Source organism: Balaenoptera borealis (genome assembly GCF_965194805.1).
Source record: "Balaenoptera borealis genome assembly, contig: HAP1_SCAFFOLD_425, whole genome shotgun sequence".
Taxonomy (NCBI): domain Eukaryota; kingdom Metazoa; phylum Chordata; class Mammalia; order Artiodactyla; family Balaenopteridae; genus Balaenoptera; species Balaenoptera borealis.
Window position 1 is genome coordinate 45,980 of NW_028123771.1, and position 144,179 is coordinate 190,158.

General features: G+C 49.5%; 8 long non-coding RNA genes across 16 annotated transcripts; 5 read left to right on the forward strand and 3 right to left on the reverse strand.

Annotated features, from left to right (window-relative positions):
* Positions 1–29,336: 29,336 nt before the first annotated feature.
* LOC309621304 lies at positions 29,337–60,958 on the forward strand. Of its 5 annotated transcripts, none has more exons than XR_014239899.1 (4): positions 29,337–29,370; positions 57,671–58,110; positions 58,891–58,930; positions 59,091–59,285. It is a non-coding gene; the product is annotated as an uncharacterized lncRNA (long non-coding RNA). The 5 variants fall into 5 exon arrangements; XR_014239900.1 differs by lacking the exon at positions 58,891–58,930 and adding an exon at positions 58,691–58,730 and having other exon boundaries at positions 29,338–29,370; positions 59,252–59,442; XR_014239901.1 differs by lacking the exon at positions 59,091–59,285 and adding an exon at positions 60,888–60,958 and having other exon boundaries at positions 29,356–29,370.
* A 679-nt stretch (positions 60,959–61,637) lies between these two features.
* On the reverse strand, positions 61,638–70,214 carry LOC309621307. 2 transcript variants are annotated; one of them, XR_014239905.1, is made up of 4 exons: positions 69,917–70,214; positions 67,901–67,959; positions 62,542–64,441; positions 61,638–61,664 (listed from the first exon to the last, which is right to left on the reverse strand). It is a non-coding gene; the product is annotated as an uncharacterized lncRNA (long non-coding RNA). The 2 variants fall into 2 exon arrangements; XR_014239906.1 differs by lacking the exon at positions 69,917–70,214 and having other exon boundaries at positions 67,901–68,270.
* Positions 64,253–68,932, forward strand: LOC309621305. Its single transcript, XR_014239904.1, has 3 exons — positions 64,253–64,326; positions 68,504–68,543; positions 68,743–68,932. It is a non-coding gene; the product is annotated as an uncharacterized lncRNA (long non-coding RNA).
* LOC309621308 lies at positions 64,607–68,278 on the forward strand. Of its 2 annotated transcripts, XR_014239908.1 has the most exons (5): positions 64,621–64,806; positions 66,203–66,562; positions 66,665–66,702; positions 68,144–68,183; positions 68,264–68,278. It is a non-coding gene; the product is annotated as an uncharacterized lncRNA (long non-coding RNA). The 2 variants fall into 2 exon arrangements; XR_014239907.1 differs by lacking the exons at positions 66,665–66,702; positions 68,144–68,183; positions 68,264–68,278 and adding an exon at positions 67,383–67,899 and having other exon boundaries at positions 64,607–64,806.
* Positions 70,215–73,624: 3,410 nt separating the features above from the next.
* On the reverse strand, positions 73,625–80,159 carry LOC309621302. 3 transcript variants are annotated; one of them, XR_014239895.1, is made up of 4 exons: positions 79,400–79,859; positions 78,323–78,682; positions 75,811–75,850; positions 73,625–73,709 (listed from the first exon to the last, which is right to left on the reverse strand). It is a non-coding gene; the product is annotated as an uncharacterized lncRNA (long non-coding RNA). The 3 variants fall into 3 exon arrangements; XR_014239896.1 differs by lacking the exons at positions 73,625–73,709; positions 75,811–75,850 and adding an exon at positions 77,994–78,283; XR_014239897.1 differs by lacking the exons at positions 73,625–73,709; positions 75,811–75,850 and adding an exon at positions 79,866–80,159 and having other exon boundaries at positions 78,428–78,682; positions 79,400–79,545.
* LOC309621309 lies at positions 73,745–74,091 on the reverse strand. The gene is made up of 2 exons (XR_014239909.1): positions 74,029–74,091; positions 73,745–73,948 (listed from the first exon to the last, which is right to left on the reverse strand). It is a non-coding gene; the product is annotated as an uncharacterized lncRNA (long non-coding RNA).
* Positions 74,005–83,604, forward strand: LOC309621303. The gene is made up of 5 exons (XR_014239898.1): positions 74,005–74,093; positions 76,035–76,074; positions 76,274–76,794; positions 77,394–77,713; positions 83,239–83,604. It is a non-coding gene; the product is annotated as an uncharacterized lncRNA (long non-coding RNA).
* A 1,447-nt stretch (positions 83,605–85,051) lies between these two features.
* Positions 85,052–86,074, forward strand: LOC309621310. The gene is made up of 2 exons (XR_014239910.1): positions 85,052–85,549; positions 85,937–86,074. It is a non-coding gene; the product is annotated as an uncharacterized lncRNA (long non-coding RNA).
* The last annotated feature ends 58,105 nt before the right edge of the window (positions 86,075–144,179 follow it).

A 144,179-nucleotide genomic window follows, 5' to 3' on the forward strand; every position in this document is an offset into this window, starting at 1 on the left:
TGTGGCCAGGAACAAGACTGAGGGGTGATTCTGGAATCCTGTGGCCTGGGAACAAGACATCTGTTTAGATTGTGGAATACTGGGCCCTGGGAATCTGACTGAGGCTTGGTTCTGCTACCCTGTGGACTGGGAACATGACTGAGGTTTTATTCTGGAACCCTGTAGCCTGCGAACATAACTGAGTATTGTTTCTGGAACCCTGTGGCCTGGGAACATGACATCAGTGGATTCTGGAACCCTGTGGCCTGGGAACATGAGAACGGTTTGATTCTGGAACCCTGTGGCCTGGGAACATGTCTGAGGTTTCATGGTGGAAACCTGTGGCTTGGCAACATGACTGAGGTTTGTTTCTGGAACCGTGTTCCCTGGGAAGAAGCCTGAGGTTTGATTCTGGACACCTTTGTGCTGGGAACATGACTGTGTTTTGATTGTGGAATCATGGTTCCTGCAAACATGACTGAGGTTTGATTCTGAAACCATGTGTCCTGGGAATATGACTGAGGTTTGATTCTGGAAATCTGTGGCCTGGGAACTTGACTGAGGTTTGATGGCAGAAACCTGTGGACTGGCAACATGACTGAGGTTTGATTGTAGAACCCTGTGCCCTGGAAACATGACTGTGGCCTGGTAGTGGAAACCCATGGCCTAGGAATTTGACATTGGTTTGATTCTGGAACCCTGTGGCCTGGGAACATGACTGAGGCGTGATTCTGGAAAAGTGTGGCCTGGGAATATGACTGAGGTTTGATTCTGGAAATCTGTTGCCTGGGAACTTGACTGAGGTTTGATGGCAGAAATCTATGGACTGGCAACATTACTGAAGTTTGATTGTAGAACCCTGTGCCCTGGAAACATGAGTGCGACCTGATACTTGAAATCCATGGCCTGGGAACTTGACATTGGTTTGATTCTGGAACCCTGTGGCCAGGAACAAGACTGAGGCGTGATTCTGGAATGCTGTGGCCTGCGAACATGACATCTGTTTAGATTGTGGAATACTGGGCCCTGGGAACCTGACTGAGGCTTGGTTCTGGAACCCTGTGGACTGGGAACATGACTGAGGTTTTATTCTTGAATCCTGTAGCCTGCGAACATAACTGAGGAATGTTTCTGGAACCCTGTGGCCTGGGAACATGACATCAGTGGATTCTGAAACCCTGTGGCCGGGGAACAGGACATCAGTGGATTCTGGAACCCTGTGGCCTGGCAACATGAGAACGGTTTGATTCTGGAACCCTGTGGCCTGGGAACATGTCTGAGGTTTCATGGTGGAAACCTGTGGCTTGGCAACATGACTGAGGTTTGTTTCTGGAACCGTGTTCCCTGGGAACATGATTGAAGTTTGATTCTGGACACCTTTGTGCTGGGAACATGACTGTGTTTTGATTGTGGAATCATGGTTCCTGCAAACATGACTGAGGTTTGACTCTGGAACCATGTGTCCTGGGAATATGACTGAGGTTTGATTCTGGAAATCTGTTGCCTGGGAACTTGACTGAGGTTTGATGGCAGAAACCTGTGGACTGGCAACTTGACTGATGTTTGATTGTAGAACCCTGTGCCCTGGAAACATGACTGTGGCCTGGTAGTGGAAACCCATGGCCTAGGAATTTGACATTGGTTTGATTCTGGAACCCTGTGGCCTGGGAACATGACTGAGGCGTGATTCTGGAAAAGTGTGGCCTGGGAATATGACTGAGGTTTGATTCTGGAAATCTGTTGCCTGGGAACTTGACTGAGGTTTGATGGCAGAAATCTATGGACTGGCAACATTACTGAGGTTTGATTGTAGAACCCTGTGCCCTGGAAACATGACTGCGACCTGATACTTGAAACCCATGGCCTGGGAACTTGACATTGGTTTGATGCTGGAACCCTGTGGCCAGGAACAAGTCTGAGGCGTGATTCTGGAATGCTGTGGCCTGCGAACATGACATCTGTTTAGATTGTGGAATACTGGGCCCTGGGAACCTGACTGAGGCTTGGTTCTGGAACCCTGTGGACTGGGAACATGACTGAGGTTTTATTCTGGAATCCTGTGGCCTGGGAACATGACATCAGTGGATTCTGGAACCCTGTGGCCGGGGAACATGACATCAGTGGATTGTGGAACCCTGTGGCCTGGGAACATGAGAACGGTTTGATTATGGAACCCAGAGGCTTGGGAATATATCTGAGGTTTGATGGTGGAAACCTGTGGCCTGGCAACATGACTGAGGTTTGTTTCTGGAACCCTGTTCCCTGGGAACATGAGTGAGGTTGGCTTCTGGACACCTTTCTCCTGGGAAAATGACTGTGGTTTGATTGTGGAATCCTGTGGCCTGCGAACATGACTGAGGTTTGAATCTGGAACCATGTGTCTTGGGAATATGACTGAGCTTTGATTCTGGAAATTTGTGGCCTGGGAACTTGACTGAGGTTTGATGGCAGAAACCTGTGGACTGGCAACATGACTGAGGTTTGATTGTAGAACCCTGTGCCCTGGAAACATGACTGTGGCCTGGTAGTGGAAACCCATAGCCTAGGGATTTGACATTGGTTTGATTCTGGAACCCTGTGGTCTGGGAACATGACTGAGGCGTGATTCTGGAAAACTGTGGCCTGGGAATATGACTGAGCTTTGATTCTGGAAATCTGTTGCCTGGGAACTTGACATTGGTTTGATTCTGGAACCCTGTGGCCAGGAACAAGACTGAGGCGTGATTCTGGAATCCTGTGGCCTGGGAACATGACATCTGTTTAGACTGTGGAATACTGGGCCCTGGGAACCTGACTGAGGCTTGGTTCTGGAACCCTTTGGACTGGGAACATGACTGAGGTTTTTTTCTGAAATCCTGTGGCCTGGGAACATGACATGAGAGGATTTTGGAACCCTGTGGCCTGGGAACATGACTGAGGCGTGATTCTGGAAAAGTGTGGACTGGGAATATGACTGAGCTTTGATTCTGGAAATCTGTGGCCTGGGAACTTGACTGACGTTTGATGGCAGAAATCTGTGGACTGGCAACATTACTGAGGTTTGATTGTAGAACCCTGTGCCCTGGAAACATGACTGCGACCTGATACTTGAAACCCATGGCCTGGGAATTTGACATTGGTTTGATTCTGGAACCCTGTGGCCAGGAACAAGACTGAGGGGTGATTCTGGAATCCTGTGGCCTGGGAACAAGACATCTGTTTAGATTGTGGAATACTGGGCCCTGGGAATCTGACTGAGGCTTGGTTCTGCTACCCTGTGGACTGGGAACATGACTGAGGTTTTATTCTGGAACCCTGTAGCCTGCGAACATAACTGAGTATTGTTTCTGGAACCCTGTGGCCTGGGAACATGACATCAGTGGATTCTGGAACCCTGTGGCCTGGGAACATGAGAACGGTTTGATTCTGGAACCCTGTGGCCTGGGAACATGTCTGAGGTTTCATGGTGGAAACCTGTGGCTTGGCAACATGACTGAGGTTTGTTTCTGGAACCGTGTTCCCTGGGAAGAAGCCTGAGGTTTGATTCTGGACACCTTTGTGCTGGGAACATGACTGTGTTTTGATTGTGGAATCATGGTTCCTGCAAACATGACTGAGGTTTGATTCTGAAACCATGTGTCCTGGGAATATGACTGAGGTTTGATTCTGGAAATCTGTGGCCTGGGAACTTGACTGAGGTTTGATGGCAGAAACCTGTGGACTGGCAACATGACTGAGGTTTGATTGTAGAACCCTGTGCCCTGGAAACATGACTGTGGCCTGGTAGTGGAAACCCATGGCCTAGGAATTTGACATTGGTTTGATTCTGGAACCCTGTGGCCTGGGAACATGACTGAGGCGTGATTCTGGAAAAGTGTGGCCTGGGAATATGACTGAGGTTTGATTCTGGAAATCTGTTGCCTGGGAACTTGACTGAGGTTTGATGGCAGAAATCTATGGACTGGCAACATTACTGAAGTTTGATTGTAGAACCCTGTGCCCTGGAAACATGAGTGCGACCTGATACTTGAAATCCATGGCCTGGGAACTTGACATTGGTTTGATTCTGGAACCCTGTGGCCAGGAACAAGACTGAGGCGTGATTCTGGAATGCTGTGGCCTGCGAACATGACATCTGTTTAGATTGTGGAATACTGGGCCCTGGGAACCTGACTGAGGCTTGGTTCTGGAACCCTGTGGACTGGGAACATGACTGAGGTTTTATTCTGGAATCCTGTGTCCGGGGAACATGACATCAGTGGATTCTGGAACCCTGTGGCCGGGGAACATGACATCAGTGGATTCTGGAACCCTGTGGCCTGGGAACATGAGAACGGTTTGATTCTGGAACCCTGTGGCTTGGGAATATATCTGAGGTTTGATGGTGGAAACCTGTGGCCTGGCAACATGACTGAGGTTTGTTTCTGGAACCCTGTTCCCTGGGAAGATGAGTGAGGTTGGCTTCTGGACACCTTTCTCCTGGGAACATGACTGTGGTTTGATTGTGGAATCCTGTGTTCTGCGAACATAACTGAGGTTTGATTCTGGAACCATGTGTCATGGGAATATGACTGAGCTTTGATTCTGGAAATCTGTGGCCTGGGAACTTGACTGAGGTTTGATGGCAGAAACCTGTGGACTGGCAACATGACTGAGGTGTGATTGTAGAACCCTGTGCCCTGGAAACATGACTGTGGCCTGGTAGTGGAAACCCATGACCTAGGAATTTGACATTGGTTTGATTCTGGAACCCTGTGGTCTGGGAACATGACTGAGGCGTGATTCTGGAAAACTGTGGCCTGGGAATATGACTGAGGTTTGATTCTGGAAATCTGTGGCCTGGGAACTTGACATTGGTTTGATTCTGGAACCCTGTGGCCAGGAACAAGACTGAGGCGTGATTCTGGAATCCTGTGGCCTGGGAACATGACATCTGTTTAGACTGTGGAATACTGGGCCCTGGGAACCTGACTGAGGCTTGGTTCTGGAACCCTGTGGACTGGGAACATGACTGAGGCGTGATTCTGGAAAAGTGTGGCCTGGGAATATGACTGAGGTTTGATTCTGGAAATCTGTTGCCTGGGAACTTGACTGAGGTTTGATGGCAGAAATCTATGGACTGGCAACATTACTGAGGTTTGATTGTAGAACCCTGTGCCCTGGAAACATGAGTGCGACCTGATACTTGAAACCCATGGCCTGGGAACTTGACATTGGTTTGATTCTGGAACCCTGTGGCCAGTAACAAGACTGAGGCGTGATTCTGGAATGCTGTGGCCTGCGAACATGACATCTGTTTAGATTGTGGAATACTGGGCCCTGGGAACCTGACTGAGGCTTGGTTCTGGAACCCTGTGGAGTGGGAACATGACTGAGGTTTTATTCTGGAATCCTGTGGCCTGGGAACATGACATCAGTGGATTCTGGAACCCTGTGGCCTGGGAACATGAGAATGGTTTGATTCTGGAACCCTGTGGCCTGGGAACATGCCTGAGATTTGATGGTGGAAACCTGTGGCTTGGCAACATGACTGAGGTTTGTTTCTGGAACCCTGTTCCCTGGGAACATGACTGAGGTTTGATTCTGGACACCATTGTGCTGGGAACATGACTGTGTTTTGACTGTGGAATCATGGGTCCTGCAAACATGACTGAGGTTTGATCCTGAAACCATGTGTCCTGGGAATATGACTGAGGTTTGATTCTGGAAATCTGTGGACTGGGAATTTGACTGAGGTTTGATGGCAGAAACCTGTGGACTGGCAACATGACTGAGGTTTGATTGTAGAACCCTGTGCCCTGGAAACATGACTGTGGCCTGGTAGTGGAAACCCATGGCCTAGGAATTTGACATTGGTTTGATTCTGGAACCCTGTGTCCTGGGAACATGACTGAGGCGTGATTCTGGAAAACTGTGGCCTGGGAATATGATTGAGGTTTGATTCTGGAAATCTTTGCCCTGGGAACTTGATATTGCTTTAATTCTGGAATCCTGTGGCCTGGGAACATGACATCTGTTTAGATTTTGAATACTGGGCCCTGGGAACCTGACTGAGGCTTGGTTCTGGAACCCTGTGGACTGGGAACATGACTGAGGCGTGATTTTGGAAAAGTGTGGCCGGGGAATATGACTGAGGTTTGATTCTGGAAAACTGTGGCCTGGGAATATGACTGAGGTTTGATTCTGGAAATCTGTGGCCTGGGAACTTGACATTGGTTTGATTCTGGAACCCTGTGGCCAGGAACAAGACTGAGGCGTGATTCTGGAATCCTGTGGCCTGGGAACATGACATCTGTTTAGACTGTGGAATACTGGGCCCTGGGAACCTGACTGAGGCTTGGTTCTGGAACCCTGTGGACTGGGAACATGACTGAGGCGTGATTCTGGAAAAGTGTGGCCTGGGAATATGACTGAGGTTTGATTCTGGAAATCTTTTGCCTGGGAACTTGACTGAGGTTTGATGGCAGAAATCTATGGACTGGCAACATTACTGAGGTTTGATTGTAGAACCCTGTGCCCTGGAAACATGAGTGCGACCTGATACTTGAAACCCATGGCCTGGGAACTTGACATTGGTTTGATTCTGGAACCCTGTGGCCAGTAACAAGACTGAGGCGTGATTCTGGAATGCTGTGGCCTGCGAACATGACATCTGTTTAGATTGTGGAATACTGGGCCCTGGGAACCTGACTGAGGCTTGGTTCTGGAACCCTGTGGACTGGGAACATGACTGAGGTTTTATTCTGGAATCCTGTGGCCTGGGAACATGACATCAGTGGATTCTGGAACCCTGTGGCCTGGGAACATGAGAATGGTTTGATTCTGGAACCCTGTGGCCTGGGAACATGCCTGAGATTTGATGGTGGAAACCTGTGGCTTGGCAACATGACTGAGGTTTGTTTCTGGAACCCTGTTCCCTGGGAACATGACTGAGGTTTGATTCTGGACACCATTGTGCTGGGAACATGACTGTGTTTTGATTGTGGAATCATGGGTCCTGCAAACATGACTGAGGTTTGATCCTGAAACCATGTGTCCTGGGAATATGACTGAGGTTTGATTCTGGAAATCTGTGGACTGGGAACTTGACTGAGGTTTGATGGCAGAAACCTGTGGACTGGCAACATGACTGAGGTTTGATTGTAGAACCCTGTGCCCTGGAAACATGACTGTGGCCTGGTAGTGGAAACCCATGGCCTAGGAATTTGACATTGGTTTGATTCTGGAACTCTGTGGTCTGGGAACATGACTGAGGCGTGATTCTGGAAAGCTGTGGCCTGGGAACATGACTGAGGTTTGATTCTGGACACCTGTGTGCTGGGAACATGACTGTGTTTTGATTGTGGAATCATGGGTCCTGCAAACATGACTGAGGTTTGATTCTGGAACCATGTGTCTTGGGAATATGACTGAGCTTTGATTCTGGAAATCTGTGGCCTGGGAACTTAGGTGACGTTTGATGGCAGAAACCTGTGGACTGGCAACATGACTGAGGTTTGATTGTAGAACCCTGTGCCCTGGGAACATGACTGCGGCCTGATACTTGAAACCCATGGACTGGGAACTTGACATTGGTTTGATTCTGGAACCCTGTGGCCAGGAACAAGACTGAGGCGTGATTCTGGAATCCTGTGGCCTGGGAAAAAGACATCTGTTTAGATGGTGGAATACTGGGCCCTGGGAATCTGACTGAGGCTTGGTTCTGCTACCCTGTGGACTGGGAACATGACTGAGGTTTTATTCTGGAATCCTGTAGCCTGCGAACATAACTGAGTATCGTTTCTGGAACCCTGTGGCCTGGGAACATGACATCAGTGGATTCTGGAAACCTGTGGCCTGGGAACATGAGAACGGTTTGATTCTGGAACCCTGTGGCCTGGGAACATGTCTGAGGTTTCATGGTAGAAACCTGTGTCTTGGCAACATGACTGAGGTTTGTTTCTGGAACCCTGTTCCCTGGGAACATGACTGAGGTTTGATTCTGGACACCTTTGTGCTGAGAACATGACTGTGTTTTGATTGTGGAATCATGGGTCCTGCAAACATGACTGAGGTTTGATTCTAGAATCATGTGTCCTGGGAATATGACTGAGGTTTGATTCTGGAAATCTGTGGCCTGGGAACTTGACTGAGGTTTGATGGCAGAAACCTGTGGACTGGCAACATGACTGAGGTTTGATTGTAGAACCCTGTGCCCTGGAAACATGACTGTGGCCTGGTAGTGGAAACCCATGGCCTAGGAATTTGACATTGGTTTGATTCTGGAACCCTGTGGCCTGGGAACATGACTGAGGCGTGATTCTGGAAAAGTGTGGCCTGGGAATATGACTGAGGTTTCATTCTGGAAATCTGTTGCCTGGGAACTTGACTGAGGTTTGATGGCAGAAATCTATGGACTGGCAACATTACTGAGGTTTGATTGTAGAACCCTGTGCCCTGGAAACATGACTGCGACCTGATACTTGAAACCCATGGCCTGGGAACTTGACATTGGTTTGATTCTGGAACCCTGTGGCCAGGAACAAGACTGAGGCGTGATTCTGGAATGCTGTGGCCTGCGAACATGACATCTGTTTAGATTGTGGAATACTGGGCCCTGGGAACCTGACTGAGGCTTGGTTCTGGAACCCTGTGGACTGGGAACATGACTGAGGTTTTATTCTGGAATCCTGTGGCCTGGGAACATGACATCAGTGGATTCTGGAACCCTGTGGCCGGGGAACATGACATCAGTGGATTGTGGAACCCTGTGGCCTGGGAACATGAGAACGGTTTGATTATGGAACCCAGAGGCTTGGGAATATATCTGAGGTTTGATGGTGGAAACCTGTGGCCTGGCAACATGACTGAGGTTTGTTTCTGGAACCCTGTTCCCTGGGAACATGAGTGAGGTTGGCTTCTGGACACCTTTCTCCTGGGAAAATGACTGTGGTTTGATTGTGGAATCCTGTGGCCTGCGAACATGACTGAGGTTTGAATCTGGAACCATGTGTCTTGGGAATATGACTGAGCTTTGATTCTGGAAATTTGTGGCCTGGGAACTTGACTGAGGTTTGATGGCAGAAACCTGTGGACTGGCAACATGACTGAGGTTTGATTGTAGAACCCTGTGCCCTGGAAACATGACTGTGGCCTGGTAGTGGAAACCCATAGCCTAGGGATTTGACATTGGTTTGATTCTGGAACCCTGTGGTCTGGGAACATGACTGAGGCGTGATTCTGGAAAACTGTGGCCTGGGAATATGACTGAGCTTTGATTCTGGAAATCTGTTGCCTGGGAACTTGACATGGGTTTGATTCTGGAACCCTGTGGCCAGGAACAAGACTGAGGCGTGATTCTGGAATCCTGTGGCCTGGGAACATGACATCTGTTTAGACTGTGGAATACTGGGCCCTGGGAACCTGACTGAGGCTTGGTTCTGGAACCCTGTGGACTGGGAACATGACTGAGGTTTTTTTCTGGAATCCTGTGGCCTGGGAACATGACATCAGTGGATTTTGGAACCCTGTGGCCTCGGAACATGACTGAGGTGTGATTCTGGAAAAGTGTGGCCTGGGAATATGACTGAGGTTTGATTCTGGAAATCTGTGGCCTGGGAACTTGACTGAGGTTTGATGGCAGAAATCTGTGGACTGGCAACATTACTGAGGTTTGATTGTAGAACCCTGTGCCCTGGAAACATGACTGCGACCTGATACTTGAAACCCATGGCCTGGGAATTTGACATTGGTTTGATTCTGGAACCCTGTGGCCAGGAACAAGACTGAGGCGTGATTCTGGAATCCTGTGGCCTGGGAACAAGACATCTGTTTAGATTGTGGAATACTGGGCCCTGGGAATCTGACTGAGGCTTGGTTCTGGTAACCTGTGGACTGGGAACATGACTGAGGTTTTATTCTGGACACCTTTGTGCTGAGAACATGACTGTGTTTTGATTGTGGAATCATGGTTCCTGCAAACATGACTGAGGTTTGATTCTGGAACCATATGTCATGGGAATATGACTGAGGTTTGACTCTGGAAATCTGTGGCCTGGGAACTTGACTGAGGTTTGATGGCAGAAACCTTTGGACTGGCAACATGACTGAGGTTTGATTGTAGAACCCTGTGCCCTGGAAATCTGACTGTGACCTGATACTTGAAACCCATGGCCTGGGAACTTGACATTGGTTTGATTCTGGAACCCTGTGGCCAGGAACAAGACTGAGGCGTGATTCTGGAATCCTGTGGCCTGGGAGGAATACATCTGTTTAGATTGTGGAATACTGGGCCCTGGGAATCTGACTGAGGCTTGGTTCTGGTACCCTGTGGCCTGGGAACATGACATCAGTGGATTCCGGAACCCTGTGGCCTGGGAACATGAGAACGGTTTGATTCTGGAACCCTGTGGCCTGGGAACATGTCTGAGGTTTCATGGTGGAAACCTGTGGCTTGGCAACATGACTGAGGTTTGTTTCTGGAACCGTGTTCCCTGGGAAGAAGCCTGAGGTTTGATTCTGGACACCTTTGTGCTGGGAACATGACTGTGTTTTGATTGTGGAATCATGGTTCCTGCAAACATGACTGAGGTTTGATTCTGAAACCATGTGTCCTGGGAATATGACTGAGGTTTGATTCTGGAAATCTGTGGCCTGGGAACTTGACTGAGGTTTGATGGCAGAAACCTGTGGACTGGCAACATGACTGAGGTTTGATTGTAGAACCCTGTGCCCTGGAAACATGACTGTGGCCTGGTAGTGGAAACCCATGGCCTAGGAATTTGACATTGGTTTGATTCTGGAACCCTGTGGCCTGGGAACATGACTGAGGCGTGATTCTGGAAAAGTGTGGCCTGGGAATATGACTGAGGTTTGATTCTGGAAATCTGTTGCCTGGGAACTTGACTGAGGTTTGATGGCAGAAATCTATGGACTGGCAACATTACTGAGGTTTGATTGTAGAACCCTGTGCCCTGGAAACATGAGTGCGACCTGATACTTGAAACCCATGGCCTGGGAACTTGACATTGGTTTGATTCTGGAACCCTGTGGCCAGGAACAAGACTGAGGCGTGATTCTGGAATGCTGTGGCCTGCGAACATGACATCTGTTTAGATTGTGGAATACTGGGCCCTGGGAACCTGACTGAGGCTTGGTTCTGGAACCCTGTGGACTGGGAACATGACTGAGGTTTTATTCTGGAATCCTGTGGCCTGGGAACATGACATCAGTGGATTCTGGAACCCTGTGGCCGGGGAACATGACATCAGTGGATTCTGGAACCCTGTGGCCTGGGAACATGAGAATGGTTTGATTCTGGAACCCTGTGGCCTGGGAACATGCCTGAGATTTGATGGTGGAAACCTGTGGCTTGGCAACATGACTGAGGTTTGTTTCTGGGACCCTGTTCCCTGGGAACATGACTGAGGTTTGATTCTGGACACCATTGTGCTGGGAACATGACTGTGTTTTGATTGTGGAATCATGGGTCCTGCAAACATGACTGAGGTTTGATCCTGAAACCATGTGTCCTGGGAATATGACTGAGGTTTGATTCTGGAAATCTGTGGACTGGGAACTTGACTGAGGTTTGATGGCAGAAACCTGTGGACTGGCAACATGACTGAGGTTTGATTGTTGAATCCTGTGCCCTGGAAACATGACTGTGGCCTGGTAGTGGAAACCCATGGCCTAGGAATTTGACATTGGTTTGATTCTGGAACCCTGTGGCCTGGGAACATGACTGAGGCGTGATTCTGGAAAACTGTGGCCAGGGAATATGATTGAGGTTTGATTCTGGAAATCTTTGCCCTGGGAACTTGATATTGGTTTAATTCTGGAACCCTGTGGCCAGGAACAAGACTGAGGCGTGATTCTGGAATCCTGTGGCCTGGGAACATGACATCTGTTTAGATTTTGAATACTCGGCCCTGGGAACCTGACTGAGGCTTGGTTCTGGAACCCTGTGGACTGGGAACATGACTGAGGCGTGATTCTGGAAAAGTGTGGCCTGGGAATATGACTGAGGTTTGATTCTGGAAATCTGTTGCCTGGGAACTTGACTGAGGTTTCATGGCAGAAATCTATGGACTGGCAATATTACTGAGGTTTGATTGTAGAACCCTGTGCCCTGGAAACATGAGTGCGACCTGATACTTCAAACCCATGGCCTGGGAACTTGACATTGGTTTGATTCTGGAACCCTGTGGCCAGGAACAAGACTGAGGCGTGATTCTGGAATGCTGTGGCCTGCGAACATGACATCTGTTTAGATTGTGGAATACTGGGCCCTGGGAACCTGACTGAGGCTTGGTTCTGGAACCCTGTGGACTGGGAACATGACTGAGGTTTTATTCTGGAATCCTGTGGCCTGGGAACATGACATCAGTGGATTCTGGAACCCTGTGGCCGGGGAACATGACATCAGTGGATTCTGGAACCCTGTGGCCTGGGAATATGAGAATGGTTTGATTCTGGAACCCTGTGGCCTGGGAACATGCCTGAGATTTGATGGTGGAAACCTGTGGCTTGGCAACATGACTGAGGTTTGTTTCTGGGACCCTGTTCCCTGGGAACATGACTGAGGTTTGATTCTGGACACTACTGTGCTGGGAACATGACTGTGTTTTGATTGTGGAATCATGGGTCCTGCAAACATGACTGAGGTTTGAATCTGGAACCATGTGTCTTGGGAATATGACTGAGCTTTGATTCTGGAAATCTGTGGACTGGGAACTTGACTGAGGTTTGATGGCAGAAACCTGTGGACTGGCAACATGACTGAGGTTTGATTGTAGAACCCTGTGCCCTGGAAACATGACTGTGGCCTGGTACTGGAAACCCATGGCCTAGGAATTTGACATTGGTTTGATTCTGGAACCCTGTGGCCTGGGAACATGACTGAGGCGTGATTCTGGAAAACTGTGGCCTGGGAATATGATTGAGGTTTGATTCTGGAAATCTTTGCCCTGGGAACTTGATATTGGTTTAATTCTGGAACCCTGTGGCCAGGAACAAGACTGAGGCGTGATTCTGGAATCCTGTGGCCTGGGAACATGACATCTGTTTAGATTTTGAATACTGGGCCCTGGGAACCTGACTGAGGCTTGGTTCTGGAACCCTGTGGACTGGGAACATGACTGAGGCGTGATTCTGGAAAAGTGTGGCCTGGGAATATGACTGAGGTTTGATTCTGGAAATCTGTGGCCTGGGAACGTGACTGAGGTTTGATGTCAGAAATCTGTGGACTGGCAACATTACTGAGGTTTGATTGTAGAACCCTGTGCCCTGGAAACATGACTGCGACCTAACACTTGAAACCCATGGCCTGGGAACTTGACATTGGTTTGATTCTGGAACCGTGTGGCCAGGAACAAGACTGAGGCGTGATTCTGGAATGCTGTGGCCTGCGAACATGACATCTGTTTAGATTGTGGAATACTGGGCCCTGGGAACCTGACTGAGGCTTGGTTCTGGAACCCTGTGGACTGGGAACATGACTGAGGTTTTATTCTGGAATCCTGTGGCCTGGGAACATGACATCAGTGGATTCTGGAACCCTGTGGCCGGGGAACATGACATCAGTGGATTGTGGAACCCTGTGGCCTGGGAACATGAGAACGGTTTGATTATGGAACGCAGAGGCTTGGGAATATATCTGAGGTTTGATGGTGGAAACCTGTGGCCTGGCAACATGACTAAGGTTTGTTTCTGGAACCCTGTTCCCTGGGAAGATGAGTGAGGTTGGCTTCTGGACACCTTTCTCCTGGGAACATGACTGTGGTTTGATTGTGGAATCCTGTGGCCTGCGAACATGACTGAGGTTTGAATCTGGAACCATGTGTCTTGGGAATATGACTGAGCTTTGATTCTGGAAATTTGTGGTCTGGGAACTTGACTGAGGTTTAATGGCAGAAACCTGTGGACTGGCAACATGACTGAGGTTTGATTGTAGAACCCTGTGCCCTGGAAACATGACTGTGGCCTGGTAGTGGAAACCCATAGCCTAGGGATTTGACATTGGTTTGATTCTGGAACACTGTGGTCTGGGAACATGACTGAGGCGTGATTCTGGAAAACTGTGGCCTGGGAATATGACTGAGCTTTGATTCTGGAAATCTGTTGCCTGGGAACTTGACATTGGTTTGATTCTGGAACCCTGTGGCCAGGAACAAGACTGAGGCGTGATTCTGGAATCCTGTGGCCTGGGAACATGACATCTGTTTAGACTGTGGAATACTGGGCCCTGGGAAACTGACTGAGGCTTGGTTCTGGAACCCTGTGGACTGGGAACATGACTGAGGTTTTTTTCTGGAATCCTGTGGCCTGGGAACATGACATCAGTGGATTTTGGAACCCTGTGGCCTGGGAACATGACTGAGGCGTGATTCTGGAAAAGTGTGGCCTGGGAATATGTCTGAGGTTTGATTCTGGAAATCTGTGGCCTGGGAACTTGACTGAGGTTTGATGGCAGAAACCTGTGGACTGGCAACATTACTGAGGTTTGATTGTAGAACCCTGTGCCCTGGAAACATGACTGCGACCTGATACTTGAAACCCATGGCCTGGGAACTTGACATTGGTTTGATTCTGGAACCCTGTGGCCAGGAACAAGACTGAGGCGTGATTCTGGAATGCTGTGGCCTGCGAACATGACATCTGTTTAGATTGTGGAATACTGGGCCCTGGGAACCTGACTGAGGCTTGGTTCTGGAACCCTGTGGACTGGGAACATGACTGAGGTTTTATTCTGGAATCCTGTGGCCTGGGAACATGACATCAGTGGATTCTGGAACCCTGTGGCCGGGGAACATGACATCAGTGGATTCTGGAACCCTGTGGCCTGGGAACATGAGAATGGTTTGATTCTGGAACCCTGTGGCCTGGGAACATGCCTGAGATTTGATGGTGGAAACCTGTGGCTTGGCAACATGACTGAGGTTTGTTTCTGGGACCCTGTTCCCTGGGAACATGACTGAGGTTTGATTCTGGACACCATTGTGCTGGGAACATGACTGTGTTTTGATTGTGGAATCATGGGTCCTGCAAACATGACTGAGGTTTGATCCTGAAACCATGTGTCCTGGGAATATGACTGAGGTTTGATTCTGGAAATCTGTGGACTGGGAACTTGACTGAGGTTTGATGGCAGAAACCTCTGGACTGGCAACATGACTGAGGTTTGATTGTTGAATCCTGTGCCCTGGAAACATGACTGTGGCCTGGTAGTGGAAACCCATGGCCTAGGAATTTGACATTGGTTTGATTCTGGAACCCTGTGGCCTGGGAACATGACTGAGGCGTGATTCTGGAAAACTGTGGCCAGGGAATATGATTGAGGTTTGATTCTGGAAATCTTTGCCCTGGGAACTTGATATTGGTTTAATTCTGGAACCCTGTGGCCAGGAACAAGACTGAGGCGTGATTCTGGAATCCTGTGGCCTGGGAACATGACATCTGTTTAGATTTTGAATACTGGGCCCTGGGAACCTGACTGAGGCTTGGTTCTGGAACCCTGTGGACTGGGAACATGACTGAGGCGTGATTCTGGAAAAGTGTGGCCTGGGAATATGACTGAGGTTTGATTCTGGAAATCTGTGGCCTGGGAACTTGACTGAGGTTTCATGGCAGAAATCTATGGACTGGCAACATTACTGAGGTTTGATTGTAGAACCCTGTGCCCTGGAAACATGAGTGCGACCTGATACTTGAAACCCATGGCCTGGGAACTTGACATTGGTTTGATTCTGGAACCCTGTGGCCTGGAACAAGACTGAGGCGTGATTCTGGAATGCTGTGGCCTGCGAACATGACATCTGTTTAGATTGTGGAATACTGGGCCCTGGGAACCTGACTGAGGCTTGGTTCTGGAACCCTGTGGACTGGGAACATGACTGAGGTTTTATTCTGGAATCCTGTGTCCGGGGAACATGACATCAGTGGATTCTGGAACCCTGTGGCCGGGGAACATGACATCAGTGGATTCTGGAACCCTGTGGCCTGGGAACATGAGAACGGTTTGATTCTGGAACCCTGTGGCTTGGGAATATATCTGAGGTTTGATGGTGGAAACCTGTGGCCTGGCAACATGACTGAGGTTTGTTTCTGGAACCCTGTTCCCTGGGAAGATGAGTGAGGTTGGCTTCTGGACACCTTTCTCCTGGGAACATGACTGTGGTTTGATTGTGGAATCCTGTGTTCTGCGAACATAACTGAGGTTTGATTCTGGAACCATGTGTCATGGGAATATGACTGAGCTTTGATTCTGGAAATCTGTGGCCTGGGAACTTGACTGAGGTTTGATGGCAGAAACCTGTGGACTGGCAACATGACTGAGGTGTGATTGTAGAACCCTGTGCCCTGGAAACATGACTGTGGCCTGGTAGTGGAAACCCATGACCTAGGAATTTGACATTGGTTTGATTCTGGAACCCTGTGGTCTGGGAACATGACTGAGGCGTGATTCTGGAAAACTGTGGCCTGGGAATATGACTGAGGTTTGATTCTGGAAATCTGTGGCCTGGGAACTTGACATTGGTTTGATTCTGGAACCCTGTGGCCAGGAACAAGACTGAGGCGTGATTCTGGAATCCTGTGGCCTGGGAACATGACATCTGTTTAGACTGTGGAATACTGGGCCCTGGGAACCTGACTGAGGCTTGGTTCTGGAACCCTGTGGACTGGGAACATGACTGAGGCGTGATTCTGGAAAAGTGTGGCCTGGGAATATGACTGAGGTTTGATTCTGGAAATCTGTTGCCTGGGAACTTGACTGAGGTTTGATGGCAGAAATCTATGGACTGGCAACATTACTGAGGTTTGATTGTAGAACCCTGTGCCCTGGAAACATGAGTGCGACCTGATACTTGAAACCCATGGCCTGGGAACTTGACATTGGTTTGATTCTGGAACCCTGTGGCCAGTAACAAGACTGAGGCGTGATTCTGGAATGCTGTGGCCTGCGAACATGACATCTGTTTAGATTGTGGAATACTGGGCCCTGGGAACCTGACTGAGGCTTGGTTCTGGAACCCTGTGGAGTGGGAACATGACTGAGGTTTTATTCTGGAATCCTGTGGCCTGGGAACATGACATCAGTGGATTCTGGAACCCTGTGGCCTGGGAACATGAGAATGGTTTGATTCTGGAACCCTGTGGCCTGGGAACATGCCTGAGATTTGATGGTGGAAACCTGTGGCTTGGCAACATGACTGAGGTTTGTTTCTGGAACCCTGTTCCCTGGGAACATGACTGAGGTTTGATTCTGGACACCATTGTGCTGGGAACATGACTGTGTTTTGACTGTGGAATCATGGGTCCTGCAAACATGACTGAGGTTTGATCCTGAAACCATGTGTCCTGGGAATATGACTGAGGTTTGATTCTGGAAATCTGTGGACTGGGAATTTGACTGAGGTTTGATGGCAGAAACCTGTGGACTGGCAACATGACTGAGGTTTGATTGTAGAACCCTGTGCCCTGGAAACATGACTGTGGCCTGGTAGTGGAAACCCATGGCCTAGGAATTTGACATTGGTTTGATTCTGGAACCCTGTGTCCTGGGAACATGACTGAGGCGTGATTCTGGAAAACTGTGGCCTGGGAATATGATTGAGGTTTGATTCTGGAAATCTTTGCCCTGGGAACTTGATATTGCTTTAATTCTGGAATCCTGTGGCCTGGGAACATGACATCTGTTTAGATTTTGAATACTGGGCCCTGGGAACCTGACTGAGGCTTGGTTCTGGAACCCTGTGGACTGGGAACATGACTGAGGCGTGATTTTGGAAAAGTGTGGCCGGGGAATATGACTGAGGTTTGATTCTGGAAAACTGTGGCCTGGGAATATGACTGAGGTTTGATTCTGGAAATCTGTGGCCTGGGAACTTGACATTGGTTTGATTCTGGAACCCTGTGGCCAGGAACAAGACTGAGGCGTGATTCTGGAATCCTGTGGCCTGGGAACATGACATCTGTTTAGACTGTGGAATACTGGGCCCTGGGAACCTGACTGAGGCTTGGTTCTGGAACCCTGTGGACTGGGAACATGACTGAGGCGTGATTCTGGAAAAGTGTGGCCTGGGAATATGACTGAGGTTTGATTCTGGAAATCTTTTGCCTGGGAACTTGACTGAGGTTTGATGGCAGAAATCTATGGACTGGCAACATTACTGAGGTTTGATTGTAGAACCCTGTGCCCTGGAAACATGAGTGCGACCTGATACTTGAAACCCATGGCCTGGGAACTTGACATTGGTTTGATTCTGGAACCCTGTGGCCAGTAACAAGACTGAGGCGTGATTCTGGAATGCTGTGGCCTGCGAACATGACATCTGTTTAGATTGTGGAATACTGGGCCCTGGGAACCTGACTGAGGCTTGGTTCTGGAACCCTGTGGACTGGGAACATGACTGAGGTTTTATTCTGGAATCCTGTGGCCTGGGAACATGACATCAGTGGATTCTGGAACCCTGTGGCCTGGGAACATGAGAATGGTTTGATTCTGGAACCCTGTGGCCTGGGAACATGCCTGAGATTTGATGGTGGAAACCTGTGGCTTGGCAACATGACTGAGGTTTGTTTCTGGAACCCTGTTCCCTGGGAACATGACTGAGGTTTGATTCTGGACACCATTGTGCTGGGAACATGACTGTGTTTTGATTGTGGAATCATGGGTCCTGCAAACATGACTGAGGTTTGATCCTGAAACCATGTGTCCTGGGAATATGACTGAGGTTTGATTCTGGAAATCTGTGGACTGGGAACTTGACTGAGGTTTGATGGCAGAAACCTGTGGACTGGCAACATGACTGAGGTTTGATTGTAGAACCCTGTGCCCTGGAAACATGACTGTGGCCTGGTAGTGGAAACCCATGGCCTAGGAATTTGACATTGGTTTGATTCTGGAACCCTGTGTCCTGGGAACATGACTGAGGCGTGATTCTGGAAAACTGTGGCCTGGGAATATGATTGAGGTTTGATTCTGGAAATCTTTGCCCTGGGAACTTGATATTGGTTTAATTCTGGAATCCTGTGGCCTGGGAACATGACATCTGTTTAGATTTTGAATACTGGGCCCTGGGAACCTGACTGAGGCTTGGTTCTGGAACCCTGTGGACTGGGAACATGACTGAGGCGTGATTTTGGAAAAGTGTGGCCGGGGAATATGACTGAGGTTTGATTCTGGAAATCTTTGGCCTGGGAACGTGACTGAGGTTTGATGTCAGAAATCTGTGGACTGGCAACATGACTGAGGTTTGATTGTAGAACCCTGTGCCCTGGAAACATGACTGCGACCTGACACTTGAAACCCATGGCCTGGGAACTTGACATTGGTTTGATTCTGGAACCCTGTGGCCAGGAACAAGACTGAGGCGTGATTCTGGAATGCTGTGGCCTGGGAACATGACATCTGTTTAGATTGTGGAATACTGGGCCCTGGGAACCTGACTGAGGCTTGGTTCTGGAACCCTGTGGACAGGGAACATGACTGAGGTTTTATTCTGGAATCCTGTGGCCTGGGAATATGACATCAGTGTATTCTGGAACCCTGTGGCCGGGGAATATGTCATCAGTGGATTCTGGAACCCTGTGGCCTGGGAACATGAGAACGGTTTGATTCTGGAACACTGTGGCTTGGGAATATGTCTGAGGTTTGATGGTGGAAACCTGTGGCCTGGCAACATGACTGAGGTTTGTTTCTGGAACCCTGTTCCCTGGGAACATGACTGAGGTTTGCTTCTGGACACCTTTCTCCTGGGAAAATGACTGTGGTTTGATTGTGGAATCCTGTGACCTGCGAACATGACTGAGGTTTGATTCTGGAACCATGTGTCATGGGAAAAAGACTGAGCTTTGATTCTGGAAATCTGTGGCCTGGGAGCTTGACTGAGAATTGATGGCAGAAACCTGTGGACTGGCAACATGACTGAGGTTTGATTGTAGAACCCTGTGCCCTGGAAACATGACTGCGACCTGATACTTGAAACCCATGGCCTGGGAACTTGACATTGGTTTGATTCTGGAACCCTGTTCCCTGGGAACATGACTGAGGTTTGATTCTGGACACCTTTGTCCTGGCAACATGACTGTGTTTTGATTGTGGAATCATGGTTCCTGCAAACATGACTGAGGTTTGATTCTGGAACCATGTGTCCTGGGAATATGACTGAGGTTTGGTTCTGGAAATCTGTGGCCTGGGAACTTGACTGAGGTTTGATGGCAGAAACCAGTGTACTGGCAACATGACTGAGGTTTGATTGTTGAACCCTGTGCCTTGGTAACATGACTGCGACCTGATACTTGAAACCCATGGCCTGGGAACTTGACATTGGTTTGATTCTGGAACCCTGTGGCCAGGAACAAGACTGAGGCGTGATTCTGGAATGCTGTGGCCTGCGAACATGAAATCTGTTTAGATTGTGGAATACTGGGCCCTGGGAACCTGACTGAGGCTTGGTTCTGGAACCCTCTGGACTGGGAACATGACTGAGGTTTTATTCTGGAATCCTTTGTCCGGGGAACATGACATCAGTGGATTCTGGAACCCTGTGGCCGGGGAACATGACATCAGTGGATTCTGGAACCCTGTGGCCTGGGAACATGAGAACGGTTTGATTCTGGAACCCTGTGGCTTGGGAATATATCTGAGGTTTGATGGTGGAAACCTGTGGCCTGGCAACATGACTGAGGTTTGTTTCTGGAACCCTGTTCCCTGGGAACATGAGTGAGGTTGGCTTCTGGACACCTTTCTCCTGGGAACATGACTGTGGTTTGATTGTGGAATCCTGTGGCCTGCGAACATGACTGAGGTTTGATTCTGGAACCATGTGTCATGGGAATATGACTGAGCTTTGATTCTGGAAATCTGTGGCCTGGGAACTTGACTGAGGTTTGATGGCAGAAACCTGTGGACTGGCAACATGACTGAGGTTTGATTGTAGAACCCTGTGCCCTGGAAACATGACTGTGGCCTGGTAGTGGAAACCCATGACCTAGGAATTTGACATTGGTTTGATTCTGGAACTCTGTGGTCTGGGAACATGACTGAGGCGTGATTCTGGAAAGCTGTGGCCTGGGAACATGACTGAGGTTTGATTCTGGACACCTGTGTGCTGGGAACATGACTGTGTTTTGATTGTGGAATCATGGGTCCTGCAAACATGACTGAGGTTTGATTCTGGAACCATGTGTCTTGGGAATATGACTGAGCTTTGATTCTGGAAATCTGTGGCCTGGGAACTTAGGTGACGTTTGATGGCAGAAACCTGTGGACTGGCAACATGACTGAGGTTTGATTGTAGAACCCTGTGCCCTGGGAACATGACTGCGGCCTGATACTTGAAACCCATGGACTGGGAACTTGACATTGGTTTGATTCTGGAACCCTGTGGCCAGGAACAAGACTGAGGCGTGATTCTGGAATCCTGTGGCCTGGGAAAAAGACATCTGTTTAGATGGTGGAATACTGGGCCCTGGGAATCTGACTGAGGCTTGGTTCTGCTACCCTGTGGACTGGGAACATGACTGAGGTTTTATTCTGGAATCCTGTAGCCTGCGAACATAACTGAGTATCGTTTCTGGAACCCTGTGGCCTGGGAACATGACATCAGTGGATTCTGGAAACCTGTGGCCTGGGAACATGAGAACGGTTTGATTCTGGAACCCTGTGGCCTGGGAACATGTCTGAGGTTTCATGGTAGAAACCTGTGTCTTGGCAACATGACTGAGGTTTGTTTCTGGAACCCTGTTCCCTGGGAACATGACTGAGGTTTGATTCTGGACACCTTTGTGCTGAGAACATGACTGTGTTTTGATTGTGGAATCATGGGTCCTGCAAACATGACTGAGGTTTGATTCTAGAATCATGTGTCCTGGGAATATGACTGAGGTTTGATTCTGGAAATCTGTGGCCTGGGAACTTGACTGAGGTTTGATGGCAGAAACCTGTGGACTGGCAACATGACTGAGGTTTGATTGTAGAACCCTGTGCCCTGGAAACATGACTGTGGCCTGGTAGTGGAAACCCATGGCCTAGGAATTTGACATTGGTTTGATTCTGGAACCCTGTGGCCTGGGAACATGACTGAGGCGTGATTCTGGAAAAGTGTGGCCTGGGAATATGACTGAGGTTTCATTCTGGAAATCTGTTGCCTGGGAACTTGACTGAGGTTTGATGGCAGAAATCTATGGACTGGCAACATTACTGAGGTTTGATTGTAGAACCCTGTGCCCTGGAAACATGACTGCGACCTGATACTTGAAACCCATGGCCTGGGAACTTGACATTGGTTTGATTCTGGAACCCTGTGGCCAGGAACAAGACTGAGGCGTGATTCTGGAATGCTGTGGCCTGCGAACATGACATCTGTTTAGATTGTGGAATACTGGGCCCTGGGAACCTGACTGAGGCTTGGTTCTGGAACCCTGTGGACTGGGAACATGACTGAGGTTTTATTCTGGAATCCTGTGGCCTGGGAACATGACATCAGTGGATTCTGGAACCCTGTGGCCGGGGAACATGACATCAGTGGATTGTGGAACCCTGTGGCCTGGGAACATGAGAACGGTTTGATTATGGAACCCAGAGGCTTGGGAATATATCTGAGGTTTGATGGTGGAAACCTGTGGCCTGGCAACATGACTGAGGTTTGTTTCTGGAACCCTGTTCCCTGGGAACATGAGTGAGGTTGGCTTCTGGACACCTTTCTCCTGGGAAAATGACTGTGGTTTGATTGTGGAATCCTGTGGCCTGCGAACATGACTGAGGTTTGAATCTGGAACCATGTGTCTTGGGAATATGACTGAGCTTTGATTCTGGAAATTTGTGGCCTGGGAACTTGACTGAGGTTTGATGGCAGAAACCTGTGGACTGGCAACATGACTGAGGTTTGATTGTAGAACCCTGTGCCCTGGAAACATGACTGTGGCCTGGTAGTGGAAACCCATAGCCTAGGGATTTGACATTGGTTTGATTCTGGAACCCTGTGGTCTGGGAACATGACTGAGGCGTGATTCTGGAAAACTGTGGCCTGGGAATATGACTGAGCTTTGATTCTGGAAATCTGTTGCCTGGGAACTTGACATGGGTTTGATTCTGGAACCCTGTGGCCAGGAACAAGACTGAGGCGTGATTCTGGAATCCTGTGGCCTGGGAACATGACATCTGTTTAGACTGTGGAATACTGGGCCCTGGGAACCTGACTGAGGCTTGGTTCTGGAACCCTGTGGACTGGGAACATGACTGAGGTTTTTTTCTGGAATCCTGTGGCCTGGGAACATGACATCAGTGGATTTTGGAACCCTGTGGCCTCGGAACATGACTGAGGTGTGATTCTGGAAAAGTGTGGCCTGGGAATATGACTGAGGTTTGATTCTGGAAATCTGTGGCCTGGGAACTTGACTGAGGTTTGATGGCAGAAATCTGTGGACTGGCAACATTACTGAGGTTTGATTGTAGAACCCTGTGCCCTGGAAACATGACTGCGACCTGATACTTGAAACCCATGGCCTGGGAATTTGACATTGGTTTGATTCTGGAACCCTGTGGCCAGGAACAAGACTGAGGCGTGATTCTGGAATCCTGTGGCCTGGGAACAAGACATCTGTTTAGATTGTGGAATACTGGGCCCTGGGAATCTGACTGAGGCTTGGTTCTGGTAACCTGTGGACTGGGAACATGACTGAGGTTTTATTCTGGACACCTTTGTGCTGAGAACATGACTGTGTTTTGATTGTGGAATCATGGTTCCTGCAAACATGACTGAGGTTTGATTCTGGAACCATATGTCATGGGAATATGACTGAGGTTTGACTCTGGAAATCTGTGGCCTGGGAACTTGACTGAGGTTTGATGGCAGAAACCTGTGGACTGGCAACATGACTGAGGTTTGATTGTAGAACCCTGTGCCCTGGAAATCTGACTGTGACCTGATACTTGAAACCCATGGCCTGGGAACTTGACATTGGTTTGATTCTGGAACCCTGTGGCCAGGAACAAGACTGAGGCGTGATTCTGGAATCCTGTGGCCTGGGAGGAATACATCTGTTTAGATTGTGGAATACTGGGCCCTGGGAATCTGACTGAGGCTTGGTTCTGGTACCCTGTGGCCTGGGAACATGACATCAGTGGATTCCGGAACCCTGTGGCCTGGGAACATGAGAACGGTTTGATTCTGGAACCCTGTGGCCTGGGAACATGTCTGAGGTTTCATGGTGGAAACCTGTGGCTTGGCAACATGACTGAGGTTTGTTTCTGGAACCGTGTTCCCTGGGAAGAAGCCTGAGGTTTGATTCTGGACACCTTTGTGCTGGGAACATGACTGTGTTTTGATTGTGGAATCATGGTTCCTGCAAACATGACTGAGGTTTGATTCTGAAACCATGTGTCCTGGGAATATGACTGAGGTTTGATTCTGGAAATCTGTGGCCTGGGAACTTGACTGAGGTTTGATGGCAGAAACCTGTGGACTGGCAACATGACTGAGGTTTGATTGTAGAACCCTGTGCCCTGGAAACATGACTGTGGCCTGGTAGTGGAAACCCATGGCCTAGGAATTTGACATTGGTTTGATTCTGGAACCCTGTGGCCTGGGAACATGACTGAGGCGTGATTCTGGAAAAGTGTGGCCTGGGAATATGACTGAGGTTTGATTCTGGAAATCTGTTGCCTGGGAACTTGACTGAGGTTTGATGGCAGAAATCTATGGACTGGCAACATTACTGAGGTTTGATTGTAGAACCCTGTGCCCTGGAAACATGAGTGCGACCTGATACTTGAAACCCATGGCCTGGGAACTTGACATTGGTTTGATTCTGGAACCCTGTGGCCAGGAACAAGACTGAGGCGTGATTCTGGAATGCTGTGGCCTGCGAACATGACATCTGTTTAGATTGTGGAATACTGGGCCCTGGGAACCTGACTGAGGCTTGGTTCTGGAACCCTGTGGACTGGGAACATGACTGAGGTTTTATTCTGGAATCCTGTGGCCTGGGAACATGACATCAGTGGATTCTGGAACCCTGTGGCCGGGGAACATGACATCAGTGGATTCTGGAACCCTGTGGCCTGGGAACATGAGAATGGTTTGATTCTGGAACCCTGTGGCCTGGGAACATGCCTGAGATTTGATGGTGGAAACCTGTGGCTTGGCAACATGACTGAGGTTTGTTTCTGGGACCCTGTTCCCTGGGAACATGACTGAGGTTTGATTCTGGACACCATTGTGCTGGGAACATGACTGTGTTTTGATTGTGGAATCATGGGTCCTGCAAACATGACTGAGGTTTGATCCTGAAACCATGTGTCCTGGGAATATGACTGAGGTTTGATTCTGGAAATCTGTGGACTGGGAACTTGACTGAGGTTTGATGGCAGAAACCTGTGGACTGGCAACATGACTGAGGTTTGATTGTTGAATCCTGTGCCCTGGAAACATGACTGTGGCCTGGTAGTGGAAACCCATGGCCTAGGAATTTGACATTGGTTTGATTCTGGAACCCTGTGGCCTGGGAACATGACTGAGGCGTGATTCTGGAAAACTGTGGCCAGGGAATATGATTGAGGTTTGATTCTGGAAATCTTTGCCCTGGGAACTTGATATTGGTTTAATTCTGGAACCCTGTGGCCAGGAACAAGACTGAGGCGTGATTCTGGAATCCTGTGGCCTGGGAACATGACATCTGTTTAGATTTTGAATACTCGGCCCTGGGAACCTGACTGAGGCTTGGTTCTGGAACCCTGTGGACTGGGAACATGACTGAGGCGTGATTCTGGAAAAGTGTGGCCTGGGAATATGACTGAGGTTTGATTCTGGAAATCTGTTGCCTGGGAACTTGACTGAGGTTTCATGGCAGAAATCTATGGACTGGCAATATTACTGAGGTTTGATTGTAGAACCCTGTGCCCTGGAAACATGAGTGCGACCTGATACTTCAAACCCATGGCCTGGGAACTTGACATTGGTTTGATTCTGGAACCCTGTGGCCAGGAACAAGACTGAGGCGTGATTCTGGAATGCTGTGGCCTGCGAACATGACATCTGTTTAGATTGTGGAATACTGGGCCCTGGGAACCTGACTGAGGCTTGGTTCTGGAACCCTGTGGACTGGGAACATGACTGAGGTTTTATTCTGGAATCCTGTGGCCTGGGAACATGACATCAGTGGATTCTGGAACCCTGTGGCCGGGGAACATGACATCAGTGGATTCTGGAACCCTGTGGCCTGGGAATATGAGAATGGTTTGATTCTGGAACCCTGTGGCCTGGGAACATGCCTGAGATTTGATGGTGGAAACCTGTGGCTTGGCAACATGACTGAGGTTTGTTTCTGGGACCCTGTTCCCTGGGAACATGACTGAGGTTTGATTCTGGACACTACTGTGCTGGGAACATGACTGTGTTTTGATTGTGGAATCATGGGTCCTGCAAACATGACTGAGGTTTGAATCTGGAACCATGTGTCTTGGGAATATGACTGAGCTTTGATTCTGGAAATCTGTGGACTGGGAACTTGACTGAGGTTTGATGGCAGAAACCTGTGGACTGGCAACATGACTGAGGTTTGATTGTAGAACCCTGTGCCCTGGAAACATGACTGTGGCCTGGTACTGGAAACCCATGGCCTAGGAATTTGACATTGGTTTGATTCTGGAACCCTGTGGCCTGGGAACATGACTGAGGCGTGATTCTGGAAAACTGTGGCCTGGGAATATGATTGAGGTTTGATTCTGGAAATCTTTGCCCTGGGAACTTGATATTGGTTTAATTCTGGAACCCTGTGGCCAGGAACAAGACTGAGGCGTGATTCTGGAATCCTGTGGCCTGGGAACATGACATCTGTTTAGATTTTGAATACTGGGCCCTGGGAACCTGACTGAGGCTTGGTTCTGGAACCCTGTGGACTGGGAACATGACTGAGGCGTGATTCTGGAAAAGTGTGGCCTGGGAATATGACTGAGGTTTGATTCTGGAAATCTGTGGCCTGGGAACGTGACTGAGGTTTGATGTCAGAAATCTGTGGACTGGCAACATTACTGAGGTTTGATTGTAGAACCCTGTGCCCTGGAAACATGACTGCGACCTAACACTTGAAACCCATGGCCTGGGAACTTGACATTGGTTTGATTCTGGAACCGTGTGGCCAGGAACAAGACTGAGGCGTGATTCTGGAATGCTGTGGCCTGCGAACATGACATCTGTTTAGATTGTGGAATACTGGGCCCTGGGAACCTGACTGAGGCTTGGTTCTGGAACCCTGTGGACTGGGAACATGACTGAGGTTTTATTCTGGAATCCTGTGGCCTGGGAACATGACATCAGTGGATTCTGGAACCCTGTGGCCGGGGAACATGACATCAGTGGATTGTGGAACCCTGTGGCCTGGGAACATGAGAACGGTTTGATTATGGAACGCAGAGGCTTGGGAATATATCTGAGGTTTGATGGTGGAAACCTGTGGCCTGGCAACATGACTAAGGTTTGTTTCTGGAACCCTGTTCCCTGGGAAGATGAGTGAGGTTGGCTTCTGGACACCTTTCTCCTGGGAACATGACTGTGGTTTGATTGTGGAATCCTGTGGCCTGCGAACATGACTGAGGTTTGAATCTGGAACCATGTGTCTTGGGAATATGACTGAGCTTTGATTCTGGAAATTTGTGGTCTGGGAACTTGACTGAGGTTTAATGGCAGAAACCTGTGGACTGGCAACATGACTGAGGTTTGATTGTAGAACCCTGTGCCCTGGAAACATGACTGTGGCCTGGTAGTGGAAACCCATAGCCTAGGGATTTGACATTGGTTTGATTCTGGAACACTGTGGTCTGGGAACATGACTGAGGCGTGATTCTGGAAAACTGTGGCCTGGGAATATGACTGAGCTTTGATTCTGGAAATCTGTTGCCTGGGAACTTGACATTGGTTTGATTCTGGAACCCTGTGGCCAGGAACAAGACTGAGGCGTGATTCTGGAATCCTGTGGCCTGGGAACATGACATCTGTTTAGACTGTGGAATACTGGGCCCTGGGAAACTGACTGAGGCTTGGTTCTGGAACCCTGTGGACTGGGAACATGACTGAGGTTTTTTTCTGGAATCCTGTGGCCTGGGAACATGACATCAGTGGATTTTGGAACCCTGTGGCCTGGGAACATGACTGAGGCGTGATTCTGGAAAAGTGTGGCCTGGGAATATGTCTGAGGTTTGATTCTGGAAATCTGTGGCCTGGGAACTTGACTGACGTTTGATGGCAGAAACCTGTGGACTGGCAACATTACTGAGGTTTGATTGTAGAACCCTGTGCCCTGGAAACATGACTGCGACCTGATACTTGAAACCCATGGCCTGGGAACTTGACATTGGTTTGATTCTGGAACCCTGTGGCCAGGAACAAGACTGAGGCGTGATTCTGGAATGCTGTGGCCTGCGAACATGACATCTGTTTAGATTGTGGAATACTGGGCCCTGGGAACCTGACTGAGGCTTGGTTCTGGAACCCTGTGGACTGGGAACATGACTGAGGTTTTATTCTGGAATCCTGTGGCCTGGGAACATGACATCAGTGGATTCTGGAACCCTGTGGCCGGGGAACATGACATCAGTGGATTCTGGAACCCTGTGGCCTGGGAACATGAGAATGGTTTGATTCTGGAACCCTGTGGCCTGGGAACATGCCTGAGATTTGATGGTGGAAACCTGTGGCTTGGCAACATGACTGAGGTTTGTTTCTGGGACCCTGTTCCCTGGGAACATGACTGAGGTTTGATTCTGGACACCATTGTGCTGGGAACATGACTGTGTTTTGATTGTGGAATCATGGGTCCTGCAAACATGACTGAGGTTTGATCCTGAAACCATGTGTCCTGGGAATATGACTGAGGTTTGATTCTGGAAATCTGTGGACTGGGAACTTGACTGAGGTTTGATGGCAGAAACCTCTGGACTGGCAACATGACTGAGGTTTGATTGTTGAATCCTGTGCCCTGGAAACATGACTGTGGCCTGGTAGTGGAAACCCATGGCCTAGGAATTTGACATTGGTTTGATTCTGGAACCCTGTGGCCTGGGAACATGACTGAGGCGTGATTCTGGAAAACTGTGGCCAGGGAATATGATTGAGGTTTGATTCTGGAAATCTTTGCCCTGGGAACTTGATATTGGTTTAATTCTGGAACCCTGTGGCCAGGAACAAGACTGAGGCGTGATTCTGGAATCCTGTGGCCTGGGAACATGACATCTGTTTAGATTTTGAATACTGGGCCCTGGGAACCTGACTGAGGCTTGGTTCTGGAACCCTGTGGACTGGGAACATGACTGAGGCGTGATTCTGGAAAAGTGTGGCCTGGGAATATGACTGAGGTTTGATTCTGGAAATCTGTGGCCTGGGAACTTGACTGAGGTTTCATGGCAGAAATCTATGGACTGGCAACATTACTGAGGTTTGATTGTAGAACCCTGTGCCCTGGAAACATGAGTGCGACCTGATACTTGAAACCCATGGCCTGGGAACTTGACATTGGTTTGATTCTGGAACCCTGTGGCCTGGAACAAGACTGAGGCGTGATTCTGGAATGCTGTGGCCTGCGAACATGACATCTGTTTAGATTGTGGAATACTGGGCCCTGGGAACCTGACTGAGGCTTGGTTCTGGAACCCTGTGGACTGGGAACATGACTGAGGTTTTATTCTGGAATCCTGTGGCCTGGGAACATGACATCAGTGGATTCTGGAACCCTGTGGCCGGGGAACATGACATCAGTGGATTCTGGAACCCTGTGGCCTGGGAATATGAGAATGGTTTGATTCTGGAACCCTGTGGCCTGGGAACATGCCTGAGATTTGATGGTGGAAACCTGTGGCTTGGCAACATGACTGAGGTTTGTTTCTGGGACCCTGTTCCCTGGGAACATGACTGAGGTTTGATTCTGGACACTACTGTGCTGGGAACATGACTGTGTTTTGATTGTGGAATCATGGGTCCTGCAAACATGACTGAGGTTTGATCCTGAAACCATGTGTCCTGGGAATATGACTGAGGTTTGATTCTGGAAATCTGTGGACTGGGAACTTGACTGAGGTTTGATGGCAGAAACCTGTGGACTGGCAACATGACTGAGGTTTGATTGTAGAACCCTGTGCCCTGGAAACATGACTGTGGCCTGGTAGTGGAAACCCATGGCCTAGGAATTTGACATTGGTTTGATTCTGGAACCCTGTGGCCTGGGAACATGACTGAGGCGTGATTCTGGAAAACTGTGGCCTGGGAATATGATTGAGGTTTGATTCTGGAAATCTTTGCCCTGGGAACTTGATATTGGTTTAATTCTGGAACCCTGTGGCCAGGAACAAGACTGAGGCGTGATTCTGGAATCCTGTGGCCTGGGAACATGACATCTGTTTAGATTTTGAATACTGGGCCCTGGGAACCTGACTGAGGCTTGGTTCTGGAACCCTGTGGACTGGGAACATGACTGAGGCGTGATTCTGGAAAAGTGTGGCCTGGGAATATGACTGAGGTTTGATTCTGGAAATCTGTGGCCTGGGAACGTGACTGAGGTTTGATGTCAGAAATCTGTGGACTGGCAACATTACTGAGGTTTGATTGTAGAACCCTGTGCCCTGGAAACATGACTGCGACCTAACACTTGAAACCCATGGCCTGGGAACTTGACATTGGTTTGATTCTGGAACCGTGTGGCCAGGAACAAGACTGAGGCGTGATTCTGGAATGCTGTGGCCTGCGAACATGACATCTGTTTAGATTGTGGAATACTGGGCCCTGGGAACCTGACTGAGGCTTGGTTCTGGAACCCTGTGGACTGGGAACATGACTGAGGTTTTATTCTGGAATCCTGTGGCCTGGGAACATGACATCAGTGGATTCTGGAACCCTGTGGCCGGGGAACATGACATCAGTGGATTGTGGAACCCTGTGGCCTGGGAACATGAGAACGGTTTGATTATGGAACGCAGAGGCTTGGGAATATATCTGAGGTTTGATGGTGGAAACCTGTGGCCTGGCAACATGACTAAGGTTTGTTTCTGGAACCCTGTTCCCTGGGAAGATGAGTGAGGTTGGCTTCTGGACACCTTTCTCCTGGGAACATGACTGTGGTTTGATTGTGGAATCCTGTGGCCTGCGAACATGACTGAGGTTTGAATCTGGAACCATGTGTCTTGGGAATATGACTGAGCTTTGATTCTGGAAATTTGTGGTCTGGGAACTTGACTGAGGTTTAATGGCAGAAACCTGTGGACTGGCAACATGACTGAGGTTTGATTGTAGAACCCTGTGCCCTGGAAACATGACTGTGGCCTGGTAGTGGAAACCCATAGCCTAGGGATTTGACATTGGTTTGATTCTGGAACACTGTGGTCTGGGAACATGACTGAGGCGTGATTCTGGAAAACTGTGGCCTGGGAATATGACTGAGCTTTGATTCTGGAAATCTGTTGCCTGGGAACTTGACATTGGTTTGATTCTGGAACCCTGTGGCCAGGAACAAGACTGAGGCGTGATTCTGGAATCCTGTGGCCTGGGAACATGACATCTGTTTAGACTGTGGAATACTGGGCCCTGGGAAACTGACTGAGGCTTGGTTCTGGAACCCTGTGGACTGGGAACATGACTGAGGTTTTTTTCTGGAATCCTGTGGCCTGGGAACATGACATCAGTGGATTTTGGAACCCTGTGGCCTGGGAACATGACTGAGGCGTGATCCTGGAAAACTGTGGCCTGGGAATATGTCTGAGGTTTGATTCTGGAAATCTGTGGCCTGGGAACTTGACTGACGTTTGATGGCAGAAATCTGTGGACTGGCAACATTACTGAGGTTTGATTGTAGAACCCTGTGCCCTGGAAACATGACTGCGACCTGATACTTGAAACCCATGGCCTGGGAGTTTGACATTGCTTTGATTCTGGAACCCTGTGGCCAGGAACAAGACTGAGGCGTGATTCTGGAATCCTGTGGCCTGGGAACAAGACATCTGTTTAGATTGTGTAATACTGGGCCCTGGGAATCTGACTGAGGCTTGGTTCTGGTAACCTGTGGACTGGGAACATGACTGAGGTTTTATTCTGGAACCCTGTAGCCTGCAAACATAACTGAGGATTGTTTCTGGAACCCTGTGGCCTGGGAAAATAACATCAGTGGATTCTGGAAACCTGTAGCCTGGGAACATGAGAACGGTTTGATTCTGGAACCCTGTGGCCTGGGAACATGTCTGAGGTTTGATGGTGGAAACCTGTGTCTTGGCAACATGACTGAGGTTTGTTTCTGGAACCCTGTTCCCTGGGAACATGACTGAGGTTTTATTCTGGACACCTTTGTGCTGAGAACATGACTGTGTTTTGATTGTGGAATCATGGTTCCTGCAAACATGACTGAGGTTTGATTCTGGAACCATGTGTCATGGGAATATGACTGAGGTTTGACTCTGGAAATCTGTGGCCTTGGAACTTGACTGAGGTTTGATGGCAGAAACCTGTGGACTGGCAACATGACTGAGGTTTGATTGTAGAACCCTGTGCCCTGGAAATCTGACTGTGACCTGATACTTGAAACCCATGGCCTGGGAACTTGACATTGGTTTGATTCTGGAACCCTGTGGCCAGGAACAAGACTGAGGCGTGATTCTGGAATCCTGTGGCCTGGGAGGAATACATCTGTTTAGATTGTGTAATACTGGGCCCTGGGAATCTGACTGAGGCTTGGTTCTTGTACCCTGTGGCCTGGGAACATGACATCAGTGGATTCTGGAACCCTGTGGCCTGGGAACATGAGAACGGTTTGATTCTGGAACCCTGTGGCCTGGGAACATGTCTGAGGTTTCATGGTGGAAACCTGTGGCTTGGCAACATGACTGAGGTTTGTTTCTGGAACCGTGTTCCCTGGGAAGATGCCTGAGGTTTGATTCTGGACACCTTTGTGCTGGGAACATGACTGTGTTTTGATTGTGGAATCATGGTTCCTGCAAACATGACTGAGGTTTGATTCTGAAACCATGTGTCCTGGGAATATGACTGAGGTTTGATTCTGGAAATCTGTGGCCTGGGAACTTGACTGAGGTTTGATGGCAGAAACCAGTGGACTGGCAACATGACTGAGGTTTGATTGTAGAACCCTGTGCCCTTGAAACATGACTGTGGCCTGGTAGTGGAAACCCATGGCCTAGGAATTTGACATTGGTTTGATTCTGGAACCCTGTGTCCTGGGAACATGACTGAGGTTTGATTCTGGAACCATGTGTCCTGGGAATATGACTGAGGTTTGATTCTGGAAATCTGTTGCCTGGGAACTTGACTGAGGTTTGATGGCAGAAATCTATGGACTGGCAACATTACTGAAGTTTGATTGTAGAACCCTGTGCCCTGGAAACATGAGTGCGACCTGATACTTGAAATCCATGGCCTGGGAACTTGACATTGGTTTGATTCTGGAACCCTGTGGCCAGGAACAAGACTGAGGCGTGATTCTGGAATGCTGTGGCCTGCGAACATGACATCTGTTTAGATTGTGGAATACTGGGCCCTGGGAACCTGACTGAGGCTTGGTTCTGGAACCCTGTGGACTGGGAACATGACTGAGGTTTTATTCTGGAATCCTGTGTCCGGGGAACATGACATCAGTGGATTCTGGAACCCTGTGGCCGGGGAACATGACATCAGTGGATTCTGGAACCCTGTGGCCTGGGAACATGAGAACGGTTTGATTCTGGAACCCTGTGGCTTGGGAATATATCTGAGGTTTGATGGTGGAAACCTGTGGCCTGGCAACATGACTGAGGTTTGTTTCTGGAACCCTGTTCCCTGGGAAGATGAGTGAGGTTGGCTTCTGGACACCTTTCTCCTGGGAACATGACTGTGGTTTGATTGTGGAATCCTGTGTCCTGCGAACATGACTGAGGTTTGATTCTGGAACCATGTGTCATGGGAATATGACTGAGCTTTGATTCTGGAAATCTGTGGCCTGGGAACTTGACTGAGGTTTGATGGCAGAAACCTGTGGACTGGCAACATGACTGAGGTTTGATTGTAGAACCCTGTGCCCTGGAAACATGACTGTGGCCTGGTAGTGGAAACCCATGACCTAGGAATTTGACATTGGTTTGATTCTGGAACCCTGTGGTCTGGGAACATGACTGAGGCGTGATTCTGGAAAACTGTGGCCTGGGAATATGACTGAGGTTTGATTCTGGAAATCTGTGCCCTGGCAACATGACATCAGTGGATTCTGGAACACTGTGGCCGGGGAACATGACATCAGTGGATTCTGGAACCCTGTGGCCTGGGAACATGAGAACGGTTTGATTCTGGAACCCTGTGGCCTGGGAACATGTCTGAGGTTTCATGGTGGAAACCTGTGGCTTGGCAACATGACTGAGGTTTGTTTCTGGAACCCTGTTCCCTGGGAACATGACTGAGGTTTGATTCTGGACACCTGTGTGCTGGGAACATGACTGTGTTTTGATTGTGGAATCATGGGTCCTGCAAACATGACTGAGGTTTGATTCTGGAACCATGTGTCTTGGGAATATGACTGAGCTTTGATTCTGGAAATCTGTGGCCTGGGAACTTGACTGACGTTTGATGGCAGAAACCTGTTGACTGGCAACATGACTGAGGTTTGATTGTTGAATCCTGTGCCCTGGAAACATCACTGCGGCCTGGTACTGGAAACCCATGGCCTAGGAATTTGACATTGGTTTGATTCTGGAACCCTGTGGCCAGGAACAAGACTGAGGCGTGATTCTGGAATCCTGTGGCCTGGGAACATGATATCTGTTTAGATTGTGGAATACTGTGCCCTGGGAACCTGACGGAAAGCTTGGCTCTGGAATCCTGTGGACTGGGAACATGACTGAGGTTTGATTCTGGAATCCAGTGGCCTGGGAACTTGACATCAGTGTATTCTGGAACCCTGTTGCCTGGGAACATGACTGAGGTTTGATTCTGGAACCATGTGTCCTGGGAATATGACTGAGGTTTGATTCTGGAAATCTTTGAACTGTGAGGTTGACTGAGGTTTGATGGCAGAAATCTGTGGACTGGCAATATGACTGAGGTTTGACTGTAGAACCCTGTGCTCTGGAAACATGACTGAGGCCTGGTAGTGGAAACCCATGGCCTAGGAATTTCACATTGGTTTGATTCTGGAACCCTGTGGCCTGGGAACATGAGAACGGTTTGATTCTGGAACCCTGTGCCTTGGGAATATGTCTGAGGTTTGATGGTGGAAACCTGTGGCCTGGCAACATGACTGAGGTTTGTTTCTGGAAACCTGTTCCCTGGGAACATGAGTGAGGTTGGCTTCTGGACACCTTTCTCCTGGGAACATGACTGTGGTTTGATTGTGGAATCCTGTGGCCTGCGAACATGACTGAGGTTTGATTCTGGAACCATGTGTCATGGGAATATGACTGAGCTTTGATTCTGGAAATCTGTGGCCTGGGAACTTGACTGAGGTTTGATGGCAGAAACCTGTGGACTGGCAACATGACTGAGGTTTGATTGTAGGACCCTCTGCCCTGGAAACATGACTGCGACATGATACTTGAAACCCATGGCCTGGGAACTTGACATTGGTTTGATTCTGGAACCCTGTGGCCAGGGAACATGACTGAGGCGTGATTCTGGAATCCTGTGGCCTGGGAACATGACATCTGTTTAGATTGTGGAATACTGTGCCCTGGGAACCTGATTGAGGCTTGGTTCTGGAACCCTGTGGACTGGGAACATGACTGAGGTTTGATTCTAGACACCTTTGTGCTGGGAACATGACTGTGTTTTGATTGTGGAATCATGGGTCCTGCAAATATGACTGAGGTTTGATTCTGGGAATCTGTGGCCTGGGAACTTGACTGAGGTTTGATGGCAGAAACCTGTGGACTGGCAACATGACTGAGGTTTGATTGTAGAACCCTGTGCTCTGGAAACATGACTGTGGCCTGGTAGTGGAAACCCATGTCCTAGGAATTTGACATTGGTTTGATTCTGGAAACCTGTGGCCTGGGAACATGACTGAGGCGTGATTCTGGAAACCTGCGGCCTGGGAACATGACATCTGTTTAGATTGTGGAATACTGGGCCCTGGGAACCTGACTGAGGCTTGGTTCTGGAACCCTGTGGACTGGGAACATGACTGAGCTTTTATTCTGGAACCCTGTAGCCTGGGAACATAAATGAGGATTGATTCTGGAACCCTGTGGCCGGGGAACATGACATCAGTGGATTCTGGAACCCTGTGGCCTGGGAACATGAGAACGGTTTGATTCTGGAACCCTGTGCCTTGGGAATATGTCTGAGGTTTGATGGTGGAAACCTGTGGCCTGGCAACATGACTGAGGTTTGTTTCTGGAACCCTGTTCCCTGGGAACATGAGTGAGTTTTGCTTCTGGACACCTTAGTCCTGGGAACATGACTGTGGTTAGATTGTGGAACCATGGGTCCTGCATACATGACTGAGGTTTGATTCTGGATCCATGTGTCCTGGGAATATGACTGAGGTTTGATTCTGGAAATCTGTGGCCTGGGAAGTTGACTGAGGTTTGATGGCAGAAACCTGTGGACTGGCAACATGACTGAGGTTTGATTGTAGAACCCTGTGCCATGGAAACATGACTGCGGCCTGGTACTGGAAACCCATGACCTAGGAACTTGACATTGGTTTGATTCTGGAACCCTGTGGCCTGGGAACATGATGGGGCGTGATTCTGGAAACCTGCGGCCTGGGAACATGACATCTGTTTAGATTGTGGAATACTGTGCCCTGGGAACCTGATTGAGCCTTGGTTCTGGAACCCTCTGGACTGGGAACATGACTGAGCTTTTATTCTGGAACCCTGTAGCCTGGGAACATAACTGAGGATTGATTCTGGAACCCTGTGGCCGGGGAACATGACATCAGTGGATTCTGGAACCCTGTGGCCTGGGAACATGAGAACGGTTTGATTCTGGAACCCTGTGCCTTGGGAATATGTCTGAGGTTTGATGGTGGAAACCTGTGGCCTGGCAACATGACTGAGGTTTGTTTCTGGAACCCTGTTCCCTGGGAACATGAGTGAGTTTTGCTTCTGGACACCTTTGTCCTGGGAAAATGACTGTGGTTTGATTGTGGAACGATGGGTCCTGCATACATGACTGAGGTTTGATTCTGGATCCATGTGTCCTGGGAATATGACTGAGGTTCGATTCTGGAAATCTGTGGCCTGGGAACTTGACTGAGGTTTGATGGCAGAAACCTGTGGACTGGCAACATGACTGAGGTTTGATTGTAGAACCCTGTGCCATGGAAACATGACTGCGGCCTGGTACTGGAAACCCATGACCTAGGAACTTGACATTGGTTTGATTCTGGAACCCTGTGGCCTGGGAACATGACTGAGGCGTGATTCTGGAAACCTGCGGCCTGGGAACATGACATCTGTTTAGATTGTGGAATACTGTGCCCTGGGAACCTGACTGAAGGCTTGGTTCTGGAATCCTGTGGACTGGGAACATGACTCAGGATTGATTTTGGGACCATGTGGCCTGGGTATATGACTGTGGTTTGATTCTGGAAGCCATTGGCCTGGGAACATGACTGATGTTAGATTGTGTAATCCTGTGGCCTGGAAACATGACATCGGTTTGGATTCTGGTACCATGTTGCCTGGGAACATGAAATCGGTTTGATTGTGGAAACCTGTGGTCTGGGAATATGACTGATGTTTGATGGTGGTACCCTATGGTCTGGCAACATGACTGAGGTTTGATTCTGGATCCCTGTGGCCAGGGAACATGACATAGGCGTGATTTTGGAAACCTGTGGCCTGGGAACATGACATCTGTTTAGATTATGGAATACTGTGCCCTGGGAACCTGACTGAGGCTTGGTTCTGGAACCCTGTGGACTGGGAATCTGACTGAGCTTTTATTCTGGAACCCTGTAGCCTGGGAACATAACTGAGGATTGATTCTGGAATCCTGTGGCCGGGGAACATGACATCAGTGGATTCTGGGACCCTGTGGCCTGGGAACATGAGAACGGTTTGATTCTGGAACCCTGTGCCTTGGGAATATGTCTGAGGTTTGATGGTGGAAACCTGTGGCCTGGCAACATGACTGAGGTTTGTTTCTGGAACCCTGTTCCCTGGGAACATGAGTGAGTTTTGCTTCTGGACACCTTTGTCCTGGGAACATGACTGTGGTTTGATTGTGGAACCATGGGTCCTGCAAACATGACTGAGGTTTGATTCTGGATCCATGTGTCCTGGGAATATGACTGAGGTTTGATTCTGGAAATCTGTGGCCTGGGAACTTGACTGAGGTTTGATGGCAGAAACCTGTGGACTGGCAACATGACTGAGGTTTGATTGTAGAACCCTGTGCCCTGGAAACATGACTGCGACCTGATACTTGAAACCCATGGCCTGGGAACTTGACATTGGTTTGATTCTGGAGCCCTGTGGCCAGGAACAAGACTGAGGCGTGATTCTGGAATGCTGTGGCCTGCGAACATGACATCTGTTTAGATTGTGGAATACTGTGCCCTGGGAACCTGATTGAGGCTTGGTTCTGGAACCCTGTGGACTGGGAACATGACTGAGGTTTGATTCTAGACACCTTTGTGCTGGGAACATGACTGTGTTTTGATTGTGGAATCATGGGTCCTGCAAATATGACTGAGGTTTGATTCTGGGAATCTGTGGCCTGGGAACTTGACTGAGGTTTGATGGCAGAAACCTGTGGACTGGCAACATGACTGAGGTTTGATTGTAGAACCCTGTGCTCTGGAAACATGACTGTGGCCTGGTAGTGGAAACCCATGGCCTAGGAATTTGACATTGGTTTGATTCTGGAAACCTGTGGCCTGGGAACATGACTGAGGCGTGATTCTGGAAACCTGCGGCCTGGGAACATGACATCTGTTTAGATTGTGGAATACTGGGCCCTGGGAACCTGACTGAGGCTTGGTTCTGGAACCCTGTGGACTGGGAACATGACTGAGCTTTTATTCTGGAACCCTGTAGCCTGGGAACATAAATGAGGATTGATTCTGGAACCCTGTGGCCGGGGAACATGACATCAGTGGATTCTGGAACCCTGTGGCCTGGGAACATGAGAACGGTTTGATTCTGGAACCCTGTGCCTTGGGAATATGTCTGAGGTTTGATGGTGGAAACCTGTGGCCTGGCAACATGACTGAGGTTTGTTTCTGGAACCCTGTTCCCTGGGAACATGAGTGAGTTTTGCTTCTGGACACCTTAGTCCTGGGAACATGACTGTGGTTAGATTGTGGAACCATGGGTCCTGCATACATGACTGAGGTTTGATTCTGGATCCATGTGTCCTGGGAATATGACTGAGGTTTGATTCTGGAAATCTGTGGCCTGGGAAGTTGACTGAGGTTTGATGGCAGAAACCTGTGGCCTGGCAACATGACTGAGGTTTGATTGTAGAACCCTGTGCCATGGAAACATGACTGCGGCCTGGTACTGGAAACCCATGACCTAGGAACTTGACATTGGTTTGATTCTGGAACCCTGTGGCCTGGGAACATGATGGGGCGTGATTCTGGAAACCTGCGGCCTGGGAACATGACATCTGTTTAGATTGTGGAATACTGTGCCCTGGGAACCTGATTGAGCCTTGGTTCTGGAACCCTCTGGACTGGGAACATGACTGAGCTTTTATTCTGGAACCCTGTAGCCTGGGAACATAACTGAGGATTGATTCTGGAACCCTGTGGCCGGGGAACATGACATCAGTGGATTCTGGAACCCTGTGGCCTGGGAACATGAGAACGGTTTGATTCTGGAACCCTGTGCCTTGGGAATATGTCTGAGGTTTGATGGTGGAAACCTGTGGCCTGGCAACATGACTGAGGTTTGTTTCTGGAACCCTGTTCCCTGGGAACATGAGTGAGTTTTGCTTCTGGACACCTTTGTCCTGGGAACATGACTGTGGTTTGATTGTGGAACGATGGGTCCTGCATACATGACTGAGGTTTGATTCTGGATCCATGTGTCCTGGGAATATGACTGAGGTTCGATTCTGGAAATCTGTGGCCTGGGAACTTGACTGAGGTCTGATGGCAGAAACCTGTGGACTGGCAACATGACTGAGGTTTGATTGTAGAACCCTGTGCCATGGAAAAATGACTGCGGCCTGGTACTGGAAACCCATGACCTAGGAACTTGACATTGGTTTGATTCTGGAACCCTGTGGCCTGGGAACATGACTGAGGCGTGATTCTGGAAACCTGCGGCCTGGGAACATGACATCTGTTTAGATTGTGGAATACTGTGCCCTGGGAACCTGACTGAAGGCTTGGTTCTGGAATCCTGTGGACTGGGAACATGACTCAGGATTGATTTTGGGACCATGTGGCCTGGGTATATGACTGTGGTTTGATTCTGGAAGCCATTGGCCTGGGAACATGACTGATGTTAGATTGTGTAATCCTGTGGCCTGGAAACATGACATCGGTTTGGATTCTGGTACCATGTTGCCTGGGAACATGAAATCGGTTTGATTGTGGAAACCTGTGGTCTGGGAATATGACTGATGTTTGATGGTGGTACCCTATGGTCTGGCAACATGACTGAGGTTTGATTCTGGATCCCTGTGGCCAGGGAACATGACATAGGCGTGATTTTGGAAACCTATGGCCTGGGAACATGACATCTGTTTAGATTATGGAATACTGTGCCCTGGGAACCTGACTGAGGCTTGGTTCTGGAACCCTGTGGACTGGGAATCTGACTGAGCTTTTATTCTGGAACCCTGTAGCCTGGGAACATAACTGAGGATTGATTCTGGAATCCTGTGGCCGGGGAACATGACATCAGTGGATTCTGGGACCCTGTGGCCTGGGAACATGAGAACGGTTTGATTCTGGAACCCTGTGCCTTGGGAATATGTCTGAGGTTTGATGGTGGAAACCTGTGGCCTGGCAACATGACTGAGGTTTGTTTCTGGAACCCTGTTCCCTGGGAACATGAGTGAGTTTTGCTTCTGGACACCTTTGTCCTGGGAACATGACTGTGGTTTGATTGTGGAACCATGGGTCCTGCAAACATGACTGAGGTTTGATTCTGGATCCATGTGTCCTGGGAATATGACTGAGGTTTGATTCTGGAAATCTGTGGCCTGGGAACTTGACTGAGGTTTGATGGCAGAAACCTGTGGACTGGCAACATGACTGAGGTTTGATTGTAGAACCCTGTGCCCTGGAAACATGACTGCGACCTGATACTTGAAACCCATGGCCTGGGAACTTGACATTGGTTTGATTCTGGAGCCCTGTGGCCAGGAACAAGACTGAGGCGTGATTCTGGAATGCTGTGGCCTGCGAACATGACATCTGTTTAGATTGTGGAATACTGGGCCCTGGGAACCTGACTGAGGCTTGGTTCTGGAACCCTGTGGACTGGGAACATGACTGAGGTTTTATTCTGGAATCCTGTGGCCTGGGAACATGACATTAGTGGATTCTGGAACCCTGTGACCGGGGAACATGACATCAGTGGATTCTGGAACCCTGTGGCTTGGGAATATATCTGAGGTTTGATGGTGGAAACCTGTGGCCTGGCAACATGACTGAGGTTTGTTTCTGGAACCCTGTTCCCTGGGAACATGAGTGAGGTTGGCTTCTGGACATCTTTCTCCTGGGAACATGACTGTGGTTTGATTGTGGAATCCTGTGCCCTGCGAACATGACTGAGGTTTGATTCTGGAACCATGTGTCATGGGAATATGACTGAGGTTTGATTCTGGAAATCTGTGGCCTGGGAACTTGACTGAGGTTTGATGGCAGAAACCTGTGGACTGGCAACATGACTGAGGTTTGATTTTAGGACCCTTTGCCCTGGAAACATGACTGCGACATGATACTTGAAACCCATGGCCTGGGAACTAGACATTGGTTTGATTCTGGAACCCTGTGGCCAGGGAACATGACTGAGGCGTGATTCTGGAATCCTGTGGCCTGGGAACATGACATCTGTTTAGATTGTGGAATACTGTGCCCTGGGAACCTGATTGAGGCTTGGTTCTGGAACCCTGTGGACTGGGAACATGACTGAGGTTTGATTCTAGACACCTTTGTGCTGGGAACATGACTGTGTTTTGATTGTGGAATCATGGGTCCTGCAAATATGACTGAGGTTTGATTCTGGATCCATGTGTCCTGGGAATATGACTGAGGTTTGATTCTGGGAATCTGTGGCCTGGGAACTTGACTGAGGTTTGATGGCAGAAACCTGTGGACTGGCAACATGACTGAGGTTTGATTGTAGAACCCTGTGCTCTGGAAACATGACTGTGGCCTGGTAGTGGAAACCCATGACCTAGGAATTTGACATTGGTTTGATTCTGGAAACCTGTGGCCTGGGAACATGACTGAGGCGTGATTCTGGAAACCTGCGGCCTGGGAACATGGCATCTGTTTAGATTATGGAATACTGTGCCCTGGGAACCTGACTGAAGGCTTGGTTCTGGAATCCTGTGGACTGGGAACATGACTCAGGATTGATTTTGGGACCATGTGGCCTGGGTATATGACTGTGGTTTGATTCTGGAAGCCATTGGCCTGGGTACATGACTGATGTTAGATTGTGTAATCCTGTGGCCTGGAAACATGACATCGGTTTGGATTCTGGTACCATGTTGCCTGGGAACATGAAATCGGTTTGATTGTGGAAACCTGTGGTCTGGGAATATGACTGATGTTTGATGGTGGTACCCTATGGTCTGGCAACATGACTGAGGTTTGATTCTGGATCCCTGTGGCCAGGGAACATGACATAGGCGTGATTTTGGAAACCTGTGGCCTGGGAACATGACATCTGTTTAGATTATGGAATACTGTGCCCTGGGAACCTGACTGAGGCTTGGTTCTGGAACCCTGTGGACTGGGAACCTGACTGAGCTTTTATTCTGGAACCCTGTAGCCTGGGAACATAACTGAGGATTGATTCTGGAATCCTGTGGCCGGGGAACATGACATCAGTGGATTCTGGAATCCTGTGGCCTGGGAACATGAGAACGGTTTGATTCTGGAACCCTGTGCCTTGGGAATATGTCTGAGGTTTGATGGTGGAAACCTGTGGCCTGGCAACATGACTGAGGTTTGTTTCTGGAACCCTGTTCCCTGGGAACATGAGTGAGTTTTGCTTCTGGACACCTTTGTCCTGGGAACATGACTGTGGTTTGATTGTGGAACCATGGGTCCTGCAAACATGACTGAGGTTTGATTCTGGATCCATGTGTCCTGGGAATATGACTGAGGTTTGATTCTGGAAATCTGTGGCCTGGGAACTTGACTGAGGTTTGATGGCAGAAACCTGTGGACTGGCAACATGACTGAGGTTTGATTGTAGAACCCTGTGCCCTGGAAACATGAGTGCGACCTGATACTTGAAACCCATGGCCTGGGAACTTGACATTGGTTTGATTCTGGAGCCCTGTGGCCAGGAACAAGACTGAGGCGTGATTCTGGAATGCTGTGGCCTGCGAACATGACATCTGTTTAGATTGTGGAATACTGGGCCCTGGGAACCTGACTGAGGCTTGGTTCTGGAACCCTGTGGACTGGGAACATGACTGAGGTTTTATTCTGGAATCCTGTGGCCTGGGAACATGACATTAGTGGATTCTGGAACCCTGTGACCGGGGAACATGACATCAGTGGATTCTGGAACCCTGTGGCTTGGGAATATATCTGAGGTTTGATGGTGGAAACCTGTGGCCTGGCAACATGACTGAGGTTTGTTTCTGGAACCCTGTTCCCTGGGAACATGAGTGAGGTTGGCTTCTGGACACCTTTCTCCTGGGAACATGACTGTGGTTTGATTGTGGAATCCTGTGCCCTGCGAACATGACTGAGGTTTGATTCTGGAACCATGTGTCATGGGAATATGACTGAGGTTTGATTCTGGAAATCTGTGGCCTGGGAACTTGACTGAGGTTTGATGGCAGAAACCTGTGGACTGGCAACATGACTGAGGTTTGATTGTAGAACCCTGTGCCATGGAAACATGACTGCGGCCTGGTACTGGAGACCCATGACCTAGGAACTTGACATTGGTTTGATTCTGGAACCCTGTGGCCTGGGAACATGACTGAGGCGTGATTCTGGAAACCTGCGGCCTGGGAACATGACATCTGTTTAGATTGTGGAGTACTGTGCCCTGGGAACCTGATTGAGGCTTGGTTTTGGAACCCTCTGGACTGGGAACATGACTGAGCTTTTATTCTGGAACCCTGTACCCTGGGAACATAACTGAGGATTGATTCTGGAACCCTGTGGCCGGGGAACATGACATCAGTGGATTCTGGAACCCTGTGGCCTGGGAACATGAGAACGGTTTGATTCTGGAACCCTGTGCCTTGGGAATATGTCTGAGGTTTGATGGTGGAAACCTGTGGCCTGGCAACATGACTGAGGTTTGTTTCTGGAACCCTGTTCCCTGGGAACATGAGTGAGTTTTGCTTCTGGACACCTTTGTCCTGGGAACATGACTGTGGTTTGATTGTGGAACCATGGGTCCTGCAAACATAACTGAGGTTTGATTCTGGATCCATGTGTCCTGGGAATATGACTGAGGTTTGATTCTGGAAATCTGTGGCCTGGGAACTTGACTGAGGTCTGATGGCAGAAACCTGTGGACTGGCAACATGACTGAGGTTTGATTGTAGAACCCTGTGCCATGGAAACATGACTGCGGCCTGGTACTGGAAACCCATGACCTAGGAACTTGACATTGGTTTGATTCTGGAACCCTGTGGCCTGGGAAAATGACTGAGGCGTGATTCTGGAAACCTGCGGCCTGGGAACATGACATCTGTTTAGATTGTGGAATACTGTGCCCTGGGAACCTGACTGAAGGCTTGGTTCTGGAATCCTGTGGACTGGGAACATGACTCAGGATTGATTCTGGGACCATGTGGCCTGGGTATATGACTGTGGTTTGATTCTGGAAGCCATTGGCCTGGGAACATGATTGATGTTAGATTGTGTAATCCTGTGGCCTGGAAACATGACATCGGTTTGGATTCTGGTACCATGTTGCCTGGGAACATGAAATCGGTTTGACTGTAGAAACCTGTGGTCTGGGAATATGACTGAGGTTTGATGGTGGTACCCTATGGTCTGGCAACATGACTGAGGTTTGATTCTGGATCCCTGTGGCCAGGGAACATGACATAGGCGTGATTTTGGAAACCTGTGGCCTGGGAACATGACATCTGTTTAGATTGTGGAATACTGTGCCCTGGGAACCTGACTGAGGCTTGGTTCTGGAACCCTGTGGACTGGGAACATGACTGAGCTTTTATTCTGGAACCCTGTAGCCTGGGAACATAACTGAGGATTGATTCTGGAACCCTGTGGCCAGGGAACATGACATCAGTGGATTCTGGAACCCTGTGGCCTGGGAACATGAGAACGGTTTGATTCTGGAACCCTGTGCCTTGGGAATATGTCTGAGGTTTGATGGTGGAAACCTGTGGCCTGGCAACATGACTGAGGTTTGTTTCTGGAACCCTGTTCCCTGGGAACATGAGTGAGTTTTGCTTCTGGACACCTTTGTCCTGGGAACATGACTGTGGTTTGATTGTGGAACCATGGGTCCTGCAAACATGACTGAGGTTTGATTCTGGATCCATGTGTCCTGGGAATATGACTGAGGTTTGATTCTGGAAATCTGTGGCCTGGGAACTTGACTGAGGTTTGATGGCAGAAACCTGTGGACTGGCAACATGACTGAGGTTTGATTGTAGAACCCTGTGCCCTGGAAACATGACTGCGACCTGATACTTGAAACCCATGGCCTGGGAACTTGACATTGGTTTGATTCTGGAGCCCTGTGGCCAGGAACAAGACTGAGGCGTGCTTCTGGAATGCTGTGGCCTGCGAACATGACATCTGTTTAGATTGTGGAATACTGGGCCCTGGGAACCTGACTGAGGCTTGGTTCTGGAACCTTGTGGACTGGGAACATGACTGAGGTTTTATTCTGGAATCCTGTGGCCTGGGAACATGACATCAGTGGATTCTGGAACCCTGTGACCGGGGAACATGACATCAGTGGATTCTGGAACCCTGTGGCTTGGGAATATATCTGAGGTTTGATGGTGGAAACCTGTGGCCTGGCAACATGACTGAGGTTTGTTTCTGTAACCCTGTTCCCTGGCAAGATGAGTGAGGTTGGCTTCTGGACACCTTTCTCCTGGGAACATGACTGTGGTTTGATTGTGGAATCCTGTGGCCTGCGAACATGACTGAGGTTTGATTCTGGAACCATGTGTCATGGGAATATGACTGAGGTTTGATTCTGGAAATCTGTGGCCTGGGAACTTGACTGAGGTTTGATGGCAGAAACCTGTGGACTGGCAACATGACTGAGGTTTGATTGTAGAACCCTGTGCTCTGGAAACATGACTGTGGCCTGGTAGTGGAAACCCATGGCCTAGGAATTTGACATTGGTTTGATTCTGGAAACCTGTGGCCTGGGAACATGACTGAGGCGTGATTCTGGAAACCTGCGGCCTGGGAACATGACATCTCTTTAGATTATGGAATACTCTGCCCTGGGAACCTAACTGAAAGCTTGGTTCTGGAATCCTGTGGACTGGGAACATGACTGAGGTTTGATTCTGGAACCATGTGGCCCTGGAATATGACTGTGGTTTGATTCTGGAAACCATTGGCCTGTGAACATGACTGATGTTAGATTGTGGAATCCTGGGGCCTGGGAACATGACATAACTTTGGATTCTGGTACCCTGTTGCCTGGGAACATGAAATCGGTTTGATTGTGGAAACCTGTGATCTGGGAATATGACTGAGGTTTGATGGTGGTACCCTATGGTCTGGCAACATGACTGAGGCGTGATTCTTGAAAAGTGTGGCCTGGGAATATGACTGAGGTTTGATTCTGGAAATCTGTGGCCTGGGTACTTGACTGAGGTTTGATGGCAGAAACCTGTGGACTGGCAACATTACTGAGGTTTGATTGTAGAACCCTGTGCCCTGGAAACATGACTGCGACCTGATACTTGAAACCCATGGCCTGGGAACTTGACATTGGTTAGATTCTGGAACCCTGTGGCCAGGAACAAGACTGAGGCGTGGATCTGGAATGCTGTGGCCTGCGAACATGACATCTGTTTAGATTGTGGAATACTGGGCCCTGGGAACCTGACTCTGGCTTGGTTCTGGAACCCTGTGGACTGGGAACATGACTGAGGTTTTATTCTGGAATCCTGTGGCCTGGGAACATGACATCAGTGGATTTTGGAACCCTGTTGCCTGGAAACTTGAGAACGGTTTGATTCTGGAACCCTGTTTCTTGGGAATATATCTGAGGTTTGATGGTGGAAACCTGTGGCCTGGCAACATGACTGAGGTTTGTTTCTGGAACCCTGTTCCCTGGCAACATGAGTGAGGTTTGCTTCTGTACACCTTTCTCCTGGGAACATGACTATGGTTTGATTGTGAAATCCTGTTGCCTGCGAACATGACTGAGGTTTGATTCTGGAAACATGTGTCATGGGAATATGACTGAGCTTTGATTCTGGAAATCTGTGGCCTGGGAACTTGACTGAGGTTTGATGGCAGAAACCTGTGGACTGGCAACATGACTGATGTTTGATTGTAGAACCCTGTGCCCTGGAAACATGACTGCGACCTGATATTTGAAACCCATGGCCTGGGAACTTGACATTTGTTTGATTCTGGAACCCTGTGGCCAGGGAACATGACTGAGGCGAGATTCTGGAATGCTGTGCCCTGGAAACATGACTGTGGCTTGGTACTGGAAACCCATGGCCTAGAAATTTGACATTGGTTTGATTCTGGAACCCTGTGGCCTGGGAACATGACTGAGGCGTGATTCTGGAAACCTGCGGCCTGGGAACATGACATCTGTTTAGATTATGGAATACTGTGCCCTGGGAAACTGACTGAAAGCTTGGTTCTGGAATCCTGTGGACTGGGAACATGACTGAGTTTTGATTCTGGAACCATGTGGCCTGGGGATATGACTGTGGTTTGATTCTGGAAACCATTGGCCTGTGAACATGACTGATGTTAGATTGTGGAATCCTGGGGCCTTGGAACATGACATCACTTTGGATTCTGGTACCCTGTTGCCTGGGAACATGAAATCGGTTTGATTGTGGAAACCTGTGGTCTGGGAATATGACTGAGGTTTGATGGTGGTACCCTATGGTCTGGCAACATGACTGAGGTTTGATTCTGGATTCCTGTGGCCTGGAATCATGACTGAGGCGTGATTCTGGAATCCTGTGGCCTGGGAACATGACTGAGGTTTTATTCTGGAACCCTGTAGCCTGCGAACATAACTGAGGATTGATTCTGGAACCCTGTGGCCGGGGAACATGACATCAGTGGATTCTGGAACCCTGTGGCCTGGGAATATGAGAACGGTTTGATTCTGGAACCCTGTGGCTTGGGAATATATCTGAGGTTTGATGGTGGAAACATGTGGCTTGGCAACATGACGGAGGTTTGTTTCTGGAACCCTGTTCCCTGGGAACATGACTGAGGTTTGATACTGGACACCTTTGTGCTAGGAACATGACTGTGTTTTGATTGTGCAATCATGGGTCCTGGAAACATGACTGAGGTTTGATCCTGGAACCAGGTGTCCTGGGAATATGACTGAGGTTTGATTCTGGAAAACTGTGGCCTGGGAACTTCACTGAGGTTTGATGGCAGAAACCTGTGGACTGCCAACATGACTGAGGTTTGATTGTAGAACCCTGTGCACTGGAAACATGACTGTGGCCTGGTAGTGGAAACCCATGGCCTAGGAATTTCTCATTGGTTTGATTCTGGAACGCTGTGGCCTGGGAACATGACTGAGGCGTGATTCTGGAAAACTGTGGCCTGGGAACTTGATATTGGTTTGATTCTGGAACCCTATGGCCAGGAACAAGACTGAGGCGTGATTCTGGAATCCTGTGGCCTGGGAACATGACATCTGTTTAGATTGTGGAATACTGTGCCCTGGGAAACTGACTGAGGCTTGGTTCTGGAACCCTGTGGCCTGGGAACATGACTGAGGTTTTATTCTGGTATCCTGTGGCCTGGGAACATGACATCAGTGGATTCTGGAACCCTGTGGCCTGGGAACATGACTGAGGCGTGATTCTGGAAAAGTGTGGCCTGGGAATATTACTGAGATTTGAATCTGGAAATCTGTGGCCTGAGAACTTGACTGAGGTTTGATGGCAGAAATCTGTGGACTGGCAATATTACTGAGGTTTGATTGAAGAACCCTGTGCCCTGGAAACATGACTGCGACCTGATACTTGAAACACATGGCCTGGGAAGTTGACATTGGTTTGATTCTGGAAGCCTGTGGCCAGGAACAAGACTGAGGCGTGATTCTGGAATCCTGTTGCCTGGGAACATGACCTCTGTTTAGATTGTGGAATACTGAGCCCTGGGAATCTGACTGAGGCTTGGTTCTGGTACCCTGTGGACTGGGAACATGACTGAGGTTTTATTCTGGAACCCTGTAGCCTGCGAGCATAACTGAGGATTGTTTCTGGAACCCTGTGGCCTGGGAATATGACATCAGTGGATTCTGGAACCCTGTGGCCTGGGAACATGAGAACGGTTTGATTCTGGAACCCTGTGGCCTGGGAACATGTCTGAGGTTTCATGGTGGAAACCTGTGGCTTGGCAACATGACTGAGGTTTGTTTCTGGAACCCTGTTCCCTGGGAACATGACTGAGGTTTGATTCTGGACACCTTTGTGCTGGGAACATGACTGTGTTTTGATTGTGGAATCATGGGTCCTGCAAATATGACTGAGGTTTGATTCTGGAACCATGTGTCCTGCGAATATGACTGAGGTTTGATATTGGAAATCTGTGGCCTGGGAATTGACTGAGGTTTGATGGCAGAAACCTGTGGACCTGTCAGCATGACTGAGGTTTGATTGTAGAACCCTGTGCCCTTGAAACATGACTGTGGCCTGGTAGTGGAAACCCATGGCCTAGGAATTTGACATTGGTTTGATTCTGAAACCCTCTGGCCTGGGAACCTGACTGGGGCGTAATTCTGGAAAAGTGTGGCCTGGGAAAATGACTGAGGTTTGATTCTGGATATCTGTGGCCTGGGAACTTGACTGAGGTTTGATGGCAGAAATCTGTGGACTGGCAACATTACTGAGGTTTGATTGTAGAACCCTGTGCCCTGGAAACATGACTGCGACCTGATACTTGAAACCCATGGAATGGGAACTTGACATTGGTTTGATTCTGGAACCCTGTGACCAGGGAACATGACTGAGGCGTGATTCTGGAATCCTGTGGCCTGGGAACATGACATCTGTTTAGATTGTGGAATACTGTGCCCTGGGAACCTGACTGAGGCTTGGTTCTGGAACCCTGTGGACTGGGAACATGACTGAGCTTTTATTCTGGAACCCTGTAGCCTGGGAACATAACTGAGGATTGATTCTGGAACCCTGTGGCCGGGGAACATGACATCAGTGGATTCTGGAACCCTGTGGCCTGGGAACATGAGAACGGTTTGATTCTGGAACCCTGTGCCTTGGGAATATGTCTGAGGTTTGATGGTGGAAACCTGTGGCCTGGCAACATGACTGAGGTTTGTTTCTGGAACCCTGTTCCCTGGGAACATGAGTGAGGTTTGCTTCTGGACACCTTTCTCCTGGGAACATGACTGTGGTTTGATTGTGGAATCCTGTGGCCTGCGAACATGACTGAGGTTTGATTCTGGAACCCTGTGTCCTGGGAATATGACTGAGCTTTGATTCTGGAAATTTGTGGCCTGGGAACTTGACTGAGGTTTGATGGCAGAAGCCTGTGAACTGGCAACATGACTGAGGTTTGATTGTAGAACCCTGTGCCCTGGAAACATGACTGCGACCTGATACTGGAAACCCATGGCCTGGGAACTTGTCATTGGTTTGATTCTGGAACCCTGTGGCCTGGGAACATGACTGAGGTTTGATTCTGGAACCATGTGTCCTGGGAATATGACTGAGGTTTGATTCTGGAAATCTTTGACCTGTGAAGTTGACTGAGGTTTGATGGCAGAAACCTGTGGACTGGCAACATGACTGAGGTCTGATTGTAGAACCCTGTGCCATGGAAATATGACTGCGGCCTGGTACTGGAAACCCATGACCTAGGAACTTGACATTGGTTTGATTCTGGAACCCTGTGGCCTGGGAACATGACTGAGGCATGATTCTGGAAACCTGCGGCCTGGGAACATGACATCTGTTTAGATTGTGGAATACTGTGCCCTGGGAACCTGACTGAAGGCTTCGTTCTGGAATCCTGTGGACTGGGAACATGACTCAGGATTGATTCTCGGACCATGTGCCCTGGGTATATGACTGTGGTTTGATTCTGGAAGCCATTGGCCTGGGAACATGACTGATGTTAGATTGTGTAATCCTGTGGCCTGGAAACATGACATCGGTTTGGATTCTAGTACCATGTTGCCTGGGAACATGAAATCGGTTTGATTGTGGAAACCTGTGGTCTGGGAATATGACTGAGGTTTGATGGTGGTACCCTATAGTCTGGCAACATGACTGAGGTTTGATTCTGGATCCCTGTGGCCAGAAAACATGACATTGGCGTGATTTTGGAAACCTGTGGCCTGGGAACATGACATCTGTTTAGATTGTGGAGTACTGTGCCCTGGGAACCTGATTGAGGCTTTTTTCTGGAACCCTGTGGACTGGGAACATGACTGAGCTTTTATTCTGGAACCCTGTAGCCTGGGAACATAAATGAGGATTGATTCTGGAACCCTGTGGCCGGGGAACATGACATCAGTGGATTCTGGAACCCTGTGGCCTGGGAACATGAGAACGGTTTGATTCTGGAACCCTGTGCCTTGGGAATATGTCTGAGGTTTGATGGTGGAAACCTGTGGCCTGGCAACATGACTGAGGTTTGTTTCTGGAACCCTGTTCCCTGGGAACATGAGTGAGTTTTGCTTCTGGACACCTTTGTCCTGGGAACATGACTGTGGTTTGATTGTGGAACCATGGGTCCTGCAAACATTACTGAGGTTTGATTCTGGATCCATGTGTCCTGGGAATATGACTGAGGTTTGATTCTGGAAATCTGTGGCTTGGGAACTTGACTGAGGTTTGATGGCAGAAACCTGTGGACTGGCAACATGACTGAGGTTTGATTGTAGAACCCTGTGCCATGGAAACATGACTGCGGCCTGGTACTGGAAACCCATGACCTAGGAACTTGACATTGGTTTGATTCTGGAACCCTGTGGCCTGGGAACATGACTGAGGCGTGATTCTGGAAACCTGCGGCCTGGGAACATGACATCTGTTTAGATTATGGAATACTGTGCCCTGGTAACCTGACTGAAGTCTTGGTTCTGGAATCCTGTGGACTGGGAACATGACTCAGGATTGATTCTGGGACCATGTGGCCTGGGTATATGACTGTGGTTTGATTCTGGAACCCTGTGGCCTGGGAACATGACTGATGTTAGATTGTGTAATCCTGTGGCCTGGAAACATGACATCGGTTTGGATTCTGGTACCATGTTGCCTGGGAACATGAAATCGTTTTGATTGTGGAAACCTATGGTCTGGGAATATGACTGAGGTTTGATGGTGGTACCCTATGGCCTGGCAACATGACTGAGGTTTGATTCTGGATCCCTGTGGCCAGGGAACATGACATAGGCGTGATTTTGGAAACCTGTGGCCTGGGAACATGACATCTGTTTAGATTGTGGAATACTGTGCCCTGGGAACCTGACTGAGGCTTGGTTCTGGAACCCTGTGGACTGGGAACATGACTGAGCTTTTATTCTGGAACCCTGTAGCCTGGGAACATAACTGAGGATTGATTCTGGAACCCTGTGGCCGGGGAACATGACATCAGTGGATTCTGGAACCCTGTGGCCTGGGAACATGAGAACGGTTTGATTCTGGAACCCTGTGCCTTGGGAATATGTCTGAGGTTTGATGGTGGAAACCTGTGGCCTGGCAACATGACTGAGGTTTGTTTCTGGAACCCTGTTCCCTGGGAACATGAGTGAGTTTTGCTTCTGGACACCTTTGTCCTGGGAACATGACTGTGGTTTCAATGTGGAACCATGGGTCCTGCAAACATGACTGAGGTTTGATTCTGGATCCATGTGTCCTGGGAATATGACTGAGGTTTGATTCTGGAAATCTGTGGCCTGGGAACTTGACTGAGGTTTGATGGCAGAAACCTGTGGACTGGCAACATGACTGAGGTTTGATTGTAGAACGCTGTGCCCTGGAAACATGACTGCGACCTGATACTTGAAACCCATGGCCTGGGAACTTGACATTGGTTTGATTCTGGAGCCCTGTGGCCAGGAACAAGACTGAGGCGTTCTTCTGGAATGCTGTGGCCTGCGAACATGACATCTGTTTAGATTGTGGAATACTGGGCCCTGGGAACCTGACTGAGGCTTGGTTCTGGAACCCTGTGGACTGGGAACATGACTGAGGCTTTATTCTGGAATCCTGTGGCCTGGGAACATGACATCAGTGGATTCTGGAACCCTGTGCCCGGGGAACATGACATCAGTGGATTCTGGAACCCTGTGGCTTGGGAATATATCTGAGGTTTGATGGTGGAAACCTGTGGCCTGGCAACATGACTGAGGTTTGTTTCTGGAACCCTGTTCCCTGGGAACATGAGTGAGGTTGGCTTCTGGACACCTTTCTCCTGGGAACATGACTGTGGTTTGATTGTTGAATCCTGTGGCCTGCGAACATGACTGAGGTTTGATTCTGGAACCATGTGTCATGGGAATATGACTAAGATTTGATTCTGGAAATCTGTGGCCTGGGAACTTGACTGAGGTTTGATGGCAGAAACCTGTGGACTGGCAACATGACTGAGGTTTGATTGTAGGAACCTCTGCCCTGGAAACATGACTGCGACATGATACTTGAAACCCATGGCCTGGGAACTTGTCATTGGTTTGATTCTGGAACCCTGTGGCCAGGGAACATGACTGAGGCGTGATTCTGGAATCCTGTGGCCTGGGAACATGACATCTGTTTAGATTGTGGAATACTGTGCCCTGGGAACCTGATTGAGGCTTGGTTCTGGAACCCTTTGGACTGGGAACATGACTGAGGTTTGATTCTAGACACCTTTGTGCTGGGAACATGACTGTGTTTTGATTGTGGAATCATGGGTCCTGCAAATATGACTGAGGTTTGATTCTGGAACCATGTGTCCTGGGAATATGACTGAGGTTTCATTCTGGAAATCTGTGGCCTGGGAACTTGACTGAGGTTTGATGGCAGAAACCTGTGGACTGGCAACATGACTGAGGTTTGATTGTAGAACCCTGTGCTCTGGAAACATGACTGTGGCCTGGTAGTGGAAACCCATGGCCTAGGAACTTGAAATCGGTTTGATTGTGGAAACCTTTCGACTGGGAACATGACTGAGGTTTTATTCTGGAACCCTGTAGCCTGGGAACGTAACTGATGATTGATTCTGGACCCCTGTGGCCTGGGAATATGAGAACGGTTTGAATCTGGAACCCTGTGGCCTCGGAACATTTGTGAGGTTTAATGGTGGAAACCTGTGGCCTGGCAACATGACTGAGGTTTGATTCTGGAAGACTGTGGACAGGGAACATGATATTGGGTTGCTTCTGGAACCCTGTGTCCTGGGAACACGACTGAGGTTTGCTTCCGTACCCTGTGGCCTGGGAACATGACATCGGTTGGATTCTGGAACCCTGTGGCATGGGAACATGGCTGAGGTTTGATTGTGGAAACCTCTGGCCTGGGAACATGACTGTGGTTTGAATCTGGAACCCTGTGGCCTGGGAACATGACATCGGTTGGATTCTGAAACCCTGTGGCCTGGGAACATGACTGAGGTTTGATCGTGGAAACCAATTGGCTGGGAACATGACTGTGGTTTGATTCTGAAACCCTGTGTCCTGGGAACATGACTGAGGTTTATTTCTGGAAGCCTGTTCCCTGGGAACATGACAGAGGTTTGATTCTAGACACCTGTGTCCTGGGAGCATGACTGAGGTTTGATTGTTGAAACCTGTGGCCTGCGAACATGACTGAGGTTTGATTCTGAAACCATGTGTCCTGGGAATATGTCTGAGGTTTGATTCTAGAAACCTGTGGCCTGGGAAAATGACTGAGGTTTCATTGTGGAAACATGTGGCCTGGGAACATGACTGAGGCTTGATGGTGGAACCGTGGCCTGGCAACAGGACTGAGTTTTGATTGTGGAACCCTCTGGCCTGGGAATATGACTGAGGTTTTATTGTGGAACCCTGTGGCCTGGAAACATAATTGAGATTTGATGGAGGAACCCTGTGGCCTGGGAACATGACTGAGGTTTGATGGTGGAACCCTGTGCACTGGGAACATGACTGAGGCCTGATACTGGAACCCCTTTTCGTGGGAACATGCCATTGGTTTGATTCTGGAACCCTGTTTCCTTGGAACATGAATGAGATTTGCTGGTTGTACCCTGTGGCCTGGCAACATGATTGAGGTTTGATTGTGGAACCCTCAGGCTTGCGAACATGACTGAGGTGGCCTGGCAACATGACTGAGGTTTGATGGTAGAACCGTCTGGTCTGGGAATATGACTGAGGTTTAATTCTGGAAACCTGTGTCCTGGGAAGAAGACTGAGGTTTGCTTCTGGAACCCTGTGGCCTGGGAACATGACATCGGTTGGATTCTGGAACCCTGTGGCCTGGGAAAATGGCTGAGGTTTGATTGTGGAACCCTCTGGCCTGGGAACATGACTGTGGTTTGGATCTGGGACCCTGTGGGCTGGGAAAATGACAACGGTTGGATTCTGAAGCCCTGTTGCCTGGGAACATGACTGAGGTTTGATTGTGGAACCCTCTGGCCTGGGAACACGATATCGGGTTGATTCTGGAAACGTCTGTCCTGGGAATATGACTGAGGTTTGATTGTTGAAACCTGTGGCCTGCGAACATGACTGAGGTTTGATTCTAGAAACCTGTGGCCTGGGAAAATGACTGAGGTTTCATTGTGGAATCATGTGGCCTGGGATCATGACTGAGGTTTGATTCTGGAAGACTGTGGCCAGGAAACATGATATCGGGTTGATTCTGGAAACCTGTGTCCTGGGAACAAGACTGAGGTTTGCTTCTGGAACCCTGTGGCCTGGGAACATGACATCGGTTGGATTCTGGAACCCTGTGGCCTGTGAATATGGCTAAGGTTTGATTGTGGAACCCTCTGGCCTGGGAACATGACTGTTGTTTGAATCTGGAACCCTGTAGCCTGGGAACATGACATCGGTGGATTCTGGAAACCTGTGGCCTGGGAACATGAGGACGGTTTGACTCTGGAACCCTGTGTCCTGGAAACTTATCTGAGGTTTGATGGTAGAAACCTGTGACCTGGCAACATGACAGAGGTTTGATTCTGGAAGACTGTGGACAGGGAACATGACATCGGTTGGATTCTGGAACCCTGTGGCCTGGCAACACGACTGAGGTATGATTGTGGAAACCTCTGGCCTGGGAACATGACTGTGGTTTGATTCTGAACCCCTGTGGCCTGGGAACATGACTGAGGTTTGTTTCTGGAAGCCTGTTCCCTGGGAACATAACTGAGGTTTGATTCTGGACACATGTGGCCTCGGAACATGACTGAGGTTTGATTGTTGAAACCTGTGGCCTGCGAACATGACTTAGGTTTGATTCTGGAACCATGTGTCTTGGGAATATGACTGAGGTTTGATTCTGGAAACCTGTGGCCTGAGAAAATGACTGAGGTTTCATTGTGGAAACATGTGGCCTGGGATCATGACAGAGGTTTGATGATGGAACACTCTGGCCTAGCAAAATGACTGAGGCTTGATTCTGGAACCCTGTGGCCTGGGAACTTGACTGAGGTTTGATGGCAGAAACCTGTGGACTGGCAACATGACTGAGGTTTCATTGTGGAACTCTGTGCCCTGGAAACATGACGGTCGCCTGGTACTGGAACCCCATGGCCTGGGAACTTGACATTGGTTTGATTCTGGAACCCTGTGGCCTGGGAAAATGACTGAGGTTTGATTGTGGAACCCTCTGGCCTGGGAACATGACTGTTGTTTGGATCTGGAACCCTGTGCCCTGGGAAAATGACAACGGTTGGATTCTGAAGCCCTGTGGCCTGGGAAAATGACTGAGGCGTGATTCTGGATTCCTGGGGCATGGGAATATGACATCGGTGTGGATTCTAGTACCCTGTTGCCTGGGAACATGAAATCGGTTTGATTCTGGAAACTTGTGGCCTGGGGATATGACTGAGGTTTGATGGTGGTACCCTATGGCCTGACAACATGAATGAGGTTTGAATCTGGATCCCTGTGACCTGGGAAAATGACTGAGGCGTGATTCTGGAATCCTGAGGCATGGGAACATGACATCTGTTTAGATTGTGGAATACTTTGCCCTGGGAACCTGACTGAGCCTTGGTTCTGGAACCCTGTGGACTGGGAACAAGACTGAGGTTTTATTCTGGAACCCTGTGGCCTGGGAACATAACTGAGGATTGATTCTAGAACCCTGTGGCCTGGGAACATGACATCGGTTGATTCTGGAACCCTGAGGCCTGGGAATATGAGAACGGTTTGACTCTGGAACCCTGTGGCCTGGGAACATTTCTGAGGTTTGATGGTGGAAAGCTGGGGCCTGGCAACATGACTGAGGTTTGATTCTGGAAGACTGTGTCCAGGGAACATGATATCGGGTTGATTCTGGAAACCTGTGTTCTGGGAACATGATTGAGGTTTGATGGAGGAACCCTGTGGCCTGGGAACATGACTGAGGTTTGATGGTGGTACCCTGTGGCCTGGTAACATGACTGAGGCTTGATTCTGGAACCCTGTGGCCTGGGAACTTGACTGTGGTTTGATCGCAGAAACCTGTGGACTGGCAACATGACCGAGGTTTGATGGTGGAACCCTGTGCACTGGGAACATGACTGAGGCCTGATACTGGAAACCATTTTCGTGGGAACATGCCATTGGTTTGATTCTGGAACCCTGTTTCCTTGGAACATGAATGAGATTTGCTGGTTGTACCCTGTGGCGTGGCAACATGATTGAGGTTTGATTGTGGAACTCTCAGGCTTGCGAACATGACTGAGGTGGCCTGGCAACATGACTGAGGTTTGATGGTGGAACCCTGTGGCCTGGCAAGATGACTTAGGTTTGGTTGTGGAACACTCTGGCCTGAGAACATGGCTGAGACTTGATGGTGGAACCATGGCCTGGCAACAGGATTGAGGTTTGATTGTGGAACCGTCTGGTCTGGGAATATGACTGAGGTTTAATTCTGGAAACCTGTGTCCTGGGAACAAGACTGAGGTTTGCTTCTGGAACCCTGTGGCCTGGGAACATGACATCGGTTGGATTCTGCAACCCTGTGGCCTGGGAAAATGGCTGAGGTTTGATTGCAGAAACCTCTTGCCTGGGAAAATGACTGTGGTTTGATTGTTGAAACCTGTGGCCTGCGAACATGACTGAGGTTTGATTCTGGAACCATGTGTCTTGGGAATATGACTGAGGTTTGATTCTGGAAACCTGTGGCCTGGGAAAATGACTGAGGTTTCATTGTGGAAACATGTGAACTGGGATCATGACTGAGGTTTGATGGTGGAACACTCTGGCCTGGCAAAATGACTGAGGCTTGATTCTGGAACCCTGTGGCCTGGGAACTTGACTGAGGCTTGATGGTGGAACCCTGTGGCCTGGCAACATGACTGAGGTTTGATGGTGGAGCCCTGTGGCCTGGCAACATGACTGAGGGTTGATTGTGGCACCCTGTGCCCTGGAAACATTACTGTGGCCTGGTACTAGAAACCCATGGCCTGGGAACTTGACATTGGTTTGATTCTGGAACCCTGTGGCCTGGGAACATGACTGAGGCTTGATGGTGGAACCCTGTGGCCTGGCAACATGACTGAGGTTTGATGGTGGAACCATGTGGCCTGGGAACATGACTGAGGTTTGATTGTGGAACCCCCTGGCCTGGGAATATGACTGAGGTTTTATCCTGGAAACCTGTGTCCTAGGAACACGACTGAGGTTTGATTCTGAAACCATGTGGCCCGGGAATATGATTGAGGTTTGATTCTAGAAAGCATTGGCCTGGGAACATGACTGATGTTAGATTGTGGCATCCTGTGGCTTGGGAATATGACATCGGTGTGGATTCTGGTACCCTATTGCCTGGGAACATGAAATCGGTTTGATTCTGGAAACTTGTGGCCTGGGGATATGACTGAGGTTTGATGGTGGTACCCTATGGCCTGGCAACATGAATGAGGTTTGATTCTGGATCCCTGTGGCCTGGGAATATGACTGAGGCGTGATTCTGGAATCCTGGGGCATGGGAACATGACATCTGTTTAGATTGCGGAATACTTTGCCCTGGGAACCTGACTTAGCCTTGGTTCTGGAACCCTGTGTACTGGGAACATGACTGAGGTTTTATTCTGGAACCCTGTAGCCTGGGACCATAACTGAGTATTGATTCTAGAACCCTGTGGCCTGGGAACATGACATCGGTTGATTCTGGAACCCTGTGGCCTGGGAACATGAGAACGGTTTGACTCTGGAACTCTGTGGCCTGGGAACATTTCTGAGGTTTGATGGTGGAAACCTGTGTCCTGGGAACAAGACTGAGGTTTGCTTCTGGAACCCTGTGGCCTGGGAACATGACTGAGGTTTGTTTCTGGAAGCCTGTTCCCTGGGAACATGACTGAGGTTTGATTCTGGACACCTGTGTCCTGGGAACATGAATGAGGTTTGTTTGTTGAAACCTGTTGCCTGCAAACATAACTTAGGTTTGATTCTGGAACCATGTGTCCTAGAATATGACTGAGGTTTGATCCTGGAAAACTCTGCCTGGGAAAATGACTGAGGTTTCATTGTAGAAATATGTGGCCTGGGATCATGACTGAGGTTTGATGATGGAACCCTGTGGCCTGGGAACTTGACTGAGGTTTGATGGCAGAAACCTGTGGACTGGCAACATGACTGAGGGTTGATTGTGGCACCCTGTGCCCTGGAAACATGACTGTGGCCTGGTACTGGAAACCCATGGCCTGGGAACTTGACATTGGTTGGATTCTGGAACCCTGTGTCCTGGGAACATGATTGAGGTTTGATGGAGGAACCCTGTGGCCTGGGAACATGACTGAGGTTTGATGGTGCAACCCTGTGGCCTGGCAACATGACTGAGGTTTGATTGTGGAACCCTGTGGCCTGGGAACATGATATCGGGTTGATTCTGGAAAGGTCTGTCCTGGGAATATGACTGAGGTTTGATTGTTGAAACCTGTGGCCTGCGAACATGACTGAGGTTTGATTCTGGAACCATGTGTCTTGGGAATATGACTGAGGTTTGATTCTAGAAACCTGTGGCCTGGGAAAATGACTGAGGTTTCATTGTGGAAACATGTGGCCTGGGATCATGACAGAGGTTTGATAGTGGAACACTCTGGCCTGGCAAAATGACTGAGGCTTGATTCTGGAACCCTGTGGCCTGGGAACTTGACTGAGGCTTGATGGTGGTACCCTGTGGCCTGGTAACATGACTGAGGCTTGATTCTGGAACCCTGTGGCCTGGGAACTTGACTGTGGTTTGATCGCAGAAACCTGTGGACTGGCAACATGACTGAGGTTTGATGGTGGAACCTTGTGCACTGGGAACATGACTGAGGTCTGATAATGGAACCCCGTGGCGTGGGAACATGCCATTGGTTTGATTCTGGAACACTGTTTCCTGGGAACATGACTGAGGTTTGATGTTGGAACCCTGTGGCCTGGCAAGATGACTTAGGTTTGATTGTGGAACACTCTGGCCTGAGAACATGACTGAGGCTTGATGGTGGAACCGTGGCCTGGCAAGAGGACTGAGGTTTGATTGTGGAACCCTCTGGCCTGGGAATATGACTGAGGTTTAATTGTGGAACCCTGTGGCCTGGGAACATGACTGGGAGTTTATTTTTGAAAGCTGTATCCAGAGAACATGACTGAGGTTTTATTCTGGAACCCTGTGTCCTGGGAACCTGACTGAGGTTTGATTCTGGAACCATGTGACTGGGAATGTGACTGAGGTTTGATTCTGGAAAGCATTGGCCTGGGAACATGACTGATGTTAGATTGTGTCATCCTGTGGCCTGGGAACATGACATCGGTTTGGATTCTGGTACCCTGTTGTCTGGGAACATGAAATCGGTTTGATTCTGGAAACCTGTGGCCTGGGAATATGACTGAGGTTTGATGGTGGTACCCTATGGCCTGGCAACATGACTGAGGTTTGATTCTGGATCCCTGTGGCCTGGGACTATGACTGAGGCATGATTCTGGAAAATTGTGGCCTGGGAACATGACATCTGTTTAGATTGTGGAATACTGTGACCTGGGAACCTGACTGAGCCTTGGTTCTGGAACCCTGTGGATTGGGAACATGACTGAGGTTTTATTCTGGAACCCTGTAGCCTGGGAACGTAACTGATGATTGATTCTGGACCCCTGTGGCCTGGGAATATGAGAACGGTTTGATTCTGGAACCCTGTGGCCTGGGAACATTTCTGAGGTTTGATGGTGGAAACCTGTGGCCTGGCAACATGACTGAGGTTTGATTCTGGAAGACTGTGTCCAGGGAACATGATATCGGGTTGATTCTGGAAACCTGTGTCCTGGAAACACGACTGAGGTTTGCTTCCGGACCCTGTGGCCTGGGAACATGACATCGGTTGGATTCTGGAACCCTGTGGCATGGGAACATGGCTGAGGTTTGATTGTGGAACCCTCTGGCCTGGGAACATGACTGTGGTTTGAATCTGGAACCCTGTGGCCTGGGAACATGACTGAGGTTTGATCGTGGAAACCAATGGGCTGGGAACATGACTGTGGTTTGATTCTGAAACCCTGTGGCCTGGGAACATGACTGAGGTTTATTTCTGGAAGCCTGTTCCCTGGGAACATGACAGAGGTTTGATTCTAGACACCTGTGTCCTGGGAGCATGACTGAGGTTTGATTGTTGAAACCTGTGGCCTGCGAACATGACTGAGGTTTGATTCTGAAACCATGTGTCCTGGGAATATGTCTGAGGTTTGATTCTAGAAACCTGTGGCCCTGGAAAATGACTGAGGTTTCATTGTGGAAACATGTGGCCTGGGAACATGACTGAGGCTTGATGGTGGAACCGTGGCCTGGCAACAGGACTGAGGTTTGATTGTGGAACCCTCTGGCCTGGGAATATGACTGAGGTTTTATTGTGGAACCCTGTGGCCTGGAAACATGATTGAGGTTTGATGGAGGAACCCTGTGGCCTGGGAACATGACTGAGGTTTGATGGTGGTACCCTGTGGCCTGGTAACATGACTGAGGCCTGATACTGGAACCCCTATTCGTGGGAACATGCCACTGGTTTGATTCTGGAACCCTGTTTCCTTGGAACATGAATGAGATTTGCTGGTTGTACCCTGTGGCCTGGCAACATGATTGACGTTTGATTGTGGAACCGTCTGGTCTGGGAATATGACTGAGGTTTAATTCTGGAAACCTGTGTCCTGGGAAGAAGACTGAGGTTTGTTTCTGGAACCCTGTGGCCTGGGAACATGACATCGGTTGGATTCTGGAACCCTGTGGCCTTGGAACATGACTGAGGTTTGATGGTGGTACCCTGTGGCCTGGTAACATGACTGAGGCTTGATTCTGGAACCCTGTGGCCTGGGAACTTGACTGTGGTTTGATCGCCGAAACCTGTGGACTGGCAACATGACCGAGGTTTGATGGTGGAACCCTGTGCACTGGGAACATGACTGAGGCTTGATACTGGAACCCCTTTTCGTGGGAACATGCCATTGGTTTGATTCTGGAACCCTGTTTCCTTGGAACATGAATGAGATTTGCTGGTTGTACCCTGTGGCCTGGCAACATGACTGAGGTTTGATTGTGGAACCCTCTGGCCTGGGAACATGATATCGGGTTGATTCTGGAAACGTCTCTCCTGGGAATATGACTGAGGTTTGATTGTTGAAACCTGTGGCCTGCGAACATGACTGAGGTTTGATTCTGGAACCATGTGTCTTGGGAATATGACTGAGGTTTGATTCTAGAAACCTGTGGCCTGGGAAAATGACTGAGGTTTCATTGTGGAAACATGTGGCCTGGGATCATGACTGAGGTTTGATGGTGGAACACTCTGGCCTGGCAAAATGACTGAGGCTTGATTCTGGAACCCTGTGGCCTGGGAACTTGACTGAGGCTTGATGGTGGAACCCTGTGGCCTGGCAACATGACTGAGGTTTGATGGTGGAACCCTGTGGCCTGGCAACATGACTGAGGGTTGATTTTGGAACCCTGTGCCCTGGAAATATGACTGTGGCCTGGTACTGGAAACCCATGGCCTGGGAACTTGACATTGGTTTGATTCTGGAACCCTGTGGCCTGGGAACGTGACTGAGGCTTGATGGTGGAAACATGTGGCCTGGGAACATGACTGAGGTTTGATTGTGGAACCCCCTGGCCTGGGAATATGACTGAGGTTTTATTCTGGAAACCTGTGTCCTGGGAACACGACTGAGCTTTGATTCTGGAACCATGTGGCCCGGGAATATGATTGAGGTTTGATTCTAGAAAGCATTGGCCTGGGAACATGACTGATGTTAGATTGTGGCATCCTGTGGCTTGGGAATATGACATCGGTGTGGATTCTAGTACCCTGTTGCCTGGGAACATGAAATCGGTTTGATTCTGGAAACTTGTGGCCTGGGAATATGACTGAGGTTTGATGGTTGTTCCCTATGGCCTGGCAACATGAATGAGGTTTGATTCTGGATCCCTGTGGCCTGGGAACATGACATCTGTTTAGATTGTGGAATCCTGTGCCCTGGGAACCTGACTGAGCCTTGGTTCTGGAACCCTGTGGACTGGGAACATGACTGAGGCTTTATTCTGGAACCCTGTAGCCTGGGAACATGACATCGGTGGATTCTGGAAACCTGTGGCCTGGGAACATGAGGACGGTTTGACTCTGGAAACCTGTGACCTGGAAACTTATCTGAGGTTTGATGGTGGAAACCTGTGACCTGGCAACATGACTGAGGTTTGATTCTGGAAGACTGTGGCCAGGGAACATGACATCGGTTGGATTCTGGAACCCTGTGGCCTGGGAACATGACTGAGGTTTGATTGTGGAAACCTCTGGCCTGGGAATATGACTGTGGTTTGATTCTGAAGCCCTGTGGCCTGGGAACATGACTGAGGTTTGTTTCTGGAAGCCTGTTCCCTGGGAACATGACTGAGGTTTGATTCTGGACACCTGTGTCCTCGGAACATGACTGAGGTTTGATTGTTGAAACCTGTGGCCTGCGAACATGACTGAGGTTTGATTCTGGAACCAGGTGTTTTGGGAATATGACTGAGGTTTGATTCCAGAAATCTGTGGCCTGGGAAAATGACTGAGGTTTCATTGTGGAAACATGTGGCCTGGGATCATGACAGAGGTTTGATGATGGAACACTCTGGCCTAGCAAAATGACTGAGGCTTGATTCTGGAACCCTGTGGACTGGGAACATGATTAAGGTTTGATGGTGGTACCCTGTTGCCTGGGAACATGACTGAGGCTTGATTCTGGAACCCAGTGGCCTGGGAACATGACTGTGGTTTGATCGCAGAAACCTGTGGACTGGCAACATGACTGAGGTTTGATGGTGGAACCTTGTGCACTGGGAACATGACTGAGGCCTGATAATGGAACCCCGTGGCGTGGGAACATGCCATTGGTTTGATTCTGGAACACTGTTTCCTGGGAACATGACTGAGGTTTGATGGTGGAACCGTGGCCTGGCAAGAGGACTGACGTTTGATTGTGGAACCCTCTGGCCTGGGAATATGACTGAGGTTTAATTGTGGAACCCTGTGGCCTGGGAACATGACTGGGAGTTTATTTTTGAAAGCTGTATCCAGAGAACATGACTGAGGTTTTATTCTGGAACCCTGTGTCCTGGGAACCTGACTGAGGTTTGATTCTGGAACCATGTGACTGGGAATGTGACTGAGGTTTGATTTTGGAAAGCATTGGCCTGGGAACATGACTGATGTTAGATTGTGTCATCCTGTGGCCTGGGAACATGACATCGGTTTGGATTCTGGTACCCTGTTGTCTGGGAACATGAAATCGGTTTGATTCTGGAAACCTGTGGCCTGGGAATATGACTGAGGTTTGATGGTGGTACCCTATGGCCTGGCAACATGACTGAGGTTTGATTCTGGATCCCTGTGGCCTGGGACTATGACTGAGGCATGATTCTGGAAAACTGTGGCCTGGGAACATGACAGCTGTTTAGATTGTGGAATACTGTGACCTGGGAACCTGACTGAGCCTTGGTTCTGGAACCCTGTGGATTGGGAACATGACTGAGGTTTTATTCTGGAACCCTGTAGCCTGGGAACGTAACTGATGATTGATTCTGGACCCCTGTGGCCTGGGAATATGAGAACGGTTTGATTCTGGAACCCTGTGGCCTGGGAACATTTCTGAGGTTTGATGGTGGAAACCTGTGGCCTGGCAACATGACTGAGGTTTGATTCTGGAAGACTGTGTCCAGGGAACATGATATCGGGTTGATTCTGGAAACCTGTGTCCTGGGAACACGACTGAGGTTTGCTTCCGGACCCTGTGGCCTGGGAACATGACATCGGTTGGATTCTGGAACCCTGTGGCATGGGAACATGGCTGAGGTTTGATTGTGGAACCCTCTGGCCTGGGAACATGACTGTGGTTTGAATCTGGAACCCTGTGGCCTGGGAACATGACTGAGGTTTGATCATGGAAACCAATGGGCTGGGAACATGACTGTGGTTTGATTCTGAAACCCTGTGGCCTGGGAACATGACTGAGGTTTATTTCTGGAAGCCTGTTCCCTGGGAACATGACAGAGGTTTGATTCTAGACACCTGTGTCCTGGGAGCATGACTGAGGTTTGATTGTTGAAACCTGTGGCCTGCGAACATGACTGAGGTTTGATTCTGAAACCATGTGTCCTGGGAATATGTCTGAGGTTTGATTCTAGAAACCTGTGGCCCTGGAAAATGACTGAGGTTTCATTGTGGAAACATGTGGCCTGGGAACATGACTGAGGCTTGATGGTGGAACCGTGGCCTGGCAACAGGACTGAGGTTTGATTGTGGAACCCTCTGGCCTGGGAATATGACTGAGGTTTTATTGTGGAACCCTGTGGCCTGGAAACATGATTGAGGTTTGATGGAGGAACCTTGTGGCCTGGGAACATGACTGAGGTTTGATTCTGGAACCCTGTGGCCTGGGAACTTGACTGTGGTTTGATCGCAGAAACCTGTGGACTGGCAACATGACCGAGGTTTGATGGTGGAACCCTGTGCACTGGGAACATGACTGAGGCCTGATACTGGAACCACTTTTCGTGGGAACATGCCATTGGTTTGATTCTGGAACGCTGTTTCCTTGGAACATGAATGAGATTTGCTGGTTGTACCCTGTGGCCTGGCAACATGATTGAGGTTTGATTGTGGAACCCTCAGGCTTGCGAACATGACTGCGGTGGCCTGGCAACATGACTGAGGTTTGATGGAGGAACGCTGTGGCCTGGCAAGATGACTTAGGTTTGGTTGTGGAACACTCTGGCCTGAGAACATGACTGAGGCTTGATGGTGGAACCGTGGCCTGGCAACAGGACTGAGGTTTGATTGTGGAACCGTCTGGTCTGGGAATATGACTGAGGTTTAATTCTGGAAACCTGTGTCCTGGGAAGAAGACTGAGGTTTGCTTCTGGAACCCTGTGGCCTGGGAACATGACATCGGTTGGATTCTGGAACCCTGTGGCCTGGGAAAATGGCTGAGGTTTGATTGTGGAACCCTCTGGCCTGGGAACATGATATCGGGTTGATTCTGGAAACCTCTGTCCTTGGAATATGACTGAGGTTTGATTGTTGACACCTGTGGCCTGCGAACATGACTGAGGTTTGATTCTGGAACCATGGGTCTTGGGAATATGACTGAGTTTTGATTCTAGAAACCTGTGGCCTGGGAAAATGACTGAGGTTTCATTGTGGAAACATGTGGCCTGGGATCATGACTGAGGTTTGATGGTGGAACACTCTGGCCTGGCAAAAAGACTGAGGCTTGATTCTGGAAACCTGTGGCCTGGGAACTTGACTGAGGCTTGATGGTAGAAACCTGTGGCCTGGCAACATGACTGAGGTTTGATGGTGGAACCCTGTGGCCTGGCAACATGACTGAGGGTTGATTGTGGAACCCTGTGCCCTGGAAATATGACTGTGGCGTGGTACTGGAAACCCATGGCCTGGGAACTTAACATTGGTTTGATTCTGGAACCCTGTGGCCTGGGAACATGACTGAGGCTTGATGGTGGAACCCTGTGGCCTGGCAACATGACTGAAGTTTGATGGTGGAACCATGTGGCCTGGGAACATGACTGAGGTTTGATTGTGGATCCCCCTGGCCTGGGAATATGACTGAGGTTTTATTCTGGAAACCTGTGTCCTGGGAACACGACTGAGCTTTGATTCTGGAACCATGTGGCCTGGGAATATGATTGAGGTTTGATTCTAGAAAGCATTGGCCTGGGAACATGACTGATGTTAGATTGTGGCATCCTGTGGCTTGGGAATATGACATCGGTGTGGATTCTAGTACCCTGTTGCCTGGGAACATGAAATCGGTTTGATTCTGGAAACTTGTGGCCTGGGGATATGACTGAGGTTTGATGGTGGTACCCTATGGCCTGGCAACATGAATGAGGTTTGATTCTGGATCCCTGTGTCCTGGGAACATGACATCTGTTTAGATTGTGGAATCCTGTGCCCTGGGAACCTGACTGAGCCTTGGTTCTGGAACCCTGTGGACTGGGAACATGACTGAGGTTGTATTCTGGAACCCTGTAGCCTGGGAACATGACATCGGTGGATTCTGGAAACCTGGGGCCTGGGAACATGAGGACAGTTTGACTCTGGAACCCTGTGTCCTGGAAACTTATCTGAGGTTTGATGGTGGAAACCTGTGACCTGGCAACATGACTGAGGTTTGATTCTGGAAGACTGTGGCCAGGGAACATGACATCGGTTGGATTCTGGAACCCTGTGGCCTGGGAACATGACTGAGGTTTGATTGTGGAACCCTGTGGCCTGGGAACATGACTGTGGTTTGATTCTGAAGCCCTGTGGCCTGGGAACATGACTGAGGTTTGTTTCTGGAAGCCTGTTCCCTGGGAACATGACTGAGGTTTGATTCTGGACACCTGTGTCCACGGAACATGACTGAGGTTTGATTGTTGAAACCTGTGGCCTGCGAACATGACTGAGGTTTGTTTCTGGAACCATGTGTCTTGGGAATATGACTGAGGTTTGATTCCAGAAACCTGTGGCCTGGGAAAATGACTGTGGTTTCATTGTGGAAACATTTGGCCTGGGATCATGACAGAGGTTTGAAGATGGAACACTCTGGCCTAGCAAAATGACTGAGGCTTGATTCTGGAACCCTGTGGCCTGGGAACTTGACTGAGGTTTGATGGCAAAAACCTGTGGACTGGCAACATGACTGAGGTTTCATTGTGGAACTCTGTGCCCTGGAAACATGACTGTGGCCTGGTACTGGAAACCCATGGCCTGGGAACTTGACATTGGTTTGATTCTGGAACCCTGTGCCTGGGAACATGATTAAGGTTTGATGGTGGTTCCCTGTGGCCTGGGAACATGACTGAGGCTTGATTCTGGAACCCAGTGGCCTGGGAACATGACTGTGGTTTGATCGCAGAAACCTGTGGACTGGCTACATGACTGAGGTTTGATGGTGGAACCTTGTGCACTGGGAACATGACTGAGGCCTGATAATGGAACCCCGTGGCGTGGGAACATGCCATTGGTTTGTTTCTGGAACACTGTTTCCTGGGAACATGACTGAGGTTTGATGTTGGAACCCTGTGGCCTGGCAAGATGACTTAGGTTTGATTGTGGAACACTCTGGCCTGAGAACATTACTGAGGCTTGATGGTGGAACCGTGGCCTGGCAAGAGGACTGAGGTTTGATTGTGGAACCCTCTGGCCTGAGAATATGACTGAGGTTTAATTGTGGAACCCTGTGGCCTGGGAACATGACTGGGAGTTTATTTTTGAAAGCTGTATCCAGAGAACATGACTGAGGTTTGATTCTGGAACCATGTGACTGGGAATGTGACTGAGGTTTGATTCTGGAAAGCATTGGCCTGGGAACATGACTGATGTTAGATTGTGTCATCCTGTGGCCTGGGAACGTGACATCGGTTTGGATTCTGGTACCCTGTTGTCTGGGAACATGAAATCGGTTTGATTCTGGAAACCTGTGGCCTGGGAATATGACTGAGGTTTGATGGTGGTACCCTATGGCCTGGCAACATGACTGAGGTTTGATTCTGGATCCCTGTGGCCTGGGACTATGACTGAGGCATGATTCTGGAAAACTGTGGCCTGGGAACATGACATCTGTTTAGATTGTGGAATACTCTACCTGGGAACCTGACTGAGCCTTGGTTATGGAACCCTGTGGACTGGGAACATGACTGAGGTTTTATTCTGGAACGCTGTAGCCTGGGAACGTAACTGATGATTGATTCTGGACCCCTGTGGCCTGGGAATATGAGAACGGTTTGATGCTGGAACCCTGTGGCCTGGGAACATTTCTGAGGTTTATTTCTGGAAGCCTGTTCCCTGTGAACATGAAAGAGGTTTGATTCTAGACACCTGTGTCCTGGGAGCATGACTGAGGTTTGATTGTTGAAACCTATGGCCTGCGTACATGACTGAGGTTTGATTCTGAAACCATGTGTCCTGGGAATATGTCTGAGGTTTGATTCTAGAAACCTGTGGCCCTGGAAAATGACTGAGGTTTCATTGTGGAAACATGTGGCCTGGGAACATGACTGAGGCTTGATGGTGGAACCGTGGCCTGGCAACAGGACTGAGGTTTGATTGTGGAACCCTCTGGCCTGGGAATATGACTGAGGTTTTATTGTGGAATCCTGTGGCCTGGAAACATGATTGAGGTTTGATGGAGGAAACCTGTGGCCTGGGAACATGACTGAGGTTTGATGGTGGTACCCTGTGGCCTGGCAAGATGACTTAGGTTTGGTTGTGGAACACTCTGGCCTGAGAACATGACTGAGGCTTGATGGTGGAACCGTGGCCTGGCAACAGGACTGAGGTTTCATTGTGGAACCGTCTGATCTAGGAATATGACTGAGGTTTAATTCTGGAAACCTGTGTCCTGGGAACAAGACTGAGGTTTGCTTCTGGAACCCTGTGGCCTGGGAACATGACATCAGTTGGATTCTGGAACCCTGTGGCCTGGGAAAATGGCTGAGGTTTGATTGTGGAATCCTCTGGCCTGGGAACATGACTGTGGTTTGGATCTGGAACCCAGTGGCCTGGGAAAATGACAACGGTTGGATTCTGAAGCCCTGTGGCCTGGGAACATGACTGAGGTTTGATTGTGGAACCCTCTGGCCTGGGAACATGATATCGGATTTATTCTGGAAACCTCTCTCCTGGGAATATGACTGAGGTTTGATTGTTGAAACCGGTGGCCTGCGAACATGACTGAGGTTTGATTCTGGAACCATGTGTCTTGGGAATATGACTGAGGTTTGATTCTAGAAAGCTGTGGCCTGGGAAAATGACTGAGGTTTCATTGTGGAAACATGTGGCCTGGGATCATGACTGAGGTTTGATGGTGGAACACTCTGGCCTGGCAAAATGATTGAGGCTTGATTCTGGAACCCTGTGGCCTGGGAACTTGACTGAGGCTTGATGGTGGAACCCTGTGGCCTGGCAACATGACTGAGGTTTGATGGTGGAACCCTGTGGCCTGGCAACATGACTGAGGGTTGATTGTGGAACCCTGTGCCCTGGAAATATGACTGAGGCGTGGTACTGGAAACCCATGGCCTGGGAACTTGACATCGGTTTGATTCTGGAACCCTGTGGCCTGGGAACATGACTGAGGCTTGATGGTGGAACCCTGTGGCCTGGCAACATGACTGAGGTTTGATGGTGGAACCATGTGGCCTGGGAACATGACTGAGGTTTGATTGTGGAACCCCCTGGCCTGGGAATATGACTGAGGTTTTATCCTGGAAACCTGTGTCCTGGGAACACGACTGAGCTTTGATTCTAGAACCATGTGGCCTGGGAATATGATTGAGGTTTGATTCTAGAAAGCATTGGCCTGGGAACATGACTGATGTTAGATTGTGGCATCCTGTGGCTTGGGAATATGACATCGGTGTGGATTCTAGTACCCTGTTGCCTGGGAACATGAAATCGGTTTGATTCTGGAAACTTGTGGCCTGGGGATATGACTGAGGTTTGATGGTGGTACCCTATGGCCTGGCAGCATGAATGAGGTTTGGTTCTGGATCCCTGTGTCCTGGGAACATGACATCTGTTTAGATTGTGGAATCCTGTGCCCTGGGAACCTGACTGAGCCTTGGTTCTGGAACCCTGTGGACTGGGAACATGACTGAGGTTTTATTCTGGAACCCTGTAGCCTGGGAACATGACATCGGTGGATTCTGGAAACCTGGGGCCTGGGAACATGAGGACGGTTTGACTCTGGAACCCTGTGTCCTGGAAACTTATCTGAGGTTTGATGGTGGAAACCTGTGACCTGGCAACATGACTGAGGTTTGATTCTGGAAGACTGTGGCCAGGGAACATGACATCGGTTGGATTCTGGAACCCTGTGGCCTGGGAACATGACTGAGGTTTGATTGTGGAACCCTGTGGCCTGGGAACATGACTGTGGTTTGATTCTGAAGCCCTGTGGCCTGGGAACATGACTGAGGTTTGTTTCTGGAAGCCTGTTCCCTGGGAACATGACTGAGGTTTGATTCTGGACACCTGTGTCCACGGAACATGACTGAGGTTTGATTGTTGAAACCTGTGGCCTGCGAACATGACTGAGGTTTGTTTCTGGAACCATGTGTCTTGGGAATATGACTGAGGTTTGATTCCAGAAACCTGTGGCCTGGGAAAATGACTGAGGTTTCATTGTGGAAACATTTGGCCTGGGATCATGACAGAGGTTTGATGATGGAACACTCTGGCCTAGCAAAATGACTGAGGCTTGATTCTGGAACCCTGTGGCCTGGGAACTTGACTGAGGTTTGATGGCAAAAACCTGTGGACTGGCAACATGACTGAGGTTTCATTGTGGAACTCTGTGCCCTGGAAACATGACTGTGGCCTGGTACTGGAAACCCATGGCCTGGGAACTTGACATTGGTTTGATTCTGGAACCCTGTGCCTGGGAACATGATTAAGGTTTGATGGTGGTTCCCTGTGGCCTGGGAACATGACTGAGGCTTGATTCTGGAACCCAGTGGCCTGGGAACATGACTGTGGTTTGATCGCAGAAACCTGTGGACTGGCTACATGACTGAGGTTTGATGGTGGAACCTTGTGCACTGGGAACATGACTGAGGCCTGATAATGGAACCCCGTGGCGTGGGAACATGCCATTGGTTTGTTTCTGGAACACTGTTTCCTGGGAACATGACTGAGGTTTGATGTTGGAACCCTGTGGCCTGGCAAGATGACTTAGGTTTGATTGTGGAACACTCTGGCCTGAGAACATTACTGAGGCTTGATGGTGGAACCGTGGCCTGGCAAGAGGACTGAGGTTTGATTGTGGAACCCTCTGGCCTGAGAATATGACTGAGGTTTAATTGTGGAACCCTGTGGCCTGGGAACATGACTGGGAGTTTATTTTTGAAAGCTGTATCCAGAGAACATGACTGAGGTTTTATTCTGGAACCCTGTGTCCTGGGAACCTGACTGAGGTTTGATTCTGGAACCATGTGACTGGGAATGTGACTGAGGTTTGATTCTGGAAAGCATTGGCCTGGGAACATGACTGATGTTAGATTGTGTCATCCTGTGGCCTGGGAACATGACATCGGTTTGGATTCTGGTACCCTGTTGTCTGGGAACATGAAATCGGTTTGATTCTGGAAACCTGTGGCCTGGGAACATGACTGAGGTTTGATGGTGGTACCCTATGCCCTGGCAACATGACTGAGGTTTGATTCTGGATCCCTGTGGCCTGGGACTATGACTGAGGCATGATTCTGGAAAACTGTGGCCTGGGAACATGACATCTGTTTAGATTGTGGAATACTGTGACCTGGGAACCTGACTGAGCCTTGGTTATGGAACCCTGTGGACTGGGAACATGACTGAGGTTTTATTCTGGAACCCTGTAGCCTGGGAACGTAACTGATGATTGATTCTGGACCCCTGTGGCCTGGGAATATGAGAACGGTTTGATGCTGGAACCCTGTGGCCTGGGAACATTTCTGAGGTTTATTTCTGGAAGCCTGTTCCCTGGGAACATGAAAGAGGTTTGATTCTAGACACCTGTGTCCTGGGAGCATGACTGAGGTTTGATTGTTGAAACCTGTGGCCTGCGTACATGACTGAGGTTTGATTCTGAAACCATGTGTCCTGGGAATATGTCTGAGGTTTGATTCTAGAAACCTGTGGCCTGGGAAAATGACTGAGGTTTCATTGTGGAAACATGTGGCCTGGGAACATGACTGAGGCTTGATGGTGGAACCGTGGCCTGGCAACAGGACTGAGGTTTGATTGTGGAACCCTCTGGCCTGGGAATATGACTGAGGTTTTATTGTGGAATCCTGTGGCCTGGAAACATGATTGAGGTTTGATGGAGGAAACCTGTGGCCTGGGAACATGACTGAGGTTTGATGGTGGTACCCTGTGGCCTGGTATCATGACTGAGGCTTGATTCTGGAACCCTGTGGCCTGGGAACTTGACTGTGGTTTGATCGCAGAAACCTGTGGACTGGCAACATGACCGAGGTTTGATTGTGGAACCCTGTGCACTGGGAACATGACTGAGGCCTGATACTGGAACCTCTTTTCGTGGGAACATGCCATTGGTTTGATTCTGGAACACTGTTTCCTTGGAATATGAATGAGATTTGCTGGTTGTACCCTGTGGCCTGGCAACATGATTGAGGTTTGATTGTGGAACCCTCAGGCTTGCGAACATGACTGAGGTGGCCTGGCAACATAACTTAGGTTTGATGGTGGAACCCTGTGGCCTGGCAAGATGACTTAGATTTGGTTGTGGAACACTCTGGCCTGAGAACATGACTGAGGCTTGATGGTGGAACCGTGGCCTGGCAACAGGACTGAGGTTTGATTGTGGAACCGTATGATCTAGGAATATGACTGAGGTTTAATTCTGGAAACCTGTGTCCTGGGAACAAGACTGAGGTTTGCTTCTGGAACCCTGTGGCCTGGGAACATGACATCGGTTGGATTCTGGAACCCTGTGGCCTGGGAAAATGGCTGAGGTTTGATTGTGGAATCCTCTGGCCTGGGAACATGACTGAGGTTTGGATCTGGAACCCAGTGGCCTGGGAAAATGACAACGGTTGGATTCTGAAGCCCTGTGGCCTGGGAACATGACTGAGGTTTGATTGTGGAACCCTCTGGCCTGGGAACATGATATCGGATTTATTCTGGAAACCTCACTCCTGGGAATATGACTGAGGTTTGATTGTTGAAACCGGTGGCCTGCGAAGATGACTGAGGTTTGATTCTGGAACCATGTGTCTTGGGAATATGACTGAGGTTTGATTCTAGAAAGCTGTGGCCTGGGAAAATGACTGAGGTTTCATTGTGGAAACATGTGGCCTGGGATCATGACTGAGGTTTGATGGTGGAACCCTGTGGCCTGGCAACATGACTGAGGGTTGATTGTGGAACCCTGTGCCCTGGAAATATGACTGAGGCGTGGTACTGGAAACCCATGGCCTGGGAACTTGACATTGGTTTGATTCTGGAACCCTGTGGCCTGGGAACATGACTGAGGCTTGATGGTTGAACCCTGTGGCCTGGCAACATGACTGAGGTTTGATGGTGGAACCATGTGGCCTGGGAACATGACTGAGGTTTGATTGTGGAACCCCCTGGCCTGGGAATATGACTGAGGTTTTATCCTGGAAACCTGTGTCCTGGGAACACGACTGAGCTTTGATTCTAGAACCATGTGGCCTGGGAATATGATTGAGGTTTGATTCTAGAAAGCATTGGCCTGGGAACATGACTGATGTTAGATTGTGGCATCCTGTGGCTTGGGAATATGACATCGGTGTGGATTCTAGTACCCTGTTGCCTGGGAACATGAAATCGGTTTGATTCTGGAAACTTGTGGCCTGGGGATATGACTGAGGTTTGATGGTGGTACCCTATGGCCGGGCAACATGAATGAGGTTTGATTCTAGATCCCTGTGTCCTGGAAATATGACATCTGTTTAGATTGTGGAATCCTGTGCCCTGGGAACCTGACTGAGCCTTGGTTCTGGAACCCTGTGGACTGGGAACATGACTGAGGTTTTATTCTGGAACCCTGTAGCCTGCGAACATGACATCGGTGGATTCTGGAAACCTGGGGCCTGGGAACATGAGGACGGTTTGACTCTGGAACCCTGTGTCCTGGAAACTTATCTGAGGTTTGATGGTGGAAACCTGTGACCTGGCAACATGACTGAGGTTTGATTCTGGAAGACTGTGGCCAGGGAACATGACTGAGGTTTGTTTCTGGAAGCCTGTGGCCTGGGAACATGACTGAGGTTTGATTGTGGAACCCTCTGGCCTGGGAACATGACTGTGGTTTGATTCTGAAGCCCTGTGGCCTGGGAAAATGACTGAGGTTTGTTTCTGGAAGCCTGTTCCCTGGGAACATGACTGAGGTTTGATTCTGGACACCTGTGTCCACGGAACATGACTGAGGTTTGATTGTTGAAACCTGTGGCCTGCGAACATGACTGAGGTTTGTTTCTGGAACCATGTGTCTTGGGAATATGACTGAGGTTTGATTCCAGAAACCTGTGGCCTGGGAAAATGACTGAGGTTTCATTGTGGAAACATTTGGCCTGGGATCATGACAGAGGTTTGATGATGGAACACTCTGGCCTAGCAAAATGACTGAGGCTTGATTCTGGAACCCTGTGGCCTGGGAACTTGACTGAGGTTTGATGGCAAAAACCTGTGGACTGGCAACATGACTGAGGTTTCATTGTGGAACTCTGTGCCCTGGAAACATGACTGTGGCCTGGTACTGGAAACCCATGGCCTGGGAACTTGACATTGGTTTGATTCTGGAACCCTGTGCCTGGGAACATGATTAAGGTTTGATGGTGGTTCCCTGTGGCCTGGGAACATGACTGAGGCTTGATTCTGGAACCCAGTGGCCTGGGAACATGACTGTGGTTTGATCGCAGAAACCTGTGGACTGGCTACATGACTGAGGTTTGATGGTGGAACCTTGTGCACTGGGAACATGACTGAGGCCTGATAATGGAACCCCGTGGCGTGGGAACATGCCATTGGTTTGTTTCTGGAACACTGTTTCCTGGGAACATGACTGAGGTTTGATTCTGGAACCATGTGGCCTTGGAATATGACTGAGGTTTGATGGTGGTAACCTTTGGCCTGGCAACATGAATTAGGTTTGATTCTGGATCCCTGTGGCCTGGGAACATGACTGAGGCGTGATTCTGGAAACCTGTGGCCTGGGAACAAGACATCTGTTTAGATTGTGGAATACTGTGCCCCGGGAACCTGACTGAGCCTTGGTTCTGGAATCCTATGGACTGGGAACATGACTGATGTTTTATTCTGCAACCCTGTAGCCTGGGAACATAACTGAGGATTGATTCTGGAACCCTGTGGCCTGGGAACATGAGAACGGTTTGACTCTGGAACCCTGTGTCCTGGAAACTTGTCTGAGGTTTGATGTTGGAAACCTGTGACCTGGCAACATGACTGAGGTTTGATTCTGGAAGACGGTGGCCAGGGAACATGATATCGGGTTGATTCTGGAAACCTGTGTCCTGGGAACACGACTGAGGTTTACTTCCGGATTCTGTGGCCTGGGAACATGACATCGGTTGGATTCTGGAACCCTGTGGCCTGGGAATATGACTGAGGTTTGATTGTGGAACCCTCTGGCCTGGGAACATGACTGAGGTTTGATCGTGGAAACCAATGGCCTGGGAACATGACTGTGGTTTGATTCTGAAACCCTGTGGCCTGGGAATATGACTGAGGTTTATTTCTGGAAGCCTGTTCCCTTGGAACATGACAAAGGTTTGATTCTGGACACCTGTGTCCTGGGAGAACGACTGAGGTTTGATTGTTGAAACCTGTGGCCTGCGAACATGACTGAGGTTTGATTCTGAAACCATGTGTCCTGGGAATATGTCTGAGGTTTGATTCTAGAAACCTGAGGCCTAGGAAAATGACTGAGGTTTCATTGTGGAAACATGTGGCCTGGGAACATGACTGAGGCTTGATGGTGGTACCCTGTGGCCTGGCAACATGACTGAGGCTTGATTCTGGAACCCTGTGGCCTGGGAACTTGACTGTGGTTTGATCTCAGAATCCTGTGGACTGGCAACATGACCGAGGTTTGATGGTGGAACCCTATGCCCTGGGAACATGACTGAGGTTTGTTTCTGGAAACCTGTTCCCTGGGAATATGACTGAGGTTTGATTCTGGACACCTGTGTCCTGGGACCATGACTGAGGATTGATTGTTGAAACCTGTGGCCTGCGAACATGACTGTGGTTTGATTCTGGAACCATGTGTCCTGGGAATATGACTGAGGTTTGATTCTAGAAACCTGTGGCCTGGGAAAATGAGATTTCATTGTGGAAACATGTGGCCTGGGATCATGACTGAGGTTTGATGATGGAACACTCTGGCCTAGCAAAATGCCTGAGGCTTGATTCTGGAACCCTGTGGCCTGGGAACTTGACTGTGGTTTGATGTCAGAAACCTGTGGACTGGCAACATGACCGAGGTTTAATGGTGGAACCCTGTGCACTGGGAACATGACTGAGGCCTGATACTGGATCCTCGTGACGTGGGAACATGCAATTTGTTTCAATCTGGAAACCTGTTACCTAGGAACATGAATGAGGTTTGATGGTTGTACCCTATGGCCTGGCAACATGATTGAGGATTGATTGTGGAAACCTGTGGCCTGGCAAGATGACTTAGGTTTGATTGTGGAACACTCTGGCCTGGGAACATGACTGAGGCTTGATGGTGGAACAGTGGACTGTCAAAAGGACTGAGGTTTGATTGTGGAACCCTCTGGCCTGGGAATATGACTGAGGTTTAATTGTGGAACCCTGTGGCCTGGGAACATGACTGGGATTTTATTTTTGAAACCTTTTCCAGGGAACATGATTGAAGTTTTATTCTCGAAACCTGTGTCCTGGGAACACGACTGAGGTTTGATTCTGGAACCATGTGGCCTGGGAATATGACTGAGGTTTGATTCTAGATCCCTGTGGCCTGAGAACATGACATCTGTTTAGATTGTGGAATAATGTGCCCTGGGAACCTGACTGAGCCTTGGTTCTGGAACCCTGTGGACTGGGAACATGACTGAGGTTTTATTCTGGAACCCTGTAGCCTGGGAACATAACTGAGGATTGATTCTGGAACCCTGTGGCCTGGGAACATGACATCGGTGGATTCTGGAACCCTGTGGCCTGGGAATATGAGAACAGTTTGATTCTGGAACCCTGTGGCCTGGGAACATTTCTGAGGTTTGATGGTGGAAACCTGTGTCCTAGCAAAATGACTGAGGTTTTATTCTGGAAGACTGTGGCCAGGGAACAGGATATCGGGTTGATTCTGGAAACCTGTGTCCTAGGAACATGATTGAGGTTTGATCGAGGAACCCTATGGCCTGGGAACATGATTGAGGTTTGATGGAGGAACCCTGTGGCCTGGGAACATGATTGAGGTTTGATGGAGGAATCCTGTGGCCTGGGAACATGACTGAGGCTTGATTCTGGAACCCTGGGGCCTGGGAACTTGACTGTGGTTTGATCGCAGAAACCTGTGGACTGGCAACATGACCGAGGTTTGATGGTGGAACCCTGTGCACTGGGAATATGACTGAGGCCTGATACTGGATCCCCGTGGCGTGGGAACGTGCAATTGGTTTCATTCTGGAACCCTGTTACCTGGGAACATGAATGAGGTTTGATGGTTGTACCCTGTGGCCTGGCAACATGACTGAGGATTGATTGTGGAAACCTGTGGCCTGGCAAGATGACTTAGGTTTGATAGTGGAACACTCTGGCCTGGGAATATGACTGAGGCTTGATGGTGGAACCGTGGCCTGGCAACAGGACTGAGGTTTGATTGTGGAACCCTCTGGCCTGGGAATATGACTGAGGTTTAATTGTGGAACCCTGTGGCCTGGGAACATGACGGGGATTTTATTTTTGAAACCTTTTCCAGGGAACATGACTGAAGTTTTATTCTCGAAACCTGTGTCCTGGGAACACGACTGAGGTTTGATTCTGGAACCATGTGGCCTGGGAATATGACTGAGGTTTGATTCTGGATCCCTGTGGCCTGAGAACATGACATCTGTTTAGATTGTGGAATACTGTGCCCTGGGAACCTGACTGAGCCTTGGTTCTGGAACCCTGTGGACTGGGAACATGACAGGGATTTTATTTTTGAAAGCTGTATACAGGGAACATGACTGAGGTTTTATTCTGGAACCCTGTGTCCTGGGAACACGACTGAGGTTTGATTCTGGAACCATGTGGCTTTGGAATATGACTGAGGTTTGATGGTGGTACCCTTTGGCCTGGCAACATGAATTAGGTTTGATTCTGGATCCCTGTGGCCTGGGAACATGACTGAGGCGTGATTCTGGAAACCTGTGGCCTGGGAACAAGACATCTGTTTAGATTGTGGAATACTGTGCCCTGGGAACCTGACTGACCTTGGTTCTGGAATCCTATGGACTGGGAACATGACTGATGTTTTATTCTAGAACCCTGTAGCCTGGGAACATAACTGAGGATTGATTCTGGAACCCTGTGGCCTTGGAACATGAGAACGGTTTGACCCTGGAACCCTGTGTACTGGAAACTTGTCTGAGGTTTGATAGTGGCAACCTGTGACCTGGCAACATGACTGAGGTTTGATTCTGGAAGACTGTGGCCAGGGAACATGATATCGGGTTTATTCTGGAAACCTGTGTCCTGGGAACACGACTGAGGTTTGCTTCCGGAACCTGTGGCCTGGGAACATGACATCGGTTGGATTCTGGAACCCTGTGGCCTAAGAATATGACTGTGGTTTGATCGCAGAAACCTGTGGACTTGCAACATGACCGAGGTTTGATGGTGGAACCCTGTGCACTGGGAACATGACTGAGGCCTGATACTGGATCCCCGTGGCGTGGGAACATGCAATTGGTTTCATTCTGGAAACCTGTTACCTGGGAACATGAATGAGGTTTGATGGTTGTACCCTGTGGCCTGGCAACATGATTGAGGATTGATTGTGGAAACCTGTGGCCTGGCAAGATGACTTAGGTTTGATTGTGGAACATTCTGCCCTGGGAACATGACTGAGGCTTGATGGTGGTACCTTTTGGCCTGGCAACATGAATTAGGTTTGATTCTGGATCCCTGTGGCCTGGGAACATGACTGAGACGTGATTCTGGAAACCTGTGGCCTGGGAACAAGACAACTGTTTAGATTGTGGAATACTGTGCCCTGGGAACCTGACTGAGCCTTGGTTCTGGAATCCTGTGGACTGGGAACATGACTGATGTTTTATTCTGGAACACTGTAGCCTGGGAACATAACTGAGGATTGATTCTGGAACCCTGTGGCCTGGGAAAATGAGAACGGTTTGACTCTGGAACCCTGTGTCCTGGAAACTTATCTGAGGTTTGATGGTGGAAACCTGTGACCTGGCAACATGACTGAGGTTTGATTCTGGAAGACTGTGGCCAGGGAACATGATATCGGGTTGATTCTGGAAACCTGTGTCCTGGGAACACGACTGAGGTTTGCTTCCGGACCCTGTGGCCTGGGAACATGACATTGCTTGGATTCTGGAACCCTGTGGCATGGGAACATGCCTGAGGTTTGATTGTGGAACCCTCTGGCCTGGGAACATGACTGTGGTTTGAATCTGGAACCCTGTGGCCTGGGAACATGACATCGGTTGGATTCTGCAACTCTGTGGCCTGGGAACATGACTGAGGTTTGATCGTGGAAACCAATGGCCTGGGAACATGACTGTGGTTTGATTCTGAAACCCTGTGGCCTGGGAACATGACTGAGGTTTATTTCTGGAAGCCTGTTCCCTGGGAACATGACAGAGGTTTGATTCTGGACACCTGTGTCCTGGGAGCATGACTGAGGTTTGATTGTTGAAACCTGTGGCCTGCGAACATGACTGAGGTTTGATTCTGAAACCATGTGTCCTGGGAATATGTCTGAGGTTTGATTCTAGAAACCTGTGGCCCTGGAAAATGACTGAGGTTTCATTGTGGAAACATGTGGCCTGGGAACATGACTGAGGCTTGATGGTGGAACCGTGGCCTGGCAACAGGACTGAGGTTTGATTGTGGAACCCTCTGGCCTGGGAACATGACTGTGGTTTGATTTTGAGGCCCTGAGGCCTGGGGACATGACTGAGGTTTGTTTCTGGAAACCTGTTCCCTGGGAACATGACAGAGGTTTGATTCTGGACACCTGTGTCCTGGGAGCATGACTGAGGTTTGATTCTGAAACCATGTGTCCTGGGAATATGTCTGAGGTTTGATTCTAGAGACCTGTGGCCTGGGAAAATGACTGAGGTTTTATTGTGGAACCCTGTGGCCTGGAAACATGATTGAGGTTTGATGGAGGAACCCTGTGGCCGGGAACTTGACTGTGGTTTGATCGCAGAAACCTGTGGACTGGCAACATGACCGAGGTTTGATGGTGGAACCCTGTGCACTGGGAACATGACTGAGGCCTGATAATGGAACCCCTTTTCGAAGGAACATGCCATTGGTTTGATTCTGGAACCCTGTTTCCTTGGAACATGAATGAGATTTGCTGGTTGTACCCTGTGGCCTGGCAACATGATTGCGGTTTGATTGTGGAACCCTGTGGCCTGGCAAGATGACTTAGGTTTGATTGTGGAACACTCTGGCCTGGGAATATGACTGAGGTTTAATTGTGGAACCCTGTGGCCTGCGAACATGACTGGGATTTTATTTTTGAATCCTTTTCCAGGGAACATGACTGAAGTTTTATTCTCGAAACCTGTGTCCTGGGAACACGGCTGAGGTTTGATTGTTGAAACCTGTGGCCTGCGAACATGACTGAGGTTTGATTCTGGAACCATGTGTCCTGGGAATATGACTCAGGTTTGATTCTCGAAACCTGTGGCCTGAGAAAATGACTGAGGTTTCATTGTAGAAATATGTGGCCTGGGATCATGACTGAGGTTTGATGGTGGAACACTCTAGCCTGGCAAAATGACTGAGGCTTGATTCTGGAACCCTGTGGGCTGGGAACTTTACTGAGGTTTGATGGCAGAAACCTGTGGACTGGCAACATGACTGAGGTTTGATGGTGGTACCCTGTGGCCTGGGAACATGACTGAGGTTTGATGGTGGTACCCTGTGGCCTGGCAACATGACTGAGGCTTTATTCTGGAAACCTGTGGCCTGGGAAAATGACTGAGGTTTGATGGTTGTACCCTGTGGCCTGGCAAAATGACTGAGGCTTGATTCTGGAACCCTGTGGGCTGGGAACTTGACTGAGGTTTGATGGCAGAAACCTGTGGACTGGCAACATGACTGAGGTTTCATGGAGGAACCCTGTGCACTGGGAACATGACTGAGGCCTGATACTGGAACCCCGTGTCGTGGGAATATGCCATTGGTTTGATTCTGGAACCCTGTTTCCTGGGAACATGACTGAGGTTTGATACTTGAACCCTGTGGCCTGGCAACATGATTGAGGTTTGATTTTGGAACCCTCAGGCTTGGGAACATGACTGAGGTGGCCTGGCAAGATGACTTAGGTTTGATTGTGGAACACTCAGATCTGAGAACATGACTGAGGCTTGATGGTGGAACCATGGACTGGCAACAGGACTGAGGTTTCATTGTGGAACCCTCTGGCCTGGGAATATGACTGAGGTTTAATTGTGGAACCCTGTGGCCTGGGAACATGACTGGGATTTTATTTTTGAAAGCTGTATCTAGGTGACATGACTGAGGTTTTATTCTGGAACCCTGTGTCCTGGGAACATGACTGAGGTTTGATTCTGGAACCATGTGCCTGGGAATATGACTGAGGTTTGATTCTGGAAACCATTGGCCTGGGAACATGACTGATGTTAGATTGTGGAATCCTGTGGCCTGGGAACATGACATCGGTTTGGATTCTAGTACCCTGTTACCTGGGAATATGAAATCGGTTTGATTCTGGAAACCTGCGGTCTGGCAACACGACTGAGGTTTGTTTCTGTATCCCTGTGGCCTGGGAACATGACTGTGGTTTGATTCTGAAGCCCTGTGGCCTGGGAACATGACTGAGGTTTGTTTCTGGAAGCCTGTTCCCTGGGAACATGATTGAGGTTTGATTCTGGAACCATGTGTCCTTGGAATATGACTGAGGTTTGATTGTGGAAATCTGTGGCCTGGGAAAATGACTGAGGTTTCATTGTGGAAACATGTGGCCTTGGATTATGACTGAGGTTTGATGGTGGAACACTCTGGCCTGGCAAAATGACTGAGGCATGATTCTGGAACCCTATGGCCTGGCAACATGACTGAGGTTTGATGGTGGAACCGTGTGGCCTGGCAAGATGACTTAGGTTTGACTGTGGAACACTCTGTTCTGGGAACATGACTAGCTGCTGGCGTATGGTAGCAAAATGTCCTATTCTGAAGCGAAACCTTTCGTTGCAAGCGGGTTTCATCAGCCGTGCCACATTTTCTCAACTGGCTTTAAAGGAGAGCAGTCAGGTGGCAGACTTACTTGAGGCCCTGCTTCCAAGGCTGGAAACTTTGCTTTCATTCCTTCGGTGGCACATTGGCTCAGGACTGCCTTACCCCAAGGATTCAGGGATGTGCAGCCCGATTAGTTGAGATTAGCCCTTCTGGCTCTTTCATGGATGAAACCAACTGGGAAAAGAGCCGTTCTAAGCTGGGGACCATGGTGTCTTTCCCTACTCTACACAGAAACAGCACTCTGAGGGAGACGAGCTGCTGGCGTTTGGTATCAAAATCTCCTATTCTGAAGAGAAACATTTCGTTGTAAGCGGCTTTCCTCAGCCTTGCCACATTTTCTCAAGTGGCTATAAAGGAGGGCAGTCAGTAGGCCTAACCCTTCAAGCCCACTCCAATTTCATAGAGAAAACAGCAGTCCTCGGTGTGCCTTCCTGTGGCAAGGAAACTTTGCTTTCATTCCTTAGGTGGCACTTTGGCTCAGAACTGCCCTACCCCAAGGATTCAGGGATGTGCAGCCCGATTAGTTGAGATCAGCCCCTCTGGCTCTTTCTCGGATGACACCAACTGGGCAAAGAGCCGTTCATATGCTGGGGACCCAGGGAGCTTTCCCTAGTCTACACCAGAACAGCACTCTGAGGGAGATGAGCTGCTGGCGTGTGGTAGCAAAATCTCCTATTCTGAAGAGAAACATTTCGTTGTAAGCGGGTTGCATCAGCCTTGCCACATTTCCTCAACTGGCTATAAAGGAGGGAAGTCAGTAGGCCTCACACTTCAAGCCGACTCCAATTTCATAGAGAAAACACCAGGCCTCGGTGTGCCTTCCTGTGGCAAGGAAACTTTGCTTTCATTCATTAGGTGGCACTTTGCCTCAGAACAGTCCTACCCCAAGGATTCAGGGATGTGCAGCCCGATCAGTTGAGATCAGCCTTTCTGCCTCTTTCATGGATGAAACCAACTGGGAAAAGAGCCGTTCTAAGCTGGGGACCATGTTGACTTTCCCTTCTCTACACGGAAGCAGCACTCTGAGGGAGAGGAGCTGCTGGCGTTTGGTAGCAACATCTCCTATTCTGAAGAGGAACATTTCTTTGTAATCGGGTTGCATCAGCCTCGCCACATTTTCTCAACTGGCTATAAAGGAGGTCAGTCAGTAGCCTCACCCTTCAAGCCAACCCAATTTAATAGAGAAAACACCAGGCCTCGGTGTGCCTTCCTGTGGCAAGGAAACTTTGCTTTCATTCCTTAGGTGGCACTTTGGCTCACAACTGCCCTACCCCAAGGATTCAGGGATGTGCAGCCCGATTAGTTGAGATCAGCCCTTCTGGCTCTTTCATGGATGACACCAACTGGGCAAAGAGCCGTTGAAAGCTGAGGACCATGGTGTCTTTCTCTAGTCTACACAGAGACAGCACTCTGAGGGAGATGAGCTGCTGGCGTGTGGTAGCAAAATCTCCTATTCTGAAGAGAAACATTTCGTTGTAAGCGGGTTGCATCAGCCTTGCCACATTTCCTCAACTGGCTATAAAGGAGGGAAGTCAGTAGGCCTCACACTTCAAGCCGACTCCAATTTCATAGAGAAAACACCAGGCCTCGGTGTGCCTTCCTGTGGCAAGGAAACTTTGCTTTCATTCATTAGGTGGCACTTTGCCTCAGAACAGTCCTACCCCAAGGATTCAGGGATGTGCAGCCCGATCAGTTGAGATCAGCCTTTCTGCCTCTTTCATGGATGAAACCAACTGGGAAAAGAGCCGTTCTAAGCTGGGGACCATGTTGACTTTCCCTTCTCTACACGGAAGCAGCACTCTGAGGGAGAGGAGCTGCTGGCGTTTGGTAGCAACATCTCCTATTCTGAAGAGGAACATTTCTTTGTAATCGGGTTGCATCAGCCTCGCCACATTTTCTCAATTGGCTATAAAGGAGGTCAGTCAGTAGCCTCACCCTTCAAGCCAACCCAATTTAATAGAGAAAACACCAGGCCTCGGTGTGCTTTCCTGTAGAAAGGAAACTGCTTTCATTACTTAGGTGGCACATTGGCTCTCAACAGCCCTACCCCAAGGATTCAGGGATGTGCAGCCCGATTAGTTGAGATTAGCCCTTCTGGCTCTTTCATTGATGAAGCCAACTGGGAAAAGAGCCGTTCTAAGCTGCTTACCATAGTGTCTTTCCCTAGTCCACACAGAAACAGCACGCTGAGGGAGAGGAGCTGCTGGCGTTTGGGAGCAAAATCTCCTAATCTGAAAGAAACATTTCGTTGCAAGCGGGTTGCATCAGCCTTGCCACATTTTCTCAACTGGCTATAAAGGAGGGCAGTCAGTAGGCCTCACCCTTCAAGCCCACTCAAATTTCATAGAGAAAACCCCAGGCCTCGGTGTGCTTTCCTGTAGAAAGGAAACTTTGCTTTCATTCCTTAGGTGGCACATTGGCTCAGAACTTCCCTACCCCAAGGATTCAGGGATGTGCAGCCCGATCAGTTGAGATCAGCCCTCGCTCGCTCTTTCATGGATGAAACCAACAGGGAAAAGAGTTGTTCTAAGCTGGGGACCATGGTGTCTTTCCCTAGTCTACACTGAAACAGCACACTGAGGAAGACGAGCTGCTGGCGTTTCGTAGCAAAATATGGCAAGGCTGATGGAAGCCACTTACAAAGAAATGTTTCTCTTCAGAATAGGAGATTTTGCTTCCACACGCCAGCAGCTCATCTCTCTAGGAGTGCTGTTTCTGTGTAGACTAAGGAAAGACATCATGGTTCCCAGCTTAGAACGGCTCTTTGCCCAGTTGGTTTCATCCATGAAAGAGACAGAAGGGCTGATCTCACCCAATCGGGCTGCACATCCCTGAATCCTTGGGGTAGGGCAGTTCTGTGCCAAAGTGCCACCTAAGGAATGAAAGCACAGTTTCCTTGCCACAGGAAGGCACACCGAGGCCTGTTGTTTTCTCTATGAAATTGGAGTGGGCTTGAAGGGTGAGGCCTAATGACTGCCCTCCTTTATATCCACTTGAGAAAATGTGGCAAGGCTGATGCAACCCGCTTACAACGAAATGTTTCTCTTCAGATTAGGAGATTTTGCTACCACACGCCAGCAGCTCCTCTCCCTCAGAGTGCTGTCTCTGTGTAGACTAGGGAAAGACACCATGGTCCTCACCTTACAACGGCTCTTTGCCCAGTTGGTGTCATCCATGAAAGAGCCAGAAGGGCTGATCTCAACTAATCGGGCTGCACATCCCTGAATCCTTGGGGTAGGGCAGTTCGGAGCCAAAGTGCCACCAAAGGAATGAAGGCAAAGTTTCCTTGCCACAGGAAGGCACACAAAGGCCTGGTGTTTTCACTATGAAGTTGCAGTGGGCTTGAAGGGTGAGGCCTACTGACTGCCGTCCTTTATAGCCAGTTGAGAAAATGTGGCAAGGCTGATGCAATCCGCTTACAACGAAATGTTTCTCTTCAGAATAGGAGATTTTGCTACGAAACGCCAGCAGCTCGTCTCCCTAAGAGTGCTGTTTCTGGGTAGAATAGGGAAAGACACCATGGTCCCTAGCTTAGAACGGCTCTTTTCCCAGTTGGTTTCATCCATGAAAGAGCCAGAAGGGCTGATCTCAACTAATAGGCCTGCACATCCCTGAATCCTTGGGGTAGGGCAGTTGTGAGCCAAAGTGCCACCTAAGGAATGAAAGCAAAGTTTCCTTGCCACAGGAAGGCACACCGAGGCCTGGTGTTTTCTCTATGAAATTGGAGTCGGCTTAAAGAGTGAGGCCTACTGACTGCCCTCCTTTATAGCCAGTTGAGAAAATGTGGCAAGGTTGATGCAACCCGCTTACAACGAAATGTTTCTCTTCAGAATAGGAGATTTTGCTACCAAAGGCCAGCAGCTCCTTTCCCTCAGAGTGCTGCTTCCGTGTAGAGAAGGGAAAGTCAACATGGTCCCCAGCTTAGAACGGCTCTTTTCCCAGTTGGTTTCATCCATGAAAGAGGCAGAAAGGCTGATGTCAACTGATCGGGCTGCACATCCCTGAATCCTTGGGGTAGGGCAGTTCTGAGCCAAAGCGCCACCTAAGGAATGAAAGCAAAGTTTCCTTGCCACAGGAAAGCACACCGAGGCCTGGTGTTTTCTCTATGAAATTGGAGTGGACTTGAAGGGTGAGAGCTACTGACTGCCCTCCTTTATAGCCAGTTGAGAAAATGTGGCATGGCTGATGTAACCCGCTTGCAACGAAATCTTTCTTTTCAGAATAGGACATTTTGCTACCAAACGCCAGCAGCTCCTCTCCCTCAGAGTGCTGTTTCTGTGTAGACAAGGGAAAAACACCACGGTCCGAAGCTTAGAATGGCTCTTTTCCCAGTTGGTTTCATCAATGAAAAAGCCAGAAGGGCTTATCTCAACTAATCGGGCTGCACATCCCTGAATCCTTGGGGTAAGGCCGTCCTGATCCAATGTGCCACCGAAGGAATGAAAGCAAAGTTTCCAGCCTGGGAAGCAGCGGCTCAAGTAAGTCTGCCAACTGACTGCCCTCCTTTAAAGCCAGTTGAGAACATGTGGCAAGGCTGATGCAACACTCTTACAACGAAATGTTTCTCTTCAGAATAGGAGATTTTCATACCAAACGGCAGCAGCTCGTCTCCCTCAGACTGCTGTTTCAGTGTAGACTAGGGAAAGACACCATGGTCCCCAGCTTAGAACGGCTCTTTTCCCAGTTGGTTTCACCCATGAAAGAGCCAGAAGGGCTGATCTCAACTGATCGGGCTGCACATCCCTGATTCCTTGGGGTAGGGCAGTTCTGAACCAATGTGCCTCCTAAGGAATGAAAGCAAAGTTTCCTTGCCACAGGAAAGCACACCGAGGCCTGGTGTTTTCTCTATGAAATTGGAGTGGGCTTGAAGGGTGAGGCCTACTGACTGCCCTCCTTTATAGCCAGTTGAGAACATGTGGCAAGGCTGATCCAACCCGCTTACAAAAAAATGTTTCTCTTCAGAATAGGAGATTTTGCTACCAAACGCCAGCATTTCCTCTCCCTCAGAGTGCTGTCTCTGTGTAGAGTAGGAAAAGACACCATGGTCCCCAGCTTAGAACGGCTCTTTTCCCTGTTGGTTTCATCCATGAAAGAGCCAGCGAGGGCTGATCTCAACTAATCGAGCTGCACATCCCTGAATCCTTGGGGTAAGGCAGTCCTGAGCCAATGAGCCACATAAGGAATGAAAGCAAAGTTTCCAGCCTGGGAATCAGGGCCTCAAGTAACTCTGCCACCTGACTGCCCTCCTTTAAAGCCAGTTGAGATAATGTGGCGAGGCTGATGCAACCCGCTTACAACGAAATGTTTCTCTTCAGAATAGGAGATTTTGCTACCAAACGCCAGCAGCTCCTCTCCCTCAGAGTGCTGCTTCCGTGTAGAGAAGGGAAAGTCAACATGGTCTCCAGCTTAGAACAGCTCTTTTCCCAGTTGGTTTCATCCATGAAAGAGCCAGAAGGGCAGATCTCAACTGATCGGGATGCACAACCCTGAATCCTTGGGGTAGGCAGTTCTGAGCCAATGTGCCACCCAAGGAATGATAGCAAAGTTTCCTTGCCACAGGAAGGCACACAGAGGCCTGGTGTTTTCTCTATGAAATTGGAGTGGGCTTGAAGGGTGAGGCCTACTGACTGCCCTCCTTTATAAGCAGTTGAGAAAATGTGGCACAGCTAATGCAACCCACTTGCAACGAAATGTTTATCTTCAAAATAGGAGATTTGCTACCAAACCCCAGCAGCTCGTCTCCCTCAGAGTGCTGTTTCTGTGTAGACTAGGGAAAGACAGCATGGTCCCCAGCTTAGAACGGCTCTTTTCCCAGTTGGTTTCATCCATGAAAGAGGCAGAATGGCTGATCTCAACTGATCGGGCTGCACATCCCTGAATCCTTGGGGTAGGACTGTTCTGAGCCAAAGTGCCACCTAAGGAATGAAAGCAAACTTTCCTTGCCACAGGAAAGCACACCAAGGCCTGGTGTTTTCTCTGTGAAATTGGAGTGGGCTTGAAGGGTGAGGCCTACTGACTGCCCTCCTTTATAGCCAGTTGAGAAAATGTGGAAAGGCTGATGCAACCCGCTTACAAAGAAATGTTTCTCTTCACAATAGGAGATTTTGCTACAAAACGCCAGCATTTCCTCTCCCTCAGAGTGCTGTTTCCGTGTAGAGAAGGGAAAGTCAACATGGTCCCCAGCTTAGAACGGCTCTTTTCCCAGTTGGTGTCATCGATGTAAGAGCCAGAAGGGCAGATCTCAACTGATCGGGCTGCACATCCCTGAATCCTTGGGGTAAGGCAGTCCTGAGCTAATGTGCCACCTAAGGAATGAACGCAAAGTTTCCATCCTAGGAAGCAGGGCCTCAAGTAAGTCTGCCACCTGACGGCCCTCCTTTAAAGCCAGTTGAGAAAATGTGGCAAGGCTGATGCAACCCGCTTACAAAGAAATGTTTCTTTTCAGAATAGGATATTTTGCTACGAAACGCCAGCAGCTAGTCATGTTCCCAGGACAGAGTGTTCCACAATCAAACCTAAGTCATCTTGCCAGGCCACACGGTTCCACCATCAAACCTCACTCATGTTGCCAGTCCACAGTTTTCTGCCATCAAACCTCAGTCAAGTTCCCAGGCCGTAGAGTTCCAGATTCATGCCTCAGTCATTTTGCCACGCCAGAGTGTTCCACCATCAAACCTCAGTCATAATCACAAGCCACATGTTTCCACAAAGAAACCTCAGTCATTTTCCCAGGCCACAGGTTTGCACAATCAAACCTCAGTCATATTCCCAGGACACATGGTTCAAGAATCAAACCTCAATCATGTTCCCAGGGAACAGGCTTCCAGAAACAAACCTCAGTCATGTTCCCAGGCCACAGGGCTTCAGAATCAAACCACAGTCATGTTCCCAGGCCACAGGGATCCAGAATCAAACCTCAGTCGTGTTGCCAGAACACAGGTTTCTAGAATCAAACCGATTTCATGTTCCCAGGCAACAGGGTACCAGAATCCAAACCGATGTCATGTTCCCAGGCCACAGGATGACACAATCTAACATCAGTCATGTTCCCAGGTCAATGGTTTCCAGAATCAAACCTCAGTCATATTCCCAGACCACATGGTTCCAGAATCAAACCTCAGTCATGTTGCCAGGCCACCTCAGTCATGTTCCCAAGCCTGAGGGTTCCACAATCAATCCTCAATCATGTTGCCAGGCTACAGGGTTCAACCATCAAACCTCAGTCATGTTCCCAGGAAACAGGATTCCAGAATTAAACCAATGGCATGTTCCCAAGCCACGGGGTTCCAGTATCAGGCCTCAGTCATGTTCCCAGTGCACAGGGTTCCACCACCAAACTCAGTCATGTTGCCAGTCCACAGGTTTCTGCGATCAAACCAAAGTCAACTTCCCAGGCCACAGGGTTCCAGAATCAAGCCTCAGTCATGTTGCCAGGCCACAGGCTACCACCATCAAACCTTAATCATGTTCCCAGGACACAGGGTTCCAGAATCAAACCAATGTCAAGTTCCCAGGCAATGGGTTTCCAGTACTAGGCCACAGTCATGTTTCCAGTGCACAGGGTTCCACAATCAAACCTCAGTCATGTTGCCAGTCCACAGGTTTCTGCCATCAAACCTCAGTCAAGTTCCCAGGCCACAGGGTTCCAGAATCAAGCCTCACTCATTTTGCTAGGCCAGAGTGTTCCATCATCAAACCTAAGTCATGACCCCAGGCCACATGTCTCCACAATGAAATCTCAGTCATTTTCCCAGGCCACAGATTTCTAGAATCAAACCTAAGTCACATTCCCAGCACACATGATTCCAGATATAAACCTCAGTCATGTTCGCAGGACACAGGTTTCAACAATCAATCCTCAGTCATGTTCCCAGGACACAGGTGTCCAGAATCAAACCTCAGTCATATTCCCAGGAAACAGGTTTCCAGAAACAAACCTCAGTCATGTTCCAAGGCCACAGGGCTTCAAAATCAAACCACAGTCATGTTCCCAGGCCACAGGGTTCCAGATTCACACCACAGTCATGTTCCCAGGCCAGAGGGTTCCACAATCAAACCTCAGCCACGTTGCCATGCCACAGGGTCCCAGAATCCAACCGATGTCATGTTCCCAGGACACAGGGTTCCAGAAGCAAACCTCAGTCTTGTTCCCTGGACACAGGTTTCCAGAATCGACCCGATATCATGTTCCCTGGACACAGTCTTCCAGAATCAAACCTCAGTCATGTTGCCAGGCCACAGGGTTCCACCATCAAACCTCAGTCATGTTCCCAGGACACAGGGTTCCACCAACAAACCTCAGTCATGTTCCCAGGACACAGGGTTCCTCCATCAAACCTCAATCATGTTCCGAGGACACAAGGTTCCAGAATCAAACCAATGTCAAGTTCCCAGGCCATGGGTTTCAAGTACCAGGCCACAGTTATGTTTCCAGGGCACAGGGTGCCACAATCAACCCTCAGTCATGTTGCCCGTCCACTGGTTTCTGCCATCAAACCTCAGTCAATTTCCCAGGCCACAGGGTTCCAGAATCAAGCCTCAGTCATTTTGCCAGGCCAGAGTGTTCCACCATCAAACCTCAGTCATGATCCCAGTCCACATGTTTCCACAATGAAACCTCAGTCATTTTCCCAGGCCACAGGTTTCCAGAATCAAACCGCAGTCATATGCCAAGGCACATGGTGCCAGAATCAAACCTAAGTCATGTTCGCAGGCCACAGGTTTCAACAATCAAACCTCAGTCATGTTCCCAGGACAGAGGTGTCCAGAATCAAACCTCAGTCATGTTCCCAGGGAACAGGCTTCCAGAAACAAACCTCAGTCATGTTCCCAGGCCACAGGGCTTCAGAATCAAACCACAGTTATGTTCCCAGGCCAGAGGGTTCCACAATCAAACCTCAGTCATATTCCCAGGCCAAAGGGTTCCAGAATCCAACCGATGTCATGTTCCCTGGCCACAGTCTTCCAGAATCAAACCTCAGTCATGTTGCCAGGTCACAGGTTTCCACCATCAAACCTCAGACAAGTTTCCAGGTCACAGGGTTCCAGAATCAAACCGTTCTCATGTTCCCAGGCCACAGGCTTCCAGAATCCACCGATGTCATGTTCCCAGGCCACAGGGTTCCAGAATCAATCCTCAGTTATGTTCCCAGGCTACAGGGTTCCAGAATAAAACCTCAGTCATGTTCCCAGTCCACAGGTTCCCAGAACCAAGGCTCAGTCAGGTTCCCAGGGCACAGTACTCCACAATCTAAACAGATGTCATGTTCCCAGGCCACAGGATTCCAGAATCACGCCTCAGTCATATTCCCAGGCCACAGGGATCCAGAATCAAACCTCATTCATGTTGCCAGGCCATAGGGTACCACCATCAAACCTCAGTCATATTCCCAGGCCACAAGTTTCCAGATTCAAACCGATTTCATGTTCCCAGGCAACAGGGTACCAGAATCCACACCGATGTCATATTCCCAGGCCACAGCATGCCACAATCTAACATCAGTCATGTTCCCAGGCCAATGCTTTCCAGAATCAAACCTCAGTCATATTCCCAGGCCACATGGTTCCAGAATCAAACCTCGGTCGTGTTCCCAGGACACAGGGTTCCAGAATCAAACCTCAGTCATATTGCCAGGCCAGAGGGTTCCACAATCAAACCTCAGTCATGTTGCCAGGCCACAGGGTTCCACCATCAAACCTCAGTCATGTTCCCAGGACACAGGGTTCCACCAACAAACCTCAGTCATGTTCCCAGGCCACAGGGTTCCTCCATCAAACCTCAATCATGTTCCGAGGACACAAGGTTCCAGAATTAAACCAATGTCAAGTTCCCAGGCCATGGGTTTCAAGTACCAGGCCACAGTTATGTTTCCAGTTCACAGGGTGCCACAATCAACCCTCAGTCATGTTGCCCGTCCACTGGTTTCTGCCATCAAACCTCAGTTAAGTTCCCAGACCACAGGGTTCCAGAATCAAGCCTCAGTCATTTTGCCAGGCCAGAGTGTTCCACCATCAAACCTCAGTCATGATGCCAGTCCACATGTTTCCACAATGAAACCTCAGTCATTTTCCCAGGCCACAGGTTTCCAGAATCAAACCTCAGTCATATCCCAAGACACATGGTTCCAGAATCAAACCTAAGTCATGTTCGCAGGCCACAGGTTTCAACAATCAAACCTCAGTCATGTTCCCAGGACAGAGGTGTCCAGAATCAAACCTCAGTCATGTTCCCAGGCAAAAGGCTTCCAGAAACAAACCTCAGTCATGTTCCCAGGCCACAGGGCTTCAGAATCAAACCACAGTTATGTTCCCAGGCCAGAGGGTTCCACAATCAAACCTCAGTCATATTCCCAGGCCAAAGGGTTCCAGAATCCAACCGATGTCATGTTCCCTGGCCACAGTCTTCCAGAATCAAACCTCAGTCATGTTGTCAGGTCACAGGTTTCCACCATCAAACCTCAGACAAGTTTCCAGGTCACAGGGTTCCAGAGTCAAACCGTTCTCATGTTCCCAGGCCACAGGGTTCCACAATCCACCAATGTCATGTTCCCAGGCCACAGGGTTCCACCAACAAACCTCAGTCATGTTCCCAGGCCACAGGGTTCCTCCATCAAACCTCAATCATGTTCCGAGGACACAAGGTTCCAGAATCAAACCAATGTCAATTTCCCAGGCCATGGGTTTCAAGTACCAGGCCACAGTTATGTTTCCAGTGCACAGGGTGCCACAATCAACCCTCAGTCATGTTGCCCGTCCACTGGTTTCTGCCATCAAACCTCAGTTAAGTTCCCAGACCACAGGGTTCCAGAATCAAGCCTCAGTCATTTTGCCAGGCCAGAGTGTTCCACCATCAAACCTCAGTCATGATGCCAGTCCACATGTTTCCACAATGAAACCTCAGTCATTTTCCCAGGCCACAGGTTTCCAGAATCAAACCTCAGTCATGTTCCCAGGACAGAGGTGTCCAGAATCAAACCTCAGTCATGTTCCCAGGGAACAGGCTTCCAGAAACAAACCTCAGTCATGTTCCCAGGCCACAGGGCTTCAGAATCAAACCACAGTTATGTTCCCAGGCCAGAGGGTTCCACAATCAAACCTCAGTCATATTCCCAGGCCAAAGGGTTCCAGAATCCAACCGATGTCATGTTCCCTGGCCACAGTCTTCCAGAATCAAACCTCAGTCATGTTGCCAGGTCACAGGTTTCCACCATCAAACCTCAGACAAGTTTCCAGGTCACAGGGTTCCAGAGTCAAACCGTTCTCATGTTCCCGGGCCACAGGGTTCCACAATCCACCAATGTCATGTTCCCAGGCCACAGGGTTCCACCAACAAACCTCAGTCATGTTCCCAGGCCACAGGGTTCCTCCATCAAACCTCAATCATGTTCCGAGGACACAAGGTTCCAGAATCAAACCAATGTCAAGTTCCCAGGCCATGGGTTTCAAGTACCAGGCCACAGTTATGTTTCCAGTGCACAGGGTGCCACAATCAACCCTCAGTCATGTTGCCCGTCCACTGGTTTCTGCCATCAAACCTCAGTTAAGTTCCCAGACCACAGGGTTCCAGAATCAAGCCTCAGTCATTTTGCCAGGCCAGAGTGTTCCACCATCAAACCTCAGTCATGATGCCAGTCCACATGTTTCCACAATGAAACCTCAGTCATTTTCCCAGGCCACAGGTTTCCAGAATCAAACCTCAGTCATATCCCAAGACACATGGTTCCAGAATCAAACCTAAGTCATGTTCGCAGGCCACAGGTTTCAACAATCAAACCTCAGTCATGTTCCCAGGACAGAGGTGTCCAGAATCAAACCTCAGTCATGTTCCCAGGCAACAGGCTTCCAGAAACAAACCTCAGTCATGTTCCCAGGCCACAGGGCTTCAGAATCAAACCACAGTTATGTTCCCAGGCCAGAGGGTTCCACAATCAAACCTCAGTCATATTCCCAGGCCAAAGGGTTCCAGAATCCAACCGATGTCATGTTCCCTGGCCACAGTCTTCCAGAATCAAACCTCAGTCATGTTGTCAGGTCACAGGTTTCCACCATCAAACCTCAGACAAGTTTCCAGGTCACAGGGTTCCAGAGTCAAACCGTTCTCATGTTCCCAGGCCACAGGGTTCCACAATCCACCAATGTCATGTTCCCAGGCCACAGGGTTCCACCAACAAACCTCAGTCATGTTCCCAGGCCACAGGGTTCCTCCATCAAACCTCAATCATGTTCCGAGGACACAAGGTTCCAGAATCAAACCAATGTCAAGTTCCCAGGCCATGGGTTTCAAGTACCAGGCCACAGTTATGTTTCCAGTGCACAGGGTGCCAAAATCAACCCTCAGTCATGTTGCCCGTCCACTGGTTTCTGCCATCAAACCTCAGTTAAGTTCCCAGACCACAGGGTTCCAGAATCAAGCCTCAGTCATTTTGCCAGGCCAGAGTGTTCCACCATCAAACCTCAGTCATGATGCCAGTCCACATGTTTCCACAATGAAACCTCAGTCATTTTCCCAGGCCACAGGTTTCCAGAATCAAGCCTCAGTCATGTTCCCAGGACAGAGGTGTCCAGAATCAAACCTCAGTCATGTTCCCAGGGAACAGGCTTCCAGAAACAAACCTCAGTCATGTTCCCAGGCCACAGGGCTTCAGAATCAAACCACAGTTATGTTCCCAGGCCAGAGGGTTCCACAATCAAACCTCAGTCATATTCCCAGGCCAAAGGGTTCCAGAATCCAACCGATGTCAAGTTCCCTGGCCACAGTCTTCCAGAATCAAACCTCAGTCATGTTGGCAGGTCACAGGTTTCCACCATCAAACCTCAGACAAGTTTCCAGGTCACAGGGTTCCAGAGTCAAACCGTTCTCATGTTCCCAGGCCACAGGGTTCCACAATCCACCAATGTCATGTTCCCAGGCCACAGGGTTCCACCAACAAACCTCAGTCATGTTCCCAGGCCACAGGGTTCCTCCATCAAACCTCAATCATGTTCTGAGGACACAAGGTTCCAGAATCAAACCAATGTCAAGTTCCCAGGCCATGGGTTTCAAGTACCAGGCCACAGTTATGTTTCCAGTGCACAGGGTGCCATAATCAACCCTCAGTCATGTTGCCCGTCCACTGGTTTCTGCCATCAAACCTCAGTTAAGTTCCCAGTCCACAGGGTTCCAGAACCAAGGCTCAGTTAGGTTCCCAGGGCACAGTATTCCACAATCTAAACAGATGTCATGTTCCCAGGTCACAGGTTTCCAGAATCACACCTCAGTCATGTTCCCAGGCCACAGGGATCCAGAATCAAACCTCATTCATGTGGCCAGGCCATAGGGAACAACCATCAAACCTCAGTCATATTCCCAGGCCACAAGTTTCCAGAATCAAACCGATTTCATGTTCCCAGGTAACAGGGTACCAGAATCCAAACCGATGTCATATTCCCAGGCCACAGGAAGCCACAATCTAACATCAGTCATGTTCCCAGGCCAATGCTTTCCAGAATCAAATCTCAGTCATATTCCCAGGCCACATGGTTCCAGAATCAAACCTCAGTCGTGTTCCCAGGACACAGGGTTCCAGAATAAAACCTCAGTCATGTTCCCTGGACACAGGTTTCAAAAATAAAATCCCAGTCATGTTTCCAGGCCACAGGATTCCACAATTAAACCTCAGGCATATTCCCAGGCCAGAGGGTTCCACAATCAAACCTCAGTCATGTTGCCAGGCCACAGGGTTCCACCATCAAACCTCAGTCATGTTGCCAGGCCACAGGGTTCCACCATCAAACCTCAGTCATGTTCCCAGGCCACAGGGTTCCTCCATCAAACCTCAATCATGTTCCCAGGACACAGGGTTCCAGAATCAAACCAATGTCAAGTTCCCAGGCCATGGGTTTCCAGTACCAGGCCACAGTCATGTTTCCAGGGCAGAGGTTGCCACAATCAACCCTCAGTCATGTTGCCGGTCCACAGGTTTCTGCCATCAAACCTCAGTCAATTTCCCAGGCCACAGGGTTCCAGAATCAAGCCTCAGTCATTTTGCCAGGCCAGAGTGTTCCACCATCAAACCTCAGTCATGATCCCAGTCCACATGTTTCCACAATGAAACCTCAGTCATTTTCCCAGGCCACAGGTTTCCAGAATCAAACCTCAGTCATATCCCAAGACACATGGTTCCAGAATCAAACCTAAGTCATGTTCGCAGGCCACAGGTTTCAACAATCAAACCTCAGTCATGTTCCCAGGACAGAGGTGTCCAGAATCAAACCTCAGTCATGTTCCCAGGGAACAGGCTTCCAGAAACAAACCTCAGTCATGTTCCCAGGCCACAGGGCTTCAGAATCAAACCACAGTTATGTTCCCAGGCCAGAGGGTTCCACAATCAAACCTCAGTCATATTCCCAGGCCAAAGGGTTCCAGAATCCAACCGATGTCATGTTCCCTGGCCACAGTCTTCCAGAATCAAACCTCAGTCATGTTGCCAGGTCACAGGTTTCCACCATCAAACCTCAGACAAGTTTCCAGGTCACAGGGTTCCAGAGTCAAACCGTTCTCATGTTCCCAGGCCACAGGGTTCCACAATCCACCAATGTCATGTTCCCAGGCCACAGGGTTCCACCAACAAACCTCAGTCATGTTCCCAGGCCACAGGGTTCCTCCATCAAACCTCAATCATGTTCCGAGGACACAAGGTTCCAGAATCAAACCAATGTCAAGTTCCCAGGCCATGGGTTTCAAGTACCAGGCCACAGTTATTTTTCCAGTGCACAGGGTGCCACAATCAACCCTCAGTCATGTTGCCCGTCCACTGGTTTCTGCCATCAAACCTCAGTTAAGTTCCCAGACCACAGGGTTCCAGAATCAAGCCTCAGTCATTTTGCCAGGCCAGAGTGTTCCACCATCAAACCTCAGTCATGATGCCAGTCCACATGTTTCCACAATGAAACCTCAGTCATTTTCCCAGGCCACAGGTTTCCAGAATCAAACCTCAGTCATATCCCAAGACACATGGTTCCAGAATCAAACCTAAGTCATGTTCGCAGGCCACAGGTTTCAACAATCAAACCTCAGTCATGTTCCCAGGACAGAGGTGTCCAGAATCAAACCTCAGTCATGTTCCCAGGGAACAGGCTTCCAGAAACAAACCTCAGTCATGTTCCCAGGCCACAGGGCTTCAGAATCAAACCACAGTTATGTTCCCAGGCCAGAGGGTTCCACAATCAAACCTCAGTCATATTCCCAGGCCAAAGGGTTCCAGAATCCAACCGATGTCATGTTCCCTGGCCACAGTCTTCCAGAATCAAACCTCAGTCATGTTGCCAGGTCACAGGTTTCCACCATCAAACCTCAGACAAGTTTCCAGGTCACAGGGTTCCAGAGTCAAACCGTTCTCATGTTCCCAGGCCACAGGGTTCCACAACCCACCAATGTCATGTTCCCAGGCCACAGGGTTCCAAAATCAATCCTCAGCTATGTTCCAGGCTACAGGGTTCCAGAATAAAACCTCAGTCATGTTCCCAGTCCACAGGGTTCCAGAACCAAGGCTCAGTTAGGTTCCCAGGGCACAGTATTCCACAATCTAAACAGATGTCATGTTCCCAGGTCACAGGTTTCCAGAATCACACCTCAGTCATGTTCCCAGGCCACAGGGTTCCACCATCAAACCTCAGTCATGTTCCCAGGCCACAGGGTTCCTCCATCAAACCTCAATCATGTTCCCAGGACACATGGTTCCAGAATCAAACCAATGTCAAGTTCCCAGGCCATGGGTTTCCAGTACCAGGCCACAGTCATATTTCCAGGGCAGAGGTTGCCACAATCAATCCTCAGTCATGTTGCCGGTCCACAGGTTTCTGCCATCAAACCTCAGTCAATTTCCCAGGCCACAGTTTTCCAGAATCATGCCTCAGTCATAGTCCCAGGCCACAGGGATCCAGAATCAAACCTCAGTCATGTTGCCAGGCCATAGGGTACCACCATCAAACCTCAGTCATATTCCCAGGCCACAAGTTTCCAAAATCAAACCGATTTCATGTTCCCAGGCAACAGGGTACCAGAATCCACACCGATGTCATATTACCAGGCCACAGCATGCCACAATCTAACATCAGTCATGTTCCCAGGCCAATGCTTTCCAGAATCAAACCTCAGGCATATTCCCAGGCCACATGGTTCCAGAATCAAACCTCAGTCGTGTTCCCAGGACACAGGGTTCCAGAATCAAACCTCAGTCGTGTTCCCAGGACACAGGGTTCCAGAATAAAACCTCAGTCATGTTCCCTGGAAACAGGTTTCAAAAATAAAATCCCAGTCATGTTTCCAGGCCACAGGATTCCACAATTAAACCTCAGGCATATTCCCAGGCCAGAGGGTTCCACAATCAAACCTCAGTCATGTTGCCAGGCCACAGGGTTCCTCCATCAAACCTCAATCATGTTCCCAGGACACAGGGTTCCAGAATCAAACCAATGTCAAGTTCCCAGGCCATGGGTTTCCAGTACCAGGCCACAGTCATGTTTCCAGGGCAGAGGTTGCCACAATCAACCCTCAGTCATGTTGCCGGTCCACAGGTTTCTGCCATCAAACCTCAGTCAATTTCCCAGGCCACAGGGTTCCAGAATCAAGCCTCAGTCATTTTGCCAGGCCAGAGTGTTCCACCATCAAACCTCAGTCATGATCCCAGGACACAGGTCTCCACAATGAAACCTCAGTCATTTTCCCAGGCCACAGGTTTCCAGAATCAAACCTCAGTCATATTCCCAGTACACATGTTTCCAGAATCAAACCTCAGTCATGTTCCCAGGGAACAGGCTTACAGAAACAAACCTCAGTCATGTTCCCAGGCTACAGGGCTTCAGAATGAAACCACAGTCATACTCCCAGGCCAGAGGGTTCCACAATCAAACCTCAGCCATGTTCCCAGGCCACAGGGTTCCAGAATCCAACCGATGTCATGTTCCCAGGCCACAGGGTTCCAGAATCCACCGATGTCATGTTCCCAGGCCACAGGGTTCCAGAATCAATCCTCAGTTATGTTCCCAGGCTACAGGGTTCCAGAATAAAACCTCAGTCATGTTCCCAGTCCACAGGGTTCCAGAACCAAGGCTCAGTCAGGTTCCCAGGGCACAGTACTCCACAATCTAAACAGATGTCATGTTCCCAGGCCACAGGATTCCAGAATCACGCCTCAGTCATATTCCCAGGCCACAGGGATCCAGAATCAAACCTCATTCATGTTGCCAGGCCATAGGGTACCACCATCAAGCCTCAGTCATATTCCCAGGCCACAAGTTTCCAGAATCAAACCGATTTCATGTTCCCAGGCAACAGGGTACCAGAATCCACACCGATATCATATTCCCAGGCCACAGCATGCCACAATCTAACATCAGTCATGTTCCCAGGCCAATGCTTTCCAGAATCAAACCTCAGTCATATTCCCAGGCCACATGGTTCCAGAATCAAACCTCGGTCGTGTTCCCAGGACACAGGGTTCCAGAATCAAACCTCAGTCATATTGCCAGGCCAGAGGGTTCCACAATCAAACCTCAGTCATGTTGCCAGGCCACAGGGTTCCACCATCAAACCTCAGGCATGTTCCCAGGACACAGGGTTCCACCAACAAACCTCAGTCATGTTCCCAGGCCACAGGGTTCCTCCATCAAACCTCAATCATGTTCCGAGGACACAAGGTTCCAGAATCAAACCAATGTCAAGTTCCCAGGCCATGGGTTTCAAGTACCAGGCCACAGTTATGTTTCCAGGGCACAGGGTGCCACAATCAACCCTCAGTCATGTTGCCCGTCCACTGGTTTCTACCATCAAACCTCAGTTAAGTTCCCAGGCCACAGGGTTCCAGAATCAAGCCTCAGTCATTTTGCCAGGCCAGAGTGTTCCACCATCAAACCTCAGTCATGATCCCAGTCCACATGTTTCCACAATGAAACCTCAGTCATTTTCCCAGGCCACAGGGTTCCAGAATCAAACCTCAGTCATATCCCAAGACACATGGTTCCAGAATCAAACCTAAGTCATGTTCGCAGGCCACAGGTTTCAACAATCAAACCTCAGTCATGTTCCCAGGACAGAGGTGTCCAGAATCAAACCTCAGTCATGTTCCCAGGGAACAGGCTTCCAGAAACAAACCTCAGTCATGTTCCCAGGCCACAGGGCTTCAGAATCAAACCACAGTTATGTTCCCAGGCCAGAGGGTTCCACAATCAAACCTCAGTCATATTCCCAGGCCAAAGGGTTCCAGAATCCAACCGATGTCATGTTCCCTGGCCACAGTCTTCCAGAATCAAACCTCAGTCATGTTGCCAGGTCACAGGTTTCCACCATCAAACCTCAGACAAGTTTCCAGGTCACAGGGTTCCAGAGTCAAACTGTTCTCATGTTCCCAGGCCACAGGGTTCCACAATCCACCAATGTCATGTTCCCAGGCTACAGGTTTCCAAAATCAATCCTCAGCTATGTTCCAGGCTACAGGGTTCCAGAATAAAACCTCAGTCATGTTCCCAGTCCACAGGGTTCCAGAACCAAGGCTCAGTTAGGTTCCCAGGGCACAGTATTCCACAATCTAAACAGATGTCATGTTCCCAGGTCACAGGTTTCCAGAATCACACCTCAGTCATGTTCCCAGGCCACAGGGTTCCACCATCAAACCTCAGTCATGTTCCCAGGCCACAGGGTTCCTCCATCAAACCTCAATCATGTTCCCAGGACACAGGGTTCCAGAATCAAACCAATGTCAAGTTCCCAGGCCATGGGTTTCCAGTACCAGGCCACAGTCATATTTCCAGGGCAGAGGTTGCCACAATCAATCCTCAGTCATGTTGCCGGTCCACAGGTTTCTGCCATCAAACCTCAGTCAATTTCCCAGGCCACAGGGTTCCAGAATCAAGCCTCAGTCATTTTGCCAGGCCAGAGTGTTCCACCATCAAACCTCAGTCATGATCCCAGGACACATGTCTCCACAATGAAACCTCAGTCATTTTCCCAGGCCACAGGTTTCCAGAATCAAACCTCAGTCATATTCCCAGTACACATGTTTCCAGAATCAAACCTCAGTCATGTTCCCAGGGAACAGGCTTACAGAAACAAACCTCAGTCATGTTCCCAGGCTACAGGGCTTCAGAATGAAACCACAGTCATACTCCCAGGCCAGAGGGTTCCACAATCAAACCTCAGCCATGTTCCCAGGCCACAGGGTTCCAGAATCCAACCGATGTCATGTTCCCAGGCCACAGGGTTCCAGAATCCACCGATGTCATGTTCCCAGGCCACAGGGTTCCAGAATCAATCCTCAGTTATGTTCCCAGGCTACAGGGTTCCAGAATAAAACCTCAGTCATGTTCCCAGTCCACAGGGTTCCAGAACCAAGGCTCAGTCAGGTTCCCAGGGCACAGTACTCCACAATCTAAACAGATGTCATGTTCCCAGGCCACAGGATTCCAGAATCACGCCTCAGTCATATTCCCAGGCCACAGGGATCCAGAATCAAACCTCATTCATGTTGCCAGGCCATAGGGTACCACCATCAAACCTCAGTCATATTCCCAGGCCACCAGTTTCCAGAATCAAACCGATTTCATGTTCCCAGGCAACAGGGTACCAGAATCCACACCGATGTCATATTCCCAGGCCACAGCATGCCACAATCTAACATCAGTCATGTTCCCAGGCCAATGCTTTCCAGAATCAAACCTCAGTCATATTCCCAGGCCACATGGTTCCAGAATCAAACCTCGGTCGTGTTCCCAGGACACAGGGTTCCAGAATCAAACCTCAGTCATATTGCCAGGCCAGAGGGTTCCACAATCAAACCTCAGTCATGTTGCCAGGCCACAGGGTTCCACCATCAAACCTCAGGCATGTTCCCAGGACACAGGGTTCCACCAACAAACCTCAGTCATGTTCCCAGGCCACAGGGTTCCTCCATCAAACCTCAATCATGTTCCGAGGACACAAGGTTCCAGAATCAAACCAATGTCAAGTTCCCAGGCCATGGGTTTCAAGTACCAGGCCACAGTTATGTTTCCAGGGCACAGGGTGCCACAATCAACCCTCAGTCATGTTGCCCGTCCACTGGTTTCTACCATCAAACCTCAGTTAAGTTCCCAGGCCACAGGGTTCCAGAATCAAGCCTCAGTCATTTTGCCAGGCCAGAGTGTTCCACCATCAAACCTCAGTCATGATCCCAGTCCACATGTTTCCACAATGAAACCTCAGTCATTTTCCCAGGCCACAGGGTTCCAGAATCAAACCTCAGTCATATCCCAAGACACATGGTTCCAGAATCAAACCTAAGTCATGTTCGCAGGCCACAGGTTTCAACAATCAAACCTCAGTCATGTTCCCAGGACAGAGGTGTCCAGAATCAAACCTCAGTCATGTTCCCAGGGAACAGGCTTCCAGAAACAAACCTCAGTCATGTTCCCAGGCCACAGGGCTTCAGAATCAAACCACAGTTATGTTCCCAGGCCAGAGGGTTCCACAATCAAACCTCAGTCATATTCCCAGGCCAAAGGGTTCCAGAATCCAACCGATGTCATGTTCCCTGGCCACAGTCTTCCAGAATCAAACCTCAGTCATGTTGCCAGGTCACAGGTTTCCACCATCAAACCTCAGACAAGTTTCCAGGTCACAGGGTTCCAGAGTCAAACTGTTCTCATGTTCCCAGGCCACAGGGTTCCACAATCCACCAATGTCATGTTCCCAGGCCACAGGGTTCCAAAATCAATCCTCAGCTATGTTCCAGGCTACAGGGTTCCAGAATAAAACCTCAGTCATGTTCCCAGTCCACAGGGTTCCAGAACCAAGGCTCAGTTAGGTTCCCAGGGCACAGTATTCCACAATCTAAACAGATGTCATGTTCCCAGGTCACAGGTTTCCAGAATCACACCTCAGTCATGTTCCCAGGCCACAGGGTTCCACCATCAAACCTCAGTCATGTTCCCAGGCCACAGGGTTCCTCCATCAAACCTCAATCATGTTCCCAGGACACAGGGTTCCAGAATCAAACCAATGTCAAGTTCCCAGGCCATGGGTTTCCAGTACCAGGCCACAGTCATATTTCCAGGGCAGAGGTTGCCACAATCAATCCTCAGTCATGTTGCCGGTCCACAGGTTTCTGCCATCAAACCTCAGTCAATTTCCCAGGCCACAGGGTTCCAGAATCAAGCCTCAGTCATTTTGCCAGGCAAGAGTGTTCCACCATCAAACCTCAGTCATGATCCCAGGACACATGTCTCCACAATGAAACCTCAGTCATTTTCCCAGGCCACAGGTTTCCAGAATCAAACCTCAGTCATATTCCCAGTACACATGTTTCCAGAATCAAACCTCAGTCATGTTCCCAGGGAACAGGCTTACAGAAACAAACCTCAGTCATGTTCCCAGGCTACAGGGCTTCAGAATGAAACCACAGTCATACTCCCAGGCCAGAGGGTTCCACAATCAAACCTCAGCCATGTTCCCAGGCCACAGGGTTCCAGAATCCAACCGATGTCATGTTCCCAGGCCACAGGGTTCCAGAATCCACCGATGTCATGTTCCCAGGCCACAGGGTTCCAGAATCAATCCTCAGTTATGTTCCCAGGCTACAGGGTTCCAGAATAAAACCTCAGTCATGTTCCCAGTCCACAGGGTTCCAGAACCAAGGCTCAGTCAGGTTCCCAGGGCACAGTACTCCACAATCTAAACAGATGTCATGTTCCCAGGCCACAGGATTCCAGAATCACGCCTCAGTCATATTCCCAGGCCACAGGGATCCAGAATCAAACCTCATTCATGTTGCCAGGCCATAGGGTACCACCATCAAACCTCAGTCATATTCCCAGGCCACAAGTTTCCAGAATCAAACCGATTTCATGTTCCCAGGCAACAGGGTACCAGAATCCACACCGATGTCATATTCCCAGGCCACAGCATGCCACAATCTAACATCAGTCATGTTCCCAGGCCAATGCTTTCCAGAATCAAACCTCAGTCATATTCCCAGGCCACATGGTTCCAGAATCAAACCTCGGTCGTGTTCCCAGGACACAGGGTTCCAGAATCAAACCTCAGTCATATTGCCAGGCCAGAGGGTTCCACAATCAAACCTCAGTCATGTTGCCAGGCCACAGGGTTCCACCATCAAACCTCAGTCATGTTCCCAGGACACAGGGTTCCACCAACAAACCTCAGTCATGTTCCCAGGCCACAGGGTTCCTCCATCAAACCTCAATCATGTTCCGAGGACACAAGGTTCCAGAATCAAACCAATGTCAAGTTCCCAGGCCATGGGTTTCAAGTACCAGGCCACAGTTATGTTTCCAGGGCACAGGGTGCCACAATCAACCCTCAGTCATGTTGCCCGTCCACTGGTTTCTACCATCAAACCTCAGTTAAGTTCCCAGGCCACAGGGTTCCAGAATCAAGCCTCAGTCATTTTGCCAGGCCAGAGTGTTCCACCATCAAACCTCAGTCATGATCCCAGTCCACATGTTTCCACAATGAAACCTCAGTCATTTTCCCAGGCCACAGGTTTCCAGAATCAAACCTCAGTCATATCCCAAGACACATGGTTCCAGAATCAAACCTAAGTCATGTTCGCAGGCCACAGGTTTCAACAATCAAACCTCAGTCATGTTCCCAGGACAGAGGTGTCCAGAATCAAACCTCAGTCATGTTCCCAGGGAACAGGCTTCCAGAAACAAACCTCAGTCATGTTCCCAGGCCACAGGGCTTCAGAATCAAACCACAGTTATGTTCCCAGGCCAGAGGGTTCCACAATCAAACCTCAGTCATATTCCCAGGCCAAAGGGTTCCAGAATCCAACCGATGTCATGTTCCCTGGCCACAGTCTTCCAGAATCAAACCTCAGTCATGTTGACAGGTCACAGGTTTCCACCATCAATCCTCAGACAAGTTTCCAGGTCACAGGGTTCCAGAGTCCAACCGTTCTCATGTTCCCAGGCCACAGGGTTCCACAATCCACCAATGTCATGTTCCCAGGCCACAGGGTTCCAAAATCAATCCTCAGCTATGTTCCAGGCTACAGGGTTCCAGAATAAAACCTCAGTCATGTTCCCAGTACACAGGGTTCCAGAACCAAGGCTCAGTTAGGTTCCCAGGGCACAGTATTCCACAATCTAAACAGATGTCATGTTCCCAGGTCACAGGTTTCCAGATTCACACCTCAGTCATGTTCCCAGGCCACAGGGTTCCTCCATCAAACCTCAATCATGTTCCCAGGACACAGGGTTCCAGAATCAAACCAATGTCCAGTTCCCAGGCCATGGGTTTCCAGTACCAGGCCACAGTCATGTTTCCAGGGCAGAGGTTGCCACAATCAACCCTCAGTCATGTTGCCGGTCCACAGGTTTCTGCCATCAAACCTCAGTCAATTTCCCAGGCCACAGGGTTCCAGAATCAAACCGATTTCATGTTCCCAGGCAACAGGGTACCAGAATCCACACCGATGTCATATTCCCAGGCCACAGCATGCCACAATCTAACATCAGTCATGTTCCCAGGCCAATGCTTTCCAGAATCAAACCTCAGTCATATTCCCAGGCCACATGGTTCCAGAATCAAACCTCGGTCGTGTTCCCAGGACACAGGGTTCCAGAATCAAACCTCAGTCATATTGCCAGGCCAGAGGGTTCCACAATCAAACCTCAGTCATGTTGCCAGGCCACAGGGTTCCACCATCAAACCTCAGTCATGTTCCCAGGACACAGGGTTCCACCAACAAACCTCAGTCATGTTCCCAGGCCACAGGGTTCCTCCATCAAACCTCAATCATGTTCCGAGGACACAAGGTTCCAGAATCAAACCAATGTCAAGTTCCCAGGCCATGGGTTTCAAGTACCAGGCCACAGTTATGTTTCCAGGGCACAGGGTGCCACAATCAACCCTCAGTCATGTTGCCCGTCCACTGGTTTCTACCATCAAACCTCAGTTAAGTTCCCAGGCCACAGGGTTCCAGAATCAAGCCTCAGTCATTTTGCCAGGCCAGAGTGTTCCACCATCAAACCTCAGTCATGATCCCAGTCCACATGTTTCCACAATGAAACCTCAGTCATTTTCCCAGGCCACAGGTTTCCAGAATCAAACCTCAGTCATATCCCAAGACACATGGTTCCAGAATCAAACCTAAGTCATGTTCGCAGGCCACAGGTTTCAACAATCAAACCTCAGTCATGTTCCCAGGACAGAGGTGTCCAGAATCAAACCTCAGTCATGTTCCCAGGGAACAGGCTTCCAGAAACAAACCTCAGTCATGTTCCCAGGCCACAGGGCTTCAGAATCAAACCACAGTTATGTTCCCAGGCCAGAGGGTTCCACAATCAAACCTCAGTCATATTCCCAGGCCAAAGGGTTCCAGAATCCAACCGATGTCATGTTCCCTGGCCACAGTCTTCCAGAATCAAACCTCAGTCATGTTGACAGGTCACAGGTTTCCACCATCAATCCTCAGACAAGTTTCCAGGTCACAGGGTTCCAGAGTCCAACCGTTCTCATGTTCCCAGGCCACAGGGTTCCACAATCCACCAATGTCATGTTCCCAGGCCACAGGGTTCCAAAATCAATCCTCAGCTATGTTCCAGGCTACAGGGTTCCAGAATAAAACCTCAGTCATGTTCCCAGTACACAGGGTTCCAGAACCAAGGCTCAGTTAGGTTCCCAGGGCACAGTATTCCACAATCTAAACAGATGTCATGTTCCCAGGTCACAGGTTTCCAGATTCACACCTCAGTCATGTTCCCAGGCCACAGGGTTCCTCCATCAAACCTCAATCATGTTCCCAGGACACAGGGTTCCAGAATCAAACCAATGTCCAGTTCCCAGGCCATGGGTTTCCAGTACCAGGCCACAGTCATGTTTCCAGGGCAGAGGTTGCCACAATCAACCCTCAGTCATGTTGCCGGTCCACAGGTTTCTGCCATCAAACCTCAGTCAATTTCCCAGGCCACAGGGTTCCAGAATCAAGCCTCAGTCATTTTGCCAGGCCAGAGTGTTCCACCATCAAACCTCAGTCATGATCCCAGGACACATGTCTCCACAATGAAACCTCAGTCATTTTCCCAGGCCACAGGTTTCCAGAATCAAACCTCAGTCATATTCCCAGTACACATGTTTCCAGAATCAAACCTCAGTCATGTTCCCAGGGAACAGGCTTACAGAAACAAACCTCAGTCATGTTCCCAGGCTACAGGGCTTCAGAATGAAACCACAGTCATACTCCCAGGCCAGAGGGTTCCACAATCAAACCTCAGCCATGTTCCCAGGCCACAGGGTTCCAGAATCCAACCGATGTCATGTTCCCAGGCCACAGGGTTCCAGAATCCACCGATGTCATGTTCCCAGGCCACAGGGTTCCAGAATCAATCCTCAGTTATGTTCCCAGGCTACAGGGTTCCAGAATAAAACCTCAGTCATGTTCCCAGTCCACAGGGTTCCAGAACCAAGGCTCAGTCAGGTTCCCAGGGCACAGTACTCCACAATCTAAACAGATGTCATGTTCCCAGGCCACAGGATTCCAGAATCACGCCTCAGTCATATTCCCAGGCCACAGGGATCCAGAATCAAACCTCATTCATGTTGCCAGGCCATAGGGTACCACCATCAAACCTCAGTCATATTCCCAGGCCACAAGTTTCCAGAATCAAACCGATTTCATGTTCCCAGGCAACAGGGTACCAGAATCCACACCGATGTCATATTCCCAGGCCACAGCATGCCACAATCTAACATCAGTCATGTTCCCAGGCCAATGCTTTCCAGAATCAAACCTCAGTCATATTCCCAGGCCACATGGTTCCAGAATCAAACCTCGGTCGTGTTCCCAGGACACAGGGTTCCAGAATCAAACCTCAGTCATATTGCCAGGCCAGAGGGTTCCACAATCAAACCTCAGTCATGTTGCCAGGCCACAGGGTTCCACCATCAAACCTCAGTCATGTTCCCAGGACACAGGGTTCCACCAACAAACCTCAGTCATGTTCCCAGGCCACAGGGTTCCTCCATCAAACCTCAATCATGTTCCGAGGACACAAGGTTCCAGAATCAAACCAATGTCAAGTTCCCAGGCCATGGGTTTCAAGTACCAGGCCACAGTTATGTTTCCAGGGCACAGGGTGCCACAATCAACCCTCAGTCATGTTGCCCGTCCACTGGTTTCTACCATCAAACCTCAGTTAAGTTCCCAGGCCACAGGGTTCCAGAATCAAGCCTCAGTCATTTTGCCAGGCCAGAGTGTTCCACCATCAAACCTCAGTCATGATCCCAGTCCACATGTTTCCACAATGAAACCTCAGTCATTTTCCCAGGCCACAGGTTTCCAGAATCAAACCTCAGTCATATCCCAAGACACATGGTTCCAGAATCAAACCTAAGTCATGTTCGCAGGCCACAGGTTTCAACAATCAAACCTCAGTCATGTTCCCAGGACAGAGGTGTCCAGAATCAAACCTCAGTCATGTTCCCAGGGAACAGGCTTCCAGAAACAAACCTCAGTCATGTTCCCAGGCCACAGGGCTTCAGAATCAAACCACAGTTATGTTCCCAGGCCAGAGGGTTCCACAATCAAACCTCAGTCATATTCCCAGGCCAAAGGGTTCCAGAATCCAACCGATGTCATGTTCCCTGGCCACAGTCTTCCAGAATCAAACCTCAGTCATGTTGACAGGTCACAGGTTTCCACCATCAATCCTCAGACAAGTTTCCAGGTCACAGGGTTCCAGAGTCCAACCGTTCTCATGTTCCCAGGCCACAGGGTTCCACAATCCACCAATGTCATGTTCCCAGGCCACAGGGTTCCAAAATCAATCCTCAGCTATGTTCCAGGCTACAGGGTTCCAGAATAAAACCTCAGTCATGTTCCCAGTACACAGGGTTCCAGAACCAAGGCTCAGTTAGGTTCCCAGGGCACAGTATTCCACAATCTAAACAGATGTCATGTTCCCAGGTCACAGGTTTCCAGATTCACACCTCAGTCATGTTCCCAGGCCACAGGGTTCCTCCATCAAACCTCAATCATGTTCCCAGGACACAGGGTTCCAGAATCAAACCAATGTCCAGTTCCCAGGCCATGGGTTTCCAGTACCAGGCCACAGTCATGTTTCCAGGGCAGAGGTTGCCACAATCAACCCTCAGTCATGTTGCCGGTCCACAGGTTTCTGCCATCAAACCTCAGTCAATTTCCCAGGCCACAGGGTTCCAGAATCAAGCCTCAGTCATTTTGCCAGGCCAGAGTGTTCCACCATCAAACCTCAGTCATGATCCCAGGACACATGTCTCCACAATGAAACCTCAGTCATTTTCCCAGGCCACAGGTTTCCAGAATCAAACCTCAGTCATATTCCCAGTACACATGTTTCCAGAATCAAACCTCAGTCATGTTCCCAGGGAACAGGCTTCCAGAAACAAACCTCAGTCATGTTCCCAGGCTACAGGGCTTCAGAATGAAACCACAGTCATGCTCCCAGGCCAGAGGGTTCCACAATCAAACCTCAGCCATGTTCCCAGGCCACAGGGTTCCAGAATTCAACCGATGTCATGTTCCCAGGCCACAGGGTTCCAGAAGCAAACCTCATTCTTGTTCCCTGGACACAGGTTTCCAGAATCAACCCGATATCATGTTCCCTGGCCACAGTCTTCCAGAAACAAACCTCAGTCATGTTGCCAGGCCACAGGTTTCCATCATGAAACCTCAGAAATGTTCCCAGGCCACAGGGTTCCAGAGTCAAACCGTTCTCATGTTCCCAGGCCACAGGGTTCCAGAATCCACCGATGTCATGTTCCCAGGCCACAGGGTTCCAGAATCAATCCTCAGTTATGTTCCCAGGCTACAGGGTTCCAGAATAAAACCTCAGTCATGTTCCCAGTCCACAGGGTTCCAGAACCAACGCTCAGTCAGGTTCCCAGGGCACAGTACTCCACAATCTAAACAGATGTCATGTTCCCAGGCCACAGGATTCCAGAATCACGCCTCAGTCATATTCCCAGGCCACAGGGATCCAGAATCAAACCTCATTCATGTTGCCAGGCCATAGGGAACAACCATCAAACCTCAGTCATATTCCCAGGCCACAAGTTTCCAGAATCAAACCGATTTCATGTTCCCAGGTAACAGGGTACCAGAATCCAAACCGATGTCATATTCCCAGGCCACAGGAAGCCACAATCTAACATCAGTCATGTTCCCAGGCCAATGCTTTCCAGAATCAAACCTCAGTCATATTCCCAGGCCACATGGTTCCAGAATCAAACCTCAGTCGTGTTCCCAGGGCACAGGGTTCCAGAATAAAACCTCGGTCATGTTCCCTGGACACAGGTTTCAAAAATAAAATCCCAGTCATGTTTCCAGGCCACAGGATTCCACAATTAAACCTCAGGCATATTCCCAGGCCAGAGGGTTCCACAATCAAACCTCAGTCATGTTGCCAGGCCACAGGGTTCCACCATCAAACCTCAGTCATGTTGCCAGGCCACAGGGTTCCACCATCAAACCTCAGTCATGTTCCCAGGCCACAGGGTTCCTCCATCAAACCTCAATCATGTTCCCAGGACACAGGGTTCCAGAATCAAACCAATGTCAAGTTCCCAGGCCATGGGTTTCCAGTACCAGGCCACAGTCATGTTTCCAGGGCAGAGGTTGCCACAATCAACCCTCAGTCATGTTGCCGGTCCACAGGTTTCTGCCATCAAACCTCAGTCAATTTCCCAGGCCACAGGGTTCCAGAATCAAGCCTCAGTCATTTTGCCAGGCCAGAGTGTTCCACCATCAAACCTCAGTCATGATCCCAGGACACATGTCTCCACAATGAAACCTCAGTCATTTTCCCAGGCCACAGGTTTCCAGAATCAAACCTCAGTCATATTCCCAGTACACATGTTTCCAGAATCAAACCTCAGTCATGTTCCCAGGGAACAGGCTTACAGAAACAAACCTCAGTCATGTTCCCAGGCTACAGGGCTTCAGAATGAAACCACAGTCATGCTCCCAGGCCAGAGGGTTCCACAATCAAACCTCAGCCATGTTCCCAGGCCACAGGGTTCCAGAATCCAACCGATGTCATGTTCCCAGGCCACAGGGCTCCAGAAGCAAACCTCATTCTTGTTCCCTGGACACAGGTTTCCAGAATCAACCCGATATCATGTTCCCTGGCTACAGTCTTCCAGAATCAAACCTCAGTCATGTTGCCAGGCCACAGGTTTCCATCATGAAACCTCAGAAATGTTCCCAGGCCACAGGGTTCCAGAGTCAAACCGTTCTCATGTTCCCAGGCCACAGGGTTCCAGAATCCACCGATGTCATGTTCCCAGGCCACAGGGTTCCAGAATCAATCCTCAGTTATGTTCCCTGGCTACAGGGTTCTAGAATAAAACCTCAGTCATGTTCCCAGTCCACAGGGTTCCAGAACCAAGGCTCAGTCAGGTTCCCAGGGCACAGTACTCCACAATCTAAACAGATGTCATGTTCCCAGGCCACAGGATTCCAGAATCACGCCTCAGTCATATTCCCAGGCCACAGGGATCCAGAATCAAACCTCATTCATGTTGCCAGGCCATAGGGTACCACCATCAAACCTCAGTCATATTCCCAGGCCACAAGTTTCCAGAATCAAACCGATTTCATGTTCCCAGGCACAGGGTACCAGAATCCACACCGATGTCATATTCCCAGGCCACAGCATGCCACAATCTAACATCAGTCATGTTCCCAGGCCAATGTTTTCCAGAATCAAACCTCAGTCATATTCCCAGACCACATGGTTCCAGAATCAAACCTCGGTCGTGTTCCCAGGACACAGGGTTCCAGAATCAAACCTCAGTCATATTCCCAGGCCAGAGGGTTCCACAATCAAACCTCAGTCATGTTGCCAGGCCACAGGGTTCCACCATCAAACCTCAGTCATGTTCCCAGGACACAGGGTTCCACCAACAAACCTCAGTCATGTTCCCAGGCCACAGGGTTCCTCCATCAAACCTCAATCATGTTCCGAGGACACAAGGTTCCAGAATCAAACCAATGTCAAGTTCCCAGGCCATGGGTTTCAAGTACCAGGCCACAGTTATGTTTCCAGGGCACAGGGTGCCACAATCAACCCTCAATCATGTTGCCCGTCCACTGGTTTCTGCCATCAAACCTCAGTTAAGTTCCCAGGCCACTGGGTTCCAGAATCAAGCCTCAGTCATTTTGCCAGGCCAGAGTGTTCCACCATCAAACCTCAGTTATCATCCCAGTCCACATGTTTCCACAATGAAACCTCAGTCATTTTCCCAGGCCACAGGTTTCCAGAATCAAACCTCAGTCATATCCCAAGACACATGGTTCCAGAATCAAACCTAAGTCATGTTCGCAGGCCACAGGTTTCAACAATCAAACCTCAGTCATGTTCCCAGGACAGAGGTGTCCAGAATCAAACCTCAGTCATGTTCCCAGGGAACAGTCTTCCAGAAACAAACCTCAGTCATGTTCCCAGGCCACAGGGCTTCAGAATCAAACCACAGTTATGTTCCCAGGCCAGAGGGTTCCACAATCAAACCTCAGTCATATTCCCAGGCCAAAGGGTTCCAGAATCCAACCGATGTCATGTTCCCTGGCCACAGTCTTCCAGAATCAAACCTCAGTCATGTTGCCAGGTCACAGGTTTCCAACATCAAACCTCAGACAAGTTTCCAGGTCACAGGGTTCCAGAGTCCAACCGTTCTCATGTTCCCAGGCCACAGGGTTCCACAATCCACCAATGTCATATTCCCAGGCCACAGGGTTCCACCCACAAACCTCAGTCATGTTCCCAGGCCACAGGGTTCCTCCATCAAACCTCAATCATGTTCCGAGGACACAAGGTTCCAGAATCAAACCAATGTCAAGTTCCCAGGCCATGGGTTTCAAGTACCAGGCCACAGTTATGTTTCCAGTGCACAGGGTGCCACAATCAACCCTCAGTCATGTTGCCCGTCCACTGGTTTCTGCCATCAAACCTCAGTTAAGTTCCCAGACCACAGGGTTCCGGAATCAAGCCTCAGTCATTTTGCCAGGCCAGAGTGTTCCACCATCAAACCTCAGTCATGATCCCAGTCCACATGTTTCCACAATGAAACCTCAGTCATTTTCCCAGGCCACAGGTTTCCAGAATCAAACCTCAGTCATATCCCAAGACACATGGTTCCAGAATCAAACCTAAGTCATGTTCGCAGGCCACAGGTTTCAACAATCAAACCTCAGTCATGTTCCCAGGCCACAGGGCTTCAGAATCAAACCAGAGTTATGTTCCCAAGCCAGAGGGTTCCACAATCAAACCTCAGTCATATTCCCAGGCCAAAGTGTTCCAGAATCCAACCGATGTCATATTCCCTGGCCACAGTCTTCCAGAATCAAACCTCAGTCATGTTGCCAGGTCACAGGTTTCCACCATCAAACCTCAGACAAGTTTCCAGGTCACAGGGTTCCAGAGTCCAACCGTTCTCATGTTCCCAGGCCACAGGGTTCCACAATCCACCAATGTCATGTTCCCAGGCCACAGGGTTCCAAAAGCAATCCTCAGCTATGTTCCAGGCTACAGGGTTCCAGAATAAAACCTCAGTCATGTTCCCAGTCCACAGGGTTCCAGAACCAAGGCTCAGTCAGGTTCCCAGGGCACAGTACTCCACAATCTAAACAGATGTCATGTTCCCAGGCCACAGGATTCCAGAATCACGCCTCAGTCATATTCCCAGGCCACAGGGATCCAGAATCAAACCTCATTCATGTTGCCAGGCCATAGGGTACCACCATCAAACCTCAGTCATATTCCCAGGCCACAAGTTTCCAGAATCAAAACGATTTCATTTTCCCAGGCAACAGGGTACCAGAATCCACACCGATGTCATATTCCCAGGCCACAGCATGCCACAATCTAACATCAGTCATGTTCCCAGGCCAATGCTTTCCAGAATCAAACCTCAGTCATATTCCCAGGCCACATGGTTCCAGAATCAAACCTCGGTCGTGTTCCCAGGACACAGGGTTCCAGAATCAAACCTCAGTCATATTGCCAGGCCAGAGGGTTCCACAATCAAACCTCAGTCATGTTGCCAGGCCACAGGGTTCCACCATCAAACCTCAGTCATGTTCCCAGGACACAGGGTTCCACCAACAAACCTCAGTCATGTTCCCAGGCCACAGGGTTCCTCCATCAAACCTCAATCATGTTCCGAGGACACAAGGTTCCAGAATCAAACCAATGTCAAGTTCCCAGGCCATGGGTTTCAAGTACCAGGCCACAGTTATGTTTCCAGGGCACAGGGTGCCACAATCAACCCTCAATCATGTTGCCCGTCCACTGGTTTCTGCCATCAAACCTCAGTTAAGTTCCCAGGCCACTGGGTTCCAGAATCAAGCCTCAGTCATTTTGCCAGGCCAGAGTGTTCCACCATCAAACCTCAGTTATCATCCCAGTCCACATGTTTCCACAATGAAACCTCAGTCATTTTCCCAGGCCACAGGTTTCCAGAATCAAACCTCAGTCATATCCCAAGACACATGGTTCCAGAATCAAACCTAAGTCATGTTCGCAGGCCACAGGTTTCAACAATCAAACCTCAGTCATGTTCCCAGGACAGAGGTGTCCAGAATCAAACCTCAGTCATGTTCCCAGGGAACAGGCTTCCAGAAACAAACCTCAGTCATGTTCCCAGGCCACAGGGCTTCAGAATCAAACCACAGTTATGTTCCCAGGCCAGAGGGTTCCACAATCAAACCTCAGTCATATTCCCAGGCCAAAGGGTTCCAGAATCCAACCGATGTCATGTTCCCTGGCCACAGTCTTCCAGAATCAAACCTCAGTCATGTTGCCAGGTCACAGGTTTCCACCATAAAACCTCAGACAAGTTTCCAGGTCACAGGGTTCCAGAGTCCAACCGTTCTCATGTTCCCAGGCCACAGGGTTCCACAATCCACCAATGTCATGTTCCCAGGCCACAGGGTTCCACCAACAAACCTCAGTCATGTTCCCAGGCCACAGGGTTCCTCCATCAAACCTCAATCATGTTCCGAGGACACAAGGTTCCAGAATCAAACCAATGTCAAGTTCCCAGGCCATGGGTTTCAAGTACCAGGCCACAGTTATGTTTCCAGGGCACAGGGTGCCACAATCAACCCTCAGTCATGTTGCCCGTCCACTGGTTTCTGCCATCAAACCTCAGTTAAGTTCCCAGACCACAGGGTTCCAGAATCAAGCCTCAGTCATTTTGCCAGGCCAGAGTGTTCCACCATCAAACCTCAGTCATGATCCCAGTCCACATGTTTCCACAATGAAACCTCAGTCATTTTCCCAGGCCACAGGTTTCCAGAATCAAACCTCAGTCATATCCCAAGACACATGGTTCCAGAATCAAACCTAAGTCATGTTCGCAGGCCACAGGTTTCAACAATCAAACCTCAGTCATGTTCCCAGGACAGAGGTGTCCAGAATCAAACCTCAGTCATGTTCCCAGGGAACAGGCTTCCAGAAACAAACCTCAGTCATGTTCCCAGGCCACAGGGCTTCAGAATCAAACCACAGTTATGTTCCCAGGCCAGAGGGTTCCACAATCAAACCTCAGTCATATTCCCAGGCCAAAGGGTTCCAGAATCCAACCGATGTCATGTTCCCTGGCCACAGTCTTCCAGAATCAAACCTCAGTCATGTTGCCAGGTCACAGGTTTCCACCATCAAACCTCAGACAAGTTTCCAGGTCACAGGGTTCCAGAGTCCAACCGTTCTCATGTTCCCAGGCCACAGGGTTCCACAATCCACCAATGTCATGTTCCCAGGCCACAGGGTTCCACCAACAAACCTCAGTCATGTTCCCAGGCCACAGGGTTCCAGAATTCAACCGATGTCATGTTCCCAGGCCACAGGGTTCCAGAAGCAAACCTCATTCTTGTTCCCTGGACACAGGTTTCCAGAATCAACCCGATATCATGTTCCCTGGCCACAGTCTTCCAGAAACAAACCTCAGTCATGTTGCCAGGCCACAGGTTTCCATCATGAAACCTCAGAAATGTTCCCAGGCCACAGGCTTCCAGAGTCAAACCGTTCTCATGTTCCCAGGCCACAGGGTTCCAGAATCCACCGATGTCATGTTCCCAGGCCACAGGGTTCCAGAATCAATCCTCAGTTATGTTCCCAGGCTACAGGGTTCCAGAATAAAACCTCAGTCATGTTCCCAGTCCACAGGGTTCCAGAACCAAGGCTCAGTCAGGTTCCCAGGGCACAGTACTCCACAATCTAAACAGATGTCATGTTCCCAGGCCACAGGATTCCAGAATCACGCCTCAGTCATATTCCCAGGCCACAGGGATCCAGAATCAAACCTCATTCATGTTGCCAGGCCATAGGGAACAACCATCAAACCTCAGTCATATTCCCAGGCCACAAGTTTCCAGAATCAAACCGATTTCATGTTCCCAGGTAACAGGGTACCAGAATCCAAACCGATGTCATATTCCCAGGCCACAGGAAGCCACAATCTAACATCAGTCATGTTCCCAGGCCAATGCTTTCCAGAATCAAACCTCAGTCATATTCCCAGGCCACATGGTTCCAGAATCAAACCTCAGTCGTGTTCCCAGGGCACAGGGTTCCAGAATAAAACCTCGGTCATGTTCCCTGGACACAGGTTTCAAAAATAAAATCCCAGTCATGTTTCCAGGCCACAGGATTCCACAATTAAACCTCAGGCATATTCCCAGGCCAGAGGGTTCCACAATCAAACCTCAGTCATGTTGCCAGGCCACAGGGTTCCACCATCAAACCTCAGTCATGTTGCCAGGCCACAGGGTTCCACCATCAAACCTCAGTCATGTTCCCAGGCCACAGGGTTCCTCCATCAAACCTCAATCATGTTCCCAGGACACAGGGTTCCAGAATCAAACCAATGTCAAGTTCCCAGGCCATGGGTTTCCAGTACCAGGCCACAGTCATTTTTCCAGGGCAGAGGTTGCCACAATCAACCCTCAGTCATGTTGCCGGTCCACAGGTTTCTGCCATCAAACCTCAGTCAATTTCCCAGGCCACAGGGTTCCAGAATCAAGCCTCAGTCATTTTGCCAGGCCAGAGTGTTCCACCATCAAACCTCAGTCATGATCCCAGGACACATGTCTCCACAATGAAACCTCAGTCATTTTCCCAGGCCACAGGTTTCCAGAATCAAACCTCAGTCATATTCCCAGTACACATGTTTCCAGAATCAAACCTCAGTCATGTTCCCAGGGAACAGGCTTACAGAAACAAACCTCAGTCATGTTCCCAGGCTACAGGGCTTCAGAATGAAACCACAGTCATGCTCCCAGGCCAGAGGGTTCCACAATCAAACCTCAGCCATGTTCCCAGGCCACAGGGTTCCAGAATCCAACCGATGTCATGTTCCCAGGCCACAGGGCTCCAGAAGCAAACCTCATTCTTGTTCCCTGGACACAGGTTTCCAGAATCAACCCGATATCATGTTCCCTGGCTACAGTCTTCCAGAATCAAACCTCAGTCATGTTGCCAGGCCACAGGTTTCCATCATGAAACCTCAGAAATGTTCCCAGGCCACAGGGTTCCAGAGTCAAACCGTTCTCATGTTCCCAGGCCACAGGGTTCCAGAATCCACCGATGTCATGTTCCCAGGCCACAGGGTTCCAGAATCAATCCTCAGTTATGTTCCCTGGCTACAGGGTTCTAGAATAAAACCTCAGTCATGTTCCCAGTCCACAGGGTTCCAGAACCAAGGCTCAGTCAGGTTCCCAGGGCACAGTACTCCACAATCTAAACAGATGTCATGTTCCCAGGCCACAGGATTCCAGAATCACGCCTCAGTCATATTCCCAGGCCACAGGGATCCAGAATCAAACCTCATTCATGTTGCCAGGCCATAGGGTACCACCATCAAACCTCAGTCATATTCCCAGGCCACAAGTTTCCAGAATCAAACCGATTTCATGTTCCCAGGCACAGGGTACCAGAATCCACACCGATGTCATATTCCCAGGCCACAGCATGCCACAATCTAACATCAGTCATGTTCCCAGGCCAATGTTTTCCAGAATCAAACCTCAGTCATATTCCCAGACCACATGGTTCCAGAATCAAACCTCGGTCGTGTTCCCAGGACACAGGCTTCCAGAATCAAACCTCAGTCATATTCCCAGGCCAGAGGGTTCCACAATCAAACCTCAGTCATGTTGCCAGGCCACAGGGTTCCACCATCAAACCTCAGTCATGTTGCCAGGCCACAGGGTTCCACCATCAAACCTCAGTCATGTTCCCAGGCCACAGGGTTCCTCCATCAAACCTCAATCATGTTCCCAGGACACAGGGTTCCAGAATCAAACCAATGTCAAGTTCCCAGGCCATGGGTTTCCAGTACCAGGCCACAGTCATGTTTCCAGGGCAGAGGTTGCCACAATCAACCCTCAGTCATGTTGCCGGTCCACAGGTTTCTGCCATCAAACCTCAGTCAATTTCCCAGGCCACAGGGTTCCAGAATCAAGCCTCAGTCATTTTGCCAGGCCAGAGTGTTCCACCATCAAACCTCAGTCATGATCCCAGGACACATGTCTCCACAATGAAACCTCAGTCATTTTCCCAGGCCACAGGTTTCCAGAATCAAACCTCAGTCATATTCCCAGTACACATGTTTCCAGAATCAAACCTCAGTCATGTTCCCAGGGAACAGGCTTACAGAAACAAACCTCAGTCATGTTCCCAGGCTACAGGGCTTCAGAATGAAACCACAGTCATGCTCCCAGGCCAGAGGGTTCCACAATCAAACCTCAGCCATGTTCCCAGGCCACAGGGTTCCAGAATCCAACCGATGTCATGTTCCCAGGCCACAGGGCTCCAGAAGCAAACCTCATTCTTGTTCCCTGGACACAGGTTTCCAGAATCAACCCGATATCATGTTCCCTGGCTACAGTCTTCCAGAATCAAACCTCAGTCATGTTGCCAGGCCACAGGTTTCCATCATGAAACCTCAGAAATGTTCCCAGGCCACAGGGTTCCAGAGTCAAACCGTTCTCATGTTCCCAGGCCACAGGGTTCCAGAATCCACCGATGTCATGTTCCCAGGCCACAGGGTTCCAGAATCAATCCTCAGTTATGTTCCCTGGCTACAGGGTTCTAGAATAAAACCTCAGTCATGTTCCCAGTCCACAGGGTTCCAGAACCAAGGCTCAGTCAGGTTCCCAGGGCACAGTACTCCACAATCTAAACAGATGTCATGTTCCCAGGCCACAGGATTCCAGAATCACGCCTCAGTCATATTCCCAGGCCACAGGGATCCAGAATCAAACCTCATTCATGTTGCCAGGCCATAGGGTACCACCATCAAACCTCAGTCATATTCCCAGGCCACAAGTTTCCAGAATCAAACCGATTTCATGTTCCCAGGCACAGGGTACCAGAATCCACACCGATGTCATATTCCCAGGCCACAGCATGCCACAATCTAACATCAGTCATGTTCCCAGGCCAATGTTTTCCAGAATCAAACCTCAGTCATATTCCCAGACCACATGGTTCCAGAATCAAACCTCGGTCGTGTTCCCAGGACACAGGCTTCCAGAATCAAACCTCAGTCATATTCCCAGGCCAGAGGGTTCCACAATCAAACCTCAGTCATGTTGCCAGGCCACAGGGTTCCACCATCAAACCTCAGTCATGTTCCCAGGACACAGGGTTCCACCAACAAACCTCAGTCATGTTCCCAGGCCACAGGGTTCCTCCATCAAACCTCAATCATGTTCCGAGGACACAAGGTTCCAGAATCAAACCAATGTCAAGTTCCCAGGCCATGGGTTTCAAGTACCAGGCCACAGTTATGTTTCCAGGGCACAGGGTGCCACAATCAACCCTCAATCATGTTGCCCGTCCACTGGTTTCTGCCATCAAACCTCAGTTAAGTTCCCAGGCCACTGGGTTCCAGAATCAAGCCTCAGTCATTTTGCCAGGCCAGAGTGTTCCACCATCAAACCTCAGTTATCATCCCAGTCCACATGTTTCCACAATGAAACCTCAGTCATTTTCCCAGGCCACAGGTTTCCAGAATCAAACCTCAGTCATATCCCAAGACACATGGTTCCAGAATCAAACCTAAGTCATGTTCGCAGGCCACAGGTTTCAACAATCAAACCTCAGTCATGTTCCCAGGACAGAGGTGTCCAGAATCAAACCTCAGTCATGTTCCCAGGGAACAGTCTTCCAGAAACAAACCTCAGTCATGTTCCCAGGCCACAGGGCTTCAGAATCAAACCACAGTTATGTTCCCAGGCCAGAGGGTTCCACAATCAAACCTCAGTCATATTCCCAGGCCAAAGGGTTCCAGAATCCAACCGATGTCATGTTCCCTGGCCACAGTCTTCCAGAATCAAACCTCAGTCATGTTGCCAGGTCACAGGTTTCCAACATCAAACCTCAGACAAGTTTCCAGGTCACAGGGTTCCAGAGTCCAACCGTTCTCATGTTCCCAGGCCACAGGGTTCCACAATCCACCAATGTCATATTCCCAGGCCACAGGGTTCCACCAACAAACCTCAGTCATGTTCCCAGGCCACAGGGTTCCTCCATCAAACCTCAATCATGTTCCGAGGACACAAGGTTCCAGAATCAAACCAATGTCAAGTTCCCAGGCCATGGGTTTCAAGTACCAGGCCACAGTTATGTTTCCAGTGCACAGGGTGCCACAATCAACCCTCAGTCATGTTGCCCGTCCACTGGTTTCTGCCATCAAACCTCAGTTAAGTTCCCAGACCACAGGGTTCCGGAATCAAGCCTCAGTCATTTTGCCAGGCCAGAGTGTTCCACCATCAAACCTCAGTCATGATCCCAGTCCACATGTTTCCACAATGAAACCTCAGTCATTTTCCCAGGCCACAGGTTTCCAGAATCAAACCTCAGTCATATCCCAAGACACATGGTTCCAGAATCAAACCTAAGTCATGTTCGCAGGCCACAGGTTTCAACAATCAAACCTCAGTCATGTTCCCAGGCCACAGGGCTTCAGAATCAAACCAGAGTTATGTTCCCAAGCCAGAGGGTTCCACAATCAAACCTCAGTCATATTCCCAGGCCAAAGTGTTCCAGAATCCAACCGATGTCATATTCCCTGGCCACAGTCTTCCAGAATCAAACCTCAGTCATGTTGCCAGGTCACAGGTTTCCACCATCAAACCTCAGACAAGTTTCCAGGTCACAGGGTTCCAGAGTCCAACCGTTCTCATGTTCCCAGGCCACAGGGTTCCACAATCCACCAATGTCATGTTCCCAGGCCACAGGGTTCCAAAAGCAATCCTCAGCTATGTTCCAGGCTACAGGGTTCCAGAATAAAACCTCAGTCATGTTCCCAGTCCACAGGGTTCCAGAACCAAGGCTCAGTCAGGTTCCCAGGGCACAGTACTCCACAATCTAAACAGATGTCATGTTCCCAGGCCACAGGATTCCAGAATCACGCCTCAGTCATATTCCCAGGCCACAGGGATCCAGAATCAAACCTCATTCATGTTGCCAGGCCATAGGGTACCACCATCAAACCTCAGTCATATTCCCAGGCCACAAGTTTCCAGAATCAAAACGATTTCATTTTCCCAGGCAACAGGGTACCAGAATCCACACCGATGTCATATTCCCAGGCCACAGCATGCCACAATCTAACATCAGTCATGTTCCCAGGCCAATGCTTTCCAGAATCAAACCTCAGTCATATTCCCAGGCCACATGGTTCCAGAATCAAACCTCGGTCGTGTTCCCAGGACACAGGGTTCCAGAATCAAACCTCAGTCATATTGCCAGGCCAGAGGGTTCCACAATCAAACCTCAGTCATGTTGCCAGGCCACAGGGTTCCACCATCAAACCTCAGTCATGTTCCCAGGACACAGGGTTCCACCAACAAACCTCAGTCATGTTCCCAGGCCACAGGGTTCCTCCATCAAACCTCAATCATGTTCCGAGGACACAAGGTTCCAGAATCAAACCAATGTCAAGTTCCCAGGCCATGGGTTTCAAGTACCAGGCCACAGTTATGTTTCCAGGGCACAGGGTGCCACAATCAACCCTCAATCATGTTGCCCGTCCACTGGTTTCTGCCATCAAACCTCAGTTAAGTTCCCAGGCCACTGGGTTCCAGAATCAAGCCTCAGTCATTTTGCCAGGCCAGAGTGTTCCACCATCAAACCTCAGTTATCATCCCAGTCCACATGTTTCCACAATGAAACCTCAGTCATTTTCCCAGGCCACAGGTTTCCAGAATCAAACCTCAGTCATATCCCAAGACACATGGTTCCAGAATCAAACCTAAGTCATGTTCGCAGGCCACAGGTTTCAACAATCAAACCTCAGTCATGTTCCCAGGACAGAGGTGTCCAGAATCAAACCTCAGTCATGTTCCCAGGGAACAGGCTTCCAGAAACAAACCTCAGTCATGTTCCCAGGCCACAGGGCTTCAGAATCAAACCACAGTTATGTTCCCAGGCCAGAGGGTTCCACAATCAAACCTCAGTCATATTCCCAGGCCAAAGGGTTCCAGAATCCAACCGATGTCATGTTCCCTGGCCACAGTCTTCCAGAATCAAACCTCAGTCATGTTGCCAGGTCACAGGTTTCCACCATAAAACCTCAGACAAGTTTCCAGGTCACAGGGTTCCAGAGTCCAACCGTTCTCATGTTCCCAGGCCACAGGGTTCCACAATCCACCAATGTCATGTTCCCAGGCCACAGGGTTCCACCAACAAACCTCAGTCATGTTCCCAGGCCACAGGGTTCCTCCATCAAACCTCAATCATGTTCCGAGGACACAAGGTTCCAGAATCAAACCAATGTCAAGTTCCCAGGCCATGGGTTTCAAGTACCAGGCCACAGTTATGTTTCCAGGGCACAGGGTGCCACAATCAACCCTCAGTCATGTTGCCCGTCCACTGGTTTCTGCCATCAAACCTCAGTTAAGTTCCCAGACCACAGGGTTCCAGAATCAAGCCTCAGTCATTTTGCCAGGCCAGAGTGTTCCACCATCAAACCTCAGTCATGATCCCAGTCCACATGTTTCCACAATGAAACCTCAGTCATTTTCCCAGGCCACAGGTTTCCAGAATCAAACCTCAGTCATATCCCAAGACACATGGTTCCAGAATCAAACCTAAGTCATGTTCGCAGGCCACAGGTTTCAACAATCAAACCTCAGTCATGTTCCCAGGACAGAGGTGTCCAGAATCAAACCTCAGTCATGTTCCCAGGGAACAGGCTTCCAGAAACAAACCTCAGTCATGTTCCCAGGCCACAGGGCTTCAGAATCAAACCACAGTTATGTTCCCAGGCCAGAGGGTTCCACAATCAAACCTCAGTCATATTCCCAGGCCAAAGGGTTCCAGAATCCAACCGATGTCATGTTCCCTGGCCACAGTCTTCCAGAATCAAACCTCAGTCATGTTGCCAGGTCACAGGTTTCCACCATCAAACCTCAGACAAGTTTCCAGGTCACAGGGTTCCAGAGTCCAACCGTTCTCATGTTCCCAGGCCACAGGGTTCCACAATCCACCAATGTCATGTTCCCAGGCCACAGGGTTCCACCAACAAACCTCAGTCATGTTCCCAGGCCACAGGGTTCCAGAATTCAACCGATGTCATGTTCCCAGGCCACAGGGTTCCAGAAGCAAACCTCATTCTTGTTCCCTGGACACAGGTTTCCAGAATCAACCCGATATCATGTTCCCTGGCCACAGTCTTCCAGAAACAAACCTCAGTCATGTTGCCAGGCCACAGGTTTCCATCATGAAACCTCAGAAATGTTCCCAGGCCACAGGCTTCCAGAGTCAAACCGTTCTCATGTTCCCAGGCCACAGGGTTCCAGAATCCACCGATGTCATGTTCCCAGGCCACAGGGTTCCAGAATCAATCCTCAGTTATGTTCCCAGGCTACAGGGTTCCAGAATAAAACCTCAGTCATGTTCCCAGTCCACAGGGTTCCAGAACCAAGGCTCAGTCAGGTTCCCAGGGCACAGTACTCCACAATCTAAACAGATGTCATGTTCCCAGGCCACAGGATTCCAGAATCACGCCTCAGTCATATTCCCAGGCCACAGGGATCCAGAATCAAACCTCATTCATGTTGCCAGGCCATAGGGAACAACCATCAAACCTCAGTCATATTCCCAGGCCACAAGTTTCCAGAATCAAACCGATTTCATGTTCCCAGGTAACAGGGTACCAGAATCCAAACCGATGTCATATTCCCAGGCCACAGGAAGCCACAATCTAACATCAGTCATGTTCCCAGGCCAATGCTTTCCAGAATCAAACCTCAGTCATATTCCCAGGCCACATGGTTCCAGAATCAAACCTCAGTCGTGTTCCCAGGGCACAGGGTTCCAGAATAAAACCTCGGTCATGTTCCCTGGACACAGGTTTCAAAAATAAAATCCCAGTCATGTTTCCAGGCCACAGGATTCCACAATTAAACCTCAGGCATATTCCCAGGCCAGAGGGTTCCACAATCAAACCTCAGTCATGTTGCCAGGCCACAGGGTTCCACCATCAAACCTCAGTCATGTTGCCAGGCCACAGGGTTCCACCATCAAACCTCAGTCATGTTCCCAGGCCACAGGGTTCCTCCATCAAACCTCAATCATGTTCCCAGGACACAGGGTTCCAGAATCAAACCAATGTCAAGTTCCCAGGCCATGGGTTTCCAGTACCAGGCCACAGTCATTTTTCCAGGGCAGAGGTTGCCACAATCAACCCTCAGTCATGTTGCCGGTCCACAGGTTTCTGCCATCAAACCTCAGTCAATTTCCCAGGCCACAGGGTTCCAGAATCAAGCCTCAGTCATTTTGCCAGGCCAGAGTGTTCCACCATCAAACCTCAGTCATGATCCCAGGACACATGTCTCCACAATGAAACCTCAGTCATTTTCCCAGGCCACAGGTTTCCAGAATCAAACCTCAGTCATATTCCCAGTACACATGTTTCCAGAATCAAACCTCAGTCATGTTCCCAGGGAACAGGCTTACAGAAACAAACCTCAGTCATGTTCCCAGGCTACAGGGCTTCAGAATGAAACCACAGTCATGCTCCCAGGCCAGAGGGTTCCACAATCAAACCTCAGCCATGTTCCCAGGCCACAGGGTTCCAGAATCCAACCGATGTCATGTTCCCAGGCCACAGGGCTCCAGAAGCAAACCTCATTCTTGTTCCCTGGACACAGGTTTCCAGAATCAACCCGATATCATGTTCCCTGGCTACAGTCTTCCAGAATCAAACCTCAGTCATGTTGCCAGGCCACAGGTTTCCATCATGAAACCTCAGAAATGTTCCCAGGCCACAGGGTTCCAGAGTCAAACCGTTCTCATGTTCCCAGGCCACAGGGTTCCAGAATCCACCGATGTCATGTTCCCAGGCCACAGGGTTCCAGAATCAATCCTCAGTTATGTTCCCTGGCTACAGGGTTCTAGAATAAAACCTCAGTCATGTTCCCAGTCCACAGGGTTCCAGAACCAAGGCTCAGTCAGGTTCCCAGGGCACAGTACTCCACAATCTAAACAGATGTCATGTTCCCAGGCCACAGGATTCCAGAATCACGCCTCAGTCATATTCCCAGGCCACAGGGATCCAGAATCAAACCTCATTCATGTTGCCAGGCCATAGGGTACCACCATCAAACCTCAGTCATATTCCCAGGCCACAAGTTTCCAGAATCAAACCGATTTCATGTTCCCAGGCACAGGGTACCAGAATCCACACCGATGTCATATTCCCAGGCCACAGCATGCCACAATCTAACATCAGTCATGTTCCCAGGCCAATGTTTTCCAGAATCAAACCTCAGTCATATTCCCAGACCACATGGTTCCAGAATCAAACCTCGGTCGTGTTCCCAGGACACAGGCTTCCAGAATCAAACCTCAGTCATATTCCCAGGCCAGAGGGTTCCACAATCAAACCTCAGTCATGTTGCCAGGCCACAGGGTTCCACCATCAAACCTCAGTCATGTTGCCAGGCCACAGGGTTCCACCATCAAACCTCAGTCATGTTCCCAGGCCACAGGGTTCCTCCATCAAACCTCAATCATGTTCCCAGGACACAGGGTTCCAGAATCAAACCAATGTCAAGTTCCCAGGCCATGGGTTTCCAGTACCAGGCCACAGTCATGTTTCCAGGGCAGAGGTTGCCACAATCAACCCTCAGTCATGTTGCCGGTCCACAGGTTTCTGCCATCAAACCTCAGTCAATTTCCCAGGCCACAGGGTTCCAGAATCAAGCCTCAGTCATTTTGCCAGGCCAGAGTGTTCCACCATCAAACCTCAGTCATGATCCCAGGACACATGTCTCCACAATGAAACCTCAGTCATTTTCCCAGGCCACAGGTTTCCAGAATCAAACCTCAGTCATATTCCCAGTACACATGTTTCCAGAATCAAACCTCAGTCATGTTCCCAGGGAACAGGCTTACAGAAACAAACCTCAGTCATGTTCCCAGGCTACAGGGCTTCAGAATGAAACCACAGTCATGCTCCCAGGCCAGAGGGTTCCACAATCAAACCTCAGCCATGTTCCCAGGCCACAGGGTTCCAGAATCCAACCGATGTCATGTTCCCAGGCCACAGGGCTCCAGAAGCAAACCTCATTCTTGTTCCCTGGACACAGGTTTCCAGAATCAACCCGATATCATGTTCCCTGGCTACAGTCTTCCAGAATCAAACCTCAGTCATGTTGCCAGGCCACAGGTTTCCATCATGAAACCTCAGAAATGTTCCCAGGCCACAGGGTTCCAGAGTCAAACCGTTCTCATGTTCCCAGGCCACAGGGTTCCAGAATCCACCGATGTCATGTTCCCAGGCCACAGGGTTCCAGAATCAATCCTCAGTTATGTTCCCTGGCTACAGGGTTCTAGAATAAAACCTCAGTCATGTTCCCAGTCCACAGGGTTCCAGAACCAAGGCTCAGTCAGGTTCCCAGGGCACAGTACTCCACAATCTAAACAGATGTCATGTTCCCAGGCCACAGGATTCCAGAATCACGCCTCAGTCATATTCCCAGGCCACAGGGATCCAGAATCAAACCTCATTCATGTTGCCAGGCCATAGGGTACCACCATCAAACCTCAGTCATATTCCCAGGCCACAAGTTTCCAGAATCAAACCGATTTCATGTTCCCAGGCACAGGGTACCAGAATCCACACCGATGTCATATTCCCAGGCCACAGCATGCCACAATCTAACATCAGTCATGTTCCCAGGCCAATGTTTTCCAGAATCAAACCTCAGTCATATTCCCAGACCACATGGTTCCAGAATCAAACCTCGGTCGTGTTCCCAGGACACAGGCTTCCAGAATCAAACCTCAGTCATATTCCCAGGCCAGAGGGTTCCACAATCAAACCTCAGTCATGTTGCCAGGCCACAGGGTTCCACCATCAAACCTCAGTCATGTTCCCAGGACACAGGGTTCCACCAACAAACCTCAGTCATGTTCCCAGGCCACAGGGTTCCTCCATCAAACCTCAATCATGTTCCGAGGACACAAGGTTCCAGAATCAAACCAATGTCAAGTTCCCAGGCCATGGGTTTCAAGTACCAGGCCACAGTTATGTTTCCAGGGCACAGGGTGCCACAATCAACCCTCAATCATGTTGCCCGTCCACTGGTTTCTGCCATCAAACCTCAGTTAAGTTCCCAGGCCACTGGGTTCCAGAATCAAGCCTCAGTCATTTTGCCAGGCCAGAGTGTTCCACCATCAAACCTCAGTTATCATCCCAGTCCACATGTTTCCACAATGAAACCTCAGTCATTTTCCCAGGCCACAGGTTTCCAGAATCAAACCTCAGTCATATCCCAAGACACATGGTTCCAGAATCAAACCTAAGTCATGTTCGCAGGCCACAGGTTTCAACAATCAAACCTCAGTCATGTTCCCAGGACAGAGGTGTCCAGAATCAAACCTCAGTCATGTTCCCAGGGAACAGTCTTCCAGAAACAAACCTCAGTCATGTTCCCAGGCCACAGGGCTTCAGAATCAAACCACAGTTATGTTCCCAGGCCAGAGGGTTCCACAATCAAACCTCAGTCATATTCCCAGGCCAAAGGGTTCCAGAATCCAACCGATGTCATGTTCCCTGGCCACAGTCTTCCAGAATCAAACCTCAGTCATGTTGCCAGGTCACAGGTTTCCACCATCAAACCTCAGACAAGTTTCCAGGTCACAGGGTTCCAGAGTGCAACCGTTCTCATGTTCCCAGGCCACAGGGTTCCACAATCCACCAATGTCATATTCCCAGGCCACAGGGTTCCACCAACAAACCTCAGTCATGTTCCCAGGCCACAGGGTTCCTCCATCAAACCTCAATCATGTTCCGAGGACACAAGGTTCCAGAATCAAACCAATGTCAAGTTCCCAGGCCATGGGTTTCAAGTACCAGGCCACAGTTATGTTTCCAGTGCACAGGGTGCCACAATCAACCCTCAGTCATGTTGCCCGTCCACTGGTTTCTGCCATCAAACCTCAGTTAAGTTCCCAGACCACAGGGTTCCGGAATCAAGCCTCAGTCATTTTGCCAGGCCAGAGTGTTCCACCATCAAACCTCAGTCATGATCCCAGTCCACATGTTTCCACAATGAAACCTCAGTCATTTTCCCAGGCCACAGGTTTCCAGAATCAAACCTCAGTCATATCCCAAGACACATGGTTCCAGAATCAAACCTAAGTCATGTTCGCAGGCCACAGGTTTCAACAATCAAACCTCAGTCATGTTCCCAGGCCACAGGGCTTCAGAATCAAACCAGAGTTATGTTCCCAAGCCAGAGGGTTCCACAATCAAACCTCAGTCATATTCCCAGGCCAAAGTGTTCCAGAATCCAACCGATGTCATATTCCCTGGCCACAGTCTTCCAGAATCAAACCTCAGTCATGTTGCCAGGTCACAGGTTTCCACCATCAAACCTCAGACAAGTTTCCAGGTCACAGGGTTCCAGAGTCCAACCGTTCTTATGTTCCCAGGCCACAGGGTTCCACAATCCACCAATGTCATGTTCCCAGGCCACAGGGTTCCAAAAGCAATCCTCAGCTATGTTCCAGGCTACAGGGTTCCAGAATAAAACCTCAGTCATGTTCCCAGTCCACAGGGTTCCAGAACCAAGGCTCAGTCAGGTTCCCAGGGCACAGTACTCCAAAATCTAAACAGATGTCATGTTCCCAGGCCACAGGATTCCAGAATCACGCCTCAGTCATATTCCCAGGCCACAGGGATCCAGAATCAAACCTCATTCATGTTGCCAGGCCATAGGGTACCACCATCAAACCTCAGTCATATTCCCAGGCCACAAGTTTCCAGAATCAAAACGATTTCATGTTCCCAGGCAACAGGGTACCAGAATCAACACCGATGTCATATTCCCAGGCCACAGCATGCCACAATCTAACATCAGTCATGTTCCCAGGCCAATGCTTTCCAGAATCAAACCTCAGTCATATTCCCAGGCCACATGGTTCCAGAATCAAACCTCGGTCGTGTTCCCAGGACACAGGGTTCCAGAATCAAACCTCAGTCATATTGCCAGGCCAGAGGGTTCCACAATCAAACCTCAGTCATGTTGCCAGGCCACAGGGTTCCACCATCAAACCTCAGTCATGTTCCCAGGACACAGGGTTCCACCAACAAACCTCAGTCATGTTCCCAGGCCACAGGGTTCCTCCATCAAACCTCAATCATGTTCCGAGGACACAAGGTTCCAGAATCAAACCAATGTCAAGTTCCCAGGCCATGGGTTTCAAGTACCAGGCCACAGTTATGTTTCCAGGGCACAGGGTGCCACAATCAACCCTCAATCATTTTGCCCGTCCACTGGTTTCTGCCATCAAACCTCAGTTAAGTTCCCAGGCCACTGGGTTCCAGAATCAAGCCTCAGTCATTTTGCCAGGCCAGAGTGTTCCACCATCAAACCTCAGTTATCATCCCAGTCCACATGTTTCCACAATGAAACCTCAGTCATTTTCCCAGGCCACAGGTTTCCAGAATCAAACCTCAGTCATATCCCAAGACACATGGTTCCAGAATCAAACCTAAGTCATGTTCGCAGGCCACAGGTTTCAACAATCAAACCTCAGTCATGTTCCCAGGACAGAGGTGTCCAGAATCAAACCTCAGTCATGTTCCCAGGGAACAGGCTTCCAGAAACAAACCTCAGACATGTTCCCAGGCCACAGGGCTTCAGAATCAAACCACAGTTATGTTCCCAGGCCAGAGGGTTCCACAATCAAACCTCAGTCATATTCCCAGGCCAAAGGGTTCCAGAATCCAACCGATGTCATGTTCCCTGGCCACAGTCTTCCAGAATCAAACCTCAGTCATGTTGCCAGGTCACAGGTTTCCACCATAAAACCTCAGACAAGTTTCCAGGTCACAGGGCTCCAGAGTCCAACCGTTCTCATGTTCCCAGGCCACAGGGTTCCACAATCCACCAATGTCATGTTCCCAGGCCACAGGGTTCCACCAACAAACCTCAGTCATGTTCCCAGGCCACAGGGTTCCTCCATCAAACCTCAATCATGTTCCGAGGACACAAGGTTCCAGAATCAAACCAATGTCAAGTTCCCAGGCCATGGGTTTCAAGTACCAGGCCACAGTTATGTTTCCAGGGCACAGGGTGCCACAATCAACCCTCAGTCATGTTGCCCGTCCACTGGTTTCTACCATCAAACCTCAGTTAAGTTCCCAGGCCACAGGGTTCCAGAATCAAGCCTCAGTCATTTTGCCAGGCCAGAGTGTTCCACCATCAAACCTCAGTCATGATCCCAGTCCACATGTTTCCACAATGAAACCTCAGTCATTTTCCCAGGCCACAGGTTTCCAGAATCAAACCTCAGTCATATCCCAAGACACATGGTTCCAGAATCAAACCTAAGTCATGTTCGCAGGCCACAGGTTTCAACAATCAAACCTCAGTCATGTTCCCAGGACAGAGGTGTCCAGAATCAAACCTCAGTCATGTTCCCAGGGAACAGGCTTCCAGAAACAAACCTCAGTCATGTTCCCAGGCCACAGGGCTTCAGAATCAAACCACAGTTATGTTCCCAGGCCAGAGGGTTCCACAATCAAACCTCAGTCATATTCCCAGGCCAAAGGGTTCCAGAATCCAACCGATGTCATGTTCCCTGGCCACAGTCTTCCAGAATCAAACCTCAGTCATGTTGACAGGTCACAGGTTTCCACCATCAATCCTCAGACAAGTTTCCAGGTCACAGGGTTCCAGAGTCCAACCGTTCTCATGTTCCCAGGCCACAGGGTTCCACAATCCACCAATGTCATGTTCCCAGGCCACAGGGTTCCAAAATCAATCCTCAGCTATGTTCCAGGCTACAGGGTTCCAGAATAAAACCTCAGTCATGTTCCCAGTACACAGGGTTCCAGAACCAAGGCTCAGTTAGGTTCCCAGGGCACAGTATTCCACAATCTAAACAGATGTCATGTTCCCAGGTCACAGGTTTCCAGATTCACACCTCAGTCATGTTCCCAGGCCACAGGGTTCCTCCATCAAACCTCAATCATGTTCCCAGGACACAGGGTTCCAGAATCAAACCAATGTCCAGTTCCCAGGCCATGGGTTTCCAGTACCAGGCCACAGTCATGTTTCCAGGGCAGAGGTTGCCACAATCAACCCTCAGTCATGTTGCCGGTCCACAGGTTTCTGCCATCAAACCTCAGTCAATTTCCCAGGCCACAGGGTTCCAGAATCAAGCCTCAGTCATTTTGCCAGGCCAGAGTGTTCCACCATCAAACCTCAGTCATGATCCCAGGACACATGTCTCCACAATGAAACCTCAGTCATTTTCCCAGGCCACAGGTTTCCAGAATCAAACCTCAGTCATATTCCCAGTACACATGTTTCCAGAATCAAACCTCAGTCATGTTCCCAGGGAACAGGCTTCCAGAAACAAACCTCAGTCATGTTCCCAGGCTACAGGGCTTCAGAATGAAACCACAGTCATGCTCCCAGGCCAGAGGGTTCCACAATCAAACCTCAGCCATGTTCCCAGGCCACAGGGTTCCAGAATTCAACCGATGTCATGTTCCCAGGCCACAGGGTTCCAGAAGCAAACCTCATTCTTGTTCCCTGGACACAGGTTTCCAGAATCAACCCGATATCATGTTCCCTGGCCACAGTCTTCCAGAAACAAACCTCAGTCATGTTGCCAGGCCACAGGTTTCCATCATGAAACCTCAGAAATGTTCCCAGGCCACAGGGTTCCAGAGTCAAACCGTTCTCATGTTCCCAGGCCACAGGGTTCCAGAATCCACCGATGTCATGTTCCCAGGCCACAGGGTTCCAGAATCAATCCTCAGTTATGTTCCCAGGCTACAGGGTTCCAGAATAAAACCTCAGTCATGTTCCCAGTCCACAGGGTTCCAGAACCAACGCTCAGTCAGGTTCCCAGGGCACAGTACTCCACAATCTAAACAGATGTCATGTTCCCAGGCCACAGGATTCCAGAATCACGCCTCAGTCATATTCCCAGGCCACAGGGATCCAGAATCAAACCTCATTCATGTTGCCAGGCCATAGGGAACAACCATCAAACCTCAGTCATATTCCCAGGCCACAAGTTTCCAGAATCAAACCGATTTCATGTTCCCAGGTAACAGGGTACCAGAATCCAAACCGATGTCATATTCCCAGGCCACAGGAAGCCACAATCTAACATCAGTCATGTTCCCAGGCCAATGCTTTCCAGAATCAAACCTCAGTCATATTCCCAGGCCACATGGTTCCAGAATCAAACCTCAGTCGTGTTCCCAGGGCACAGGGTTCCAGAATAAAACCTCGGTCATGTTCCCTGGACACAGGTTTCAAAAATAAAATCCCAGTCATGTTTCCAGGCCACAGGATTCCACAATTAAACCTCAGGCATATTCCCAGGCCAGAGGGTTCCACAATCAAACCTCAGTCATGTTGCCAGGCCACAGGGTTCCACCATCAAACCTCAGTCATGTTGCCAGGCCACAGGGTTCCACCATCAAACCTCAGTCATGTTCCCAGGCCACAGGGTTCCTCCATCAAACCTCAATCATGTTCCCAGGACACAGGGTTCCAGAATCAAACCAATGTCAAGTTCCCAGGCCATGGGTTTCCAGTACCAGGCCACAGTCATGTTTCCAGGGCAGAGGTTGCCACAATCAACCCTCAGTCATGTTGCCGGTCCACAGGTTTCTGCCATCAAACCTCAGTCAATTTCCCAGGCCACAGGGTTCCAGAATCAAGCCTCAGTCATTTTGCCAGGCCAGAGTGTTCCACCATCAAACCTCAGTCATGATCCCAGGACACATGTCTCCACAATGAAACCTCAGTCATTTTCCCAGGCCACAGGTTTCCAGAATCAAACCTCAGTCATATTCCCAGTACACATGTTTCCAGAATCAAACCTCAGTCATGTTCCCAGGGAACAGGCTTACAGAAACAAACCTCAGTCATGTTCCCAGGCTACAGGGCTTCAGAATGAAACCACAGTCATGCTCCCAGGCCAGAGGGTTCCACAATCAAACCTCAGCCATGTTCCCAGGCCACAGGGTTCCAGAATCCAACCGATGTCATGTTCCCAGGCCACAGGGCTCCAGAAGCAAACCTCATTCTTGTTCCCTGGACACAGGTTTCCAGAATCAACCCGATATCATGTTCCCTGGCTACAGTCTTCCAGAATCAAACCTCAGTCATGTTGCCAGGCCACAGGTTTCCATCATGAAACCTCAGAAATGTTCCCAGGCCACAGGGTTCCAGAGTCAAACCGTTCTCATGTTCCCAGGCCACAGGGTTCCAGAATCCACCGATGTCATGTTCCCAGGCCACAGGGTTCCAGAATCAATCCTCAGTTATGTTCCCTGGCTACAGGGTTCTAGAATAAAACCTCAGTCATGTTCCCAGTCCACAGGGTTCCAGAACCAAGGCTCAGTCAGGTTCCCAGGGCACAGTACTCCACAATCTAAACAGATGTCATGTTCCCAGGCCACAGGATTCCAGAATCACGCCTCAGTCATATTCCCAGGCCACAGGGATCCAGAATCAAACCTCATTCATGTTGCCAGGCCATAGGGTACCACCATCAAACCTCAGTCATATTCCCAGGCCACAAGTTTCCAGAATCAAACCGATTTCATGTTCCCAGGCACAGGGTACCAGAATCCACACCGATGTCATATTCCCAGGCCACAGCATGCCACAATCTAACATCAGTCATGTTCCCAGGCCAATGTTTTCCAGAATCAAACCTCAGTCATATTCCCAGACCACATGGTTCCAGAATCAAACCTCGGTCGTGTTCCCAGGACACAGGGTTCCAGAATCAAACCTCAGTCATATTCCCAGGCCAGAGGGTTCCACAATCAAACCTCAGTCATGTTGCCAGGCCACAGGGTTCCACCATCAAACCTCAGTCATGTTCCCAGGACACAGGGTTCCACCAACAAACCTCAGTCATGTTCCCAGGCCACAGGGTTCCTCCATCAAACCTCAATCATGTTCCGAGGACACAAGGTTCCAGAATCAAACCAATGTCAAGTTCCCAGGCCATGGGTTTCAAGTACCAGGCCACAGTTATGTTTCCAGGGCACAGGGTGCCACAATCAACCCTCAATCATGTTGCCCGTCCACTGGTTTCTGCCATCAAACCTCAGTTAAGTTCCCAGGCCACTGGGTTCCAGAATCAAGCCTCAGTCATTTTGCCAGGCCAGAGTGTTCCACCATCAAACCTCAGTTATCATCCCAGTCCACATGTTTCCACAATGAAACCTCAGTCATTTTCCCAGGCCACAGGTTTCCAGAATCAAACCTCAGTCATATCCCAAGACACATGGTTCCAGAATCAAACCTAAGTCATGTTCGCAGGCCACAGGTTTCAACAATCAAACCTCAGTCATGTTCCCAGGACAGAGGTGTCCAGAATCAAACCTCAGTCATGTTCCCAGGGAACAGTCTTCCAGAAACAAACCTCAGTCATGTTCCCAGGCCACAGGGCTTCAGAATCAAACCACAGTTATGTTCCCAGGCCAGAGGGTTCCACAATCAAACCTCAGTCATATTCCCAGGCCAAAGGGTTCCAGAATCCAACCGATGTCATGTTCCCTGGCCACAGTCTTCCAGAATCAAACCTCAGTCATGTTGCCAGGTCACAGGTTTCCAACATCAAACCTCAGACAAGTTTCCAGGTCACAGGGTTCCAGAGTCCAACCGTTCTCATGTTCCCAGGCCACAGGGTTCCACAATCCACCAATGTCATATTCCCAGGCCACAGGGTTCCACCAACAAACCTCAGTCATGTTCCCAGGCCACAGGGTTCCTCCATCAAACCTCAATCATGTTCCGAGGACACAAGGTTCCAGAATCAAACCAATGTCAAGTTCCCAGGCCATGGGTTTCAAGTACCAGGCCACAGTTATGTTTCCAGTGCACAGGGTGCCACAATCAACCCTCAGTCATGTTGCCCGTCCACTGGTTTCTGCCATCAAACCTCAGTTAAGTTCCCAGACCACAGGGTTCCGGAATCAAGCCTCAGTCATTTTGCCAGGCCAGAGTGTTCCACCATCAAACCTCAGTCATGATCCCAGTCCACATGTTTCCACAATGAAACCTCAGTCATTTTCCCAGGCCACAGGTTTCCAGAATCAAACCTCAGTCATATCCCAAGACACATGGTTCCAGAATCAAACCTAAGTCATGTTCGCAGGCCACAGGTTTCAACAATCAAACCTCAGTCATGTTCCCAGGCCACAGGGCTTCAGAATCAAACCAGAGTTATGTTCCCAAGCCAGAGGGTTCCACAATCAAACCTCAGTCATATTCCCAGGCCAAAGTGTTCCAGAATCCAACCGATGTCATATTCCCTGGCCACAGTCTTCCAGAATCAAACCTCAGTCATGTTGCCAGGTCACAGGTTTCCACCATCAAACCTCAGACAAGTTTCCAGGTCACAGGGTTCCAGAGTCCAACCGTTCTCATGTTCCCAGGCCACAGGGTTCCACAATCCACCAATGTCATGTTCCCAGGCCACAGGGTTCCAAAAGCAATCCTCAGCTATGTTCCAGGCTACAGGGTTCCAGAATAAAACCTCAGTCATGTTCCCAGTCCACAGGGTTCCAGAACCAAGGCTCAGTCAGGTTCCCAGGGCACAGTACTCCACAATCTAAACAGATGTCATGTTCCCAGGCCACAGGATTCCAGAATCACGCCTCAGTCATATTCCCAGGCCACAGGGATCCAGAATCAAACCTCATTCATGTTGCCAGGCCATAGGGTACCACCATCAAACCTCAGTCATATTCCCAGGCCACAAGTTTCCAGAATCAAAACGATTTCATTTTCCCAGGCAACAGGGTACCAGAATCCACACCGATGTCATATTCCCAGGCCACAGCATGCCACAATCTAACATCAGTCATGTTCCCAGGCCAATGCTTTCCAGAATCAAACCTCAGTCATATTCCCAGGCCACATGGTTCCAGAATCAAACCTCGGTCGTGTTCCCAGGACACAGGGTTCCAGAATCAAACCTCAGTCATATTGCCAGGCCAGAGGGTTCCACAATCAAACCTCAGTCATGTTGCCAGGCCACAGGGTTCCACCATCAAACCTCAGTCATGTTCCCAGGACACAGGGTTCCACCAACAAACCTCAGTCATGTTCCCAGGCCACAGGGTTCCTCCATCAAACCTCAATCATGTTCCGAGGACACAAGGTTCCAGAATCAAACCAATGTCAAGTTCCCAGGCCATGGGTTTCAAGTACCAGGCCACAGTTATGTTTCCAGGGCACAGGGTGCCACAATCAACCCTCAATCATGTTGCCCGTCCACTGGTTTCTGCCATCAAACCTCAGTTAAGTTCCCAGGCCACTGGGTTCCAGAATCAAGCCTCAGTCATTTTGCCAGGCCAGAGTGTTCCACCATCAAACCTCAGTTATCATCCCAGTCCACATGTTTCCACAATGAAACCTCAGTCATTTTCCCAGGCCACAGGTTTCCAGAATCAAACCTCAGTCATATCCCAAGACACATGGTTCCAGAATCAAACCTAAGTCATGTTCGCAGGCCACAGGTTTCAACAATCAAACCTCAGTCATGTTCCCAGGACAGAGGTGTCCAGAATCAAACCTCAGTCATGTTCCCAGGGAACAGGCTTCCAGAAACAAACCTCAGTCATGTTCCCAGGCCACAGGGCTTCAGAATCAAACCACAGTTATGTTCCCAGGCCAGAGGGTTCCACAATCAAACCTCAGTCATATTCCCAGGCCAAAGGGTTCCAGAATCCAACCGATGTCATGTTCCCTGGCCACAGTCTTCCAGAATCAAACCTCAGTCATGTTGCCAGGTCACAGGTTTCCACCATAAAACCTCAGACAAGTTTCCAGGTCACAGGGTTCCAGAGTCCAACCGTTCTCATGTTCCCAGGCCACAGGGTTCCACAATCCACCAATGTCATGTTCCCAGGCCACAGGGTTCCACCAACAAACCTCAGTCATGTTCCCAGGCCACAGGGTTCCTCCATCAAACCTCAATCATGTTCCGAGGACACAAGGTTCCAGAATCAAACCAATGTCAAGTTCCCAGGCCATGGGTTTCAAGTACCAGGCCACAGTTATGTTTCCAGGGCACAGGGTGCCACAATCAACCCTCAGTCATGTTGCCCGTCCACTGGTTTCTGCCATCAAACCTCAGTTAAGTTCCCAGACCACAGGGTTCCAGAATCAAGCCTCAGTCATTTTGCCAGGCCAGAGTGTTCCACCATCAAACCTCAGTCATGATCCCAGTCCACATGTTTCCACAATGAAACCTCAGTCATTTTCCCAGGCCACAGGTTTCCAGAATCAAACCTCAGTCATATCCCAAGACACATGGTTCCAGAATCAAACCTAAGTCATGTTCGCAGGCCACAGGTTTCAACAATCAAACCTCAGTCATGTTCCCAGGACAGAGGTGTCCAGAATCAAACCTCAGTCATGTTCCCAGGGAACAGGCTTCCAGAAACAAACCTCAGTCATGTTCCCAGGCCACAGGGCTTCAGAATCAAACCACAGTTATGTTCCCAGGCCAGAGGGTTCCACAATCAAACCTCAGTCATATTCCCAGGCCAAAGGGTTCCAGAATCCAACCGATGTCATGTTCCCTGGCCACAGTCTTCCAGAATCAAACCTCAGTCATGTTGCCAGGTCACAGGTTTCCACCATCAAACCTCAGACAAGTTTCCAGGTCACAGGGTTCCAGAGTCCAACCGTTCTCATGTTCCCAGGCCACAGGGTTCCACAATCCACCAATGTCATGTTCCCAGGCCACAGGGTTCCACCAACAAACCTCAGTCATGTTCCCAGGCCACAGGGTTCCAGAATTCAACCGATGTCATGTTCCCAGGCCACAGGGTTCCAGAAGCAAACCTCATTCTTGTTCCCTGGACACAGGTTTCCAGAATCAACCCGATATCATGTTCCCTGGCCACAGTCTTCCAGAAACAAACCTCAGTCATGTTGCCAGGCCACAGGTTTCCATCATGAAACCTCAGAAATGTTCCCAGGCCACAGGCTTCCAGAGTCAAACCGTTCTCATGTTCCCAGGCCACAGGGTTCCAGAATCCACCGATGTCATGTTCCCAGGCCACAGGGTTCCAGAATCAATCCTCAGTTATGTTCCCAGGCTACAGGGTTCCAGAATAAAACCTCAGTCATGTTCCCAGTCCACAGGGTTCCAGAACCAAGGCTCAGTCAGGTTCCCAGGGCACAGTACTCCACAATCTAAACAGATGTCATGTTCCCAGGCCACAGGATTCCAGAATCACGCCTCAGTCATATTCCCAGGCCACAGGGATCCAGAATCAAACCTCATTCATGTTGCCAGGCCATAGGGAACAACCATCAAACCTCAGTCATATTCCCAGGCCACAAGTTTCCAGAATCAAACCGATTTCATGTTCCCAGGTAACAGGGTACCAGAATCCAAACCGATGTCATATTCCCAGGCCACAGGAAGCCACAATCTAACATCAGTCATGTTCCCAGGCCAATGCTTTCCAGAATCAAACCTCAGTCATATTCCCAGGCCACATGGTTCCAGAATCAAACCTCAGTCGTGTTCCCAGGGCACAGGGTTCCAGAATAAAACCTCGGTCATGTTCCCTGGACACAGGTTTCAAAAATAAAATCCCAGTCATGTTTCCAGGCCACAGGATTCCACAATTAAACCTCAGGCATATTCCCAGGCCAGAGGGTTCCACAATCAAACCTCAGTCATGTTGCCAGGCCACAGGGTTCCACCATCAAACCTCAGTCATGTTGCCAGGCCACAGGGTTCCACCATCAAACCTCAGTCATGTTCCCAGGCCACAGGGTTCCTCCATCAAACCTCAATCATGTTCCCAGGACACAGGGTTCCAGAATCAAACCAATGTCAAGTTCCCAGGCCATGGGTTTCCAGTACCAGGCCACAGTCATTTTTCCAGGGCAGAGGTTGCCACAATCAACCCTCAGTCATGTTGCCGGTCCACAGGTTTCTGCCATCAAACCTCAGTCAATTTCCCAGGCCACAGGGTTCCAGAATCAAGCCTCAGTCATTTTGCCAGGCCAGAGTGTTCCACCATCAAACCTCAGTCATGATCCCAGGACACATGTCTCCACAATGAAACCTCAGTCATTTTCCCAGGCCACAGGTTTCCAGAATCAAACCTCAGTCATATTCCCAGTACACATGTTTCCAGAATCAAACCTCAGTCATGTTCCCAGGGAACAGGCTTACAGAAACAAACCTCAGTCATGTTCCCAGGCTACAGGGCTTCAGAATGAAACCACAGTCATGCTCCCAGGCCAGAGGGTTCCACAATCAAACCTCAGCCATGTTCCCAGGCCACAGGGTTCCAGAATCCAACCGATGTCATGTTCCCAGGCCACAGGGCTCCAGAAGCAAACCTCATTCTTGTTCCCTGGACACAGGTTTCCAGAATCAACCCGATATCATGTTCCCTGGCTACAGTCTTCCAGAATCAAACCTCAGTCATGTTGCCAGGCCACAGGTTTCCATCATGAAACCTCAGAAATGTTCCCAGGCCACAGGGTTCCAGAGTCAAACCGTTCTCATGTTCCCAGGCCACAGGGTTCCAGAATCCACCGATGTCATGTTCCCAGGCCACAGGGTTCCAGAATCAATCCTCAGTTATGTTCCCTGGCTACAGGGTTCTAGAATAAAACCTCAGTCATGTTCCCAGTCCACAGGGTTCCAGAACCAAGGCTCAGTCAGGTTCCCAGGGCACAGTACTCCACAATCTAAACAGATGTCATGTTCCCAGGCCACAGGATTCCAGAATCACGCCTCAGTCATATTCCCAGGCCACAGGGATCCAGAATCAAACCTCATTCATGTTGCCAGGCCATAGGGTACCACCATCAAACCTCAGTCATATTCCCAGGCCACAAGTTTCCAGAATCAAACCGATTTCATGTTCCCAGGCACAGGGTACCAGAATCCACACCGATGTCATATTCCCAGGCCACAGCATGCCACAATCTAACATCAGTCATGTTCCCAGGCCAATGTTTTCCAGAATCAAACCTCAGTCATATTCCCAGACCACATGGTTCCAGAATCAAACCTCGGTCGTGTTCCCAGGACACAGGCTTCCAGAATCAAACCTCAGTCATATTCCCAGGCCAGAGGGTTCCACAATCAAACCTCAGTCATGTTGCCAGGCCACAGGGTTCCACCATCAAACCTCAGTCATGTTGCCAGGCCACAGGGTTCCACCATCAAACCTCAGTCATGTTCCCAGGCCACAGGGTTCCTCCATCAAACCTCAATCATGTTCCCAGGACACAGGGTTCCAGAATCAAACCAATGTCAAGTTCCCAGGCCATGGGTTTCCAGTACCAGGCCACAGTCATGTTTCCAGGGCAGAGGTTGCCACAATCAACCCTCAGTCATGTTGCCGGTCCACAGGTTTCTGCCATCAAACCTCAGTCAATTTCCCAGGCCACAGGGTTCCAGAATCAAGCCTCAGTCATTTTGCCAGGCCAGAGTGTTCCACCATCAAACCTCAGTCATGATCCCAGGACACATGTCTCCACAATGAAACCTCAGTCATTTTCCCAGGCCACAGGTTTCCAGAATCAAACCTCAGTCATATTCCCAGTACACATGTTTCCAGAATCAAACCTCAGTCATGTTCCCAGGGAACAGGCTTACAGAAACAAACCTCAGTCATGTTCCCAGGCTACAGGGCTTCAGAATGAAACCACAGTCATGCTCCCAGGCCAGAGGGTTCCACAATCAAACCTCAGCCATGTTCCCAGGCCACAGGGTTCCAGAATCCAACCGATGTCATGTTCCCAGGCCACAGGGCTCCAGAAGCAAACCTCATTCTTGTTCCCTGGACACAGGTTTCCAGAATCAACCCGATATCATGTTCCCTGGCTACAGTCTTCCAGAATCAAACCTCAGTCATGTTGCCAGGCCACAGGTTTCCATCATGAAACCTCAGAAATGTTCCCAGGCCACAGGGTTCCAGAGTCAAACCGTTCTCATGTTCCCAGGCCACAGGGTTCCAGAATCCACCGATGTCATGTTCCCAGGCCACAGGGTTCCAGAATCAATCCTCAGTTATGTTCCCTGGCTACAGGGTTCTAGAATAAAACCTCAGTCATGTTCCCAGTCCACAGGGTTCCAGAACCAAGGCTCAGTCAGGTTCCCAGGGCACAGTACTCCACAATCTAAACAGATGTCATGTTCCCAGGCCACAGGATTCCAGAATCACGCCTCAGTCATATTCCCAGGCCACAGGGATCCAGAATCAAACCTCATTCATGTTGCCAGGCCATAGGGTACCACCATCAAACCTCAGTCATATTCCCAGGCCACAAGTTTCCAGAATCAAACCGATTTCATGTTCCCAGGCACAGGGTACCAGAATCCACACCGATGTCATATTCCCAGGCCACAGCATGCCACAATCTAACATCAGTCATGTTCCCAGGCCAATGTTTTCCAGAATCAAACCTCAGTCATATTCCCAGACCACATGGTTCCAGAATCAAACCTCGGTCGTGTTCCCAGGACACAGGCTTCCAGAATCAAACCTCAGTCATATTCCCAGGCCAGAGGGTTCCACAATCAAACCTCAGTCATGTTGCCAGGCCACAGGGTTCCACCATCAAACCTCAGTCATGTTCCCAGGACACAGGGTTCCACCAACAAACCTCAGTCATGTTCCCAGGCCACAGGGTTCCTCCATCAAACCTCAATCATGTTCCGAGGACACAAGGTTCCAGAATCAAACCAATGTCAAGTTCCCAGGCCAT